This window comes from Malus sylvestris, chromosome 14 (assembly GCF_916048215.2).
Source record: "Malus sylvestris chromosome 14, drMalSylv7.2, whole genome shotgun sequence".
In the NCBI taxonomy this organism is placed as follows: Eukaryota; Viridiplantae; Streptophyta; class Magnoliopsida; order Rosales; family Rosaceae; genus Malus; species Malus sylvestris.
The window spans coordinates 4567116-4709148 of record NC_062273.1 but is presented as its reverse complement, the minus strand read 5'-3'; the positions used below and the strand labels follow the sequence as shown (position 1 = coordinate 4709148).

The 142033-nt window shown below is 37.9% G+C and overlaps 12 protein-coding genes, 1 long non-coding RNA gene, 1 other non-coding gene and 1 pseudogene across 21 annotated transcripts; 6 read left to right on the top strand and 9 right to left on the bottom strand.

Annotated features, from left to right (window-relative positions):
• The first annotated feature begins 22141 nt into the window (after nucleotides 1-22141).
• On the top strand, nucleotides 22142-28893 carry LOC126600874 (putative disease resistance RPP13-like protein 1). Its single transcript, XM_050267575.1, has 4 exons — nucleotides 22142-23786; nucleotides 26545-27577; nucleotides 27941-28156; nucleotides 28402-28893. Exons 1-3 carry the CDS (start codon nucleotides 22323-22325, stop codon nucleotides 28102-28104), a joined length of 2661 nt encoding a protein of 886 aa, XP_050123532.1. The 5' UTR covers nucleotides 22142-22322; the 3' UTR covers nucleotides 28105-28156; nucleotides 28402-28893.
• Nucleotides 28894-37611: 8718 nt separating this feature from the next.
• LOC126600888 (ubiquitin-NEDD8-like protein RUB2) lies at nucleotides 37612-47932 on the top strand. The gene is made up of 3 exons (XM_050267593.1): nucleotides 37612-37843; nucleotides 38851-39110; nucleotides 47663-47932. The coding sequence occupies exons 1-3, from the start codon at nucleotides 37751-37753 to the stop codon at nucleotides 47772-47774; spliced, it is 465 nt and encodes a 154-aa protein (XP_050123550.1). The 5' UTR covers nucleotides 37612-37750; the 3' UTR covers nucleotides 47775-47932.
• A 607-nt stretch (nucleotides 47933-48539) lies between these two features.
• LOC126600875 (IQ domain-containing protein IQM6-like) lies at nucleotides 48540-52180 on the bottom strand. The gene is made up of 8 exons (XM_050267576.1): nucleotides 50997-52180; nucleotides 50748-50862; nucleotides 50600-50665; nucleotides 50432-50520; nucleotides 50252-50339; nucleotides 49895-50131; nucleotides 49701-49802; nucleotides 48540-49555 (listed from the first exon to the last, which is right to left on the bottom strand). Exons 1-8 carry the CDS (start codon nucleotides 51431-51433, stop codon nucleotides 48845-48847), a joined length of 1845 nt encoding a protein of 614 aa, XP_050123533.1. The 5' UTR covers nucleotides 51434-52180; the 3' UTR covers nucleotides 48540-48844.
• Nucleotides 52181-57253: 5073 nt separating this feature from the next.
• On the bottom strand, nucleotides 57254-62218 carry LOC126600879 (homogentisate solanesyltransferase, chloroplastic-like). Its single transcript, XM_050267581.1, has 10 exons — nucleotides 61952-62218; nucleotides 61178-61299; nucleotides 60924-61070; nucleotides 60297-60522; nucleotides 59457-59530; nucleotides 58674-58766; nucleotides 58175-58292; nucleotides 57956-58018; nucleotides 57787-57819; nucleotides 57254-57605 (listed from the first exon to the last, which is right to left on the bottom strand). Exons 1-10 carry the CDS (start codon nucleotides 62168-62170, stop codon nucleotides 57531-57533), a joined length of 1170 nt encoding a protein of 389 aa, XP_050123538.1. The 5' UTR covers nucleotides 62171-62218; the 3' UTR covers nucleotides 57254-57530.
• Nucleotides 62219-62285: 67 nt separating this feature from the next.
• TRNAA-UGC (transfer RNA alanine (anticodon UGC)) lies at nucleotides 62286-62358 on the bottom strand. The gene has a single exon. It is a non-coding gene; the product is annotated as a tRNA-Ala (tRNA).
• Nucleotides 62359-63719: 1361 nt separating this feature from the next.
• Nucleotides 63720-66443, bottom strand: LOC126600884 (40S ribosomal protein S5). Its single transcript, XM_050267590.1, has 5 exons — nucleotides 66218-66443; nucleotides 65667-65766; nucleotides 64609-64880; nucleotides 64155-64358; nucleotides 63720-64027 (listed from the first exon to the last, which is right to left on the bottom strand). The coding sequence occupies exons 2-5, from the start codon at nucleotides 65760-65762 to the stop codon at nucleotides 63973-63975; spliced, it is 627 nt and encodes a 208-aa protein (XP_050123547.1). The 5' UTR covers nucleotides 65763-65766; nucleotides 66218-66443; the 3' UTR covers nucleotides 63720-63972.
• Nucleotides 66444-67808: 1365 nt separating this feature from the next.
• On the bottom strand, nucleotides 67809-69570 carry LOC126600886 (40S ribosomal protein S5-like). The gene is made up of 5 exons (XM_050267591.1): nucleotides 69407-69570; nucleotides 68917-69017; nucleotides 68499-68770; nucleotides 68171-68374; nucleotides 67809-68020 (listed from the first exon to the last, which is right to left on the bottom strand). The coding sequence occupies exons 2-5, from the start codon at nucleotides 69010-69012 to the stop codon at nucleotides 67966-67968; spliced, it is 627 nt and encodes a 208-aa protein (XP_050123548.1). The 5' UTR covers nucleotides 69013-69017; nucleotides 69407-69570; the 3' UTR covers nucleotides 67809-67965.
• An 832-nt stretch (nucleotides 69571-70402) lies between these two features.
• Nucleotides 70403-112860, bottom strand: LOC126600890 (40S ribosomal protein S28-like). 2 transcript variants are annotated; one of them, XM_050267596.1, is made up of 2 exons: nucleotides 112718-112860; nucleotides 70403-70926 (listed from the first exon to the last, which is right to left on the bottom strand). In XM_050267596.1, the coding sequence occupies exon 2, from the start codon at nucleotides 70923-70925 to the stop codon at nucleotides 70728-70730; it is 198 nt and encodes a 65-aa protein (XP_050123553.1). In that variant the 5' UTR covers nucleotide 70926; nucleotides 112718-112860; the 3' UTR covers nucleotides 70403-70727. The 2 variants fall into 2 exon arrangements, with proteins under 2 accessions (XP_050123553.1, XP_050123552.1); XM_050267595.1 differs by lacking the exon at nucleotides 112718-112860 and adding an exon at nucleotides 71862-72028.
• LOC126600882 (uncharacterized) lies at nucleotides 86649-88965 on the top strand. Its single transcript, XM_050267588.1, has 5 exons — nucleotides 86649-87052; nucleotides 87272-87430; nucleotides 87906-87987; nucleotides 88168-88350; nucleotides 88646-88965. Exons 1-4 carry the CDS (start codon nucleotides 86714-86716, stop codon nucleotides 88317-88319), a joined length of 732 nt encoding a protein of 243 aa, XP_050123545.1. The 5' UTR covers nucleotides 86649-86713; the 3' UTR covers nucleotides 88320-88350; nucleotides 88646-88965.
• On the bottom strand, nucleotides 89358-92977 carry LOC126600877 (BTB/POZ domain-containing protein At3g05675-like). Of its 3 annotated transcripts, XM_050267580.1 has the most exons (4): nucleotides 92781-92969; nucleotides 91115-91172; nucleotides 90764-90997; nucleotides 89358-90673 (listed from the first exon to the last, which is right to left on the bottom strand). In XM_050267580.1, exons 2-4 carry the CDS (start codon nucleotides 91124-91126, stop codon nucleotides 89690-89692), a joined length of 1230 nt encoding a protein of 409 aa, XP_050123537.1. In that variant the 5' UTR covers nucleotides 91127-91172; nucleotides 92781-92969; the 3' UTR covers nucleotides 89358-89689. The 3 variants fall into 3 exon arrangements, with proteins under 3 accessions (XP_050123537.1, XP_050123536.1, XP_050123535.1); XM_050267579.1 differs by having other exon boundaries at nucleotides 89358-90997; nucleotides 92781-92977; XM_050267578.1 differs by lacking the exon at nucleotides 92781-92969 and having other exon boundaries at nucleotides 89358-90997; nucleotides 91115-91201.
• On the top strand, nucleotides 94877-97699 carry LOC126600881 (rhomboid-like protein 15). 5 transcript variants are annotated; one of them, XM_050267587.1, is made up of 10 exons: nucleotides 94877-95021; nucleotides 95617-95708; nucleotides 95802-95875; nucleotides 96006-96100; nucleotides 96222-96291; nucleotides 96492-96670; nucleotides 96910-96958; nucleotides 97041-97103; nucleotides 97332-97407; nucleotides 97490-97699. In XM_050267587.1, exons 2-10 carry the CDS (start codon nucleotides 95654-95656, stop codon nucleotides 97516-97518), a joined length of 690 nt encoding a protein of 229 aa, XP_050123544.1. In that variant the 5' UTR covers nucleotides 94877-95021; nucleotides 95617-95653; the 3' UTR covers nucleotides 97519-97699. The 5 variants fall into 5 exon arrangements, with proteins under 5 accessions (XP_050123544.1, XP_050123541.1, XP_050123540.1 ...); XM_050267584.1 differs by lacking the exon at nucleotides 94877-95021 and adding an exon at nucleotides 95101-95523 and having other exon boundaries at nucleotides 97047-97103; XM_050267583.1 differs by lacking the exon at nucleotides 94877-95021 and adding an exon at nucleotides 95102-95523.
• On the top strand, nucleotides 108618-110497 carry LOC126600891 (uncharacterized). Its single transcript, XR_007615616.1, has 2 exons — nucleotides 108618-108772; nucleotides 108811-110497. It is a non-coding gene; the product is annotated as an uncharacterized LOC126600891 (long non-coding RNA).
• LOC126600889 (40S ribosomal protein S28-like) lies at nucleotides 111265-112860 on the bottom strand. The gene is made up of 2 exons (XM_050267594.1): nucleotides 112718-112860; nucleotides 111265-111720 (listed from the first exon to the last, which is right to left on the bottom strand). Exon 2 carries the CDS (start codon nucleotides 111717-111719, stop codon nucleotides 111522-111524), a length of 198 nt encoding a protein of 65 aa, XP_050123551.1. The 5' UTR covers nucleotide 111720; nucleotides 112718-112860; the 3' UTR covers nucleotides 111265-111521.
• Nucleotides 112861-117204: 4344 nt separating this feature from the next.
• LOC126600448 (uncharacterized) lies at nucleotides 117205-119152 on the top strand (annotated as a pseudogene).
• Nucleotides 119153-131889: 12737 nt separating this feature from the next.
• On the bottom strand, nucleotides 131890-133744 carry LOC126600887 (uncharacterized). The gene is made up of 3 exons (XM_050267592.1): nucleotides 133316-133744; nucleotides 132403-132521; nucleotides 131890-132138 (listed from the first exon to the last, which is right to left on the bottom strand). Exons 1-3 carry the CDS (start codon nucleotides 133718-133720, stop codon nucleotides 132045-132047), a joined length of 618 nt encoding a protein of 205 aa, XP_050123549.1. The 5' UTR covers nucleotides 133721-133744; the 3' UTR covers nucleotides 131890-132044.
• Nucleotides 133745-142033: the final 8289 nt, after the last annotated feature.

Here is a 142033-nt window from a genome sequence, read left to right as displayed (position 1 = left end):
AAATGTAACTCTTCATCCAATTTCTTGAGCTTGAGTGTCATTTTGGAGAAATTTTTTCTTGTGTCCATAACACAAATGGTATACCACTATTATTATATAAGTGGTGGAAATGTTTATTTTTTATATTATTAATTTTTAACATAAGAATCTCACAACTTGTATAAAATGTATCATCCTGTGTTCTGGGCATATTGAAAAGTTTCTCATTATCATTACTACTATTGGAAAATAACACCACAAAAATAAAATAGGAGAATGTAATTCAATTCGAAGTATTTTTCTTATTTTAAGCAACAAAAAAACCATAAATGTAGTTGGCAATGGGACAAAAAGATAAGAGGAAAAAGTGGAGTGTTTGAAGTTGGGGAGGGGATTTGGGGGGGGGGGGGGGGGTATGCGCCCCAGCACAAGTTGGGTTTGTTAGGTTTTTTCTTTATTTTTATTTTATTTTTATTTTATTTAATCTTTCTTATTAGTCTTTTGTCCTTATTATTAAAATAAAGTTAGTGGGTGATTTTTTTTTTATTAAAATGTAAAGATTTGAAGCTATTTTTATTAGTTTTCCTTATTAATTAAGGAAGATTATGGGCCCATGTACCAAAGGAGAAAATGGATGCTATCCGTTGATTGATGACAACTAGCTTAGGTTAGGTTGTACCTATGAAATTCGTTATAGGATAATGTTTGACTATTTAAGGATAAGAAAGAACTTCTACTAAAATTCATTTTGTTTGAATCACAAAGTTTTCTCATTTATAAATTGAATCGTTCATATTAAGAACCCTTTTGTAAAAATTGCCTCTACAAAAACTCAATTAAACCTAAGGTCATTTAGTCAATTTATTGTAGACAAACTGTTCCTAATGCTTTTACCAACTTTGTTCATCTGTTTTTGTACAACTCGATGACAAAATGACCTTAATTTTATTTTTATTTTTGTTTGCAAAACCGATTTTATTGAGTGATTTACTGTCACAGCCCGTCCTGAGAAATATTTATCGCTAATGTGAAAAGACTAGATTACCCTTGGACATTAAGAAGTGTGGTGTGTGATTTGTTTTGAAATGGAATTATTTGAATTTTTCCTAAGTTTCTGGAACCATTTAGGAACTAAGAAACATTGGTTTGGATTGGGTGTTGACTAGTTGGACCACATATATCACTTCTCCTTTCTCTCTCTTCCTTCCCATGTTCTCTCTCTGTCCCTCGGACTCTCACTATCTCTCTCTCTCCTCTTCCGTACGAACTCAAACCCAAAACCCATTCAATCGTGACGGATCAAGGACGTTGAAGGTACCATTGTGTTCCTTGCAAGCTCAGGAACACATCTAGACCATTTTCAGGTAAGGATAACTTCGTTTTCACGTCGAAACCATAACCCCGATTTGGGGTACTATTCATGCAAACGTTAAATCTCGTGTTTTTTGGAAATTTCAAGTTTGTAGGAAGCTTAGTGAGGTCCCAAGGAAGCTCGGAGTGCTTCGTTTGAAGGTTTTGGATGTCGGGATCGTGTGGATGAAGTTTGGCCGATTTTTCTTGGAATTCTCCGGTGAGATCCCATGACTTTTAGAGCTTTAAAATGGTATAACGTGATTGTAGATGTTCCTAGCTTCATTTTGGTACCAATTGCATGAAAAATGGTTGAGAAACAAAGGAGAATAGTGAGTTTGAAGTTTTGCCCAGTTTCCGACGTCGGCGACGGTCGCCAGAGCTGGAGGTAGGAGATGGGATAATATTCCATCAAGTTTGACGGAATATTCTCACACCGTCAGTCAAATATAACAGAATCTGTTAGGTTTAACGGAATATTCCCTAACGGTGGTTAGGGAATCCGTTAGGTTTGGGCCACGCGTGGGGGCGGGTTTTACCGTGCCCTTGCAGGTGCATGACGGTGCATGGGAGGTCCAAAAATAATTCTAAAAATATGAGGATGATCCTGAGGTTGTGTAAATCACTGTGGTATATTCATATACCCAATTGAGCAATGTATGAGAAGTTATTAGCTAGTTTTGTATATGTGCTTTAAAATAACGTTTTTATAGTTAATTCGCATATAGGTGAGACTTATTCCGAGGACGAGCGTATCCACGGACGACTCGGGGGTTACAACTTGTCGACTTATCAGTGAGTGGGCTTTTGTTTTCAGTATATAATTATATACTTGATATATTTCCCAGAAATGTGTTTTTAAATGAAAGTATGCTTTGAAATAATATGCCAAATGCCTTTATATTCGGAATATGCATTTCATGGTTGCATATATACATAATTGTGGTGTTGTGGAGGCACAGGTAAGTACATGTAAGTTATGTTTGGTCTAGGTGAACTATGAACGGCTTGATCCCTGTTTAGGGTACGTAGGCAGTCTAACGAGAGGTTAAGTGTAGCCATTCAATAAATGAGATGAACATGTTGATTTTCTATATGGGACATGATTGAGAAACGATGAGCTCATAAACCTGCACCCCGGGTGATTGCGATTTAGTCAGAGAGAGTTGGCACAGGCCTGTATATTATGTCACATCCCGCACCATATGCTCACATTGGATCCAATTTAGGTGCACAGTCTTGTCGTACAGACCACTATAAGTGGTTCCGACTCGTAGGTGACTAATGTATTATCGTACAACTAGCATTGACAGAGTAGAATTGAGCATAATTATATTATACCCAACCTTGTAGTATAGACCCTTTTCAGTGGTTCCGACTTATATGCATTATATTGTCGTATAGGTCATAGTAGTGACTCCGGCTAGATTGAGTTTGAGCTATGAACTCAGCCGTACAGACTACCACAGGGGTTCCAGCTAACATATTATACTTTTATGAAATCATTCTTACCTGGATTGTTTACTTGTTATATTTTGGCATGGCATACATATAAATATGTTTATGTGAAGCATGAATTGAATAATTATGATTTCAGATATATATGTATATGCTTACATCTTGATTCTGGGAAAATAATACATGTTTTATAACGAGAGGTTAGTTATATTAATAAATGAAATGGTTTTGTAAAACATTTATTTTTGCCCACTCACGTTTTCTATTTTGTGCCCCTCCAGGTTCTAAGTAAGATAGTTGTTGATGGCTCGAGATCTGCGGCAGTTCTGACCTATTTGAATAATAGTGGGACATTCCTGGTACTATGTAACTAGTACTTGTCCTACTGGATTGCACCTAGAATTTATGCTATGATTAGGAGTGTTACGGTTGTAACTAACTCATATCACTTTCTGTTTAGTAGTGCACACTAGTAATTTGGTTTTCAATTATTTGTGTATTTGCTATCTTTATTGCTTCCGTACTATGTACATGGTTACGTCACTCTCACGTGACGGCCACCATGCATTGACCTCGATCGGGGTGTGTCATTTACAATATGAATAGTTCAAATTATAAACACAAAGTTCTAGGAATTGACAACGAACAATTTTGCATAGAAACTCTTACTCATTTGACTTTTTTATTTAAAATTAAACACAAATAGTACATGATGAAAACTGACCTTACGAAGTACGATGAACGATTAGGGTGTGGAGATCCTATGCTCCCACAGAGAATATACATACCCAGGATCTTTGTACCGACAAGGCTGTTTTTGACAAGTCCACTGCAAATGACATGTGCATGAACTTGTAGAAAACTAAAGTCATAATATTTTACTCATGCATAGGAATAACTACCAATTTTTGCAAGCTAAGAAACTTACAGAGATACTTTAACACTGATAACAAAAAGAGGAAATAAGAAAAATCAGAAACTAAGCTTAAAAGAAAAACTGACAACCTCTTGCTGACATAATTAATAATGGAAAGGGATCCTCTCTAGATCCCTTCCTCCTGATCCACTAAATCCACTAATCTGGGCCCTTGAAATTTGATCAAACGGCTAAAAACAGAGGGCCCATTAAAAGTTATAATAACTTTAGCCGTTGGATCAAATTTCAAGGGTCCTGATTTGTGGATTTGGTGGATTAGGAGGAAGGGATCCGGAGAGGATCCTTTTCCATTAATAATATTTGATTCCTCAACGGATAACTTTGATCTAAACTGTGCAAAACCTTGATTCTTGTAATTGTTTGGTTCTTTGCACATAAATATGACTTCTACTTTCAATCAAATACAAATTTGACATGGATTTATTTGTGAGAAGGAACTTGCTCATTTGAGAAAAAGGTATGCGGGGGACTATGATTTTCTAGGGTCGGAGTAAGTCTGATTTGAATGTTGTTACCTCAGAAGTTCGGTCATGGACTTACCAGCTCCGAGTGGAATTGTATCGGATGGAGCAGGGTGTCACCATCACTCTGCTCTGGGGCACTAGGCAGAGTCTTAGCAACTCTACTGGATGACCAGGATTGTATTAGTTTATAAGAAATGGAGTGTCACTCAATATCTAAAGGATCTTTCATTGATCAGAAGTCAGAAGGTGTTGTTTCTTTCCATCCTATTCACTTTCGAGATAAGTTTATCAATTGAAGGAACATCATCTTAATTATGACTTGGGGTTTTGTTCTTCCTTTGTGTATGTACGTGTTAAAGGGCTTTTAAGTTTTATTTTTTTTTGGTCATATGATAGAATTGTTAGATTAGATGTTAAATCAAGGAGTCGACGAGATTCTAACTCAAACCATGATGCAAAGGGTACTCAACTTCACCATTACGGTACAATGCCACTTGTAAGGGGCTTTTAATTTAAATGCATCATTGGCCACTATTATTGATTAAACTGTTGTGGCCAATTTATCTGATAAGGAGAGAGTGGAGAACATATGAGATGTTATAAGGGTGTGTTATTCCCTTATGCAGTACTTTTATTTATAGTAGTAAGGAGGAGAAGAATCCTTATCCTTATCCTCCAAGGAAATACAATCTTAGGAGGGAAAGAATAACTGGTAATCAAATCTATCTAGGATTGACGCAATCACACTTTAATATAATATCTATAACACTTCCCTTAAGTGTATAAATACTCAAGTAGATTTGTCATCAGGTAAAGTTGAGGAAGTTGACTCGTCGACATTGATTTTGAGAACATGTTAGTCTCAGACAAAGGAACTTGCATATGGAACTAGGTTTCACAAAAATCCAACGGCTATGGTAAGACCTGAGGAGGGACGAAAACGCATAGTATAAGGAAAAATGTGTGAGAAAGTGCAAAGTCTAATGAAACGTCTACGGGATGTACATCAAGGATATGACTAACCCAGGATGGTACCGGTGCCTTGTCAAAACCTCATCAAGTAGCAAAACCCCAAAGGGAAAATGCTCCTAATCGTAGGGAAAATGAGTACATTAAGATCAAGCAAGTATACTTCGGGATACTCCCCCTGAGTTTGACATAATTCCGAAAAGAACTAACAATGTTACAATTCAGAAAGTTTATGCATACCTATTCCTTGAACAAGCTTAAGAAACGTCGTTCTCTGCAGTGATTTAGTGAAGAGGTTGGTCAGGTTGTCTTGGGAACTGATTGGCGTACCTTCAATCTTCTGATACTCTTATTAATGATGTGAGAAAAAGAACTTCGGTGTAATGTGCTCTGATTTGCGTAACTTCAATCTTCTAATACTCTTGTTGTTGATGTGAGAATAAGAACTTCGGCGCAATGTGCTTAGTGTTGTCTCATTTGATGTATCCATTCTTAAGTTGTGCAATACATAGATCATTGTAGGGACGTCAGTGATGGGATAAAGATCACAAGTACTTTGAATATGTCCCACAACTGCTCTCAGTCAGAAGCATTCCCAAGTAGCTTCATGCAAGGTGAGTATCTTAGCAAGGCGAGTATCTTAGTATGGTTATAAGAACTGGCAACTAAGGTCTGTTTGGTTGACCTCCAAGATATTGTGGCACCTCTCGAGGATTTGTAAGGATAGAACAAACCTAAATCCGTTGCGCCCTTATGGTAGCAAAAGATGTCTTTAACACCAGTCCAGTGTCTGGTGTTGGTGCATTACTGTATCTTGCCAAAACATTGATAACGAAAGAAATGTCGGGTCAAGTGTAGTGAGCTAAGTATAATAAAGCGCCTATCACACTTAGATAAGAAACTTCGGGGTCCAAAATCTCTTTGTCATCCTCCTACAGATGGAAGGGATCTCATTTAGCATCTAGCGATCCAACGACGCAACACCTTCTAGCAGTAGTTCCACTATTTTTTTTTTTGTTCCTCGTCATTAGTAAAAGTTTATGAAGTGTTGTTGGTTAAAGAAAAAGTTTTTTTATTAGTTTTTTCTAAAATTTATATAGGAGAAGGAAAAAAAAAAGGTGTTTGTCATCATTTATCCTGGATAATACTTAGGTACTCACTAATGATTTAGCCCAATCAAAAGATGTCATGTATTCCTTATTTTTTAAAGTCTTAGAAAATTAATTATAATGTGTATTATTGTTTAAAATAATAAAATGTGTTAAGTGTCTAGGGAACTCACCCTAAGTGTTATCCTTTCCCCTCCCCCTTTATTTTTTTTAATTTTTTTATTGGGTGTTTATATTACTATAACTAAGAGGTCTTAGGTTCGATTATCGTCAAATGTGAATTTGAACCACATTATTGTTTCCCATTGTGAGGCTAGCACCCCCTCTCCATAATGTAGATAATATCGTTTGTTAAAAACAGAGGGTTTTGTGCTTGACACTGAAAATTTGTTGCTTACTAAGAAGCTATTGATTTTGATCGTTTGAATTTGTTTCTTGAGGCTTAAGTTTTGGACCTTTTGCAACTTTGAGAATGTGGAAGTTTGTGTTTTTTTTTCTTTCTTTTAACTGTGACCATGTAAGTATGGGATCTTATTAAGTGCTCTCATGCATACGTGAATTAGATTTGTTAGCGCACTCGCTCTTTTTCATTTAAGTTTGAATCTCAACCTCAGTAGATTATAGTAGTTTTTTTTATCACTTTGAGCAAACTTAGTTGCCTTTTTAGTTTTGTGTGTTTTGACACTGTTGCGACAAACATTTGCCATATTAGGACTTATACTTGTAACTTGAAATTATAGTTTACACAATGACAATTTTCTAAGCGGATCCAAAATCCTGCAATTCACAAGTAATTGCCTTTCAAATTCATTTTCCTGTATGTTATTATCATCCATATTTCCATTTTGCACAAGAAATTTAACTCATATGTCCACCTTCAGTCCACTACTCGTTTAAAAAAAATAGAAGTACAACTAAACCCCCAAAGTATGACACTTACAATTGAATCTAACTACTTTAAGTACCGAAATCGAGGCCTGAAAAAAAAAGTGGAGACACCGTCAAGCTGTCCGGTGAGTACTTTAGGATCAAGAGGATGGAGGCGGTGGTTATCGGAAAAAGTGGTAGTGAAATTGCCGAAATAATGCCAGAAAATTGGAATTCGATTATTAAGCAAGCGTACGCTTTGGCCTTGTTAATAATAATAAAATTCAACTGTAAAAATAATCTAAATAGATATCATACTACAAGGATTCGGATTCTGGGAAACCATTTTTCAACTGGATTTGGAAAACATTTTCAGTTCGAGCAGTAAAAACTTAGAACGCACGCTATATCTATCTGTCTATATCTTTATATACTCATGGTGAGGCATTACTATCTTTGATCAAAATTTACTTTCTTGCTATCTGCTTTCTTCTTTCACTCCTACTCCCACTCCCACTTGGTGTTTTAATATTGTCTAAATACTCGATCCTTACTTGTTTATTGTTTACTGCTTAGTCATGGCTCTAAGAATCAGCCACTGTGGGTAAAAACCTCCTAAACATGTTTAGAAAAATAAACTTATTCTTCCATAGGAGCAAATGCCTCCTGAAAATCTGAAATCTCCTTGGTAATGGCAATATCTTAGGGATTTTTCATATGTGCAAAGTTATACTCACGACTGGAATGATACTTGACAATAGCCTCGTAATTAGCTTGGCATACACGTGACCAATGTTCCCTTGATCCACATTAATAACACATGCCCAGTTCAATGGAATTCGATTGAATGGTAGTTTTTCCCTTGTTCTTGAAGTTAGGAGCTTTAGGGGCCTGGGAATTGCGCTTCTGGGTCAAATTTCCTCCCTCCGCAGAGCTTATTCTCTGTTGACCTTGGGCCTGTGGTTGGGACTGCTTCCCATTTCCACGGCCACAACAATTCTTCCGTCGTTTGTGGCGACTAGAATTGGTTGCATGCGCTTCAAGCGTAGCGTTCAAGCCAGTGGGTCGAGTTTGATGATTTTTCATCAAAAGTTGGTTCAACTTTTTTAGCAAGAGGTAAAACAGAGGTCAAATCCAAAAATTTGGTGAACTTATGTAAAATCCCACATCGCCCAGGGGAGTGGATCCTGTAAGCCTTATATGTATATTCTCATATCTACCTAACACGAGGCCTTTTGGGAGCTCACTGGCTTCGGGCGTGGTCGGGGCCTAAAGCGGACAATATCGTGCTACGACGGTAGAGTCGAGCCCGGGATGTGGTAGGGCCCGGGCCAGGATGTGACAAATTGGTATCAGAGCCTAACCCTGGCCGTGGTGTGCCGACGAGGTCATCGGGCCCCTTAAGGGGGGTGGATTGTAAGATCCCACATCGCCCAGGGGAGTGGATCTTGTAAGCCTTATATGTATATTCTTATCTTTACCTAGCACGAGGCCTTTTGGGAGTTCACTGGCTTTAAGTTCTACTGGAACTCTGAAGTTAAGCGAGTAGCGTGCGAGAGCAATCCCATGATGGGTGACCCACTAGGAAGTTCTCGTATGAGTTCCCAGAAACAAAACCGTGAAAGCGTGGTTGGGGCCCAAAGCGGACAATATCGTGCTACGGTGGTGGAGCGGGCCCGGGATGTGGTGAACCCCAGGCTAGGATGTGACAACTTATGTGCCATATATTGTTGCTACATAACAATATTGGTGGCTGATGTGAGAATTACTTAACACACAAATTAAACCCTCTTTTTGACAATTGTAGTATGGATGTAAGTAGGGTATCGTTCTAGGCCGGGGATTAGGAGGGATTGCTAATCTATTCTAAATTAATTTAAAAATATTAAACAAGACTTAAGGACACAAAATTAGGCTAAAAACTCTAATAACTCGAAACACACTTAAAATGACTCAAAATAATGAAAACAATTAAATTAAACACTAGGAACTGAAATGGACGGAAATTAAATTAAAAGACTAACAATAAAGAAAACTAACTAAATAATATAATTTAATAATGGATGGGTGTTTGGTTTTGATGAAAAGTAAATTAAACTTAATTAAATTACAGAATTGACAAAAACATAAAATTAAGGTAAAATGATAAATGACGGACTAGCTAGAGGGTTCTTCTCCACACATGACACATATGCAACCTAAATTGATTTTCAGTTGTTCTTTCAATAAATTATTAATTCTCAATGCCCCAAGTTAATTAGGTACGCTTAAATTAACCCTCAGTTTTTCCACAAGTTATTGGGTTGGATGATTGCATACGACAACCCAAAACATTCCCTACAAGTTCCCTACATGAGTTGCATAATAGAGATACAAGCAAGAATCAATAAGTTCTATGAAAAACATAAGCATTGACGAGACACTCGTTACTATGATTTGCATGAAACTTATGCCAAGAATTTACTTAACGTGATTGTGACTAGCAACCTTCACTACTTATGAATATAAGTTCATAACGATTAGGTGAAATTCCCTTATATTCTAGCGTCAAATTCATGCATGTAAATTAAGCGTGCACTCTCAACCAACATACACAAATCATTTTTTATACGAACAGATAAGTAAATTGAAATCACAACTTATGAAATCACAACCGAAGGTAATCAATTCATATTACAAATATAAATCATGGCTTTGAATTAACCTCTAGCCAAAATAAAATTAATTACACATTATTAAAACAAAAATAAAATAGGAGTTTGGAAAGATTAAACCGAAAGAAAGGATCTGCTGCTTGGACTCTGAACTGCATGGACTCTGAACTGCATTTTCATGCTGATCTCCTGTCCTCTCTACGTCTGCGAGCTGCCCTCCTTCTTTCTGTTTTCCTGTGCTGTCTGACCTCGCTGCCAAAGGGCAGCTTCCCCCTTCCCTTCTCTCCGCAGCTTCACGCTTCCCTTCTCTCCGTAGCTTCACGCTGCCCAAAGGGCAGCCCTCTGCCTTCCACCAATTCCCCGTACTCCAGACCCCTTTTACTTGTCTTGCTGTGCTTCTTTATATTTTTCCCGCTGCTCCTTCCTTTATTTTTTTATATTTTTTTCTTTCTTTTTTTTTCAGCTGCCCCAAAGGCAGCTCCCTCACTCTCCCTTCTATTTCTTATTCTTTCCGTTTCTGCGCACCACCCCCACTTCCTTTTGCTCCTCACTTTATTCTTTACAGTCTGCCGTCTGCTTCTTATCTTCTTCTTCCGCCCAGCTGCAAAGGCAGCTTTTATTGCTTAGTTTTCTTTTCCCCGCAAGGCACGCTGCAAAGCAGCTTGCTGCTTATTCTTTTTCTTTCTTTTCGCTGGCAGTTTTGCTGCTCTCCTATATTATATCCCCCTCTGACCTGCCTTCCATCTCCTTCTTATTCTTTTATTCTTTTTGGCAGCCTTGCTGCCTTCCACTTCACGCTTTGCCCCAACATATTTCCACATGTGTTGTCCATGCAAGCTTTCCATCTTTTTGTCACTGCCAAGGCTCACGTTTTCCTCCTAGCTGCAAAGGTAGCTCCTCACTTTTTGTTTAGTCTGTGACATTACACAAATTAATTAATTCATTAAAGAAACAAATATGTGATTTTCATTGATGGGAAGAAGACAATTAATAATTTAAAAAGACGAATTTAGCCAAGATTCAAGTAATTAAGAACTAGATAATAACTAAAAACTCATTTGTGCCATTTTTATTTTCTTTGCATAACAAATCCTATAAACACAAAAATAACGTAAATAGCTCAAAAATATAAGGAACTAACTAAGAAAAGACGAGTGAATTTGAAGTAAAAATATATATAAATATGATCCGATCAAATACCCCCATACTTAGTTTTTGCTAGTCCTCGAGCAAAACAAAGAAAACATGAAAAAGTAATAACATGAAAAACATTAGCTTCCCTCTATGTGACCCTCATAGAATTTCATTCAAGAAAACAAATCATCAAGAACCATAGCTAGCATCAAGGAACTAATCCAAGTTCATCTTCCTTATTCAAATATTAGCTGTAATCTTTAAATCATCCTTGAAGTGTAGTGTGTGAGATAGCCATGCTAATGCAATTTCAAGTTTTTATTTTTAAAATCATCATATGCAAACTAGCGACCTTCTCACGGGATATGCACTCAATCACACATGTGTTTAGTTTTAATGTGTTTCGCTCAAAGAATCAAATGTGAAAGTTCTACCATAAGCTTGCATAAAGATCACTTCTCCACAGTCATAATTGCAAAACTTAAATCAAGAGGACTTTTATTGGATGTAATGAGGTTTAGGGAGAGGGTTTTTTTTTTTTTTTTTTTTTTTTTTTTTTTTTTTTTTTTTTTTTTTTTTAAGAAGAAGGGGATAGGGTTATTGAAATGAAAGAATAGGAAAACACAAATTCCAAGCTACATTGCAAGCAATTCTTTTCTCTAGATTTATAAGAACTCAAGCTCTCCAACAATTCTTCTAACACCTCCAACCACACCCTTAAACTGAAACTTTAAAAACATTTTTTTTTTTTTTTTTTTTTTTCTGGCAATCTTTCTTTTTCTTTTTCTTTTTTTTTTTTTTTTTTTTTTTTTTTTTAAATACAAACATGAAATACCCCCACACTTATTCTTTTGCCAAACACCTTCAAAGTACTTCACAAACATTTCTCATAAGACAATCTCACATTGCTCACTAGCTTGCTTGGAAAGGGTAAGGAAAAAAAATGTTTCAGGTATAAGGGTAGACATATCTGGTGATAAGAAATAAAAGGTTCAACATACACGGCTCAAATTGGCAAACTAATGATATCATTTTTCTTTGGGAAACATGGTTATTTGGGCCATAGTGGTAAACCTAATGCCTCTATCATTTCCAAGTTCATGCAATCAATGACAAACATTTCGAAAGATCATTACGCAAGTTCTAGAGATGTATCTCACATAAGTTCATCACACATGAAAGAATAGGAGTGTATGAAAAATGCACACACTTTCAATCGGCTCAAAAACTCACATAGGATGTATATGGTCACTAAATTCACATATGAAGCTTTAAGTCATACTTTAGTTTCACATTAACAAGGCTATGTGCATTTGGTTTTTCAAAGATGGTCAAACATGTACAAAACTAACAAGAGAATTAGGAATTTCATAAAACACATGTTAACTAAGTTCTTGATAATCGTGATTCAAATTTGATCTAATTATATCATTGGGTCGGGAAACTAACAAAAAATCTAATTCAAAACAATAAGGGAAACAAGACAATATTTTTGGATTTTTTTTAAATTTTCCGATTTTTTTTTTTTTTTTTTTTTTTTTAAGAAAACAAAAACTAACAACACAGAAACAAATGAAATTCTAGAGATTTCTACCCCCACACTTAAACTTGACATTGTCCCCAATGTCAGAAAACACTATAATGCAAATAATAAAAAAATAAAATAAAATAAAAAATAATAAGAAACAAAATAACGCAATTGGACTGAAAACTTCCCTAATTTGCAGTAAAATCAAGCGATGACCCCCAAGCTAAAATTCTGCAATCAACTTCAAGGGTGGAAACAACCAAAAGTTCCTGCAAAGAAAAGAAATAATTCAGTTAAGTAACGCAAGAAAATTAATTAAAAAAAAAAAATTGCAAACGAAAAATTGAAAATTACGATAAAAGATAATGAATAAAACTAATAAGTAATCATTGGTCGTGCTTGTTGACTTTCCACAGCTTTCCTCTTGAACGGGGTGACACTTAGCTTTTTACTTGCAAGTGATGATTTGATGATATTGTACGGCGGAGCTTTGCTCTTTGGGAATGTTGTTGAAGTTTCTTGAGTTCTTCAACTCAGATTCCTTCTGCTCTCGAGTTGATTGTGCAGGCTCAATTCCTTATTTGTTCTCCAAGCAGATGTGGCAGCTTCTCTAGTTCTTCATCTCAGACTCCTTCCGCTGGGATGATTGCGCAAGCTGCATTCTTCTCTGCTTGTTTCTTCTGTACGTTGTCTCCACATGCTGCTGGTGTCATTTTCGCTTGCCTTATCTGTTCTTCAGGTAGATGTGGCAGCTTCTTTGGAAGTACATCAGCAGTGGAAGACGAGTACTCGAGAGCAATTTCTCCATGTCCTGCAGGTTAGAACAAAGACAAGGAAAAGGACATGGAGAATGCATGATATGAGATACTCTTGCTTTCAACCTTTATGATATGAAATACTTTTGCTCTGGATGGGTTGTTAGCAAGGGTATCCCAGGGAATGAGGAATACAGAGTGACTTAGGAGGATTCTTTGGGAATGCATTTTCGGAGATGAAGAAGTGCTGAGAGGGTGTGCCTTTGCTGTGGAAGGCGAAGGTAAATACTTATAGGACTTTTCTTCACAACCGGAACTATTCTCTCACTCATTGTCGGCAGCCGGTGGATGGATGAATAGTACAAATTACGCGCTTTCTAACAAAGCTGCCCGTAATTTCCGCAAAGCAGATTCCTCATTGGTATCTGGAATCGGCACTTCGAGCTCTGAGCATCGTCGATTGTAGAGGTAGCATGTGACACGTGCGGATAAATCTGGAAAAGAAGATTTGCCCGTGGGTTGAAGCCCAGCTTTTGAGAAAGCTAGCGTGTCTTTGACTGTTGAATTTCCCTCTTCGATTTCTGAATTGGTGCTTCGACAAACTGCCCGAGAATTTCGCAAAGCAATTTGCGTGTGACAAGTGACGACACGTCTGGACAAATTGATCTTTTGAAATCCAGGGTTCGGCTCATTGTTTCTGAGCAAGCCCAGCCTTTAAGAAATGAAACGCCTCTTTTGAGAAAAGAATCCGGTTTTTGAGAACGGAAACTCCTCTTTTGAGAAAAGAATCCGGCTTTTGAGAAAGGAGCCCCGACTCTTCGATTTGCGAGAGGACGCTTCTCTGAGGAGCGCCTCTCCGATTTCTTCTTTTTATAGAGGCGTTAAGCTTGTTCCACAACACACTTGAGCACCCTCCTGTAAACACTCCCTTCTTGCACTTGTTTAATCTTGATCATTCCGACTCTCTTCTTTCTTCACCACCTTCAGAAAATGGCAGGCCCTTCTGATCGACGTTTTGACTTGAACATTCGTGAAGAGGCAGCTCCGCCTTCACCAGACAACATATGGCGCCCTTCTTTCATATCCCCCACTGGTCCCCTTACCGTTGGGGCTTCGGTGATGAAGAACGATATGACAGCAGCGGTGGTGGCCCGGAACATTGTCACTCCTAAAGATAACAGACTGCTCGCTAGACGGTCTGATGAATTGGCGGTTAAGGAGTCTCTGGCTCTCAGTGTGCAGTGTGCGGGTTCTGTATCCAACATGGCCCAACGCCTATATGCTCGAACCCGTCACGTTGAATCGTTGGTGGCTGAAATACAGAGTCTCAAGCAAGAGATTAAAGGGCTCAAGCATGAGAATAAGGAATTGCACAAGCTCGCACACAGCTATGCCACCAGCATGAAGAGGAAGATTGACCAGATGCAGGACACCGATGGTCAAATTTTACTTGATCATCGGAGGTTTGTGGGTTTGTTCCAACAACATCTGCCTTCGTCTTCTGGAGCGGCACCGCGTAGTGAAGCTCCAACTGATCAACCTCTGCTGCCTCCTCCTTCTGTGGCCCCGCCGACTGCTGAAGCCCCGCCTACTACTGAAGCACCACCCGACCAATGAATACTATTAGTTTACATCATTGTAAAATATTTGTACTTTTTTATTTTTTTATTTTATTTTTAAATTTTTTTATTTTTATTTTTATTTTTATTTTTTTTTTATTTTTTTTTATTTTTTTTTTTTTTTTTTTTTTTATCATTAATTTTAAATTTTATCTTTTTTTTTTTTTTTTTTTTTTTTTTTTTTTTTTTTTATAAATATGTAAATTAATGTAAAGAGACTTGGTTAACCTTCCCCCACACTTAAACTAAATAACACAAACTCACAGAAATCAACCAAATAACACAACTAACTAAACAAAACAAAATGAAAGCAGTAAAGATAAGGGTGGAAGAATGCAAAGCTGATTGGGTTAGCGATTCCAAAGTCTCCCTTCGTTGAATGCTTGGGTTGCCTCCCAAGAAGCGCTTGATTTAACGTCTTTAGCCGGACGCATCTTTCCTTTAAATTTCCCTCGGCTCCATTTGAACCTAAAATCAAAGAAAGAAAAATAAATCAAATATCAAAAGTAAAATACACAAACACCAATATAAACATAAACAAAAACAAAAATAAAGGGATTAGCAAAGTTGCTAATCCCCGGCAACGGCGCCAAAATTTGATGTGAGAATTACTTAACACACAAATTAAACCCTCTTTTTGACAATTGTAGTATGGATGTAAGTAGGGTATCGTTCTAGGCCGGGGATTAGGAGGGATTGCTAATCTATTCTAAATTAATTTAAAAATATTAAACAAGACTTAAGGACACAAAATTAGGCTAAAAACTCTAATAACTCGAAACACACTTAAAATGACTCAAAATAATGAAAACAATTAAATTAAACACTAGGAACTGAAATGGACGGAAATTAAATTAAAAGACTAACAATAAAGAAAACTAACTAAATAATATAATTTAATAATGGATGGGTGTTTGGTTTTGATGAAAAGTAAATTAAACTTAATTAAATTACAGAATTGACAAAAACATAAAATTAAGGTAAAATGATAAATGATGGACTAGCTAGAGGGTTCTTCTCCACACATGACACATATGCAACCTAAATTGATTTTCAGTTGTTCTTTCAATAAATTATTAATTCTCAATGCCCCAAGTTAATTAGGTACGCTTAAATTAACCCTCAGTTTTTCCACAAGTTATTGGGTTGGATGATTGCATACGACAACCCAAAACATTCCCTACAAGTTCCCTACATGAGTTGCATAATAGAGATACAAGCAAGAATCAATAAGTTCTATGAAAAACATAAGCATTGACGAGACACTCGTTACTATGATTTGCATGAAACTTATGCCAAGAATTTACTTAACGTGATTGTGACTAGCAACCTTCACTACTTATGAATATAAGTTCATAACGATTAGGTGAAATTCCCTTATATTCTAGCGTCAAATTCATGCATGTAAATTAAGCGTGCACTCTCAACCAACATACACAAATCAGTTTTTATACGAACAGATAAGTAAATTGAAATCACAACTTATGAAATCACAACCGAAGGTAATCAATTCATATTACAAATATAAATCATGGCTTTGAATTAACCTCTAGCCAAAATAAAATTAATTACACATTATTAAAACAAAAATAAAATAGGAGTTTGGAAAGATTAAACCGAAAGAAAGGATCTGCTGCTTGGACTCTGAACTGCATGGACTCTGAACTGCATTTTCATGCTGATCTCCTGTCCTCTCTACGTCTGCGAGCTGCCCTCCTTCTTTCTGTTTTCCTGTGCTGTCTGACCTCGCTGCCAAAGGGCAGCTTCCCCCTTCCCTTCTCTCCGCAGCTTCACGCTTCCCTTCTCTCCGTAGCTTCACGCTGCCCAAAGGGCAGCCCTCTGCCTTCCACCAATTCCCCGTACTCCAGACCCCTTTTACTTGTCTTGCTGTGCTTCTTTATATTTTTCCCGCTGCTCCTTCCTTTATTTTTTTATATTTTTTTCTTTCTTTTTTTTTCAGCTGCCCCAAAGGCAGCTCCCTCACTCTCCCTTCTATTTCTTATTCTTTCCGTTTCTGCGCACCACCCCCACTTCCTTTTGCTCCTCACTTTATTCTTTACAGTCTGCCGTCTGCTTCTTATCTTCTTCTTCCGCCCAGCTGCAAAGGCAGCTTTTATTGCTTAGTTTTCTTTTCCCCGCAAGGCACGCTGCAAAGCAGCTTGCTGCTTATTCTTTTTCTTTCTTTTCGCTGGCAGTTTTGCTGCTCTCCTATATTATATCCCCCTCTGACCTGCCTTCCATCTCCTTCTTATTCTTTTATTCTTTTTGGCAGCCTTGCTGCCTTCCACTTCACGCTTTGCCCCAACATATTTCCACATGTGTTGTCCATGCAAGCTTTCCATCTTTTTGTCACTGCCAAGGCTCACGTTTTCCTCCTAGCTGCAAAGGTAGCTCCTCACTTTTTGTTTAGTCTGTGACATTACACAAATTAATTAATTCATTAAAGAAACAAATATGTGATTTTCATTGATGGGAAGAAGACAATTAATAATTTAAAAAGACGAATTTAGCCAAGATTCAAGTAATTAAGAACTAGATAATAACTAAAAACTCATTTGTGCCATTTTTATTTTCTTTGCATAACAAATCCTATAAACACAAAAATAACGTAAATAGCTCAAAAATATAAGGAACTAACTAAGAAAAGACGAGTGAATTTGAAGTAAAAATATATATAAATATGATCCGATCAGTGGCATTAAAGGTCAAATAGGGCTTTTCCAAGAGATCATGTTCGGTAAAGTCCTTGTTATAAAACTTGAGCAATGATTGGATTCTACAAACTTCAGAGTTGTATTCATTCACATACTTAAAGTCTTAAAAGCGTGGGTGTTGTTAGTCTTGTCCTGCTCCATGCAATTATATGTCTTTCTGGTAATCAAAGCGATTAGCCAAAGCGAACCAGAAGGCGCATGAATCCTTTTCAGCGAGGTATTCAGTTTGCAGTGCGTCATGAATGAGTCTTCGGATGAAGATCATGCCGATAGCTTTGTTAACTTCGTCAACCGGGACTTTCGTAACCTCTTTGATGGTGGCTCAAAGACTTCTGGAGGTGAAATGGAGGTTTACGTCCTAACCCCTTTAGGTAGTTTCTCGGGATACTTCCAGGGCAGTGAAATCGAGCTTGTTCAAGTTTGACATGTCCCTAAAACATAGGGAGCAAGAACATGGTTAGCCATATGGAAAGCCATTGACATACAGTTTAGAACATTTGGGTTCTATATACATATATAGGTTTAATTTAAACATGAAAGCTTTGGGTTTCATGACGAAGTTTTGAATGAAAACTTTGGGTTTCAAAGGTACTAAATTCAAAACTACAGGTTCGATTAGTATGAACTTCCGATTCATAAAAGGGATACCTAGATCACATAATATAATATATAACTAAGTGTAGAGAATTGGGGTTTGCTTTAAAAACCTAAGTGTGAGTATTTTGGGACTACTAAAGAAAGTCCACTTTTAAAGAAAAGAAATAATTTATTGAATCGTTAATGTCAAAAAATGGACTTTGAGCCAGTAATTTTGGATGTCTTGTCAGATTAATGGACTACTGGTCACTTTAATTAATTTAATAAATCGTAACCATTCAGATTTGATCGTGGAAGCAAAATAATGACATTCGGGTCATATTAACTTCGATTAGCTTCGGGCCAAGCGATAATGGAATTATAGCCTAGAATGGCTATAACCAAAAGCGTCCCAAAAATATTTGGGTATGGTTAATAAGTGGGGGATGCCAAAATATGGCATTGGGTTGAAAAAAAAACGCAACCCAGCTCACTTGGGCTGGCTACAATACACGGGACAAGGCCCTGACAAAACAAACATTGTATCTGATTTTTTGTCCAGAAACAGTGTTATGTTTTGTGTTCTTCAGAAACAGTTTTATATTTTGGTTTTTTTTTCCAGACACTTTTCGCCGGTTTCTACCATTAAATTTCTTTGAACTTGTTTCGGCGGCTTTGTTCGAATGAATGCTTCCTTTTTCAACTTTGATTTGAACTTTGATTTGGTTGTTTTTGAAATGGGGAAATTCGATTTGATAGCAAGACATGGAGTTATTATGGTGGTTTCGTGCTGGGTTGAGGTTGATGAAGAGTCAGGACAATATCGAATCATTTAAGGGTATTTATGGAACCGTAGATTTGTAGCGGGTTGGGCTTAAAAGTTTGACCCATGAATAATGATTTTGGATGATTTTTTATTAAATTTTGAGCCATTTTGGTTAAATAACATTTTGAGATCGTTTTTTGTTATATATTTGTTGGCCCGAGCCATTTTCATTAAAGTTTCCTATTTTTTATTCTATAACAAGAAAATAATTATTCAAGTTGAAAATTTAAAAAATAAAAAAGCCAAGACCATGTAAATAATAATATAACGTTGCTTGGTGACTAAGTTGTTATGGGCATTCACACTATATTTCAAAACACATGGACTGCCCTTGAGCTGGTGTGTTGGACATACCTGTCAGCTATGTTACATTTATATACTAAAAAATCAGTGTGCGGTACATATATTAAAAATGCCGACCTGGTGAGCATCCCGACTTGATGGTGAGTGGTGAGAAGAAGTATTATAAAAAAACGACCAAGACTCAAATCTCCAACGCCATTTGCCTCCGTCTCTAGAGCGACCAGAGCACGAAATTGCCATTCCTCCTCTCCGCCAGCTAACGCACGCTATATCTATCTATCTATATCTTTATATACTCATGGTGAGGCATTACTATCTTTGATCAAAATTTACTTTCTTGCTATCTGCTTGCTTCTTTGACTCCTGCTCCTACTCCTACTCTCACTCCCACTTGGTGTTTTAATATTGTCTAAATACTCGATCCTTACTTGTTTATCGTTTACTGCTTAGTCATGGCTCTAAGAATCGGCCACTATGGGTAAAAACCTCCCAAACATGTTTAGAAAAATAAACTTATTCTTCCATAGGAGCAAATGCCTCCTGAAAATCTGAAATCTCCTTGGTAATGGCAAATCTTAGTGATCTTTCATATGTGCAAAGTTATACTCATGACTGGAATGATACTTGGCAATAGTCTCATGATTAGGTCGGCATACACGTGACCAATGTTCCCTTGATCCACATTAATAACACATGCCCAGTTCAATGGAATCCGATTGAATGGTAGCTTTTCCCTTGTTCTTTAAGTTAGGAGCCTTAGGGTCCAAGGAATTGCACTTCTGGGTCAAATTTCCTCCCTTCGCAAAGCTTATTCTCTATTGACCTTGGGCCTGTGGTTGGGACTGCTTTCCATTTTCACGATCATGACGATTCTTCCGTCGTTTTTGGTGACTAGAATTGGTTGCATGTGCTTCAGACGTAGCATTCAAGCCAGTGGATTGAGTATGATGATTCTTCATCAAAGGTTGGTTCAACTTTTTTAGTAAGAAGTAAAACAGAGGTCAAATCCAAAAATTTGGTGAACTTATGTGCCATATATTGTTGCTATAGAACAATATTGGTGGCATTAAAGGTCGAATAGGGCTTTTCCAAGAGATCATGTTCGGTAAAGTCCTTTTTATAGAACTTGAGCAGTGATTGGATTCTACAAACTTCATAGTTGTATTCATTCATAGACTTAAAGTCTTAAAAGCGTGGGTGTTGCTAGTCGTGTCCTGCTCCATGCAAGTATATGTCTTTCTGGTAATCGAAGCGATCAGCTAGAGCGAACCAGAAGGCGCATGGATCCTCTTTAGCGAGGTATTCAATTTGCAGTGCGTCATGAATAAGTATTCAGATGAAGATCATGCCGATAACTTTGTAAACTTCGTTAACCAGAACTTCTGTAACCTCTTTGATGGTGGCTCAAAGACTTCTAAAGGTGAAATGGAGCTTTACGTCCTAACCCCTTTAGGTAGTTTCTCGGGATACTTCCAGGGTAGTGAAATCGAGCTTGTTCAAGTTCGATATGTCCGTAAAACACAGGGAGCAAGAACATGGTTAGTCATATGGAAAGCCATTGACATACAGTTTAGAACATTCGGGTTCTATATACATGTATAGGTTTAATTTAAACATGAAAGCTTTGGGTTTCATGACGAAAGTTTTGAATGAAAACTTTGGGTTTCAAGGGTACTAAATTCAAAACTACAGGTTTGATTAGTATGAATTTCCATCACATAATATAATATATAACTAAGTGTAGAGAATTGGGGTTTACTTCAAAAATCCAAGTGTGAGTGCTTTGGGACTACTAAAGAAAGTCCACGGTTCAAAGAAAAGAAATGATTTATTGAATAGTTAATGCCACCAAAGGGACTTCGAGCCAGTAATTTTGGATGTCTTGTCAGATTAATGGACTGCTGGTCACTTTAATTAATTTAATAAATCGTAACCATTCAAGTTTTATCGTTGAAGTGAAATAATGACATTCGGGTCATATTAACTTCGATTAGCTTCGGGCCAAGCGATAATGGAATTATAGCCTAGAACGGCTTTAACCAAAAGCGTCTCAAAAATATTTGGGTATGGTTAATAAGTGGGGGATGCCAAAATATGGCATTGGGTTGAAAAAAAGACGCAGCCCAGCTCACTTGGGTTGGCTACAATACACGGGACAAGGCCCTGAAAAAACAAATACTGTATCTGATTTTTTGTCTAGAAACAGTGTTATATTTTGTGTTCTCCAGAAATAGTTTTATATTTTGGTTTTTTTTTTCCAGACACTTTTTTCGCCGGTTTCTGCCATTAAACTTCTTTGAACTTGTTTCGACGGCTTTGTTCCAATGAATGCTTCATTTTTCAACTTTGATTTGAACTTTGATTTGGTTGTTTTTGAAATGGGGGAATTCGATTTGATAGGAAGACAGGGAGTTATTATGGTGGTTTCATGCTGGGTTGAGGTTGGTGAAGAGTCAGGACAATATCAAATCATTTAAGGGTATTTATGGAACTATAGATTTGTAGCAGGTTGGGTTTCTAAGTTTGACCCGTGAACAATAGTTTTGGATGATTTTTTATTAAATTTTGAGCCATTTTGGTTAAATAACATTTTGACATAGTTTTTTATTAAATATTTATTGGTCCAAGCCATTTTCATTAAAGTTTCCTATTTTTTATTCTATAACAAGAAAATAATTATTCAAGTTGAAAATTTAAAAAATAAAAAAGCCGAGACCATGTAAATAATAATATAACGTTGCTTGGTGATTAAGTTGTTATGGGCATTCACACTATATTTCAAAACACATGGACTGCCCTTGAGCTGGTGTGTTGGACATACCTGTCAACTATGTTACATTTATATACTAAAAAATTAGTGTGCGGTACATACATTAAAAATGCCGACCTGGTGAGCATCCCGACTTGATGGTGAGAAGAACTATTATAAAAAAAGGACCAAGACTCAAATCTCCAACGCCATTTGCCTCCGTCTCCAGAGCGACCAGAGCACGAAATTGCCATTCCTCCTCTCTGCCAGGCTGCCAGCTAACGCAAAACCAAGCCAATCCCTCTGCTCTTTCTTTCGTCCGCAAATTGCTATGGTGCTCGCTGTCGCTATTGCCACTCTGGTAGTTTCAACCGGCATCACATCCTCACTTTTTACTGTTTTGTACAACAAACTTGCAGATCTCACTTTGGAGAAGATAGGCAAGAATGATGACGTCGCCGACAAGCTCCAAAAGCTCGCACGAACGCTGCTGAAAATCGAGTCTCTTGTCGACGACATGGAGAACAAGCAAACCAACTCCAACTTCTGCGAGATGCTCATTGAACATGTCAAGAGTGCCCTTTTCGACGCTGAAGATCTGCTGGATAAGATCGATTTCGGAAAGCTGGAATTCAAAACCGCCATATTGAGTGTGAAGTCGGAAGGGGAGGTTGCGGTCATTCGGATGCTGGAAAGAGTTGAAGATTTAGTGAAAGAGATGGAGGGTTACCTCTTGTCGGAAATTAACAAGAAGCGCAGTCCTCCTCAGAGTTTGGATGTTAATCCTCGCACTAGTTCGTTGGTTGACAAGCTGTCTGTGTTCGGCAGGGATAACGAGAAGGAGAAGATGGTTGAGATGCTGCTGGCGCAGCGGACGGAGAATGTTTCTGTGATTCCGATTTGGGGTATGGGCGGGACCGGAAAAACAACACTTGCTCAACTTGTGTACAACGATCAAGCTGTCGTTCGAAATTTTAAGTTGAGGATGTGGGTGTGTTTTTCTTCTCTAGACACTGACCTGGTTACCGTCACTAAATCAATTTATGAGTCTGCTACCAACGAGGTTTTGGAGTTGCCAAATTTGGATGCCGTTCAGGTTGCACTGCAGGAGAAAATGCGGAGGAAGAAGTTTTTGCTCGTACTCGACGGAATGTGGAATGAGAATCCGGCTTTCTGGGATGCGTTGAAATTGCCCTTCAGATTTGCGGCCCCAGGGAGCAACATTGTTGTAACTACTCGAAGCAAAATTGTTTCGTTGATTGTAAGCACTGGTCAGCGGTATGATTTGCACACTTTGTCCGGTGACTCGGGTGATGAAGCTTGTCGGGACATAATTAAACAGAGCTTCGGTGGGAATCTCGATGGACATGGAGATTTATGGAAGATAGCAAAAAAGTGTAAAGGCCTCCCGCTGGCAGCCAAAGTGATCGGACGTGTCTTGCGATTCAAGTTAGGAACGAAGGAGTGGGATCACATTCTAAATTATGAGCTTTGGGACTTTCCAGAAGATTACAAGAGCCAAATCTATCCTGTACTTAAAGTGAGCTATGATCACTTGCCGTCGAATTTGAAAAGATGTTTTGGTTATTGTTCGATTTTCCCTCACAAGTTTCAATTTGAAGAGGATGATTTAATCCAACTATGGGCAGCAGAAGGCTTCATCCAACCCCAAAGAACAAGAAGTGTCCAAGGCATTGGAAGAGAGTACATTGATTTCTTGCTCTCGAGGTCTCTTTTCCAAGTTTCACCAAACGATGCAGACCGCCAAACAGAGGCAGAGCCACATGGAGGACAGGTTAGCCTTAGGCCCATCCTGGTATTTTATTTTATATACTTATTGTCTGCTAGGTTTTAATATAAAGAGCTTGTAGTGAATTGGTGAGTGGAGTTTGCCAATTCCTTTTGGCTTCTATTTTATCATATAAAAAATAATTTCTATGATAATTTCTATTTTATCATAGAAATTTTAAATCTACATCACTCTTGGTTAATAAATTGTCCATGGCAATAATAAAAAATTAAAAAAAATATCTTTTATTTTTCCCAATTAATTATACTCTTCATATAAGATAAGGTCTGTACAATTTGGAGATGCAATTTATGTTGAAAGTAGAATATCATGTACTGGTTTTGAGTTATGATCTTAAATTTTTGGTGGAATGTTCCTTTTTTTTTAAAATCACGTAAACAAGTTATATTTTTATGGTATAATCATCCCAACACTATTTTTTCATAGAATCCTTAAAAAGAAAACTAATAGAAATAACTTCAAAATTTTGAATTTTAATAAAAAACCACATAATAATTTTATTTAATGGTTAGGATAAAACTCGATATTAAACAACCCAACAAATTTGGCCAATTACCCTTTTTTTTCTTTTTTCCGTCCTTCCCTTTCAACTGGCCCCACACCCCCTCATTTCTCTCTCTTCTCTCATCATGTTCATTTTTTCTCTTTATATACATACATACACATATAAAAAAAATATAAGTATTTTGTAGTTTTATTATTTCAGAACTTGTTTTATCAAATTTTAAAAGATTATACTAAAATTATTATTAAGTGTAATTATCTGAAAAAGAACACATTGATGTAATACGAAGATTTAAAAAAAAAAGTATAATCTGCAAATTATTTTTATAAAAAATAGTGACCATTTATTTCTATAAATAGTGTCACCCTGTGGCACCAATTCTAGAAATAGTGTCGTCGTTTCTAGATCTAGTGGCACTGATTCTAGAAATAGTGTCATCAATTTTATAAATATTGTTATTGATTTTAGAAATAGTGTGATCATTTCCAGAAATAGTGACACTAATTCTAGAAATAATGTTACTGTTTCTAGAAATAGTGTCACCCTTTCTTAAAAAAAAAAAACTAAAACTAAAAGAATCTGACTAATATAATAAGAAAAGGGCTTGAATTTCCATCAGTTTGCTTAGAAATTTATTATTTTTAAGAAACAATATTTTTTATTAATAACATTTTGTTAGTACTGTTATTAAAAATTTGTTGATAATAATAAAAATAATAAAAGGGAGGCAGGAAGGAATCTGACTAATATAATAAGAAAAGGGCTTGAATTTCCATTAGTTTGCTTAGAAATATATTATTTTTAAGAAACAATATTTTTTATTAATAACATTTTGTTAGTACTGTTATTAAAAATTTGTTGATAATAATAAAAATAATAAAAGGGAGGCAGGAAGGAGTGACATGAGACTGAGAAGAGATAGATGATAGTGATAGGTGAAAGAGGGAGAAAGAGATGATGGTGATGGGAGAAAGAGGGAGAAAGAGATAATGGTGATGGGTGAAAGATGAAAGAGATGATGGTGATGGGTGAAGAGGGGGGACTTCGAGTGAGGGATGGTGGGAGAGAGGGGCAGGGGGAGGGGGAGGGGTAATACGGGTAAGCTATTTTAGTATTTCTTTTTTTTATTATTATATTAAAATTTTGTCTTTTTAATTAATAAATAATAAAAAAATGGACTTTGGAAGCAGTCCTTATTTATCAACGTTTTTTAATTGAAATCTTGTTAGTTTTCGGTTTTTTATTGAAGTCTTTGAAATTAATGCAATAATGCATTATATGTAAGTTATTATAATTTTTAAATTAAAATTTTGTATTTTTAGTTATTTATATTAATGAGTTTTTAAATAAAATCCATAATTTGTTGAAAATAAAACCCATGATTTGTCATTACTTATATTAATGACGTTTTACATACAAAAAATTAGTAATTTTTATACGGTACATTTTACATACAAAAATTTAGTACATTTCATACAAAAAGGTGATATGTTTTATATAAAAAAATGGGTACAGTTTATATAAAGAATAATGGGTACATTTTATATTAAAAAAAAATAGTGGGTGCATTATATATATATATATATATATATATATATATATATATATATATATATATATAACAATGCGTTTATTTTAGTTAAAAATACATAAATAGGTCTTACATTAAAAAATGGGTACATTTTACATAAAAGAAATTGTACTTACAAAAAAATTTGGTATATTTCACATATAACAAAGTGGTACATTTTTAAAGATAAATGGGTACATTATTAATAAATTATGGGTACAAATAAAAGGTTAAAAAATATGAGTACAAATATAAGTTTGAAAAATATGGAAACAAAAAGAATTTAATAAATGGGTACAAACTAAAACTGAAAATAAAATTGGTACAATTTTAAAAAAGGGTTGCAAATTAAAATGGGTACAAACAAAAGATAAATATATATGATACAAAATTTAGCCATAAATATAAATATATCAAATGTAATGTTTCTAACACTAAATGAATATGTTTAGAAATAAAGTTTAATTATCTAGAAATAAATATTTTATTATTGAAATAATTAATGATGTTTATTAAAACCAAGGGACCTTGATAAAAAATTGAAAAGGAATAAGGTTTCAATTAAAGGAGTTGAAAAAAAGAGGGAAGGGAATTTAATTTTTTTTTTATTTTTTCTCAAATGAATTATATTGGTATATTTGGTCTAATTTTTTTTATATGTCTTAAAGGTCCCTCCTGAGAGTGATTTATGGCCCCGCCACTGCCGCCGAAAATATGAAATCCATGGCTTCATTCATGATATGGCGAGATTGGTTTCGGCCAACTTATGCTTTCGTCTGGAGGATAGCATGTCAACCTTCTTGCCCTCTAAAAATGTACGTCACTCGTCTCTACTTCGTAAAAACATTGAAGAATCCACACTAAAAGAGTTTCACAGGTACGAGAAGTTGAGGACATTTATATTGCATCCTGAACATGCAACTAGTCTTAGTAAAGTTCCTGAGGGTTTTTTTAAAAAGTTGCCATGCTTAAGAGTGTTGAATTTGAGTCGTAGTCAAATCACTGAATTGACCGAATCCATTGAAACATTGATGCACCTTCGATACCTCAACCTTAATAATACCCCTATCAAAAAGTTGCCAAAGACGTTAACAAATATACATGGGTTAGAAGTACTCAAGCTCGAGAACTGTTCTGAGCTCCTTGACTTGCCTAAGAACTTAAAGAACTTGAGTAAGTTGCGACGTCTTGACTTTGATAGATCGGAACAAATCAGTTCCTTGCCAAAAGAAATTGGAAAATTAACTCTTCTTGAAATTCTGCCTGTATTTAAAGTGGGAATAGACGGAAATTTGGAGGCGCTTAAGAACATGACGTGCCTTCGTGGATCAATTTCCATAAAAAATCTTGAGAATGTGGCAGATGTTGCAGAGGCTAAGGGTGCTATTCTACACAACAAGCAATATCTTGAAAGTTTGGGATTGCACTGGAACAATGGAACTAGAGATGCAACAGTTGAACAAGCAGTTCTTGAGGGCCTTAAACCTCATGATAGGTTGAAAAGGTTAAAAGTAGTAGGTTACTTGGGTTCAAAATTTCCAGATTGGATAGGCCAATCATCGTTTTGCAAGCTTGATTCTTGCCTTACTGAGCTTCGCATTGATTCTTGCCCAAATTTGGACTCACTACCTGCACTTCGTCACCTAACTTCACTTGAAACTTTAGACATCGACAGGTGCCCTCAGCTTCTATCAATTCCAGGTGCAGCACTACCACGCTCACTCAAACACTTGAGCATTTCAAGCCAATTGTGCACAAGACTTCCTTCTCTTGGTCAACTTCCAGTTCTCAAAGACCTTGTCATTGGAAAGATGGGTACTCTGACAAACGTGGATCGTCAGTTTTGTCGGTTGGCAGGTTCTTTTCCATCCTTGGAGACGCTAACATTTTGTGACATGCCAGAGTTGAGTATTGGATCAGGAATAAATAACCTTGACATGCCTCGCCTTATAGAGCTTCGCATTGATTCTTGCCCAAATTTGGTCTCCCTACCTTCAGTTCATCACCTAACTTCACTTGAAACGTTAGACATCAACGATTGCCCTCAGCTTCCATCAATTCCAGGCAAAGGACTGCCACGCTCACTCACACACTTGAGCATCTCGGACAGTGACAGTTTAAAGGAGTGGTGTAAGGGAAGAGATGGTGACGATTGGAGCAAGATCAGATGGATCCTTGAGATAGTGATTGATGGTGATGAAATTCCAATGGATGGGCGTGGAAATTGAATCTTGCTGCATCTCCATCAACACATGGAGCGGTTCTGAGCTTGATAAAAAGGTATTTGATGCTATGTTTAAACTATGATGATTGCTTATTTGATCTTCTTCTATGCTGTCTACCGTCTCTTTGTTAATCACCATAAATTCCTTTCTTGCTACTACATATGAATTAGTCTGCATATATCAAATTTTGCAATTTATGTGATTCTTCTTCTTTTTTTTTCTTCGTCTTGACTATGTTACCGGAGTAAAAAACTTATTTTACACATGTAGGATAAACTAATTGATTGATATTTTGTGCAGGTGGAACACGAAGCCCTCTAGATTGACCAAACGAGTTAAAGTTGTTCGAGCAGGATTTCTGGATCTGGTCCTTCGCACAGCTCCCTAGGGAAATGGCACTTTCTTGCATGTCGGGCAAGATCTTGCAGTTTGGTGTATTACAAACAAGTTCATAGTTAGTTTGAAAGGTGCCTTTGTTGGGCCTTTAGTGTAGGCTTTGAGGTTCATGGTCAAAACTAATAAGCATCTGAGCGTGCCACTGTTATCTTTGTATAATAAATTGTTGAATGGGTGTGAATTAAGTCGATTACTTGTACCTCAAGTTACTTATACTTCTTGTTTATCAAAGGATTGTCGCAAATGGGTTAAGTCTGCTTTAGGTTCTTTTCTTGCCTTGTAAACAAGGACTTTTAATTTATAACATTGTATGTCCAAGATGAAGGGAGTTTAGGGCCCTTTTGTTCATTTCCTCGATCAAAGTTTACTTTAATGAAAACAGGCTTATTAACTTAATCAGATTCGAATACAGATGAAACTCTCAAGTAAAAAGCAGTTGAAAATGACTTGAATACATGAAGGAAAATGCATTAAACGACAGATCTACTACAAATTAATACAAACAAAGGAGATTCGAGTAAGATTTAACCTTGTCGGGCAAGGTTGAACTTCTTGCAACCATTACTCTTTTGTATTTACAGAGGTTTGTTTATTGAGAGGGATGAAAAGTAAATAGGTTTTACTAGAAGGAATCGATACTACAACACTGTCTTAATCAAGAATGTGTGAAGCTTTTGAGAATTGTGGTTACCCTTTATTGATGAAGCTCTTGTTGGCACCATAAATTGGTTTTGTTTCACACTGTCTTGATCAAGAGTGTGTGAAGCTTTTGAGAATTGTGGTTGCCCTCCTTTGATGAAGCTCTTGTTGGCACCATAAATTGGTTTTGCTTCACACTGTCTTGATCAAGAGTGTGTGAATTTTTTTAGAATTGTGGTTGCCCTCCATTGATGAAGCTCTTGTTGGCATAATAAATTGATTTTGCTTCACATTGTCTTGATCAAGAGTGTGTGAAGCTTTCTACAAGTTTGTAGTGTTTGCATTGTTATATAGGGGAAATGTATGAAGCAAATGCAAGAGGGCTGAATAGCTTGATCTTCGTATGCCATGCACTGAAGTTGTTGTTGGCTTGCAATAAGACTTTGTTGGTGACTATAACTCTTGTTGGGCATAAGTGCTCCCCTAGTTGAGTTGTCAATGTTGAGGGTTTTCGATTATTAGTGAATGCTAAGAGTTTACATGTACAAGTTGTACCATTCGTCTTCTGGTAGGTGGAATGAATGGTGAGTTGCTTTCATCACTTGGTTGGTGGTACGAAGGTGAGTTCCTTCATCACATTTCATCATCTGGTTGGTAGCACGAGGATGAGTTCCTTCTTCACCTGGTTGGTGGCATGAATGGCAAGTTGCCAAATGATATTAAAGTACGGGTTGTACATTTCATCACCTAGTTGATGGCATGAAGAAGAGTACGGGTTGTACATTTCATCACCTGGTTGGTGACATGAAGATGAGTTCCTTCTTCACCTGGTTGGTGGCATGAGTGGCAAGTTACCAAATGATATTAGAGTACGGGTTGTACATTTCACCACCTGGTTGGTGGCATGAATGGCAAGTTGCCAAATGATATTTCATGGAGATATAGAACAACATATAAGTTATCATGCTTGCATATCCACCATTTGAGTCTAGAGTGCGGGTTGTACATTTCATCACCTGGTTGGTGGCATGAAGATGAGTTCTTTCTTCACCTGGTTGGTGGCATGAGTGACAAGTTGCCAAATGATATTAGAGTACGGGTTGTACATTTCATCACCTGGTTGGTGGAATGAAGGAGAGTACGGGTTACACATTTCATCACCTGGTTGGTGGCATGAAGATGAGTTCCTTCTTTACATTTCATCACCTGGTTGGTGAGAATAAGGGCAAGGTGTCTAGGCACATTGTAGTAAGTGTCGAATGACACAAAGTATGTTGAACCCTTTCGAAGCACAGTTGGCTTATGTATGGATATGTTGGATTGTATGATGTTTATGTATGAATATGTTAGAATGTATGATGTTTATGTATGAATGTGTTTGAATGTATGATGTTTATGTTGATTGATATAAGTGATGCTTATGAATGTTTTTCTATGCATGAAGGGATCCATGCTTTTGATATGTGAACCATGTTGGTTGTAACATTTAGTATCACATACTTTGTGTCAAAGTACGCATGTTGAAGCTCTGAGTTGGAGTATAAGGGTAGGTCAGCGTAGACAAAATGTTCCAGTGCTAGGAACGCAAAAGACTCAGAAGAAGTTGTATGATTCCCTTTTCTTTAAATATTTGTCGAATGGCTTGTGTGACAAAAGATCTCAAACGGTTGAGAGTCAAAACATTTGTAATGTGTATGTCTTCTTATAATAGCATTTCCTTCAGTACCTAGTCCTCCACTTTGAAAGAGTGAGGCTTGGCCCCATAGTCATAATAGTCGACGGTACGTTCACCCCTGGTTGTTTTGATACGAACTTTTATCCTTCTTGTTGTAATGGGCTTGCTGAGAGTAAAAATCATTCCTCTTACCAAGAGACAGATACGTTTGGTGACTTAGCGAGTAGCTAAATGAGGCAGAAGATGATGCAATAGGTGTCTGAATGGTCAAGATCTCCTCACTTGGTAGAATTTGACTTCCACTTCCTACTTGTTGATAGGGGTTAACTATATAGGGGTTCCATTGGTATGTCATTGCTTCGGCGGAGGCGTGGTTGTAAGCATGTGTCATCACCTCAGAGTAAGTCTTCTAAGTGTTGGCATTGATCATGTACTTGAAGAAACAATCACGTAGGCCTGCTGTGAAGGCCTTGAGGGTGGTCTTGTCATCTGCCTCAGCGTAGCGAGAATACTCATGGTTGAAGCGATCGGCATACTCTCGTAGTGACTCGTCCGGCTTCTGGCGAATAGTGTACAAGTAATCTGCAGAATGCAAGTGATCGGTCTGGAAGATGTGTTGAGAGACACGGTTTCCTCAGTTCCCCAAATGAGTCTACTGTCTCAGGTGAAAGACGGCAATACCAGTTTAGAGCTTTGCCAGAGAGGGTGGAGGGGAAGAGAAGACATCGCTCTTCGTCGGTATGCATCTGATATGCCATGGTGGACTCAAAAAGGTTAAGGTGTTCAATTGGGTTCTCCCTTCCAGTATAGAGTTGTAAACCAAGCTTTTGTTTTGTCTTCGCTTAAAGGGGGGTGTCGAGGATCCTCTTTGTGAGAGGGCCAGGCCTGGGTTGGTTCCAGTTAGGTATCTCGGCCTGACGTTCGGCCTTCAACTTGTTTACTTCCTCAAGAAGCTGTAGGACAATGGAGTCCTGAGTGGAGTCATGTACCACTGGAATTTTCTTTCGTAAATCTCCATCGCCTCTTGGAAGTATGAAAGTTTGATCAAGAGCATGTGGTTTTTCCTTAGACTCGCCATACTGACTTCTAGGGCGACTCTGTCGGAATACCTCAGAGTCCCTTGTACCTTCATGTTCCTCTGGGACCTGTCGTTCCTTCTCTAAATTGGCAGCTGGCTTGGGTCGTTGGATGAGACTAAGTCTTTCATAAACCTTTGGGTCATTGATCTTCGAGCATATATGGAGGGGATTCTCTCGACGTTGCTTTAGGAAGCCTCGGCAGTCGCGATAAACGGCTTTCGATCCTTCCAACCCTTCTGCAAGAAGGTGTCTTCCTCCATTTCTCCTATTTCGGGTCGAAGCATCTGGGTTGAGAGAAGTCTTATGTTAATCAATGTTTTGATAATTAGCTCGCTCCTCATCAGGGATACCTATGTCGAAGGGAGGTGACCCTCCGTGTTAGGGGGCACCCAGATGATGGTTGATGTCCACAGAGGCAACGAACTCGTGTGTTTTAGTACGCCTAGTTTCGTGGAGCGTCTCAAAGAGCTTCTCATACTGCTCCTGGAGGACCTCATTCTTCATTGTTATCTTGTTGTTCTGAGCTTCTAGCTCATCGACTTTAGCTTGAAGAGCAACCTTTTTTCCTTCATTCTTTCGTTGCTTCGCACTAGGTGCAAGAGGGGTGTCATTATGTGTGTTATGGCTTCCTTCGTTCCCCATGTTGGAGAGGGATGCCTGGTCAAAATAAAGTGTACGAATGATGGAAACCACCTTGACAAAGCTGAAAAGAGTGGGAATAAGTGTCGTTTCCCACAGACGGCGCCAAATGTTGATGCACAAAATCAGTGAGGACTTTGGTACAACAGAAAGTGTTAAGTTTGTAACCTTCGCTAGATTGCTCCGATTACTAGTGTGGATAAGTATGTAAATGGATAGAGACAAGGAAGCAAACACAAGATGTATGTGGTTCACCCAGATTGGCTACGTCCACGGAGTAGAGGAGTTCTCATTAATTGTGAAAGGTTTACACAAGTACATAGGTTCAAGCTCTCCTTTAGTGAGTACAAGTGAATGATTTAGTACAAATGACATTCGGAAATATTGTGAGAGAATGATCTCTATTTATAGAAGAGAGTTTTTAGTTTCATTATAACATTGACACGTGTCGTGTTGTGATTGGCTTCTGATGTTGACACGTGTCGCACTATGATTGGCTTCTGATGTCGACACGTGTCACGCTGTGATTGGCCTCCTGGTTGGAGGGAAACTCTTCTGGGTCCTTGACGGTATAATGTTGACAGGTGCTCAGTAATTTCGGGATTGGTCAAGTATGGTACAAACAAAGGGAGTTCAGGGCCCTTTTGTTCATTTCCTCGATCAAAGTTTACTTTAATGAAAACATGCTTATTAACTTAATCAGATTCAAATGCAGATGAAACTCTTAAGTAAAAAGCAATCGAAAATGATTGAATACATGAAGGAAAATGCATTAAGCGACATATCTACTACAAATAAATACAAACAAATGAGATTCGGGCAAGGTCGAACTTCTTGCAACCACTTCTCTTTTGTGTTTATAGAGGTTTGTTTACTGAGAGGGATGAAAAGTAAATGGGTTTTACTAGAGGGAATCGATACTACAACACTGGTTACAAACTTGTTTAAGAACAAAGTTTGGATATCTTTTGATTAATTGGTTGAGTGTCCTTGTCTCTGGTGTCCCTTTCTGCTTTTATAAACAATTTGGCTTGACTCTTCAAGCCTTGCCTTCAGCTAGTAACTTTCGGAGGGCAATGAGTCATCACTAATTTACTTTTCATGCCCTTAAAAAGTGTTTTTTGGTTGGTGGTGAGTTGTTCTTTGTTGCCCATCACTTCAATCATTGGCATATGGCCTATACCCTTATTGAAAATAGCTTGCATTCATCTCGGGCCTATCGACTAGGCTTGGGCAAGTCTTCATTTGTTTTTGCATCTCTGGGCTTCCATTATCAACAAGCCCAATGTTAAATATAAACCCAAATAGAAGTAACCATATGAGGCCCCCTTGTAGATGAACTGTTGTCTGACCCTTGATACTTTATGTTCTAACAAAGCTTAGCTTATGCACAATTAGCAGCAGCTCTTTATAAAAAACCAATGTGGCTCATCCTTTGTTTGACATTTGTCCAATTGGCTTTTTTTAGTACAACGATATTTTTACACTATGGGAGGAGAGTTCGGCTAAGCCACACAATAGGCAGCTTAATTTGGTATCGAATTCACCATCCACTAGATTCGAACCTAAGACCTCTCACTTCTAAGCGAAGAAGAACACCACGAGACCGTAGTTCTAAGCGAGATTCGAACCTAAGACCTCTCACTTCCAATTGGCTTGTTAAACTAAGTAATTATTGACAGGTGTCAAACTAAGAAGGAGCTACATAGGCTATTAGCACGAGATGTTGCTAATTGTGCAGCAGTCAAGCTTTGTTCAAGTAAGAGAATGATTACCCTTTTTTATTTTATGATGTAACACGCTTTCTATGGGAAAGTTTATTACTTGGGGTGCAAGTTTGTTCTTTCTTGGCTTGCAAGACTTTCTCTATTCAAAATTCTCTCTTTTTATTTAAAACTTATCGCATGCCTTTATAATGCTCATGAAGAACATTCATAACCTAATTCTTTGTGATCCATTAATTCCATGCTCACTTGGCTTCAATCCCTTGGGATTTGAAAATTCCTCATCCCAACATTTGCCTTAGACAATTCACAAATAAGTCTCTCTAACTCTTTTTCATGTTAAATATATTTAAAGCACCATTTTGTTGAAGGAAAAAAATGTATTGTTGATAGGCAGCAAATGGTGGACTACCATGGTGGATAAAATATTGCTCTTTTTTCGACTTTGACTTGAGTTAACCCCCTTCCCTCTCTTTAGCATAGTTTAGAGTCGTAAACAATAATATCGTTTGTAACAAAAAAAAAGTGTTGATAAATGTTATTTTTACACCCCTGAATAAGGAGAATGCGAACTATAATGGATAGGGAAATTACGTCTGCTCTAACCAATATGGCAAGTTAAGCAATGACATTACACTTAAGTATACTATTAATTTCCACTCATGCTATGCATGTGCTTAGGAGGATTTTTTTTTTTTTAATTTTTTCAAATGGAGTTTTTAGAGGGACTTATTGTAGTAAACAATAAAGAGAAAAAGTAGAAAGTAGGAGAGTGAATGTGGGATAAAATTAAAATGAAATTATTAAAATACCCAAGACTTTTGAAACAAATACCAAAACCCCTTAGCATTTCAAGGCTATAATCGTCATTTTCAACTATCTTTAATTGATAAAGAGGCTATACATTGATGTGAAAACAAGCAGGCAATTTATTAGCAACATATAATAGAATGTCTGCTTATATGAAAACGCGCACGCGCACATGTAGAAGAATTGGAGAAAACTAACACTCTATGTGCGTGCGTGCCTGCGCGCTTTTGCATAGGCATGCATATAATGATAGTGGATAGAAAAACTATAAAACGATCGCAACCCAAATGGATACAACCCATTCTATAATGGCCCAATATCAAATGCTTGAATGTTGCTTGAATATTGGTGATGTTTTTAAAATTGTTTGTTGTTTTTGTTATCTATCTTATTAGTTTGGCATTATATTAAATGTTTTTTATTATTATTTACAAGATTTAAAGGGGTGTAGCCAATTTGGATTTTGGAGGATTTTAATAGACTTTTTGTAAGTAGCAGATTTCAAAACATTTTAATAGACTCTACAATCTTATATAAATTTTGGCATATTTATATGGATTTCTGTGATAGATTCCTATGGATTTGTACGAACTTTTTCATGGATTTCTATGTTCTTTTATGGATTTCTCATTTGAATTGAGGTATAATTTTGTGTTCATGTGGGCTTATTTCAACCGAACTAGGGCTTAACTCGAATGATGCAGCCTTGGTCCGTTAATATTTAGTTCATTAGTGAGGAGAGGATCTTGTTTTGTGAGATTAACCATTACTCGTATGAAGTACTTTAGTTTGAGTGGCAGTTGAGACAATTACGACCAGCAAAGAACAGACCATAAGCATGTCAGAGAAAAATGGCTGATGAAAACATTGAAGAAAATGATAATAGAGAAGAATTTTATTGGCTCAAAATTAATTCAACATATACGTTTTATGGCAACGAAATTTCAATACGTGATTTAAAAAAAATTATTTTGTTGGTCATGATTGATAGGAAACATTTGACACTGTGCACAACCTTTCCATCAGTTGGTCCATGAGCATAAGGGCTTTTGCAGCTTCAACCATTGGCACAACTATGCAATCAAGCTGCGGAGATTGCTCCAGCGGAAACACCAGCAATCACGGAAAGCAAAATAATTTGCAAATACAAGGACTCTCAGTTTGCTAGTGTTGGATAACGATAGGATTTGCCTTGTAAAACCATTATAATTAGTCTTCCTCATGGTTGTATAGTTTCTGAATTTACATTCTTGGAAGTAATTTATCTGATCAAAACTTTGTCTGTGAACAAAGGACACCGCAATTTTTGTGGAAAAATAACCATCCGATGAGAAAGAATATGGAGGGTAGGGTCAACAGCAGCCATGGCCCATGTCTGCTATGCATCATGCATAGCATAGAAAGGAAAGGAACAAGTAGGGTGCCATGAAACAGAGAAATTAAATTGTGAGAAAAGATTGAATAGAACTTTAAGGGGCGGATATGAGGTTCTTTATAACCTTTGTTATGCATAAAATTCACTCTCAAATCCTACAAAATCTCTTACTTAATGAAATCTTTCAAAATCTTGACATTTTGAATATCTACATATTTGTATGCACTCTTTAGATCATCTCCAAATGAGATATCAAAACTGCCACGTAGACATACAACAATAAAAATGGCAGCAAACTCTCTCCAACTGAGCTTTCAATTTCTTAAGTAGAGCTAAGTCAATTGAAGGGAAAGTTTTTTGTTATCAAATTTGACCGCATATGTCAAATTTATTATATAATTTTTTAATAGATTAATATATTATATAATAAATATTATTTTGTTTTTCAAGTATTTGATTATTTGTCTCAATTATTGGATCCTACAAAAAGATAAAAAAAATATTAAATGACATTATTATTTAACATATCGAGTGGAGCACAATATTGTACAAAATGTCAAATTACCACATAAGTCATCAAATATCATTTTAATGTTTAAAATTTGACACCTCACTTGGAGATACTCTTAAAATCCTAATTGATTGCCTGGATTTAGATGCATTCTTTTAAATCCTGTTAAATCCTACCTTGACTACACCATTATTTTGAAGCTTCTAAAATCGTTTTTTTTTCAAATCCTAATTGACTACACCATGTTCTAAATACTTTTAAATCCTTTAAAATCTTAATTTAATTACACCTCCTTTAGTTCATGCAAATTCAAAACAATCCGCCAAACAAACAAGACATTGGAGATTCATACTTAGCTTGAATTACAAATATCCACAAACAACTTGTCTAACCAAGATTGCAATTTTTTTTCTTTTGTTGAGAAATGCTAAAAAGACTTTCTCAAAGTGAGCTTTCTGTCACTTTACAATTTAATATTAATTCACGTGTCAATACTATTAAATATTATGTACATAAAATGATAAAGAATCCACAAAAAGTTTTACTATTTTTCTATTTCTTTTATTTGATATCCAACTTTAAGATAGAGCCATTCAATACATATTGGGGAATATCAAACGTGGGGCCACATTTTCTCATTTCTGAATTTATTGACAAAAAAGAAAAAAAAATAGTCCCGAGTTTTTTCTTTTCATAGATCCGATTTATTTTCCACAAAAAAATATATAATATTTCTTATCACCATTTGATATCTAAAGTCAGAAATATCAATCTCTCTCTCGGTGAATCGAAATCGAAATCATGCAGATTTTTGTGAAAACCCTAACCGGGAAGACCATCACACTCGAGGTTGAGAGCAGCGACACCATCGACAATGTTAAAGCCAAGATCCAGGTACTCTATCTCACTCTCTCTAATTTCAGTTTTAATCTTGTATATTTATTTGCCCTATTAAGGAACGTCCATAATTTTAGGGTTTCGATTTCTGGTCAATTGGGGTTTTGTTTGTTAAGATTTTGTAATTTGCTTGGATTAGTATTTTGTATCAGTGTTTGTGATTGTATTAGTATACATATGTGCTTCAAGGTTTAGGATTTCTGATTTTGTTTTATGAAAAGAGGAGCATTTAGGAGCTGTACTGTGTTGGAATAATTTTGTAGCTAGGGTTAGGGTTTCTGATTTCAGCTACTGATGCACTGGGTTTTTTTGGGGGTTAAAATTTATTGATCTTACCTCAGTTTTTTCAGCTTTATCCTTATTAGAAGGGAAATTTACAATCGAAAATTTCTCCATGCCGGCCCTTTTGGGAAATAACTGTGTAAACTAATTTCTGTGGCAGACTGGCAATCAATTCCATCCAATGGGTTGAGGAGTTCTTATTTATTTGTGCTTGCTCTTCCGCCACCCCCCTCCTCCTCCCCCCCCCCCCCCCCCCCCCACCCCCATATTTCTACTCATTGATTGGTGAATTGGGTTGGGGAAAAATGAATTTCAGTTTTCCAGGCTTCTTTTTGTTGCTTTTCTTTTAATTTTGTGTCATAAAATTTATCCCAATTGTATGATTAAGCCGTTTATGAGATTGTTTATGTAGGGTTAGTGAAAAAAGAATATTATGACTGGAGCAGGGCAGTGAAATTTAATTTACCGATGCTACAAAGAAAATATTATTATCTATCAAAAAACCTTTTCATCATGACAAGTTTTAGATTATTAATTATTTGTTTTCACGGAATTGTGGAAAAATACCTTGGTCACATAGACAGATCAGTGGCAATTTTGAAGGCAATTCAAATGTTAGAGTCATGATGTTTCTGTCCTTAATACATTTCATTTGTGCGCATCACGGTAGTTACATTTTTTGCTATGGGATTGCATGGTAACTTGGATATGTTTGTTTTCAGGATAAGGAAGGCATCCCTCCTGATCAACAGAGATTGATTTTTGCCGGTAAACAATTGGAAGATGGTCGAACTCTTGCAGATTATAACATCCAGAAGGAGTCAACGCTTCACCTGGTTTTGAGGCTGAGAGGAGGAACTATGATAAAGGTGAAGACTCTTACCGGGAAAGAAATTGAGATTGATATTGAACCAACTGATACCATTGACCGGATCAAGGAAAGGGTTGAGGAGAAAGAGGGAATTCCTCCAGTGCAACAAAGGTATATTTTCTTCTTGTTATAATATTCAATCCAACTAAAACAATACGTTATTGTAACTCAAGTTACTTCTGATTGATTATGTATATCTGCATCAATATTATCAAACGCTAATCGTTTGAATTCTTTTTTTCTCATGCATTGTTTCTCATAAATATAATTAACATTTTGATTTTCTTGTTGGCATCATCGTGGACAAGACCTTGGTACAAGATGTTGTAGATGTCAAGAGGGTAGGAGATAGAATCATGGCAATCAAGATTGTAATAGGACAAGAACTTATCAATGTGATTAGTGCGTACGCACCTCAAGTAGGGTTGGATACGAGTTCGAAGGAGAAATTTTGGGAAGATCTTGGAGACTTGGTGCAAGGAATTGCTCAGACGGAGAAGTTATTTATAGGAGGAGATTTAAATGGACACGTGGGCAGGGAGACAGGCAACTATGGAGGTTTTCATGGTGGCCATGGTTTTGGGGAGAGAAACGAGGATGGGGAAGCTATCTTGGATTTTGCAATGGCATATGATCTCTTCTTAGCCAACACATTCTTTAAGAAGAGAGAAGAACATGTGATCACCTACAAGAGTGGGTCGTCAAAAACACAAATAGATTTTCTTCTAATGAGGAAAGGGGATCGTATAACTTGTAAGGATTGCAAAGTTATACCAGGAGAGAGCGTGGCTAATCAACATCGCTTGTTGGTGATGGATGTACATATCAAAAGAGTAAGACAAAAGAACAAGACTTGGAAGTGCCCAAGGACTAGATGGTGGAATCTAAAAGAAGAAAAACAAGCCATTTTCAAAGAGAAGGTAATCACCCAATGTGTGTGGGATAGAGAGGGGGAAGCTAGCCAAATGTGGGATTCCATGGCTAGTTGTATCCGAAAAGTAGCAAAAGAGGTATTAGGAGAGTCCAAGGGCTTTGCCCCACACCAAAAGGAATCTTGGTGGTGGAATGAGGAGGTACAAACAAAGGTGAAGGCTAAGAAGGAATGTTGTAAAGCCTTATACAAGGAGAGGACTGATGAAAATGGTGAAAGGTATAGAAAAGCGAAGCAAGAGGCGAAGAAAGCTGTCAGAGAAGCTAAGTTAGCGGCTTACGACGATATGTATAAACGACTAGATACCAAAGAAGGAGAGTTGGATATCTATAAACTATCTAGAGCAAGGGAAAAGAAGACAAGGGACCTAAACCAAGTGAGGTGCATCAAGGATGAGGATGGAAATGTTCTTGCTACAGAGAACGCGGTTAAAGACAGATGGAGAGGTTATTTTCATAATCTTTTCAATGAAGGACATGAAATGAGTGCTTCTTTAGGGGAGTTGAGTAACTCAGAAGAGTGTAGAAACTACTCTTTTTATCGTCGAATCCGGAAGGAAGAAGTGGTTGTAGCTTTGAAGAAGATGAAGCATAAAAAAGCAATAGGCCCAGACGATATACCAATCGAAGTGTGGAAACTTTTGGGAGAGACAGGTATAACATGGCTCACTGACCTTTTCAATAGGATTTTGAAAACGAAGAAGATGCCAAATGAGTGGCGAATGAGCACTTTGGTGCCTATCTACAAGAATAAGGGCGACGTACAAAATTGCATGAACTATAGGGGTATTAAGCTAATGAGTCATACAATGAAGCTCTGGGAGAGAGTCATTGAGCATAGATTGAGGCAAGAGACACGGGTTTCGGACAACCAATTCGGGTTCATGCCAGGGCGCTCAACCATGGAGGCAATCTATCTCTTACGAAGATTGATGGAAAGATATAGAGATGGGAAAAAGGATTTACACATGGTCTTTATAGATTTGGAAAAAGCGTATGATAGGGTCCCAAGAGACATTCTTTGGAGGATTTTAGAGAAGAAAGGAGTACGAGTAGCATATATCCAAGCTATAAAGGATATGTATGAAGGAGCAAAGACTGCCGTAAGAACTCATGAAGGACAAACCGAAAGCTTTCCCATAACTGTAGGATTACATCAAGGCTCATCCTTAAGTCCTTACCTTTTTGCGTTGGTAATGGATGAGTTAACACGACATATTCAAGATGATATTCCTTGGTGTATGCTTTTCGCAGACGATATAGTGTTGATAGATGAAACTCAGGAAGGGGTAAATGCAAAGCTTAACCTTTGGAGAGAAGTGTTGGAATCTAAAGGTCTTCGCCTAAGCCGATCAAAGACAGAATATATGGAGTGCAAGTTCAGTGCAAATGGAGGCCAAAACGAGTTAGGGGTGAGGATCGGAGATCAAGAAATACCAAAGAGCGACCGTTTTCGTTACCTAGGATCTATCTTGCAAAAGAACGGAGAATTAGATGGAGATCTCAACCATAGAATACAAGCTGGATGGATGAAGTGGAAGAGTGCATCCGGCGTGTTGTGTGACCGCCGTATGCCACTGAAGCTCAAGGGAAAATTTTATAGGACGGCAATAAGGCCGGCGATGCTGTATGGCACAGAATGTTGGGCGGTGAAACATCAACACGTACACAAAATGGGTGTAGCGGAGATGAGGATGCTTCGTTGGATGTGTGGGCACACGAGAAAGGATAAGATTAGGAATGAGGATATCCGGGGTAAAGTAGGAGTAGCCGAAATTGAAGGAAAGATGAGAGAAAATCGGTTACGGTGGTTTGGACATGTGCAAAGAAGGCCTACTGACGTTCCGATTAGAAGATGCGACTATGGGACAGAGGTTCAGGGCCGAAGGGGTAGAGGAAGACCTAGGAAAACTTTGGAAGAGACTCTAAGAAAAGACTTAGAGTACTTAGATCTAACGAAGGACATGACACATGATCGAGCACAATGGCGTTCTAAGATTTATATAGCCGATCCCACTCAGTGACTTGGATTTTCCAAGTCTCCAACCGAGAAGTTTTCCTCACTCGGGAAATTAAGGGAACACTACCCCAACCTACATGCTCCACTCAGAAAGCTTCAACATACAAGCTTTAACAAAAGAAAATTCAAAGAACTTAGCGAAGAAGGCTTTGGTGTATTTAACACAATACGTTGAAATGAAGGAAAGCTTATTTATTGATATCCCCGATAAGCTACAAATATGTACATATACATGAGTCAAAATAAGCACACAAGAGGGAGCCTTCACAAAGGTTGCTTAGGAGAAGTCTCAGCAGTCGGTAGAGCCCCAGAAAGAGAAGACACCGGAGGGGGATCATTTGGAGCCTCAGTACTGGACAGAACCCTAGAAGGAGGAGGCATCAGAGGTTGATCATTTGGAGCTTCATTACGCGGTACAGCCCCAGAAGACGAAGGCAATAAATGCCTTTGGAACAAACCCACAAATCTCTGATGATCAAGTAAAACCTGACCATCAGTTTCTTTCATCTGGTCAAGCTTCCTCTTCATGTTTGTAGCATAGTCATGTGCGAGCCGGTGCAACTGTTTATTCTCATGCTTGAGCCCTCTAATCTCCTGTTTGAGACTCATCACTTCAGCCGCCAATGATTCAACTTGGCGGGTTCGAGCAAATAGGCGTTGGGCCATATTAGACACAGAACCTGCACACTGAACACTGAGAGCCAGCGAATCCTTAACAGCTAACTCATCAGACCGTTTGGAAAGTAGTCTGTTATCTTTGGGAGTGAGAAGGTTCCTGGCCACCACCGCAGCGGTCATATCATTCTTCATCACGGAATCCCCAACGGTAAGAGGACCAGTAGGGGAGACGAAGGATGGGCGCCATATGTTGTCTGGAGAAGGCGGGGCTGCCTCTTCAACAAGGTTCAAGTCAAAACGACGGTCGGAGGGGCCAGACATTTTCAAAGGTGTTGAAGAGAGAAGAGGTCGGACAAATCAAGATCTTAGAAGTGCAAGAATGAAGCTTCTACTGGTGGAGATTCAAGTGTGCTTTGGAACTTAATGCCAGCCCCTATAAAAATCTGCACTCGACGAAGCTTCAGAAATCGAAGAGGCGCCTGCTTTCTCAAAAGCTGGGCTGCTTAGAGATCACGAGGGTTGATCTCAGAAATCGAAGAGGCGTTTGCTTTCTCAAAAGTTGGGCTGCTCAAAGACCACGAAGGCCGATCTCAAAAATCGAAGAGGCGCTCGCTTTCTCAAAAGCTGGGCTCCCCAGAGACCACGAGGGCCGATCTCAGAAATCGAAGAGGCACCTACTTTTCCAGCCTTTTCCAGCCTTGTCAGCACCTGTCACACGCACACTCAGTTTTGCGGAAATTATGGGCATTCTGTCAAAGACTTCTGGGGAAGTAGAAAACACATGAATCTTACTGTTCAATCACCCACTTCTCACACGCAACAATAGCTCATGGGTACCTCAGATAACTTTGCCAAAGTTCTCTGCCAAAGTTGAGCACGTGAAGCTTGCAGCTCCCACTACATCGCTCTGACCAAGAAGGGTAAAAGAATAGCAAAGAAACAGCACTAACAAAGTTTAGACCCATAAATTTTGAAGGTCTAGCTACCATATTATTACCCACAAGGGTAAAGGAACAGTACCACTGCTGGATAATTGGAAAGTCCCTGTGTGTCAACCTCTGTGCTTCGTGGCAAGGTAGACTAGCAAACATGCCCAACCTTTACTCACATTCGAGAAAACACTCCCAATAAGATTGCTTGCTCCAAAATCGAAGAGGCACCGTCCTCCGAATCTCGAGAGCCAGACTCCCAACATGACTACTTTCTTAAAAATCGAAGAGAGGGTAAAGGAACAGTACCATTGCTGGATAATTGGAAAGTCCCTGTGTGTCAACCTCTGTGCTTCGTGGCAAGGTAGACTAGCAAACATGCCAAACCTTTACTCACATTCGAGAAAACACTCCCAACAAGATTGCTTGCTCCAAAATCGAAGAGGCACCGCCCTCCGAATCTCGAGAGCCAGACTCCCAACATGATTACTTTCTCAAAAATCGAAGAGACACTGCTCCCCGAATCTCGAGAGCCAGACCCCCAGCATGATTGCTTTCTCAAAAATCGATGAGGCATCGTTCTCCGAATCAATCGAAGAGGCGCTCGCTTTCTCAAAAGCTGGGCTGCTCAGAGACCACGAGGGCCGATCTCAGAAATCGAAGAGGCACCTACTTTTCTAGCCTTGTCAGCACCTGTCACACGCACACTCTGCTTTGCAGAAATTATGGGCATTCTGTCGAAGACTTCTGGTGAAGTAGAAAGCACATGAATCTTACTGTTCAATCACCCACTTCCCACACGCAACAATAGCTCATGGGTACCACAAATAACTTTGCCAAAGTTCTCTGCCAAAGTTGAGCACGTGAAGCTTGCAGCTCCCACTACATCGCTCTGACCAAGAAAGGTAAAAGAATAGCAAAGAAACAGCACTAACAAAAGTTTAGACACATAAATTTTGAAGGTCTAGCTACCATATTATTACCCACAACTGTAAAGGAACAGTACCACTGCTGGATAATTGGAAAGTCCCTGTGTGTCAACCTCTGTGCTTCGTGGCAAGGTAGACTAGCAAACATGCCCAACCTTTACTCACATTCGAGAAAACACTCCCAATAAGATTGCTTGCTCCAAAATCGAAGAGGCACCGTCCTCCAAATCTCGAGAGCCAGACTCCCAACATGACTACTTTCTCAAAATCGAAGAGAGGGTAAAGGAACAGTACCATTGCTGGATAATTGGAAAGTCCCTGTGTGTCAACCTTTGTGCTTCGTGGCAAGGTAGACTAGCAAACATGCCCAACCTTTACTCACATTCGAGACAACACTCCCAACAAGATTGCTTGCTCCAAAATCGAAGAGGCACCGCCCTCCGAATCTCGAGAGCCAGACTCCCAACATGATTACTTCCTCAAAAATCGAAGAGACACTGCTCTCCGAATCTCGAGAGTCATACCCCCAGCATGATTGCTTTCTCAAAAATCGAAGAGGCATCGTTCTCCGAATCTCGAGAGCCAGATACCACAGACCACTTTTTCAAAGTGCTCTGACAGAGTTAAAACATGTGAAACTGGCAGCTCCCACTACCGTGCTATGACCAAGCAGGGTAAAGGAATAGCATTACTACTTGTTGTTAGGGAGACTCCTATATATGTCGACCTCCATCCCCAACGGACAGGCAGACCTGCAAAAATGCTCAACCCTTCATCATATCTGAGAGGGCACTCCCAACGAAGCCTTTCGAAATATTCAGCTTTCTTTCCCCCCGATAATACCTCTGCAAACAAGCTATACTAGAGCAAGAATATCTCATATCATCAGGGTTAAAAGCAAGAGTATCCCATATCATGCTTTTTCCCTGTCTTTTCTTTTGGCCTTGTTTTTACCTGCAAGACAAGGAGAAAGAGAGCAATCAGTCAGCACTTGGAATCAAGCTTCCAGCCAGGAACTGACTGCCTGGAACCCCTTACCTGATTACTTACCTGGCATTGCTCTCGAGTACTCATCTTCAACATCTTATGTTTCCAGGGAAGATTCCGCATCTGCTTGAGGAACAGATAGGGCAAGTGCGAAGGATACAAGGAAGCATGTGGAGACAAGCGTAACAGCACACGTGCCGATACATTCATTACTCTGTCAAAAGCAAAAGTATCCCATATCAGCAGGGTGGAACGTACTCTAGATTTGATGGACTTGTTTTGACCCTCAAATTCTTCAGTCGGCCTTATACTCTGGAGGAAACCAGAAAACCCTCCAGCTCAGTTCAAGAATAAGCCTGTGGAAAGTTACTTCTTCAAAAGCAAAAGTATCTCATATCATCTCTTCTCATTTTTCTTCTCTTTATCCTTCATGCTGCTGCAAGATGGGGAGAAGGTGAACAATCAGTCGGAGCTCTGATTGCTTACCTTGTCTGTCACCTCTTTCAGCAGACCCCCGAGCTCGGCGACTTGGGGGACTCCTACTACATGGTTTGTATCGCGCTTGACCAAGCCTGAAACTACAAGTAAGCTTCAAGTGAAATTGATACATTACCTTGTGCATCTCCACCAGTTAAAGATACCACCCCTGGATGGAGGAAGAGTACTTCCAGAGAAGATGCCACATCTACCTATGAGACAGATAAGGCAAGTCAAGACGACACCACACTCCGATACTTAGAAGTTTCGTGATTACGAGATCATTCTCCCACAATATTTCCTAATGTCATTTGTACTAAATCATTCACTTGTACTCACTAAATGAGAGCTTGAACCTATGTACTTGTGTAAACCCTTCACAATTAATGAGAACTCTTCTATTCCGTGGACGTAGCCAATCTGGGTGAACCACGTACATCTTGTGTTTGCTTTCCTATCTCTATCCATTTATATACTTATCCACACTAATGACCGGAGCAATCTAGCGAAGCTCACAAAAAGCGATCGTTTTCGCTACCTAGGATCTATCTTGCAAGAGAACGGAGAATTAGATGGAGATCTCAACTATAGAATACGAGCTGGATGGAAAGAGTGCATCCGGCGTGTTGTGTGACCGTCGTAGGCCACTGAAGCTCAAGGGAAAATTTTATAGGACGGCAATAAGGCTAGCGATGTTGTATGGCACAGAATGTTGGGTGGTAAAGCATCAACACGTACACAAAATGGGTGTAGCGGAGATGAGGATGCTTCGTGGGATGTGTGGGCACACGAGAAAGGATAAGATTGGGAATGAGGATATCCGAGGTAAAGTAGGAGTAGCCGAAATTGTAGGAAATATGAGAGAAAATCGGCTCCGGTGATTTTGAACATGTGCAAAGAAGGCCGACTGACGCTCCGGTTCGAAGATGTGACTACGGGACAGAGGTTCAGGGCCGAAGGGGTAGAGGAAGACCTAGGACAACTTTGGAAGAGACTGTAAGAAAAGACGTAGAGTACTTGGATCTAACGGAGGACATGACACAAAACCGAGCGCAATGGCGTTCTAGGATTCATATAGCCGACCCCACTTAGTGGGAAAAGGCTTTGTTGTTGTTGTTGTTGTTGTTGTTGTTGTTGTTGTCCTATCTGCTCTTGCTCTCAAATTGGGCAGCAAGTAATGTCCGTTCTAGCCTCATTTTTGTCCTGTAACAATGTTGGAAGTTGTGCTGGTTCACTATTCACTTTAAAATGCTCTCGTTCATGATTTCAGTGTTCCATAGCACTTACAGTTGATCATCTTCTGAGATTGTTCAGAATAATAGGTTCGTCATGTTATTGTTGACTTTTGTTTCTATTCCTATTTGGGATGTTTTGGCTGCTTCTGCATTTTATTTGAACTGGTTGTTTGTCGGTGGGATTGGACTGGTGTTTTGACGACAGATGGTACCCAATAATTATTGTTCTGTATATATACATCTGAAAACTTCAAAATAAAATTTGGATTTGAATTGGATTGCTTTCTAGTTTTGAAGTCTTGTATAGCTCTTAGCTAATGGGAATAATCTTATTAAGCAGCATCTGCCGCATTATTTTAGATCTGTTCATTGCACTCCAGTTAACATATTGTTTCAGCACAGGTTGAGTGGTATGCTTACTAAACAATTCAGGAAATGTTTTTCATTTTAATGCGTTTTTGGATATTTGGTCATTTTTTAAGTTCTTTAGTTTCTTTCACATGTAGTACTGGCCATTTTTTTTTTTTTTTTGTGGTAGGCTTATCTATGCTGGCAAGCAGCTCGGGGACGACAAGACAGCTAAAGACTACAACATTGAAGGGGGCTCTGTTCTTCATCTGGTGCTTGCACTACGAGGTGGTAGCCTATAAATAGTAGTTTTCGGTTTGGGAAAACTCTTTTGTTCAGGCATTATCGAGTCTTGATGCCTTAATAAATGAGTTGCATGTTATTTGTTGATAAATGCAAATACAGGGCAGAAAGCCTGTTCTAAGTTGGTTACTCTGGACATAAGTATTTATGTTACATATATCTGCCTCTCTCTCTCTCTCTCTCTCTCTCTCTCTCTCTCTCTGTCTGAATTTGACATTCTTAGTTTAGGGTTTAGAACTTTAGATTCTATTCACATAATTTTTTTGGAAAATTTGGAATGTGATGATTCTATTTTCTTTTCCTAGTCTTATAGGCGATGGCAAGTGCCTTCGCCCATGAGCGGTAGGTCTCGGGTTCGAGACTTGGGAGCAGCCTCTCCATAAATGGGGGTAAGGCTAGCCGACATTCACCTCTCCCAGACCCTGCGTAAAGCGGGAGCCTTGTGCACTGGGTACGACCTTTTTAGTCTTATAGGCTTCTATGTTCCCTCTCCCTAAGAGAGATGGAAAGAAGCTTCAATTTATAGGCGTATGCAGACCCTTAACCTTGTTCTTTTACTAGTAACATGGTTGTCTGGGTTCCGTGACATCAATTGATTCAAACCTGGCTTTTCATGAATATTGAACTCGTCCACTAGATTTAGAGCGTTCAATAATTCTCCCTTGAGTACAATAAGCTCCCCCAATAGCGAATAGTCCTTTCTTTTTTGGGGGAACTAATAATAGAGCGCCTTGTGTGTTCAACCTTGATCACACCCTCAAGAATAGGAGGCAATAATAAAGTGCTTTGTGTGTTCAAATAGAATTATTGAGGTAAACCTTTGAAAGGTAAACCTCAAGCAACTCTTTTAGGACATCAGAGTAAGTAGAAGCACTTTTAGGCAAAGCACTCTTAGGCGTTGGGAAGGATCTCTTTCTGAAGAGCTGTTGAGTCCAAACCCTACAAAAAAAAAAAAAAAAAAAAAAAAACGGCTCTAAAAAGAATGCGTAACAATTCCTATAATATTAGCATCTTCTCTATCCCAACATGTAATAATCCTTGCAGATGATCTTTTCATCTAAAACGTACTTCAGCCTATGGTGTTGTGTCGCTTGCTCCTGGACGGGTGTCCAAGGGGACTTTTGGAGGAGGTTCCCTCTCTACTCAAAGGAGACGGAATCAATAGCCCGGGACTTCTTGCCGTTGTTCTTGGAGAAAAATTGGCTTGCTCCAGAACCCGGGACTGAAGCTCCAAAGGATAGTCCCTCATGCAACCAATTCGCGGTCCAGCTCCTGTTGTCCACCTGCTTGTTAAATGCTGAGCCAACTGGTATGACTTCATTCCCTTGTGTGAATCAATCCTCTGCATGATCTTCTCCTTTGGCACTGGCTTTTCATCTTCTTCGAATTGGTCTTCTTCGAACAAGTTCAGTTTAGGGACCATGAAGTCTTCTTCTGTTAAGATTGATTCTTCAGCTGTTTCATAACCATCGTCATCCGAGGCAGAATCTATGAAATATTCGCGACACGTGATTGGTATTCCGTCCTTCAAAATGTCAAACGCATCGTTCCTTTGTGGTATATCGAGTTTGCCTATCTTTGAGCAGAATCTTTCGGGTAATCTAGACAGAATAGGGTTGGGATTTTCCGCAGAATTAGACTCCTCATTTCTTGATTCATTGTTATGTTGCCCTGTGCCTTCGGTTTTTGTTGTTGCGGTTTCTTTTGGTTTTCGTGGGCTAATTCGGATGTTGCTGATCTTTTTGGTGAAGCCTCCATCTTCTTCATCAGCTGGAGTTTGCTGTAAATTGAAAGAGAAAACTTCTTTATTCTTTAGTGAATGTCATATACTGCTAAGCTACATAAAACATCATCTTCTGAAATTGACAAATTGTAGAAGGTAATTTCTTGAACTAAAACAAAGAAAGTTTGCTGGGTGTATATACCTGAACATTTGTGAGATCTACGTCGTGTTCCAAAAGGAACATCATAAATTCCTGAAAGTTTTCTTCTGTGGGGAGATAATGCCCGCTGTGAGGCCAAACTGACTGTTGATATAAACCAAAAAAGGAAAAGGAAACGACAAGTATTGTGTTAAACATCGTCATAGCAGTACATAAAGGATCGATCTTCTATATACCTTAAGAATTCCTTGTTCCACTACTAATCTTCCAGCAGAAAGTGTTGCTCCGCCTGCCAAGAAACTCGAATGTTGAAACGTCCCCTTGCTCTTCTGTCCAACATACAATGTCTTGGTTGTGCTAAGCACAAATATCCACTTTGTGCCTTTAGGTTCTGATGTGTCAAGAAAGTTTCCACTCTGCTTGTACACGAACTTCCCATCCTGCACTACAATTTCGTAAGTCTCTCGTTCGATCTGCAAAATGAAGCAACCGTTATCAGTAATTTGGTTCCCTATGAAAGTTTAGGGTTAGATTGAAACTTTGGTGAACACCGAGAACATGAACAAAAAATCATGATGAAAGTTGAGGCTCACCGGGCCAAGATACTTGATGCATTGTGTTTGAAGCTTCGACCTAGGGCATACTTCATGGCTGACTTCTCTTCCTTCTCCTATATCGAGCCTGCATTAAGAAATAAACTTTCGTAATCACGAAATAGGTGCTATACAATGTTCTTGGCTGTAATCATTGTATGATGTCCCAAATTTACTTACCAATAGAAGAAGGGTTCTTTACTTTCGCAATGGAGCCATCTGGCGTAGTAAAAGTGAAGATTGTGGCCATAGCGATGTCGAGGATCAATCTGTTAGGAGGAAGGAATACGAGTGAGAATTCAATCTGTAAAGAAAACTTAGTACATTGACTCCAAGTATGGAACTTACTGCCTCAAGCCAATGCTGCAAAGCAAGTTTACGTGCTTTTTTATCCTTCGACAAACCTTTTCCCACCTTCAAAAGAGTTGCAGCAGAAATTAGAACCATAACTTAGCAGTACACAATGCATGGTCACACAGCTTTAGAACAGGCTTACCTTTGCAGCTTTAGTTCTTGCCCGAGACCAGCGAGAAACAGCTGTCTCAGGTTTCTGAATGTCGAAAAATGATATAGAGCTCCGCTTTAGTTCAGCAAAATCGAGCACCTTCCACCTACAAAGTGAGCCACCAAAATATAAATCTAACAGCACGAAGTAGGCATAAAAAAAATTTCCATTTCCTTTCATGCTGAAAAAAATGGATGGCACAGTTCTTCAAATTGCAAGCACACACGAATCAATGCATACCATCTCTGCTCCACAAGAATTGCACAATCCGCAAGCTGTCTTCTCGTGCGAAAACTCTTATAAACTTTCTGCAACCTCAATGCAGCCTGGTATCTGGGCTCCTTGAACGAGTTCTCAGATGCCTGCTGTTTCTCTCCAATACCGCTTTCTGCTCTAGCAGACACATTGTTTTCCACATCCCCGGAAGGTGAGTTTGCTGAAACGGCATCTAATTCCATCTCTTTAAAGTTAATTGTTTCTTCAAAGTTCATATTTCCTGAACCAGGTGACTTCATTGTAGCGGTTGGTTCCAAATCACAGCAGGTGTTGGAGCTCAATGACTGCAATGGCTTCCTCTCTTCTTCTTTCCTATGACTAACTGGACTTACAAGAACAGCCCCACAATGGCTATCCAAATCATCAAAATCTGCAAGTGGGCAGGATACTGGAAACCCCATTGACCACCAAGGAATTTAAATAAATAAATTTACCACAAATAACCAAGATCTGTAACAACAAGATCTATGGGGTCTCTATAACTGCAAAAAATGAACAAAATGTACAAAATTAGTTATGAAAATGTTCATAGTATTCACGAAAGACATCATAATTAGTAATATTATGGCTCGTTTTGTTTCCAAAATTAGATTGGATAACTCAAATAATTCGAGATATGGTGAAGGCAGAGGCGAATGATTTTCATTTTGACGGAATTAGAAGGGACTAGAAATAAATGAAACTTATCGCTTCTAATAATGTTATTTGTGGCGATTAGAAAATATAAGTGTCCTTTATGAGTAATTAATCTTCTACCTTCTTGTTCCGTCCTTCAACATACCTTGAATATAGCAAGTTATACAGCTAAATGAGCACCAAATGAGCCCTTACTGTTCAAACATTTAGGAATGGAGTTCTACCATTCTATACATACATGGATGGAGAAATCCATGTCCTCCCCATTCCTGCTTTTCTACAAGAAATCTAAACATTGTTCCTCAAAAGCTGTTTTTGCAACCTCCATGCAAATAGCAAAAAGCAGGCTTTAAATCCAACAAAAACAACCAATTCCTCAAATGCCTTAAATGCAAGTACTAAAATATATCACTCCCATTGCAATTTTCAAAAAACAAATTAAGAATTACTCAAGAGAGCATTTTGATACATTCATAAAAACAAAAGTCTGATAATTGGTGGCAAATTAAACACAAAAATAGGGGGGGGGGGGGGGGGAAACAACTAAAAAAGATTAAATGAAGGCTACACAATAAGTGTTTACCTTAAACCAGTGCCATCTCTCCTTTTGATTCTGTCTCTGATTAAGACAAAGATTGAGGTGAGATAAACAAAGAAGGGTAGAGAGAGAGAGAGAGAGAGAGAGAGAGAGGGAGAAAGAAGAAATGGGCATGCAAATGGGGGGATTGGCAGGTAATGATGAAAGAGAGAGCGGGCAATGTGGGTAGTTGAAAGTTGATAGGGTTTCTATTTTATTAAGCTAATTCAGAGCTTAATTTACCTAGTTTTTCTTCTCTGTTTCTGGCTTAACACAGCACCTATACGTTGGCTACATGCTATTCTTGCAATGCAACCTTTATATATAGAAAGCTTGGAGATAGAGAGAGAGAGAGAGAGAGTTTCGAGAGATAGAGGGAGTCAGTAACAATTGAAGTATGTTGTCCACACACATGGTATTGGCCACATGAGAATATATTTAAGGCAAATAACATATTCACAATTGGATTTGATCAAGAAAATGAATGGTTCCAATTATTAAATTTGTACGGTGAAAATGCATTAAATGCAAGGGACTAACAAGGTGGTGCACCACATAGGGTGGATGCAAGTATTGTCCCATGTTTAAGCACGCCTTCACATAACTAGATTGGCTAGAGCACATGTGTTTTTTCTATGCATTCAAATTCAAATCTATTTTCAATAATTTAATTAGATTAGTTTCAAGATTTCATAGGGACGATTGGTGTACCACTGCTAACCACATCCCCCTCTGCTTCTTTGGTAAAACGGAAAGGTGCACACGCCACACGTTTTAGAGGATAATTAAGTAACTTTCTTGTTTAGGGTTTGAAACCTTTTGTTATTAATAACTAAAACTAAATTCTGTTATGATATGAGTTATCATTTACCAAAAGCTAACTAATCTCAGTTTAGTAATGCAATTAGTTGTGGATGTTAAAAATTTCCACATTTCTTTTATTTGATTTTGCATGTGTGGATTTTGATTTTATTGTTAATATTAAGGGAATCTTAGTCTATACTGGCAGAAGATTAGAATTAGAGATTGATAAAATATAAAAATTATGGGGTTGTGTAATTTTTCAATACAATGATCTTGCAGTTGAAGCTAAAATAAATCACATGTAAAAAAGAATATCATTATATTATAGTAATTTAGTAATAATGAATATCTCTGAATTTGGCTAAATATTTGGGGTCACTTTTTGTTGGAGGGAAGCTTCTCTGGCGGTACTTCTTATTCGACAAAAGTCTCTGCTGGATTTTGAGCCGGAATATGAGATGTTTGACTCAACAAATATATTATCCTTCCCGATATGCAAAAGCTGCTCCCACTCTCTAAAATGATCTGTCGAGTTGACCAGCACATTCTTTTGGAATTTAATTTATTTTTGTACAGAGTGGATCAAATTTTCCATAACAAACCACTGTAATCATTTATCTCATTCATGTAAGTCAAACATTCGCGAATAATTTTAGTTTACTTTCTCCGCTGCATGCTAATTAACCACTCTAATCTTCTTTTGGTCACTTTAACCAAATCTAATCAAGCTGCAAACACGATCCACATGATTCATGCAATTCCTTTTGAATTGTATATAGATACTTTTACACCTAATACAAATTAACCTTTCGAATTAACTAGTTTGACACATTAACCGTCCAAACCTTTGTCCCATCTTTTTCTTTACTCACAAAATTCGAGTGGTTGAGATAGATTATTGATGTGATCCAATTCTGAATTCTAAAGTTTATTGTTTTTTTTTATACAACAGTGAATTGCTCTGGTGATTATGGTAATTATGTACAAACTACTATGTTTTAGATTTAAATCTAACTTGAAATAAATTAAAAAGAAAATACCCTTTCATTAATTAATTATCTACGTAAGTCATGCATGCACATATGCATGGAAACTTCTTTGGTAATATAATATAATAAGGGTAGTGATAGTGTGTAAAGTAGTTAATCGGACGCAAGAAGCTCTATGGGAAGTCCTTTGCTTAATAATTATATGTAAAAGAATATGTCGAGAAATCCAACATGTCAAATATAATGTTGGATTTTATACCATGCAATTTTTTTTTTTTACGGTAAAAGGGAATTCATTTCATAACAAACCAAAACATAAAAATTATAGCAGGTGAAGAAGGCTTCTAAAAGGACCTCAACCGAGTAAACCCAGTGGGACAAACCCCGACCAAGGAACAAGAAGCCAACCTGCCAATTACATCATACCCCAATCCCAGACTCATCCTCAATTCATTGCATTAACCACGGAGGACCCGTGTCTACCCATAATGATAAAACCCGACAATGTTTGGTGCAACATGTGCCTCAGGATGCAAATTAAAACGAGCTAATCGATGAGCGACATTGTTTGCATCCCGAGGCACATGCTGCACCACCACCTGATTAGCCAGTAGCAAAGGCCGAATTGTCTCAACATAAACCCCCTCCGCACCCAAGCCGACATCATCTTGAGTGAGTAGATGGATTTGCTCATGTAACTGAGTTTAAGTAAGTGAGTATAAATTTAGTCCAAGTGGCGGAGATTGATTTGCTCATGTAACTAAGTTTTAATTTTAGTAGCGTTATTGTTCAATAAATATTTGATACGTGTTCAAAAAGTGCACTACGTCATATGAAAAATGGAGACTACGTAGTGAAACAACAACATGAAAGAATCTATTCAAGTGGTGAGTGTATATAACGAGATAAGTTAGAATTAAGCGGGTCAATGATTCAATTCCCATCTATCGTAACCTAAAAAATATTGTCAATCACGCAGATACCACACATTCATACATGACCTACATTAGCAAAATACTTCTGATCCGAGTAGCAAATACTTAAAGATGCACCTAAATGTAGGTCATTTGATTCAAGATTTGGTTGTGGAGTGGTCGATCCAACATGTGAAACGTTGTTACATTTCTCACTGTAAGTAAAACGTACGAGACTGCAGAAGAACACGTTAAAGTGCATTTAATTTTCCGGCAAAAGTTAAGTTTTAGCAATAAATTGTGCCATTGTTTTTTGGCTCACTTCATAAATGTAAAATGGGTCACCGCCACTGTTTTGACAGTGTGGTTGTAACTACCCTTCACTTGAGTATTATTCTCTATTTCTTTTCTCCGTACAATTGATTTTATTTTTTCACTAATACAATAATATATTTACATTTAATTTGTGTTAAGCCGCACAACGGAGTGCGAGTTCAAGTCCAGTGGGAATGAAGGTCTACATGAGATAAGAGTGATGATTGGAGATCAAGAGGTACTAAAAAGGGAGCACTTTCATTATTTTGGATCTATCTAGCAAAAGAACGGATGATTGAATGGAAATTTCAACCATAGAATAAAAGTTGGATGAATGAAATAGAAGAGTGCATCGGATATGTAGTGCAGCCGACGTATGCCACTAAAGTTTAAATGAAAATTTTATAGGATTGCAGTAAGATCACCAATGCATTATGACACAGAATGTTGGGCGATCAAACATCAACACGTGCAAAAGATGAGTGTGCGGAAATGAAAATGCTTTGTTAGATGTGTAGGCATACGAGAAATGACAAGATTAAGAACGATGATATTCGAGATAAAGTAAGAGTGACCTCAATTGAAGAAAATATGAGAAAAGTTTGATTAAGGTGATTTGGACATGTAAAAATGTGAGGACAAATCCCAAATCGGTGATGGACAAACCATGCAATGGCTTAAAAGTAAGTCGTGCTATATTTCATATTGTCAATTGATTTTATGATAAAACCTCAATTTTTTTTCACATATGAGCAGATTTACAAATACTCGGATTAGAAAATTCAACTAAGAAGTTATCATCTCTAAATATTTAATTTAGTGAGTGTGAAATCACGTCGCATTTACATATTTTGCACCATCACCGTACGGCCTACTAGATGAGTAGGATTTGTTTAGATTAAGATTAGATTCGATTGTACGACCAACAGCTATCGCTGCGGGCTCTGTAGCTTTCTGCGAAAGTGCTTTCCATATTCCGACTGAATCGAATGGCCACCGAAGAATCTCCGACAAGTTTTTGTTTGGATCAAGTTGTCCAACGCGTTTTGTATTTGTAAAGCACCGACAATATACACTCTTCGCAAACAACTCACACATTCCCTAGCCCGTATGTATAGTATTTGATAAACAAATCAAGAAAATTTCTTCATTATTACTTAGCATTGATTGATACGGAGATAAATAAGTAAAATTAAAAATAGAAAATCTAAACGGTCGTGTAATCAAATTTAACAGCTAAAATACGCGTAACATTAAATAATATATAGCATTGAAGCCACACTCACAAATTATATAGTCTTGGAAAATTTCAAGAGAAAACTTGTAAAATGTTATTCAATGGTATTTTTTCTCGTCATTTGATTGTCTGTAAAATTTTAGGCTAAAGAGTGTCAAATTTGGACTAAGCCACACAAAAGGCCAACCATAATAAATTAGATATCGAACTCGCAGTTTATATGATTCGAACTTAAAATCTTATGTTTACAAGCGGAGAAAAAAAAAATCGGACCATAGTACAATGTAACTTTACTGCACTCAATTTTAGTCCAAAATAGTGGCACTGCTGTTGTTTTTCCTATATCTATAAGTTCAGAATTAAGTACTCTTAACTGCTTGATCAATATATTCTTTGTTGCACATCATACAACTTTTATATATTTATCTATTCATCCAGGATATTAATGCATACACGCATTTTCCACAAGGAGTTAGCCAGTTTAGTGATTACATTTAATGTTGTTGATTGCCCAGAAAGCAAACTTTTAGTTCAGTCCTTTAGTTCAGTTCTTTTCATGTGGAAGCCCAGAAAGCAAACTTTTAGTTCAGTCCTTTAGTTCAGTTCTTTTAGTTCTGTTTGGTGTCCGTCCCCTCGAAGACATCACGCCAAACCTCAAGGACATCCGATAAAATGGTTCGGTGCACCAATTGTCTAGTTTACCGCATTCAAAATGTACTCAAATGTATTTAAAATTACACCAGCATCAGTTGTTCACGTGCACGTGATTTATATGAACCATTGATGTACGTATGTCCGGCAATGCATAGCTATATGCCCATTACCAAATTTGGCATGTCAAATAGTACATCGTTAATAACAGAATTCTCACAGCTCAATTTATTTGTTACTTTTCCTTACCTATGAGATAAGAATTTGATACAAGAAAAATTTATCGCATACGGATTTATATAACATAGACTAGTTTCTTGTGCCAATATTTACAATTTGACAAGAATACAATTCAGAAAATACTGACCCGAGTTGCTAGATGAAAGGGAAAAGGAGATACTCGGCATAGAAGAGATTCCATATAAATCTGTAGTAGCTGGCAATTGCTTCCTGCAGAATATGCATTCGACGATGTAATCAGATGACGAATTAAACACTCTCTGTCAAGTTCTTGGAATATGAAAGCATCATTACAAAATAGTCATGCTGAATTGGCGTACTCCAATTTGTAGCAGTTGATCATTAGACCAGTAAAATGTGCTACGCATGCAACACACGGTTTAGTATTTACCTTGGTGTAATTTGCTTGCTCGAGCACCCAAGTCTGAAAGAACGTAAGATTATGGTATGTAAGAGTTTAACATTAACCATAATTTCATTAAATGTTTGTGTATCTACGAAAGGCGCACAAGCTTCCATAAATGCCTAAGATACAGTGGTAATCACCCTAAGATACGAACCTGGAAAACTAAACTCAGTGCCAAGATTGCATGCATGGGTATCATTAAGCTACGTCTGAATGCCTGCAGCACAAGCAATTCCAGGACTTGAAAATTTTTGGGTCGAAGGAAAAATACAGGAATTTCACAAACATAATTAGTCAAAGCTAATAACTTTCTGTCCAAGCGCAAGGACAGAGCAATCATCTAAAGGTAAACTTCAAAGGGATGCATACTCACCTCCGGCATTAAACTTGCTGTGAATATGGAACCAACATAATTTAGTAGCAGAAGCCCAGAACCAAGAAACGCAATGTTTCTAACTCCGAGTTTTGTTGCAAATGTTGATATTTCAAACCTGCAATCATACTAATTCAAATGAATATTTGATGGCATCTATAATATAAGGTTTCAAACATAAAATAGTGGCATATTCAAATCTACAATTTTACGCAAGGAAAGTATTAATTGTGAATTCACGAATTCAGTGACTAACATCAAGTATGCTAATGCCTTTCCGCAAAATGGCACCTATCCAAGATTTAATGTGTGGTTTGTGTGTAAAATTAATCAGACAGAGAAAAAACAAAAGGAAAAAGGAGTAATATTAAAACTAATAGCAAAAATTTGAAACTGTTTTTAACCATTGAAAAGTAAATTATATGGGTGAAAAAAAGTATGCAGAGAAAGAATCAAATGAGATATCAGCAGCCAAGAAGTAATTAGCCCTACAACTCACTTGCGGTCCCCCTCTACATCCGGAAGGTCTTTTGTTATCGCAATAACCAAAGCAAACAATGTTACAAAAGTGGTGATAAAAGCAACGGCCGAGCTGCAGATAGAATGTGAATTTCAGCATTAGTATGTACATAGCTAAAATAATAGAAGCATATAGCACGATTCACAAGAAAATGCAAGATTATAAGTAAATATCTTCAGTTGTTAGAGAAAGCTCGCTTGGTCGTTACTTTACAATCCTGTATTAGTCCAATCTAATTTTGGAATCATACCTGTACTAATGAGTCCAGATTTTCTGATTAAAGCCCTCTTGGTCATTACTTAAATAATAGTGAAATATGATTAGATAATAGAATTATTTCTTTTCCATTATAAGTTTTAGGGAGGAGTATTCAACAATTATGTTTATGAATTCATTTGGATGGTCTTCCGAAAGCTACCAATGTCATTTTTGACAAGACTAAAGGAACACCCATGTTTTTTCTAAAGAAAGTTACGATATGTTATGGCAAAATAGACAATAAAATACGCAAAGTGAACAAGCAGTCCACAAAAATCAAAAGCAGAAAGCGATACGAATAGAGAAATCAAAACTAAGAAAACTCAAAGAGCTAACTAATAGCAGCTGTCCAATCAAGCCAAATATAAGAAAAGGACAAATATCTAAAATCTGACGATACGGACACCCATAGAGAAGACCAGGAACACCCATGTTTTTACACCATATACGATGCTATGGTTTTATCTATCTACATGACAAAACAGAATAGGGCAAGTAACACACCTCCACTCAAATTGAAGCCCAAGGGCAGCTCTAGTGGCATAATATACACCAAAATTGAGAAGGAAACCCCTTACCTGCAATAGTTATTTTGTTAATCTCTTGTGACATCCTACTGCTGGCGAAACATATGAAAAAATAATGTTTTACGCACATTTATACAAAAGATCATTGTAGCTATTTCCACAACGCCATAATAGCAATCACAAACATCCTAATCCTTTTAAAACTCTTTACTTTTCAGGCTCCTTTCTAGTAAGTTGTCCAATTTTCAGACAGTCATATTAGATCAAGCTATACTAATTCAGTAAGAGAGAGTGTTAGACTATTGTAAGCATTAGATGCTTCAGCCAAATAATAATGTCTAACTACTGTTTTGAGCCTAACGGTTTTGTTTCATGTGGCTTCGAAAATAAATGACTTCCTTTTCTGTCCTCATCATGGGCCTACTACCCTCCCCTCTTTTTCCACAACTTAGTTGAAAACGGTCAATTTAAATTCACCCCATTTCTACGATGTGTCTTCATGAGTATGAGTTGTAAACTTGTAAATTCCTACTTAGTTCCTCTATTGCTTTCAGATGCCCTTTTCTTGTGATCAGCATATATTTGTTTACTGTTATCTGTTTAATAGTACCCAGAAATTAAAAATGAAAACTTAATATTAGCTTTATTCTTTATTTGGAGATTTTGAAGATAGCCCATGAATTTCAAATTCCACGAAATACCATATCAAACGATTGAATTCTAAGTAGCTACTAACTTTAGAATGGATCCAAAAACATAAAAAAAGAATACATCATTCTATTGTTAGAAATAGAGAAGGGGAGAAAATTAGCAATACCGTGGCAATTATAAGAAAAGCTGCAACAGGAAATCTCTTCATTCTAAGCGGAGGAACAGAATATATGGTGCCAAGGAAAAGACCAAGACAGTAGAGAGAAGTAATGAATGCCCCAAAGTTCAGTCCAACAATCAACAAGCCAGTCACCGCAAAAAATACCACCAAGAGCCATGCTGATTTAACTGAAAGATCCCCTGCAGCGATAGGTAAATAAGGTTTGTTTACCCTGAAACACAAGGTAAAAGGGCAGAATAAGTTTAACATGAAAAAACTTTGATGGTCAATATGTCACACAACAGGAAAACAACAGAACAGATGACAGTTTAGCAAAAGGTCAAGATCACCTGGGTCTATATTTTTCAAGGAGTAAACAACACATTTTTAACAAGAGTCTCTAAGTCCGATGATTGATATGCATCAACTATGAATCTATAACATTCTGATAAGGGCCAACTTGTGCAGGATCTTAAACAAAAAAATAATAATAATGAGCATAACGCTTTTGTGGTTGTTCAGAACTAATATTTTGAATTTAAGGCTGCATAACTGTGTGCGGCGTGTATAATATTTATCTATCTCTATGACTGTAAATTAACAGGAAGATGTGTATAAATGTGTGCGGCGTACTTGTCAATTTTGATATCGTAAATCTGATTGATGCCAACTATATAACCATTCCCACATAGTAGCGCAAAAAGACCAGAGAATGCCTTAAACAGCAGAGACCACTTTATCAAATTGGAGTTCTCAATCAAAGCTCTTGTCACCAAAGCACTGCGGACAAAACAAAAAAAAACAAAAAAACTCGGTCAACTGCAGCAGCACTGAGTTGGAATTTAAACTAGTTTACTAGCCAGTGTTCTCCATGGTAATTTACTTACGTAGACCCGAGAACTGTCCCACGTATGGTATGGGGCCTGAGGAATCGCCAACAAGCATCTTTAAAATCTGAGACTTTGGTCAATACTGGATTAGATTCAGCAGCTCCAACTTGACTGCAGGCCTGGCCAGCATTCACTTTCACTTTAATGCCATAAGAAAACGCTCGAGCCTCATAAAATGATAGACTATATGTACAAAATTTGGAAGCAACCGTGCACGTGGAACTAAACGAATTACTAAAAACATTCCCAATGAAAATAATCTCACTAACCAGGGACTAGGAGTATAACATACAAAGAATCACCAAATTTCCCTTTTCTGTATTTACATCTTCTAGAATAAGAAAATGGGTTCATAACTATCCCAAACTTCTAACCAGTTTTTGCTGCTTTGACATGTTCAATATTAAGACTTTTTTCTCGTTTTGACAATGCGATTCAAAACAAATTTACGGGAGGGGAATACAAACTTGGGTACGACGGGCAGAGTACACTAGCTAACATCTGAGTTCAACATTACTCGAGAATAACAAACAAGTCAAAACTTCCAGTTCTACTAACACTCACTGAAACATGGATTAAAATTTCAAATCTCTCTATCTCTCTCACAAATTGGAACAAAACTAAACGAATCCAACTAAAAAAAGAAAGAAAAGATGAAATCTTTCTCGTCAAAATTTGACATTGGCATTGTTTAACAGCCATTGCTAACAGAAAGTCAGAAACAACCCCATTGGAGCAGTTAAAACTTAGGGGTGAAGAAATACGGCATACCCAGATGGAATTTCGCTTCTTCCGGCAGCTGAGCAAAGATTTGGAGCAGCTTCTGGACAGCCCAATTGAGTACAAGTTTGTCCTGCAGCTTGAGAGAAAAGCAGCTGATTTTGCAGTGGTGGGATTAGCAGAAATTGGAGGAATATAGGAGGAGGTGCTGCAGTGAGGGCTTATAGCTGGGAACCGCGGAGAAGAGGAGGGAGCGAATGAGAGATCCATGTCTGGAGGGAGAGAGAGAGAGAGAGACGATAGGACTGGTAAACTGAGACACACGAAAAACAGAGGATGAACGACATGTCGTTTAAGAAACAAACAATATGTAAAAAATGAATAATGGAGATGCGGGGTATCGAACCCCGTACCTCTCGCATGCAAAGCGAGCGCTCTACCATGTGAGCTACATCCCCAACCTAATATTTGCTTTCAAAAATTTACAACTTTAATTCAACAAGATCCTGAGCGTTCTTCGCAAAGCTCAACAGAGCTTTGAATTGTGTGAAAATATAAAAAATTATTTTCCGCTGCCGGGATTCGAACCCGGAATATCATCAATATAGATTTTCCATTGCTACAGCGGATTCTTGTATGAACTAGAGGATTTTAATTATATATATATGCCTTATCCAGAGCATCTCCAATGAGAATCCTCAAAGTTGTCCTCATCACCGTATAGACCCGATAAATGAGGAACAAGGCTCTCCAATCCACTAAAAATTGAGTTCTTAAAGTATAGTGACTCACCATATACATAAGACAGGTTCCTACATATAAGGACAATATAGAGACAGAAGTGATGGCGCCCAGTGGGAAACTTGGTCCACCCACGTGATTGCTTTGTGCAATAATTACTTTTCAATCAACAGATGCGTCTCGCAAACACATATAGACCCGATAAATGAGGAACAAGGCTCTCCAATCCACTAAAAATTGAGTTCTTAAATTATAGTGACTCACCATATACATAAGACAGGTTCCTGCATATAAGGACAATATAGAGACGGAAGTGATGGCGCCCAGTGGGAAACTTGGTCCACCCACGTGATTGCTTTGTGCAATAATTACTTTTCAATCAACAGATGCGTCTCGCAAACACATATGTTGTTTTGAGTGAGAAACTTGGTCCACCCACGTAATTGCTTTGTGCAATTATTACTTTTTGATCAACAGTTGCATCTCGCAGCACACATGTTGTTTTTATTAACGGTTGGAAAATCAAAGGTCCATATTCATGCTAGGCAAGCTCTTATGTTTTTTTACCGTTGAAAATCAATGGTTTCAATTACAGATTCCTCAAATTTAGGGTTTGTGCTAGAGACTTTCCCATTGAAGGTAATATTCGTTTAGGGTGCATGTCGACAAATGCAATTTCTTCTTGTGATTCTTTCCCGTGGAGTTTATTTTCCTTTCGCTTTACCTGTGTTTTCTTGTACTTCTGAAACCCAGGACGAATACTTCAGGCATTTTCTATGAAATCTTGTCCTCTTGAGCTTGCTCGGAAGCCAGGTTTACGATGAAATTTACAATCAACAAGGGGCATCGGTTATTCATTTTCAATTTTTAACACGTTACGTACAAAATCAAGTTGTGTTAATCACAAGACCTAAGAAAACTGGAAAAAAATCACCTTCTACCTCCGACACCGCCAACGCGGCCATCCTCCGAAAGGAAGATGGGAAGGTGGTAAGTGTACTTCCACCATGGCAGCCCTTCGAAAAGCATCAGGTGAGTCTCAAAGAAATGATGTCCTTGAGAGGTTTACCATTACAAGTGCAAAATTATTATCAAAATTTCAAAATGCATGTGTACCTTAAATGTAACACAATCTAAATAAAATTCAAATCAACCGCATCCAACGGTATAAAATTACACAACCCAAACTAAAGGATGACTGGTTTCATAACACAAATGACAAAGACATGTCTCACATTCGAGCTAAATCCGACAACTTCTACATAATGACGGAATAAACAAAACGCACACCGAATTCTCCTTACTAAATATAACATTTTTATTGCAACCTCTTAACGGTTGGCCTTGGCAACTCTTTCGATCTCATCCTTCTTCTTGATTGCATAACTGCACATAAAACACCACTAATCGTCAGCAAAGAAACAATGAATCAACAGGAACAACGTAACTAAAAAAACTCAGATAAAAGAGCTTTGGAGAAAATATGGTGCAATAGGCAAAATAAACGCACTACCTGTTAGATGAACCCTTGGCAGCATTAATAAGTTCATCAGCCAAACACTCGGCAATAGTTTTGACGTTCCTGAAAGCAGATTCACGAGCACCGGTGGTGAGGAGATAGATAGCCTGATTCACACGCCTCAAAGGTGAGATATCCACAGCCTGACGCCTAACAACTCCAGCAGATCCAATACGAGTTGCATCTTCACGTGGACCACTGATTGGCACAAAGAAGACATACAACATGAGGGAAAAAAAAAAAACAAGTTACATATAACCATACGGAATTGCACGAAGAAGAATGTTTATAACCATCGTAATCCCAACAGGTATAAAAATCAACATGTAATCAGGAAATGAATACTAAAGGGCACATGAGCATCCCCTCAAGCATCAAACATGTGACGAAGCAGAGGTCAACGCATATGATTGCTGTGAGAAAGATTTTAACATATATGTGAATGTACCTGTTAACGACAGCATCAACAATAACTTGGATTGGGTTCAGATCAGTTAGCAAATGGATAATTTCCATCGCGTGCCTAACAATCCTGACAGCCATGAGTTTCTTTCCATTGTTTCTGCCGTGCATCATGAGTGAGTTTGTAAGCCTCTCCACAATAGGGCACTGAGCTTTCCTGAATCGTTTGACCGAGTATCTCCCAGCAGTGTGAGGTACATAAGTTGCATGCTTGGAAGGTGCAACTCCAATGTAATCCGCCAGTGAAATGTCACTGACCTACATGTTAAAATTGTACATTATCATTTCACAAACATATGGGAAACAGTCCATACATTAGAAGATGCAAGAAGACAAAATTAACAAGTTTTTGTCAACAAAATCCTTTTCAACGTCTAAACAAACGAAAAAAAAAACTGAGGTGTAAATGCTAATCAACCAATAGAAACACTTAATAGCTGACTTTACATAAATACTGAATTTACCAGTATAAGTTTGAAATCACAGTAAAAACAGAATCAGCATAATCAGGACAACACAAAATACATGTCAACAAACGAGTGCAATAAACAATAATAACACTTACAATAAACTTTAGCCTACTTTGTAGACATACAGTAAATCTCACAAAAGACAGCCACAAGGAGGACACACAAATTTCTAAACATTTAACAGAGCATATCTAATATGTATATTGAGGTTGAGGCATAAATCACTACTCATCAAGGAAACAAACACAAGTTGGCCTACAGTGAATCTAACCCAATAAGCCACAAGGAGGTCACACAGAATTCTAAACATTTAAAAGAGCAAATCCAATACATATATTGAGTTTATGGCACAAATCCGTCATGTCAACTACCCAACAAAGAACGAACATAAAAGTTGCCTCCGTTGCTATCCAACCATCACGTCAGTATACTCTCAAACAGAATCTGATAGCTCAAGCCTACCCACATTAAACCCTAACATACCACACGTCGAAGAAAACTTCATTTCATCGAAAACCATCACAGATATAAGAAAAATTATAATTAACTAAGTCGAATAATAAAATCCAGAAACCTGGACATCATCAAAGCTCCACTTGTTGAACAGCTTCACGTCATAGTGAGCCAGCGTTGGTTCGGCTACAGGAAGAGCTACAGCATCAGCAGCCATGGTTCTGTATAAACACAATTGAAGCTACAAACATTAGAGCATATTTGGTAATAGCTTCCGGTAAAACAAAGCTGCAAAGTATAATTCTGACAATCAAACTTCTCAAAAATTATCAGTATTTGACAGTGCCTGCCTGAAATGCTCCCAATATTGAACGAATTAAAAACAAATTATGGAACCCTAACCCATATGTTTCTACAAATCAAGTAATTTAAATGATTTAAATTAAAATGCCAACAAAAACAAAAGGGGAAAAAGGATATAAATTTGCAATTCACTAACTTAATCACCTTCGTACCCAAAAATTGTGATCTAAAATTTCAAACCTAATTCTAATTAACGGAATAGCTTAATTATAATTGAATCCAGTTTCACAGTAAGTAGCAGATGTTATGCGAAAGTTACGTCACCAACGACGGGAAGCGGCGGAGGTAGTGAGAGAGAAGAAGACTGACCCGGAGGTTGGATTTTTCGACGAGAGGGAGAGGTTGAGGAACACAAGACGACGGCGCCGCGGAGGGGTTGCTGAATCGCTGAAGGAAATGGCGCAGGGCGAGAGGTAGAGGGTATTTTAATCGGCTAGGGTTTTGGGTTTCGGGATTCGGGTTTCGGTTTCCGGACTCGAGTTGGGGTTTCGATTCGGGTCTAATTTACGGTCATTTGTTCTGAAATTACTAAAATGCTCATGTATGTGAGTGATACATGCTCCTTGAATTAAATGGTTTTGCAAAACTACGGGGACTAAAATTTATACAACTGAACCGCATGAAACAAAAGTAAAATTTGGCCTAATTTATTTATTTATTTATATTTTTTAAAGTGCCTATATTGAAAGTTTGAAACCCAATGTTTAAATAAATTTACTCAAATATTTTATGAATTTCCAATTTTTTATTTTGAGTTATGCTGAGAGATCATCTATTTGAATCATATTTTATAAATTATATGACGTAATTGTTGATAATTAAATTATTACTTGAGTGTTAATTAACGTGCTTATCTAAATTGCCTATTAACAAAAAGATAGTGATATTCACACACTAATTTTTACCTTCCTCAAACTCTTGTTAATTTTTTGCCATCAATCTTCTTCAATTCCCTTGGGAGCAGCCTCTCCATAAATGGGGGTAAGGCTAGCCGACATTCACCTCTCCCAGACCCTGCGTAAAGCGGGAGCCTTATGCACTGGGTATGACCTTTGACCTTTTTTAATCTTCTTCAATTCCGACTCGATGATAAAAAATTGTGAGGGATGAGTGAGAAGTAAAAATAACATTACTCTCAACAAAACCCTCTTTGTAAACCAAAAGAAAGTGAAAAGACAATCACAAAATAAAATCATAGGCAGTAATATAATTTCGCACAAATCAAATTTTGCTATTTTTTTAAAAGCCTCATCCACATGTGATCCCAACATATATTCAATACTAAAAAAAATAAAAATAAAAATAAAACCTCTCTCCCTCTCTCCTTCCCGGCATATGCTAATTTTTTATTGATGATGCGTAACATAGTTTACAAATATGATAAAAAAAAATGGTTAAACTAGCATTAATCTTTAATTCTTTAAGTCGAAAGGATTTGGTGAGTGAAAGAGAGTCCGAGCGGAGGAAGGTGGAAGGAGACTGGTGAGTGATAAAGAGTCCGAGCGGAGGCAGGTGGAAGGAGACTCTAAGATCCTCATCGATGCTATATTCGGTGGTGGATCCTTGTCACTCGGCAGCTTCTCACTATTATCCATAGTGTGCAGAAGTCGGCGAGTAAATTATAATGCATATCGTTTTGTCATGTCTTATCGAAAGCTAACTTAGTGGCGGATGCGTTAGCTTTTTGCGTCGTTCTTCTGTTGCTCCTGCGATATGGGGATCGCTCCTTGCCTGTTGGTTCTATCTAGTTGCCTAGAGGGTCTCTGTGTAATTATGTTATTATTTTGTCAAATTTCTTGTTGGTTTTGCAACTTGGTTACCCAAGTTTTCATACGACTAATTCATTGGGTTATTTGGTTTTGAAACTCTACCACTCAAATGTAACATAATTCTAACAAAATTCAACTCAAGAACAAGAATAACTGAGATTTCCGTAACAAAACAAAGGACTGACAATTCTCATGCTCTACGGTAAATCCGACAACCTCAAAGTAATGAGTGAATAAACAAAATGCATACAAAACCCTCCTCGCTCCGTCAAAATTTCCGGCAGCTCCTTAACGGTTAGCCTTGGCAACTCTTTCGATCTCATCCTTCTTCTTGATTGCGTAACTGCACAGAAAGGACCGCCAATACTCAGAAATGGAACCAATGAATCAAGGGAAAGAAATGAAATCAGCAGAGATAAGAGTTGAGGGAGTAAATAGGGAGTAAATAACAAGTACAAGGCAAATATGTGCATATTGAACAAGACATCGGTACCTGTTAGAGGAACCCTTGGCAGCATTAATAAGTTCATCAGCCAAACACTCTGCAATAGTTTTGACGTTCCTGAAAGCAGACTCACGAGCACCGGTTGTCAGGAGATAGATAGCCTGATTCACACGTCTCAAAGGTGAGATATCCACAGCCTGACGCCTAACAACTCCAGCAGATCCAATACGAGTTGCATCTTCACGTGGACCACTGATTGGCACGAAGAAGACATACAACATGAAAATTATAAAAACGGTTTCACAAATATGAGAAATTACAAGCAACCATGTGTCGTTACCATGTGAAAGATATATGTATATTCATGTTCACGTACCTGTTAACAACAGCATCAACAATAACTTGGATTGGGTTCAGATCAGTTAGCAAATGAATAATTTCCATTGCGTGCCTAACAATCCTGACAGCCATGAGTTTCTTTCCATTGTTTCTGCCGTGCATCATGAGCGAGTTAGTAAGCCTCTCCACAATAGGGCACTGAGCTTTCCTGAATCGTTTGACCGAGTATCTCCCAGCAGTGTGAGGTACATATGTTGCATGCTTGGAAGGTGCAACTCCAACGTAATCCGCCAGTGAAATGTCACTGACCTATATGTTGCAAATCACATAGCACAGATAGTAGATTTGAGTATAACAAATTAACTATCGGTCCACTCTAAACATATACGATCAAGGAATTACAGTCCATATTTCAGATAACCAGAGTACAAAATTTAACAAAAAAATCCAGAAACCTGGACATCATCGAAGCTCCAGCGGTTGAACAGCTTCACGTCATAGTGCGCCTGCGTTGGTTCTAGCACAGGAGCAGCGACATCAGCAGCGGCCATGGTTTCTGTATAACCAGAATTCAAGCTACAAAAGTTAGAAAATCAATGCTCCAAGCCCTAGTTGATCACTGTTTGACAGTGCCGGCCTCAAATGGTCCGAATTTTGAACTAATTAATTGATTATGGAAGCTAAATACATTTATTCAACAAATCACGTATAAAAATTAGGTAAATAAAACTAGCAAGAAAATTACTGAACTTTTAATCACATTAAGACCAAAATTTGTGACTCTTAATTTCTTATTACAATTGAAATCCGCAAGTAAACATTCAAGCCTAATTCTCAATAAACACGAAGCATTAAGAATAAAAAATTAACAAAAAATAAAAAGTAGCAGATGCAACGAGAACGACAAGCTATCGACGACAGGAAGTGAGAGAGACGAGCACCGACCTGGAGGTTGGAGTTTCAGAAGACGGTGGGAGAGCTTGGAGAAAGCAAGAAAATGGCGCTGCGAGGGGTGTGCTGAATCGCTCGAGACGACGAGGGAGCGGCGCAGAAGAGAAGTGTTTATGTACTAGGGTTTGGGTTGGGTTTACTATTTTACCCTTTGTTATTGTATTATTTGTTTTTTTCACATCATCGGCTGATTTTCTATTAATTTATTTCCAAATTCTGTTTTGCTGAAGTTTTTTTTTTTTTTTTTAATTATTAAAAAGTTTCAAACTGTCAGAACCTTGAGTTTGTCCCTTGCTTTGATAATATTTATCTTTTATGTATGCGAGAGCTTGTAAATTCAAATTTCGTGAATGATAATGCTTAATTTATTTTATGGTACAACGATATATTATACTAAGAGAAGAGAAAGTTTGACTAAATTATACAATAAGCAATCTAATTAGATATCGAATTCAACATCCACAAGATTTGAACTTAATACCTCTTACTTACAAATGAAGAGAAATACGATCAGATCGTAGTATTGAATGACAAATTCAATACCAATTTATTCTCTCCACTTCAAGAAGGCCTTTTTTTTGTTCGATTGTAAAACCATTGCCTTTAATCTTTATGTTTCCTATAAACCACTATATTATATCCAAAAAAGTTGAAGGATTTGCACTAAGCCACGTGGAGAAAATCAAAACTTTCATCCATACAGATTCAAATCTAAAACTTCTCACCTATAAATAAATATTAATACAAATAGGGCGTAAGAACAGTGAAAAATACTCCTGAATTTTAAGGGGTAACTGATTATTGCCATACTTATAAGAATGTTAATGACAAACATGAATTTAATCAATATTTTGACTCCCTTGTTGCTTGAATTGCTTTCTATTACAAAATTTAGGCTTCAAGTATGGACGAAGAAATTGCAAATTCTTAAAAATCGTTAAATTATCTTCCCTCCTAATCTCTCATCCCTTCCTATTTAAACAGTTACGATTAAACCACGTCAACATCTTGTATTGATTTTAAGACAACAGAATGACTAGCAATTAAGCAACACTCCTGGTAAATGGTAAGAAGGAAAGCAAACATTTGACATAGCAAGAAGGAACAGTCACTTGCTCAAACAAAACCTAGGATTTTTTCAGACAATTTAGTTTAGAAACATTCCATAACAAAATCTCATCACAAAAATAATGTCTGTAATGCTAGTAATTCCCAGGGCAACACAACAGCCATTCACCGACACAAAATAACTGTTGCTTGCAACGAACCTAAACTCAGACATAGGAGCATCGACAAACAAAACCATCTCTGATGATTACCGCAACCTTCTTGCCTCCCGCTCGGACTCGAGCAAGGTAAGGATATCCCCCTCCCTGACCGGTCCCTTGACATTCCTCATGATGAAACGGTTCTGGTCATCCAGAAACTTGACTCTCACTTGAGTCACCTGCCCACGAGATCCAGTCCGTCCCATAACCTTGATCACAATAGCATGCTTGATCGTGTTTTCCATTCTTCACAGAAGACAAAATAGAAAAGAAAATTTCAGAAAACACAAATCGTCAATTTACTTCAAACCCTACAATCTAGTAACCCGAGATAGCTGAATTGTACGAGAACTATTTGAATACAGAACACATGCAAAAAGACAGCAGCTAAAGGAAAGCAACAATGCAAAATTATGCCTCTTGATTAGGGAGATCAACAATTTATCTTAGTTTGTAAAGCAAGAAACAGAACAAATCAACTGGTACAACTACCAAAGAGGTAAAAAGGAAAGCGAAACCCCGCCAGTATTAGAAAGCGTTACAAAACACAGCAAGAAAACTCAGTAGGGATAACAAATTCATGGCATTTGGTAAGAGCTGCCACTAAGAACCAGCTACAAAGTAACATTCCGATGATGGAACATCGAAAGGAATATATATTAAGTTACTAACATTTATACAAAGCGTTACAATTAGCGTAAAAAACACAAGTTAAAATTCAAGAACCACCAGAAAAAGGAGCAATAAAAATCAAATGGGCACCCAAAACTAGTGGTATTTGGTAGATCCCATTAAGAACAGAGCTGCAAAGTAAACTTTCTGATGATCGAACTTCCCCCGGTAATATTAAAACCAGTACATCAGATTACAGAAAAAAATATCACTATTTAACATTGCCTCAAATATTGCGATGATAAAAATATATATAAATCGATTAAAGGAACCAAATCCAGCCATATTTTTCTACAAATAAACAAAAATTAGACAAATAAAATTAGCAGAAAATATGAAAAGAACGATAAAAAGATATAAATCAGTAACTTAATCAGCTTAAACAAAAAATTGTGAACTAATAATTCAAACCAAATTCTAATTAAAAGAATAACATAAACGAAGAACAAAGAACAAAATATAAAACGCGATAGTAGATGCAGTGAGAGAGATAAGATATGAGCACTGACCTGCAGGTTGGAGTTTCAGAAGATACTGCGAGAGCTTGGAGAAGAAGAAGAAACAGCGTCGCAGAAAGGCGTGCTGAATCGCAAGAGACGAGGGAACGGCGCAGTGCAAAAGGTAGGAAGAGAGGAAATATAATTTAGTCGACTAGGGTTTGGGTTGGGTTTACTGTTTTGCCCTTCTTATTCTATTAATTTCACGTCCACCGATTATTCAAAGTTCGCAGGGCCGATACGACGTCGTTTTTATGCATTCTTCATATCACGCCGCTTTAGCCCTGTTAAACCCCGCCCCTCTCGTGTATTTATCAAATATAGTAAAAAATTAAAAAAACTTATGAAAAGGGTTTGAAAACTTTGAGTTTTAATGATAACGATAAAATAGAGGGTAAGGTGAATATGTGATTTTTCGTTAAAGTAAATACCAATAGCTTTTCATTAAAGTTCCTCAAAAATTAACCTTTAATTTCAAAAATGTCACTTTTTATAAATATTTCAAATATATCTAAAATTCCACCTAAATACAAATACCCTCAAATTTAACAATCAAATAAATAAAAGATTTTTTTAGCCAAAATGATTCGTGACATTGACATAATTCCTTAATTTGATCCTTAATAATTGATGATAATCAATAGTAGTGTTCTTGAATTTGTTTATCATGAATCATTTTAGTCTTTCTTTGAATTTTTCTATCGTAATCATTTTAGTTTTTTTGTGAAAAATCTGTCAATTACTCTATTAGTATGTGTTGGGATAAAAAACAAAAAAAAGGTTCCTCAATACAACGAAGGTGGAGATGATGGTGGCAATTAAAATCCATGGTGAAGATTAACCAAGAAAATCTACACCATTCATTTTTTTTAAAACAAATAAAAAAATGAATTAAATTAGAAAAATTAAAGAGCCATGTTGCTGGAACGTATGAGGAGTTGCCTATTTCCTCCAACGTGCAAAAGGAAGTTAGTGAAAAACTACCCATTTTCTCACCCCTACTCTTCCTTGTCACCCTAAGTCTATAAAAGCGGAGATCGACAGAAAAGCACAAGGAAGAAGCAACAAAAAGGGCAAAGAGGAGTACAGAGGGGTTCACAGCAAAAGAAAAGAGGGAAAGCAAGGAAGACACGATAAAGGGAGCAAAAATATTAGGTATGAATTTATTGTTTATATTTTGTTCTTTGTCTTGGTGTTGGTTCAATTTTTGCAGAGGAAAAGAAAGAAGACTTGGCTCTTCTTATTTTCACCTAAGCAAACAAAATGGTGAAACTTCCACCATCACGGCCATCAGAAGGATAAACCTCCTCTTTCCACTTTAAATTTCCAAGGCTACACAGCTCATTTCTCGGATCCTCCACCAAAGCCCACGCTCACAGCAGAACTACGAAACTCTTTTATTTCCTCGCTCATATCCTCATGTGACGTCTCCCGATCTAGGAACACGGTGATTGCGGCAATCACTACTGTCGGTGCTAACCTCTCTAGGGACGACGGAACCAGCCTCTACCACGCCTGTGAAGGGTTCGGCTGCGACACATCCACAGTCATTAACAAGCTTCGCACCTATAGAAACGAATATGATGGAAACCTCCTAAGGAGCAAAAATAACTCTTTTCCCTCACTACCGAGCCTTCTCCGGATCAAGATCAAAGCCCACATGCAGCCGTTGAACACCACCACTTCAACAACACGAACGGCCACAACAGCCACATCGTTCTCCGATCCGCAAGCCCAGCAACCGCAACATGCTCCCAAGGTGGTCACCGATGGAGTCCTCCAAGCTTCCGCCAAGCTTTCGCTGCCATGAATTTCTAAGTGGTCTAGACCACTCGACGAAGTTCGAGAGGATGTTCCATGGCTAGACGTCTGCCATCATTGCCAGCTCATTGAATTTCCAAGGATTGATCGATGCTCTTCGTCGTCCATACTCCATCCCGAGAAGGAAGACACGTGCTGTCATCCGTCTTCACCACAACCAAACTTCCACAAATAGCACGAGTCTAAAGAAAGCAAAAGCTGAAAGCAGCGGAGATGCAACAGTCTCGTGTAGAGTAACACCGCAGCTACCAAACAGGGATGACAACAACATTCCTCTACTATTGCAGCAAAGGTGACAAGTCCTGGAGAAAGCCCATCAACTGTAAGTTCTTTACAAATAGCAGAAAAAGAGTCATCCTGCCCTTTTGTTTTAAGTACACACTTAGGGAAAGAAACCACCTAATATGATGACTGCAGCAAATGAAAGGAATGTGACTTCTACTCATCGTTGTTCATTTATTTTCTTCTCATGCAAATATGGGAAGTGAAAAAGTAATGAAGATGAACAAAGCAATCTCCACTGTGGTTTTAAGGACCATAGCCGCTGGATTGTTGTATGCCTAGCAAGCTTCGGTGGTGAAATCAAAAAAGAAAATGATGTTTTCCTACAATTAGGAAGGTCCCATCAAAAGCATATTTACAATGATGTTCATATAAGGTTCCAATCCTATAAAAAGGCTATTTAAACATGGCCCCACAAAGAATTAAGACAAAATCCTCTGAAAGGAAGATGTAATTGCTGCTTCTATGTCTTCTGTCCAAGAAATAAAAGAAGGCTGGATGAACCTCCATGCTACACACATGGGCTTTATGAATATGGCCTCCATCAAGTTGAAATTATTCATGAAGCCTGAAATGCGGAGACAAAAGATACAGCACTAAGCAAAGGTCAAATGCCAAAATATTAGTGGATTAATTTCACTCAAGCCGCCTCAAATGGCACAAAGCCACATCGAATGTCAAGGGGCACGAAGTTGCATCACAACCCAAATGGCACAAAGCCACTACAAATGACACAAAACCGATATAAATGGCACGAAGCTGCGACAAGTCTCAAATGGCACGAAGCCACATCAAATATCAAATGGCACAAAGCCACAACAAGTCTCAAATGACACGAAACCACATCAAATATCAAATGGCACAAAGCCATATCAAGTCACAAATGGCACAAAGCCTCGTCCTGCTCCAATGGTTCAAAGTCCTCGCCCGCACGAGCTAAAACTGCATAAGGCATCAAAAGCTCCAAGTGACTCAAAGTCCTCGCCTGCAAGATTCATACTGGAATCAAAGGGTTTTCCCTTTTTAACGAATGATTGTAATTAATAGACTCATAGTCTAGAATGGGTCAAACTCAAATTAATAAAACCTTATTCGGAAAAATGAATGAGGGTGAAATTGTGTCGAGTGAATTATTTGTTTACATGTTGTGTACAATTTTTTGCTCAATAATGTGATGATGTGGTGCCACGTGGATATCACAAATACAATCATATAACGACATGTGGATTAACTTTAAAAACTATTTTTATATTTAAAACTAAAAATGATATTAGTAAGAAAAAAGGCGTTTAAGACAAGATTGAAATTATGCTACTCCCACTTGCAGTAACTGTGGTGACGCTCAATGTCGGTGATGAAGGGGTCGAAGTGGATAGGGTTATAGTGGTGGAGAGTAGAAGCGGAGGTGAGGTTGGACCGGAGCTTGAGGCGACAGTAGCTAAAAAGCCTTTAATTTATTTAATTGTAAAATTTGAGGGTATTTGTGTTTATTTAAGTGAAATTTTGGATATATTTGAAAGTTTTTATAAAAAGTGACATTTTTAAAATTAAGAGTTAATTTTTTGCTATATTTGATAAATACTCCTCACCGGGCTCTCTTTCTAAAATGAAGCACTCTCGCCTGACCACGCTGTTCAATTTCTACTGGACGAAGACGAATCCCCTGCCTTACAAAGAGTCCTCGAGAGGCACACTGAACGACCTCTACAATTTGATTTCTCGCTCCGGACATCCGACGCTCCTCATTACATCGAGCCTCGTTACGTGGATTCTCGACGACTCGGTGACATTGGATTGCCAATGGACTGAAATTATGCTAATTGTAGTAATATAATTGTTTTCCTAACAACATTTGAATGCATAACGAGTTTAACTCTTATATGTGTGTATATATGTATTCATAAAGGATCCTTGAAGAGGAATGGGAAAGTGACCTCGTATTGACCGTTTTGTGGCGAAGTATTGATCATACTATGATTGTTTATAGTTCAGTGTCTTTGTTATGTTTTTGCCCCAAACTATAGCATTATGGTTAATAAATTAGGGTTGTCATTCAGGTTTTTACTTAATTAATCAAATATTGAACTCGGCGAAACTGAACTGTCAATATATTAAAATTGTGCTAACAGGGTAGCTTAATTATGTTCCTATCAGAGTTTGAAAGCATATAGACCTATAGGGCTTATTTTTTCTGTAGAACGTATATGAGAATCCTATAAGAGGGGATCAGGGATCCCGCTATTGGAACATGATAGGATTGTACCCTTTTATCGACCATTTCGAGGCCATGCATTGACCATGTATTGGCCATTTAAATTAAGTGTTTTTGCCCTTTTTGGCCGTACTCTGTGGGTCGCTATATTGTCAAATACATGGTTGCGAGATGGCTCAAATGAGGGCACTGTTCTATCTCGCTCCAAGGATGGTGGGGGATCCCTCTTAGAAGAAGCTCATATTTGTTTAGACTGTTAATTCTGAGAGCCATGATTAGAATTCAAAATAAGACTAACCAAGTAGTCAAGCTTTCCATCTTTTTCATCTTCTTGATACTTAGATTTCTAGCAACCCTGCTTCTGAAAGTATGCTTTCGTTCATTTGTTCTCAGATATCAATGTGGATGACTAACATAAGCTACTTTCGGCTTATGAGCTCTTATGTTGTTAACCGACTCGAATTGATTGCAAACATTCATGGAATAGAACAAGCTGAGGATTATTTTAACAACATTCCAAAACAATTGAAAACTCTCGAGGTTTACTGTGCTCTACTGAACGGCTTTGCTCATCCAAAACAATGTCCCTCTCTTCCATTTCACTTATTAGAACATTGAATTTGTCAGTGTTTCCAGGCTGATAATACAAATTGAGCAAAATGTTGTATGACTCCTACAACATTTTGCTCAATCCTACAACATTTTGCTCAATTTGTATTATCAGACTGGAAACACTGACAAATTCAATGTTCTAATAAGTGAAATGGAAGAGAGGGAATCCTACAACATTTTGCTCAATTTGTATTATCAGACTGGACAAATTCAATGTTCTAATAAGTGAAATGGAAAAGAGGGACATTGTTGTGACAAATACACATAGTATCCAGTGCAATGCATGTGCAGCTGCTTCTGATCTTGAGGGAATTGACAAGGTTATGGCAGAGTGGGAATCCAATCCCGTGGTTCCTATGGGTTGGGATTAGATCTGTAAACAGGTCGGGTTTATCGGGTTTGGGTCGGGTTCAATTCGACTCGTTAAGTTAACGGGTCATCCGAACCCGATCCGTTAAGCTAACGGATCACCCGCCCGAACCCAACCTGTTAAGCTAATGGGTCACCTGTTTCATCCGTTAATAATAATTATTATTATTTTTTGCATAGAGTTTATTTTTTGTTGTTAAGACTTTACTAAAATTACTAAAATATCCTTAACTAATGAATGCTAACGGATCCAACTGGTTGACCCAAAGTGACCCGTTATTTAACGGGTTCCCCCGTTAGCGACCCAACCCGTTAAACATCCGTCCAAATACTAATGTTAACGGGTCGGGTCAGGTTAATGGGTTTGGTCCAAAATGTCAGGTCTAGTTGGGATTGTTATGTCAATGGAGCAAATGGTTATACGAAAGCACAAAATGTGAATAAGGCATTGGCAATGCTAGTGAAGGTTGAGAAACTGATAACCAAGCTCTAAAAGACAGGGGAGCGTTTGTTGGATAAATATCAACAATCAATGATAAATTTATATATGCTATTAAATAATAAATGCAAATAAATAATTTAACAGAGTATGAACAAAACAAAATAATATTAAACAGATGAACTGAAGATCGAGGCTTGGGTACTGTAATGTTCTTGAAACAAAAACAGAATTTCATCCCTAGTATGTACTTGTAATTCAATGGACGTCTGCTTCACCAGGATTCAACGATATAAGTCGAGATTTCAGCACCGGAAAACTAGACTTTTGGTGAATATCTTTGTGGTTCTCTCAGTAAGAAGTTTTGGGATTGTAAAAGGAGAATTTGTTTTTTTTCTGTGTTCTAAATGTCATGCAGATGGATGTATATAAGTGTAATAACCTCGGTCTTGAAGATTGGCGACATTGAAAGTGATGAGAAGATCTATGACGAATGGGAATCGTAGAATTTTACTCCAGATATCCGTATCCCAAATTTTTTTTATCAATGCTTATACTAGAAAGGGCCTAGTTGACAAATATGCTTATATTGTAAATATTCTTAACCAATTGAGCAGCAAGTTAATTGCGTTTTCCATTTTTATCGATAAAACTTTGGTTATACACCGTAATGTTTCAATTTGGTTTCAAGTCCTCTAAACCTTCAGTTGACATGAATTGAAACTTTAAGGGGTAAGAATAAATAAAAAGTTGGGACAATTTTTTTTATTTAAATAATTTAGGAGAGGTTCAAAACTATTACATAATTTAGGAGAGAGAAGAGTTTTGAACCCTAGACACATGGGTGAAAATTCAACACCATATCTACTAGGATATTGGACCACATGCACAGGGACAATAATTCATATATAATTAAGGTTTTAAAAGACATTAAGCACTAGTCGGGTTGGGGTCTAGCGCCTAGATGAGGTCAAGGCGAGCGCCTAGGCGAATTTAAGTAAATCCATTTTTTTTCATGTTCATAAATGTCTATTTATACTTAAAATATATATAATTTCATCATAAACTACAAAATAGAATGACATATATATATTATGAAGTATTGGAACATAATGAAAACATGGCGAACAAGCATGTAATGTGTGCTCATTTAAGTATTCAACAAATCTCTTACAATTTATTGAAAAAAATAAAATGCAAAATGAAAGTTATATATTTTTTATCTTAGTGAGCCACAACCTAGGCTGTGTCTAGACAGGTTTGGACGGGCTAGGGGGTCTAGGCGGACATCTCAGCAGGTTAAGGCATCATTCTTAATTTTTAAACGCTAGGCACTAATAGAGCTCTTTTGATAACATTTTGTTTTCAATTATTATTTTTATTTCTTTAAAATTAATTAATTTTTTTTCAGAACTTGAAAAATTAATAACTGAAAGTTGGGGGGGGGGGTTGAGGGTTTAAAGACCTCTACGAATTGGGCAAACGTCGACTTAATTGGATGAAGTGGAGTATAATGTGCAAGCCTAAAAGTGAGGGGGGGGTTGAGGGTTTAAAGACCTCTACGCATTCAACCTTGCATTACTTGCCAAGCAAGGATGGCGTTTCATCCAACAACCAGATTCTCTTGCTGCACATGTTTTCAAAGCTCGATACTCTCTAAAGCTAGACTTTTTGCAAGCCCCGGTGAAGACAAATGCGTCGTATTGCTGAAGAAGTATGGCGGAGGCTCAAGTGATTATTCGAAGGGGTTCTAGGTGGTGGGTAAAGGACGGTACACAAATTAAAATCTGGGGGGATAGTTGGCTGCCCAGAGAGAGTTTCTTTAAGGTTTTAAGTCTTATTCCTGTTGGAGTGGAGCATGATACTACAATGAATAGTCTGATGGTGGATGAGGGGTGTCTCCAATGGAATTTGGATTTAATTAAGTGCATATTCTCTAAGGAAGAGACAAAGTTGATTTTGAGTATCCCCTTGAGTTTTTTCAAGCCACCAGATAATTTAATTTGGGTTGTGGAGAGGAACAGAGTATTTTCAACAAAAAAATGCTTACTTTGTAGCTCGGTCTTGTAGAAATATAGGTGGGGATGAATCAACTGGCTCTGAAATGAATGGGGAGTTAAAATATACGTGGAAGACTTTGTGGAGAACTTGTGTACCATAGAAGGTTAAAATATGGGCATGGCGGTGTTAGACGAAGTCAAGCCCACACTGACATTCCTGCAACTTGAGGAGTCTTCATCAGTTCAACCTTTTCTCTTTAGTTGTTCCTCGTTTATAGGATTGTTGACTTTTTCAAATGTTTGTTGTAACTAAAGTTGCGCATGCAGTTTGATCAGATTTGTAATTTTTGAATAGTCCTTGTATCTCGGGGTTTTCAAACCCTTTATGTAATCCTCAAGTCAATATAAATACATGCATCCTATCATTAACTGGGTATGCAATTGAAGTGAAAGAAACTGAATCTTTAGGGCACGTTTGTTTGACAGGATTAGCAAGGCTTGGACTGGACTAGACTATAGTCCTGTGTTTGGTGTGCAACTGGATTAGCTTTAATGGGCTTAGGTGGGACTCGCTCGGATTACACGCCTCCTTACGAGTTCTTAACGAAGAACCCCAATTTTGGGCGGACTCGTAAGCTCGGAGAGAAAACCGCGAGGATCCCCAACGTCCTGCTCGTCCTCATCTCTGCGAGGATCCCCAACGTCCCTCGTCCTGCTCGTCGCTAGTCGTCGACCTTGCCCTGCTTCCTCGTCGTCGTCCTCTTCACCCTCATCTCTGCGTCTTCTCGCCCTCATCTGGTCGAAGACAGTCTGGTAAGCTTCAAATCTTCGATTGATTTCGTCGAATTGAGATTAGAATTTGGGGTTTTCATATTTTTAGTTCAAATTGAGATTAGAATTTGGGGTTTTCGTATTTCAACTTTTCTGGTAAACTTCAAAATCAATTTTTAGGTCAAATTGAGATTAGAATCTGTGTGTGTAATCTCTTTGTGTGTCTGTGTGTGTGTGCGTGTGTGTGTATACTATGTGTGTGTGTACTCTGGTTTGTCTGTGTGTGTGTATACTCTCTGTGTGCGTGTAATCTCTGTTTGTGTATACTCTGTGTGTGTGTGTGTGTAATCTGTGTGTGTGTAAGTGTAATATGTGTGTGTATACTCTGTGTGTGTGTGTGTGTAATCTCTGTGTGTGTGTGTAATCTCTGTGTGTGTGTGTGTGTATGTATGCAGTGTGTGTGTGTGTATGTATGCAGTGTGTGTGTGTGTGTATGTATGCAGTGTGTGTGTGTACGTATGCAGTGTGTGTGTGTGTATGTATGCAGTGTGTGTGTGTGTGTATGTATGCAGTGTGTGTGTGTGTGTATGTATGCAGTGTGTGTGTGTGTATGTATGCAGTGTGTGTGTGTGTGTATGTATGCAGTGTGTGTGTGTGTATGTATGCAGTGTGTGTGTGTGTGTATGTATGCAGTGTGTGTGTGTGTATGTATGCAGTGTGTGTGTGTATGTATGTATGTATGCAGTGTGTGTGTGTGTATGTATGTATGTATGCAGGGTGTGTGAGAGTGTGTATGTCCGTGTGAGTATGTGTGTGAGTGTGTATGCAGTGTGTGTGTGTGTGAGTGTGTATGCAGTGTGTGTGTGTATGCAGTGTGTGTATGTGTATGCAGTGTGTGTATGTGTATGCAGTGTGTGTGTGTGTGTATGTATGCAGGGTGTGTGTGAGTGTATGTCAGTATGTGAGAGTGTGTATGTCCGTGTGAGTGCAGTGTGTGCAGCTGACCAGTATGTGTGTATGTATGTATGCCGTGTGTGTGTGTGTATGTATGCAGTGTGTGTGTGTGTGTATGTATGCAGTGTGTGTGTGTGTATGTATGCAATGTGTGTGTGTGTGTGTGTGTGTATGTATGCAGTGTGTGTGTGTGTGTATGTATGTATGTATGCAGTGTGTGTGTGTGTATGTATGTATGTATGCAGGGTGTGTGAGAGTGTGTATGTCCGTGTGAGTATGTGTGTGACTGTGTATGCAGTGTGTGTGTGTGTGTATGCAATGTGTGTGTGTGTGTGTATGTATGCAGTGTGTGTGTGTGTGTATGTATGCAGTGTGTGTGTGTGTATGTATGCAGTGTGTGTGTGTGTGTATGTATGCCGTGTGTGTGTGTGTATGTATGCAGTGTGTGTGTGTGTGTATGTATGCAGTGTGTGTGTGTGTGTGTATGTATGCAGTGTGTGTGTGTGTGTATGTATGCAGTGTGTGTGTGTATGTATGCAGTGTGTGTGTGTGTGTATGTATGCCGTGTGTGTGTGTGTGTGTATGTATGCAGTGTATGTGTGTGTGTATGTATGCAGTGTGTGTGTATGTATGTATGCAGAGTGTGTGTGTGTGTGTATGTATGCAGTGTGTGTGTGTATGTATGTATGTATGCAGTGTGTGTGTGTGTGTATGTATGCCGTGTGTGTGTGTGTGTGTATGTATGCAGTGTATGTGTGTGTGTATGTATGCAGTGTGTGTGTATGTATGTATGCAGAGTGTGTGTGTGTGTGTATGTATGCACAGTGTGTGTGTATGTATGTATGTATGCAGTGTGTGTGTGTGTGTATGTATGTATGTATGCAGGGTGTGTGTGAGTGTATGTCTGTGTGTGAGAGTGTGTATGTCCGTGTGAGTATGTGTGTGACTGTGTATGCAGTGTGTGTGTGTGTATGCAGTGTGTGTGTGTGTATGCAGTGTGTGTGTGTGTGTATGTATGCAGTGTGTGTGTGTGTGTGTGTGTGTATGCCGTGTGTGTGTGTATGTATGCCGTGTGTGTGTGTGTGTGTGTGTATGTATGCAGTGTGTGTGTGTGTGTGTATGCAGTGTGTGTGTGTGTGTGTGTGTATGTATGCAGTGTGTGTGTGTGTGTATGTATGCAGTGTGTGTGTGTGTATGTATGCAGTGTGTGTGTGTATGCAGTGTGAGTGTGTGTGTGTGTATGTATGTATGCAGTGTGTGTGTGTGTGTGTATGTATGTATGTATGCAGTGTGTGTGTGTGTGTGTATGTATGTATGCAGGGTGTGTGTGAGTGTATGTCCGTGTGTGAGAGTGTGTATGTCCGTGTGTGTGTGTTAGTGTGAGTGTGAGTGTGAGTATGTATGTGTATTTTGCACATTTGTCCATGAGTGTGTGTGTGTGTACTTGGTTTATAACCATGATATTACAATGTGAATGTTTTGTATTGTGTGGGGTTGATGCTGAATTGCAATTTTTTGTGGTTGTTGGTTGCAGAGAAGAGGAGCATAAACGGAAGGCTAAGGCTAAGGCTACTGCATTACAGGTGTCCTTTAATTTCCCTCTTCACATGCAATGCCTAGCAATGATAGCAATCCTCATACTAGTGTTACATGATGCAATTACTAGGCCTAATGGTTTTAAGGTACCAACGGGTAAGACTATTACTTAGTCTCAACTTTGTAAGTTAGGTCTAGTTCTGTTTGTCAACTACAAAACACTAATAAGGTCTGTTTTTTTTTTCATTAGGTTATTATTACCTTGTAGATGGTGGTTATACAAATGGTGAAGGATTCCTTGCACCCTATAGAGGAATACCTTATCATTTATCTGAATGGGAGGGACGAACACCTTCTAATAAGGAAGAATATTTTAACATGAAGCATTCTAAGGCAAAGAATGTAATTGAACGCTGTTTTGGCTTGCTAAAAGGAAGGTGGTCGATACTAAGGAGTCCATCTTTCTATCCGATAAGGACACAAGGTCGAATAATTACCGCTTGTTGCCTACTACACAATCTTATTAGGCAAGAGATGTCTGTAGATCCAATGGAGAATTTGCCAATAATAGAAGATGGACAAAATACAGAAGAAGGTGAATATGTTGGTAGTGTTCAAACATCTGACCAGTGAACTGCAAAGAGGAATGATATGGCTCAGGAAATGTATAACGAGTGGAGAGCAATTAGGAACCAGCAACCGAACTAGCTATATGTGTTAATGATAACATTTTATTTTAGTATTCCTTTTTATCATGCATTTGTTAGATATTAGCACAATGATTGGATGGTATGCAAATTAATTGGATATTATGCAAGTTGATTGGATATTATACAAATTGATTATTTGCATGGTATTTTCCTTCATTAAAATATTTTTTGTTTAGGTATGGATAACGAAAATATTTTGAATGCTACTCAAGAGCCAAAAGGAAGAAGGCGTAAATGGGAAGCATTTGAGGAAGAAGTATTACTAGGAGTTCTTGAGGATTTTGTTGCTCGGAAGCAACGGTGTGACACCGGTGCTTTCAAACAAGGTACTTTGGTTGAAATAGCAAAAGCTGTCAATGTTTTATGTCCTCATTCAAATATAAAGGCAAATCCACATATTGAGTCCAAGTTGAAGAAATGGAAAAAAACATATAGTATGGTCGTTGACATGATAAACATAAGTGGATTTGCATGGAATAATGTCAAAAAGTGCGTTGAAGTTGACAGTGATGACTCATGGCAAACTTATGTGCAGGTTCATATCCTATTTTATTTATACATTAGTTATATTATTGCTGCTATATTTGTTACGCATGCTAAATTTTAGTTTTGCTATGTTGATATAATCTTAGAGAAATAAAGAAGCCGATGGATGGAGAAGCAAACATTTTCCACTGTTTGATAGATTTGCATATTTATTTGGAAAAGATCGGGCTACGAGTAATGTAGCCGAAACCCCTGCTCAAATGGTGGAGGAACAAAGTCATGATCATGTTGGTGAAAGTGATATTGGAGGTGAAAATTTTGTTTCTTCAATGAACCAACAAAGCCAACAAAGCACCCCATCTGAAAATAGCCAAACAAAGAGGAAAAGAGCTGTGGGAAGTTCAAGTGATGGAACCGAGGCAATTATCAGTGGACTGAAAGATTTTTATGTTGAAAGTGGGAAGAGGATGCAAATGGTAACTGAAGCTTTAGTTCAAGGTACTGCAGATCATACTGACATAGCTAATGAACTTGAAGCAATGAGTCTCTCTCCTATGGATCAAATTGATGCATTGTCTCTTATTTTGGATAAACCAAAAAATGTGGGAGTGTTCAGGGCAATCAAACCGGAACTCAAGAAAGTGTTCGTCCAAAGGCTTTTAAGCGACAATGCAAGCGGATGAGGATTTTGGCTAATGTTAACATGGATGTATTTTATTAATGTTAACATGGATGTATTTTATTAATCATACAATCTTATGTTATGGCTTATAACTTAGCTTTGCACTAGTATTTTGGCTTATGTTAACTAGCCATCTTGTAAATTATGGAGATCTATTTTGGCTAATGTTAACTAATGTTAACTAGGATTTTCTAAATTATGGAGATCTTCTTATGTACTTGTATTTGTTGAAGTTGCATGTATTGGGCACTATTATTTTTCTTCTGTTGGGTGATAGAGTTTAAACCAAGCTACATTTGCAAATTAAACCCAATTCTATTAGCAGATAATAGAAACAAAACAATTGTCAATTTTTTTTAAGATTCATAATATACATGGCAAAAATATGCTCCAATTAACCCATATCATGAGATTTGTAGCATTACTCTATTACACAATGGCAAAAATTTGTAGTCCTAGTCTAAGCAAACACAAATCTGGTGAACAGTACTGTTTTTCTTATCCTGCTTCTTAGTCCGACATTACACCAAACGCTTCACTAAGTTAGTCCAGCTTAGTCCAGTCTAAGCCAGTCCAGCTTAGTCCCGGCAGCTAGTCCAGTTCGAGACAGTCAGGCGCAACAAACGCACCCTTAAAGTTTTACATGGTATCAGAGCCTTACTGTCTAACAACAAAAGATCTTTTTTTTTTCCTCGCTTCCAATGGCTGACAACAATGGTACTTCCTCTCAACCCTCCACTACCGTCACTTCAAACACTCCCACCCATCCCTTTTCCTCCATGACTACCATGGTCCACATCAAGCTTGATAGGACCAACTACCCACTGTGGTTGGCCCAAATCGAGTCTTTAAAGTTTTACAGGCGGTGCTGTCTAAACACCCTACCAACTAGAGCAAATTTGAAGAGAAGGAAGATCATCACTACTGAAAATTGTCTTTCCTGCGATGGAGACCCGGAAGGTGTTGAACATACGTTGTTGGAATGCCCAAGATCAGCGTCTATCTGGTTCTCTAGCCCATTATGTTTGAGGATGGAAAGGCATATCCATGTGGTGGTTTTCGTATGTGGCTGGTTGAGGTGGCGGGATTACTTGCCCGTCAAAGCTTTGACTTAGCTTTGAATCAGGTGGATATCAACGGCAAATCCCAAGCTTGGTTGTAGGAATTTAGGAAGTGGCACGGTTTCAAGAAATGCAGCATACCGTCAATCCCTCAAAAAATGGGAGAAACCTGATGTGGGTTGGCTTAAATGCAAATTTGGTTGTGCGTGGGATGAATTAGGTGAGCTAGGGGGTATTGGCGTGGTGATCGAGATGAGAATGGTGCTTTTGTGGCAGGTACATCAATGAAAATTCGAGGGGTCTGCTCGGCAATGCTGGTTGAGATCATGGATGCTCGGGCAACAATACTTTTTGCTCACGACCTGGGAGTAACTCATTTGGCAGTGTATGGGGACGCAATGATGGTTATCAATGCTCTTCAAAAGGATGCGGCAACTCCATGCAATGGTACCTTTGGGAATATTTTTTGAATGATGCTAGTCAATTGTTGAAGTCTATTCTGAATTGGAAGGTCACATTTGGTCAACGGGAGACGAACAAGATTGCACATCGGCTTGCGAGATTGGGCTTAATGTTGGATCCTCAGGTTTCTTATTTTGAAGAATCTCCTGATGTTATCTTTTTTTTTTTTTTAAGATGATATTACTATTTAATTTAGAGGTGCGAAATGCTTTTTTTCCCTTGATCGAGTTGAAATTTCCGACAAGGTTTTTAACAAGGGTCATTATTAGATCCTATCCTATTTGATTGTACGTTTTCCTTCTCATATAAGAAGATCGTACTTCATCCAAAAATAAATAAAAATAATAATAACCGAAAACAAATACAAACAACTAAAACCTGAAAACTGAATAAACGGGTATAAGCCCGCAGCCGACGCACTAGTGTCATCACAACAACCAAGCTTCTGTCCAAAACACCGCAAAAAAATGGAACAAAACCTCTCCGCCCAAACCCTCCCCAACCACCGGAGCGTCGCCTCAAACGACGACGACGACGCACCGACCCTAAGCCTTCAAGCCCTAGAAGCTCTGAAGGAGTTCCTAGCCGAGCAAAGCCAGTCATCACCCGACACCGCCGCCGAGAGCCAAGCAACCGATTCGACCGGTCCGGCTCTGATCTCCGAAGACTGGAGACTGAGTCAGTTCTGGTACGACCCCCGCACCGCCCAAACCCTAGCCCAAGAGGTCCTCACTCTCTGCAACTCCGCCACCGCCTCCGCTCGGGTCGCCTGCGTGGCTTGCCCCTCACTCTACGCCTATCTCAAGGTCCTTTCATCTTTTCAATATCTGGGTTTTTATCAAATTTTAAATCTTTTGTTTGATACGACTGTATTGGGAAAGAGCGGATTTGAGTTAAGCCACACACTGGGCCTGCAGTAATTTCATATTGAACTCGCCATTCACGAGAGATGAACACTTGTGACTAGACCGTAGTGCTAATGATTTTGGTTTCTTTATTTTTTTCACTGATTTTTGGATTTTCAGAATGCTGATTCCGATGTGTCTGTACAACTGCTCGAGTATGACAAGCGGTTTGAGCAGTACGGCAGTGATTTCTCGTTCTACGATTACAACCGGCCTGAAGATTTGCCATTGGAGCTGAAGAATGCTTTTGACATTGTGGTTGCTGATCCTCCTTACCTGGTGAGCAATTGCAAAATTATGATTCTTTTATGTCTTTTGTTCCGATAGTGTTAGTTAATCTTTTGTCGCGTCGGTTCAGTGAGTTCAATTTGTATCACCGATTCATGTTTGGCCATATGTGCGTTCTCACTATGGGATATGCTGTGTGTGTTATGTACAAAAGAATATGAATCTTCACACACTCCGTAAGAATTAAGATCGAGCGTTCTTTTGGGTTGCAGTTGAAATACATTTTGATGATTGTATGTACAGCGTTTAGTTACCGCATTGCTTTTCTACATCTGTTGTACAGACGCTGAGTCCGGTTGCATAGGTGGGGCATGTAGTTTCATCCACTTCCTCTTTTTCGTTGGATTCAGACTAGTTAGATTTGGGAATACGGTTCTTCAGACAAATGTAGCTGTGAACTTGTGGTATTTTGGATGTTTTGATGGTTGTGAACATATTGCTTATGTAGTATAACTGGTGTTTACAGAGTCAGGAGTGCTTGGAGAAAGTCGCTCAAACAATTTCATTTCTAGCACGATCAGAAAAATCTCACTTGCTTCTCCTCACAGGTAAACATTAGTATATATAATTTTGTAAAACGCAATAAGAGTATTGTCATTCCTACACAGGCTAAACGGTAATTACTTCTAGAAGACAAGAATAATACATTTTAAATTAAACAATGTTGTTTCTTGCACATTTCAGCTGAGTGCATCCAACTAAATTGTTATATGATGACTTACTTGCAGGAGCTGTGCAGAAAGAGAGAGCAGCTGAACTCATGGGATTGCATCCGTGTGGTTTTAGGCCTCAACACTCTAGCAAACTAGGAAACGAGTTTCGGCTGTTCACAAACTATGATCCTGAGACGAGATTAGAAGGGTGGGAGGTAGAGAAGTAGGAACTCTGTATTCTCTTGCGACCATAAACTGGTAAGTGACGATTGGCCGGTGAAAATTTCTTTCTTCCTTCACAATAATATGTAATGGGAAGTCTACATTTGCTGTATTATAAAAAAAGGTCGTACCCAGTGCACAAGGCTCCCGCTTTAAATTAGCATATGCTAAGAACGCAGTTAAGATATGCATGCTTAATTCTGATTGAGTTTGTTGTGAAATCTGAACACTATTGTGCTTTTTACGATCATTGGGGAGAGGCAATTCTATTAATGTGTAGTTAGGTCACATTAACCAAATCTGAAACGTGACCGTGTTTCGATGGGTGCAGATTCACAACTCGGCATCAAACTTTACTGCCTGCAAGGCATAGACGGATACTAGAAAGATGTTGGCGGAAGCTCTCATATTGCATCAAAATTCAAGACAAGCTAAAGCAGAGCAGTATTTTTTTTGCTACTCCTCCAGGCTGTGTTTTTATCTCTTCTTGTTTTCTTCAACGCCCCCACCCAACTTTTCAGCCGAACTTTTATTTGCTAGTTTTGATTGCATTGTGCACATACATTTCTGGAGGATTTCTTGCTTCTTGTATCTTTTGAGGATAAAATTCCAGTGCGTTAAAATTTTATAGAACTCCACCTTGCTCATGAATTGAAGCACCTTTGTCTTTGGTAAATACCGAAAAGTGCTTTTGTAATCCAATATTAGCTGTCGTTCTAAAAGCACTGCCATATTGGAGTCAGTCTCAAAGTTTACTCCAATTTTCTTTTTCTTTGTTTTTTGAGTAATTAGCACTTTTTAAGATTTGTTACATAAATGATCATCTTTTATTAACGATAACATATTGATCATATATTAATAACTCAACAATGACATAATAATTACAAACAATGATATAATGACAATATAACAACTGACCGCGACCGTTTCTGCAACAAAATGTCACAAAGTGATCATTCCTGCCAATTGCCCTGTGTTTTTCTAGATGAGTCAGCCCAACCTAAAGAGCACCCACCAGAGCATAACAAATTCTTGTGAATATATTTCTGTACGCAAAATGGAAGCAATTCTCACCGATACTCTTCAAATACGGTATTCATACTTACAAAATTAACTAGGAGATTTGAGTTGGGTAGCCTTGTTTCATGAAGAACCCCAACAATTACAATTTTTTACATATGAGCCGGAGCTGCGAGACTCAGTCTATACAGAACAAGTTCAAAACAGAGCTACTAGTTCAAATATTCCATCTACTTCCGCGATCATTAACCCCTTCTCCCCAAGTTTTTGCAAAACACATTGGTTAAGAAAGGGTGTCCGAGAAACCGGTAGCTACTAAAACGGTTGAAAAGGGTCAAGAGAAGAGGTTAACGACTTAATGTGTATCGATTTTGTCATGGTTCACCGATATAAACGATAGTCTTCTTTTGGAAACCTTGGATCTGTAACACCATACCTCAAATGCCTCAGTCAGGTCAGGATATTGAATATGTTCGTTCTCCAACCATTCGGTCAATATCTCTGCCTGTTCAACAGATGGAAGTGCAAGAATTATGGAAACAAATGTCGATTCCAACGATTGCCACAGCTCACTATCCATCTTCAGCGTAGGAGCATCATCACCGGTAGTTGTGGCGGAATCAATCACTGGTTTCGCAACCCTCACAAAAGGAAGCCATACCTTTACCATATGAAGCCGTTTTGCAGTTGGCAAAATGACAGTGCCGTAACCTATTGCCTCTAGAATCTTTGCTGCAACCTCAACAACCCTAAGCTTTGTCTCAATCAGTTCAGTTGTCGGCCTTGCTTGCTTTACAGCCTTAACTATTTTATCCGATGCATCCATCCAATTGCAGACAAGTTCCCTCATAATTTCCAACTTAGTTAAAATCTGGCACGCCCACGACAGATCTGATAAAAGCCTTTGAAATGATTGCATCTTCCCTCCATCAGAAGATAATTCTACTTCACTTAACAAAGCTTCTAATAGATTATTAAATCTTCCATATAGTCTCTTCACACATTCTTTCACCTCGGATTTAATCTCATCATCGGCTGTTAGGAGAGGGGCATCATCGTCTTCAGTTAGCATGTACTCAAGCTGCTCCTGGGCAGAAGACTTGAGATCATTCATGATTGGAAGAGGGGACGATGTGGCAAATCGGATGGTTGACAAAAATATCGCCATGATTGATGAGTGATTGACTGGAAGAAGACGGGCAAGAATTGGCTCCACTTGTGATCCCAAGCGTGGTATGATCTTTAAAATCTCCTCCTCCTCGGACTCTTCCCAGGGAACTGCTTCCAAGTAGTTCACACAAGCAGTTATGATTTGTGGGCATCCAAGCTTGACAGCCACCTGGAGAATTCCAATGGCGTTTTTTACACCATGCCACAAGTCATCAACTAAGCCATCTACTATGATGTAAAAAAGGCGGAGAACACTGACATGGTGGTCAAATTCTGACTCTTGGCAGTATACGTCAACGCAGTTGCGTGAGTCAAGAATCTGACATGTCGGCCAATTTTCAGAGAGGCGATCAGCGAAATACTTGCTCTTTTCTATGAGGATCTGGGAATGACAATATAGCCGATCATCCCGCCCATCCTCTGTGCGTATCCTCACAACAACATCACTGGTTGATCGGTCCCCAATCTGACTAGGAGTACTTGTTTCAGAACCCTGAAAGAAAAAGAACGTTAAACGAATAGAAAAAAAATAACAGACTAACCATACGAAAACAGAAATAAGGATAACAATCACAAGAACATTTAGAGTTGACATTGTTGGGAAACTTACAAGATACTCCATTGAAGCATTAAGCACTAACGAATATACCTTGAGCACATGTCGCGATCTGTACATAAACATGATTAGCAACAATGTTAGCGAATTCCATCATTAATTTCCATACAAACTCGATATTTTACAAAATTACTTTGATCGTTTTCCTTTTTAGTTTGGCTTGAAATAGTAACAATTATCAACATATTGAGCTGATTATTGCAAATTGGGTCATAAAAGAAATGAAATCACACCAAATGAGAAACATTATGCGACCCAAAAGAGTTGAATTGTGATATTCTGGGACACTTCCCCGAATAACCAAACCATTTCATTATTGCCAGGTGCAATAAAACAGCTGATTGCACGAGTTCTTGTTACATTTCAACTATATACCAGTTCACAGGAAAGCAAGACAAAATCCAACCGATGGCTCATCTAGCGAACAATCCATGTACTTCTAACTAACCAACTTAAATCCAATTCTCAACTAGTTGATGTAGATACTTCTTACAATCTATATGCTCGTATCGTGTCAAAGTAAGATCTGCAGATCAAACTCTCCCAAACATAATCTAGAACTCCAACTGATCCGAAAACACGTCAAGTAATTAAACAAACAGAAACAGAAAGAAAACATTTAAAGTATCTTTGCGAGGCAAATTCTACTTCAAGCATAATTAGCTTCCTTGTTTTCACTTTCCAACAACCAACATTCTATCAAAATCGAACATAAACTAATACGTCATCAAATTTAAAAAGGAGAACAGAAGAACAAGAAGATGAAAACTAAGGTAAACATAACTCAGCAAACGAGGTCGAAACAGGAACCGGGAACACATTTTTACAGAAACTAATGCATACATAACTTACTTTTGAGGATGAAATATATTGATATATAACTACAAATTAGATTACAAATTTGATCTTTATTTGACAGTACCTTAATTTTTTTTCTTCCCAATATTACATACAATAGGGTAGACATGGCACAAAAATGAGCGCAATGGCGTTCTAGGATTCATATTGCCGATCTTACTTAGTGGGATAAGGCTTGGTTGTTGTTGTGATTGCTGTATTACATAAATTAGGGTAGCGCTATTCACATACATTTTTTACTTCTCATTAATTTTTGTCCATTAAACTCCGCCTGTGTAAGTTTATCTTACATTGCCGGTCCCAAGCCCGGGTAAAGGAGGAGGGGGAGGGCGTCAGGTAGTTGACAGCCGGCACTCCTTAGTTACGTCGAATCCTTATGAAATTAATTTTTGTCCATTAATCTTCTTCAATTCATTCAGGCGACAACCGAACTAGGCGTGTGAGAGGTAAAAATACGTGCGTGGAAATTAATGTAAGTATTGGGACTAAACCCGTATGTTTCAACAACATAAATTTACAAAAATGAGATAAAAAATATAGCAAGAAAAATAAAGGGAGAAAAAAATATAAAATACTAAATTAATGGCCTTTATACCAAAGCTTGTGATTAGGAATTGTTATTTCAATTCACAAACCTAACTAAAATTTAAGCCTAATTCTGATTAAAGGAACAACATAAGGAATAATTAAGAAGTGAAATTTATAAAAAAAATGAGTTTGATAGTAAGTAGCAGATGCAGTGAGAATGATAAGGTATCGGCCACAGGAAGTGCAGATATGGGTGAGAGAAGTGAATACTGACCTGGATGTTAGAGTTGCGGAGGAGAGTTAGAGGACAGGAAACTGGCGCCGGGAAGGGTGTGCTGAATCGCTGAACACAACGGAACGGCGCAGGGCAAAGGGGAGAGAGACAGAGCCTGTAATCAACTTGGTTTTTTTTTTTTTTTTTTTTTTTTAATATTTTAAGTATTTTTAATTTATTTTTCGGCTACGAAATTCGTATTTTTTAGATTTCAATAATGAAAACAATTTATTAAAATGTAATACTCATTGGCTTGTCTTTAATATTAGGCCAACTCCAAACCAATGCCTAAAACCTGTAATTTCCCTTTTATTTCCCCAATTCATTCAAATCCAAGTTTTAATTTGGATCTAAAACCGAAAAAAAAGCTAGATTTAGGCCAATATTAGTGGTGGAGCCCCATTCACATGGGTGTCTCTTCCACTTGTTTGCCAATAAAATTGAGCCAAACGGCTCTTTTGGTTGATCAACGGTTCACATTCAAATGGGTTGTTGGTTATCCAACGGTTCACATTTAATTTAGTTAATATTTTTGTTTTACATTTATAAATTTATTGAATCCAATAACTGCGATCGAATATGATCAAATCTAACGGTAAATTTTTTTTTTCTAACGGCTTAGATTTAAATTCAACGGTTAAAATAATTATAAAAAATTATTTAACTCAAAATTCCCCCAAAAAACTCTATAAATACCTATATATTTGTTCAAACATCCATATAAAACTCACTTTTCTCCTATAATTCTTCCAATTTTTCTTTCTACCATCTTCCAAAACCATGTGTTTGCTCATGTGTCTTGTGTTTATACATCTATATCATGTGTTTCATATTTTTCTATAGTGTTTCATGAGTTTCATGTGTCGGTTTAGTGATTTTTCAATGTTTATCGGAATTTAAATATTTTTAGGTTAAAATGTTCATAAAATTAATTTAGGATAGTCTATATATATATTTTTAAAGTTAATTTAAAAAAAAATTAGCCTAAATTCATTTGTTAATCTAGGGCTAAATTTTTAGGCCAAAAGGGTTAGAACAGAAAAACTGTTTCTAGGTTAAAACCTAAATTTTCTGGGTTAAAAATTTTAGGTTTTAGGCCAAATGTTGGAGATGGTCTTATTAGGGGTGGGTTAAAAAAAAAAAAAAATCAGACCGAACACCTAACCAAAACCTAAAAATTGAAAAAAAAAAAACCGAATCGAAGAAGGAAAAACTGAACCAAACCGAACTTTATTGGTTCGGTTTCAATTTTAGAGGTTCAAAAACTGAATCGAACTGAACCAAACCGAATCCCTTTACACTATGAATTTATGGCCATGATGTTTCTTTTGTGAAATTTTGTTGACAAGTTTGAAACTAACCCTAGGCTTTTGCAAGGAACATACTTGGTTCAATTAGGGAGGATATTCAATTGGTTATAGAGAAATTTTTTGGAAGTCTTTGGAACTTGAAAAAGCTTCTCTATTTTTTTACTTTTGGAATGGATACAGTGATCATTTTTCTTTACAATTAAGGTTGTTGATAGAATATATAATTGTATATGTATAACAATCTTCCCACTTTTCCAATTTTCTTATTATTAGTCTACCAATGTAAGCCTCTATATTAAATTCCATATTAAAAAAAAATTGAGTTTTATAAATAAATAAAAAAATCAAAATCGAATCGAACAAAACCAAACCTAGAAAAATTGAACTAAAAAAAATCGAACTGAAACGAAGTTTTGGTTCGGTTTCGATTTTGACAAAATACTGAACCGAATGAAACCGAGCACACCCTTAACTATTACTAGCATATTGGCTTGTCTTTATTATTACTAGCATATACCTACACGTTTTGTGTTTTTTTGAAAAGAAATTTGCAGAACCGAATCAAACCGAAAACTTTGCAAAACCGAATTGAAAACGTCCCGAACCAAGAATTTTGAATCATTTTGTACCTGAAACCGAAAAGTTCAGTATGTGATCCGGGATCCATATGCCTTTGTTCTGTAATCGTAAACCGAACCGAAACATACTTTATATATATGTAATATTAAATTATGTTTAAGAATTACGTGGACCGTTGGATTTGGTTGAAACTTAATCACAACAGTTCATACATTACCTAACTCACTCAACCTCACCTGAGTCACCTCACTCTCACAGTCTCACTCTGTGTCTCTCTCGTCTCGACTCATCTCCTTCGCCAACCCAAAATCGAGCTTTGCTTCGCCCTCTGATGTTGTATCCAAATTCCAAGGTAAATTTTTTCATTGTCAGTGTGGAAATCTGTAGTTATTAGAAAGAAGTGGAATTTCGCCACCCTCTTTCCAGTAGTCTCTTCAAAACAGTATTTCGTTATATCACGATCATTGTAAACCTAAATATTGAGCCTTTCTTAACTACAATCATTGGAAACCTAAATATTGAGCCTACCTTAACAATCCGTAATTTAGAGCCTCTAATGTCAGGCTATGTCACAGATCTTTCGGTCGCCTGCCTTGCCCATTTTGAACTCTAATGGAGAATTTCTACTCATTTTTATTTATATTTTTGTTTCTCCACACAAAAGCTTAATCTTGTTTAAGTTAAATTGTCTGTATAAACTATTTGTGGGGGGATTTGCTCTGTTAGTAGAAAAAGTAATATGCCTTCTTTTTTTTGTATGCAAAGTGCAAACTGATTTCATCTCATGGTCGTCAAATGCTTATGTGCCTGCTAACTATTTGTGTGTTTGGACTCTTTAATGTGCCTGCTAAATGGTAATGGCAGTAAAATGCTTATGTCGTGTTTAATCTTATTCTTTTACATTGCCATATATTTTCTTAATTATTTGACATTTAAATCTGTTTCAGGTATGCATGGATCTTGCTGGTAGTGTTCCAAGTTGTTATGCCAAATGTTTCTTTACTGGGACACCTATGTGGCATTTTGTCAGGCTTTGCTTGTATGTTTCTCTCATTCTAATCTCCCGTTTTCTATTTTGTTGTGTCACACAAGGAAGTCGGTGATAATGTTTTGTGTTGGCTTTGCAATACAGATACTTACAGCTTATTAAATTTCCTCATTCCGGGAACATCCTTCTATTCTAAAATTGAGGCCTCCTCATTGTTTGTAAGTAAACTGCTTTTGATGATTCATCAATTTGGAAATCAACTATTGTTCGTCTTATCTAATTCAACTTATGCGTTTATAATTTGCATGCATTCCTAATCTTATTCTCTTTAAAACTTTATGCTTCCAGTCAAGTTGTGTAAGGCGGCCTAAATTTATTGTGTGCACTGGTGGGAATCCTTCAGCCTTCATCCCTACATATTCAACCCAAGGTACACCATGTAGGTAAGTATATTTCTGTTCCCTTTACTTTTCCTTGACTGATGAATTTTGGTAATTCGATTTCTTGAAAGACTACAGTTATCAGTGTTATAAGAGTTGTAAAATGATATATTTTATTTACCAGTGGATTCTCTGCTGGAAGTATCTGGAGAAACTTGTCTCCGTGGATCCCACGTAGGGAAACATCTGTACAGGTATTGTGTCTTTCACCTTTTGAGGATGTAAATGTTGGAAACCCTTTACTTACCGACCCCCTTTAGGATCCATGTTCTAACATCAAAATGTCACTTGTATGTTAAGAGTGTTGTGCCCTTAATTCAAACTTTGAAGTATGCACTTTGTTTGGTATAAATTCAGTGACTAAATTTGATGACTTCCTATTGCAATAATGCAGTCAGCACAAGACGGTCACAGGTTTCCTGGAAGGGGAAGAACACTTGCATCTGGTCGAAGTACTGTTTCTGATGTGGATTCAGAATCAAATTTACAGGCTAGACTCTTGGACAATAGCAACTCAGAACGTCCATCAGATGTGGCAGTTATTGGTACAGGACAGCAGTTATCTGATGGAAGGTACTAAAAAAACTTAATGCATACTTATAGCTTAACGAGTTTTGGGCATCTTTCACTAGCATTGCATTATGCATTCCCTAGATGTTTACATCTACTGCCTTGTTTTCTTTTTTATAAATAGTTTGCTTCACTAGTAAGAATGTTCTCAAAGTTCTAGTAAACGACGTAAATCTAAAGCAAATCCTAAGCAGTATGCATTTGGCTGGAAATGGTACTACCTCGGTTCCTCTTATTTTCAGGCGGGCAACACTAAATAGTGCAGCAGCAGAAATTCCTGTACACCACCAGGTTTGTCTCTTTAAATAATCATTTGGGTTTTCCCTGACGGTTCTTCCGGTCCTTCTGGATAAGTCTTTAACTTGTCTTTCAGATGCAGGATTATGTTGCTTCTGAAGAAGAAATCAAAAAGCTTGTATCAATGGGTTTTGAGAGGGTAAAATGTTAAACCGTGCTGTATTTCTCCTTAATCAAATGAGTTAACTATCCCATAGTATGCATTTTATTAGCTACCTTGATTCATATTGGTAAAGTTAGAGGACGCGGAAGTTTGCTATGACATACGTTACCGCGCATCATTAACGAGTTTAGTTGATGGTTAGCATTATAGTTCATGCTTTCTGTTATGAACATCTTCTAAAAACGTCTTGGTAATGGGCTACAGACACAGGTAGAAGTTGCCCTAGCAGCTGCAGATGGGGATCTTAACGTGGCAGCGGAAATTCTGAGCCAACAGGTCTGTCTTTCGAACTTGTTCGTTTCCCACGGGTGTTGAGAGTTGAGATTTCGTGCTTTAATTATGGGGATTGGGGTTTATTGCAGGGCTAAATGCAAGCAAGCAAGCAAGCTAACTCATTGACTTCCCAAAGACAAAGGATCACGTTTATGTAAATTTCCATGTCTGCCTACTGTATATTGTTTTAGACCCGTACCGTGAATATTTGATTCGGGGAGAAAAGATTGTGAATATGGTATATGACTACAGCACTGACATAACATCTGTTAAAATGAAAGCATTGAAATGGTTTACAATGCTGTAGTTTCTTCCTTCTGCATGCTTCAGCCGTGCGTGGACTGTTACTGTCAGCTGTTGATGTGTGCGTTCTTCTGCGCTCCACAATGATCCACGTCCAACAGTCAATCGGCTGGCGACAGCCCTTTAGCAATTTTTAGGCGACTGTCCTTAGCACTCCTCTAGGTGATGCATTAGGTTCTTAACTCACTGGATTGCAATAATAAATCATTCTGCTTGTAATGTTCCCCTGAAAGCTGATCAAATCAAACTAACAGAGAGAAATGAGAATTTCGTGGCTATAAGTTAAAAGAAGATTCAATGGTCAAAGGTTAACAGCAGTCGGATCATTGAATAGTTGAATTGGTTAGATAGTTGAATCATTGAATTGAAAGAAATCAATGACGAAAAATTAACAAGTTTGAACATATTTTATTATCCACTTTAATGGTAAAGGAATGATTTCCACTTACGGGGTGATATTTTTTCACAAATGAATTTTTATTTCTTAGGTTCGATTTTTGTGAATTGTGAGTTCCTCCATTCCCATTGGAGAATCCCCTTGTTGAAAATAACCGCGTTATCATTGTGAGACTTACTTAAAAGGCCTTTCCAACCAGGACGTAGACAAATCACATGTGGATCTAATAGTTGTTCCAAAGGTAAAGCGAAATCACAACAGGCTTCCTATCTAATAGTTGTTCCAAAAGTAAAGTAAAATCACAACAGGCTTCCTCATACCACCGGACATATCGTACGAGAGATTCCACCCAATATCTGAGCATGACTCTCTCCACGTAGAAGTCCCCTTCACCAATGATTGGCACCTCGATAGCTACTAAAATGGGAGTGTCTGCCATTGTTTTAAAAATCCTTGCCTAGCGCTGTCTAGGCCCCGGCTAGGTACTAGGCGGCTGGTCACCGCATCAATTAATGCCTTTGAAAATTAAGAAAGGGCGCCTAAACCTGCTAAGGCTCCCGCCTAGAATGCCTAGGCATCCGCCTAGGTTGCAACTTACTTAGATAGAAAATAGATAACTTTCATTTTGAATTTTATTTTTTTTCATTTAATTGTAAGAGACTTGTTGAATACTTAAATGAACACACATTATAGGCTTGTTCCCTATGTTTTCATTATGTTCCAATCCTTCATAATATATATGTTATTCTATTTTGTAGTTTATGATGAAATTATAATATTTTAAGTACAAACAGACACTTATTTACATGAAATATAATAGATTTACTTAAATCCGCCTAGTCCGCCTAGGCGTTAGGCCTCAGCTCGCCGCCCGACTAGCGCCTAACATCTTTTAAAACTTGATCTCTACTGGACAGGGCGAGTTCGCCAATATTTGAGTGAGCCACTCAATTGTTTCGCTCATTAACAAATTTAAGAGTTGCTCTAAGAGATTCACCTTAAACTCGATAGCAAGATACAAATTTTCTTTCTTCTAAAATCTCAAAATAAAATATCATTCACCTATGTTATCGATATATATATATTTTTTTTTTCTTTCTATAAATTATCTTCAATATAGTTTTTAATTGTCTTCAACATACATAAACCTCGCATTGTATTTCTTTTTATCGTGATAAAAGGGAGTACAAAATACACCATTTCCTCACTTGTTCTTATTTGATTTTTCCTCACTTGTTCTTATTCTCTGCAATCTTACATAGAAATCAAAGCAGCTGAACAATAGTTAAAAGGGTTATTTTCCTGCAGACTCCTTTGGTGGTTTCACGATCACAACTGGGCATGTTGCATGATGTGTCTTAACACATAGAAATGAAAAGATAGAAGAAATGCGAAAAGTCAAGAAGAGAGAAAGAAGACTTTGTTATTACAGCAATAGCAGTTTCATTACATTGGAAAATGACTTAGCTCACTATCTATAGTGACTAGGATACTTGGCCATCAAGGATACTTGTAACTAACTAAAACAATCAAGACTATAGAATCATTACACATGTCATAGCAGAGATTATGCCACCTGACATTCTTATGGTTAATAATGCGCACAATAGTCACTCACACTTCCTAAGAACGCCCTGCACCCACCAAAAGAAACTATACAAGTCACATAAATAGCTCTGATGATAATCCAAGACTGATGGAAAATGATTTCCAAACATCTTTTTTCTCATTCTGCACACCTATTCTCTTTGGTTATTTGATTCTTCTTTTACTATTCAACCCAATGGCAAGAACAAAGGTGTGGGGAGGGAGACAACGATGATGCTGCGGAAATTATTTTCCAAATTGATTTGTACCGTTTTCAGGTGATTGTTAATGAAATTATGTGAGGAAAATTAATAAAAATGATTTGAAAACTTTGAGTTTTAACGATAAGGACAAAATAAAGGGTAAGGTGAATAGTTTCAATATTAACTTTTTAGTTTAAAAATGTAATTTTTCGTTAAAATAAACAATATCAAGAACTTTTTATTAAAGTTCTCAATTATGTGTGCTAACCTTTTGATCATGCCAAGGCCACGACTACCTACGACAAGAAGATCTACATGCATCTGCTCTGCGGCCTCGCAAGTCATGTACTTGGGATCCCCACCTAGAATTAGAGTTTCTGCTTTGATCGGCACGACACATAATTACGATACCCGTTAATTAATTAACTAACTCTAATACCACCTATGCATCAGAAAGATGCAATAGCCACTAAACAGTTGCACATTTCCAGATGATTAAAATGTACGAGGCTAACAACACATGTAAATAGTATTTCATTTCTTAATGAATAAGGAATTACAATCAGGTTTATATACAACTTGGAAAATAGCTTAGTAACTAATTAAACCTAGTTAACTCATTAAACTAGTATTAGTTACATGAACAGTTGTAGTATCTCTTTACACCCCCTCAAGCTGAATGGAAAAGGGCCGAGTGAAAGCTTGGATTGTAGATATTGAAACCGAGCTTTGGAGAGAGACTTGGTATGTATATCAGCAACTTGTTGCTGAGTATTGATATATTGCACTCTGAGCAGTTTGGCAAGAATAAGTTCACGAATGTAGTGGTAATCAATTTCCACGTGCTTTGTGCAAGCATGGAAAACTGGATTGGAGGCCAAAGATATAGTAGAAACATTGTCACACCAAAGGGTGGAGTGAGTTGGAATGCCACATACACACCTAAGTGAGTTCAATCGCAGTGTGCGCAAGAGATTGATATTTAGCAAGGTAATGATGATCGATTTAGAGATCGCTTTTACACACAGGAGAGATAAATGTTTTGTCACTCTATTGATGATCGATTTAGGGATGCTTTTAGTTAGTAGAATATTGTTTTTAAACACTTTATTTAATTACAATTGTGTAATGATTAGATGGTTAAATCAAATTGAATTTCATGTTGCTGAATGACAAATGCGACTTTTCATTTTTGTTAGAACTGATATATGATTTTGAGTAATGCTACAGAGGTTAAATTTGTGAACTAAATGATGTGTCACCAATAGAAAATGAACATGTTTATCAATGTTTAAGTAATAATCCAATCATCAAATTTCATGTCATTTAATTTACAAATTTAATCTCCTTAGCAAGACTCATATAATTTTATGTTAAATCGCTTCAAAAACGAGAGGAGTGCTGTTGTGGAAAGTTGGAGTGCGAAAATGATCACCTCATTTAATAAGAAAACTTACATGAAGATGTAGATATATATACACTGTCATTTTGGCGTTCACAACCTACATACCATGTTTCATGTTAGTCTTTTTCTTTTTCACTCATTTCATGTCTCCTGTTTTATCGTGTTTCGTGGAAAAATAATACCGAGGCACATGTACATTGGGAATTATGTGCAAGTTTAATGCATGCAAGTTAAAAGGAATTTGTGTCGTGTCTAACATCCGTTAAAATGATATCAAACAAATGTTTTGCAACATATGCTTCAACAATGGGAACTAAGGTTTACTTGAGCATTGGACTAGCAAAATAACAAATCTTAGATTGAAAACGCTTTAGAAAAAAATGTTTTGAAACCAATCATTAGAAAAAATGTTTTTGGAACTTAAAAATATTTTCACTAAAAACGCTTTCAGTCGTTTAAAAGCACTTGCCAAACAAGCCCTAAGTTATCAAGCTGTCTAGAAAATGAAAATTGAAAACAAACAATCTGTTAGTCTTTTCAAAGAGAGAAATGTATGTCTTCAATAATAACAAGAGATAGGAATAGAGAAGTATTACAACAAGAGACTTTTCATCTCTTTTCTAAAACGCGAATTTATTTCTTGACTTTAAATTTTGAGTCTTTTTCTAATTTTATCTATTCCCTGTCTTTTTTCCAACTTATCGTTTTTTTTTCTTTCAACAAAAGATATTATTTACACTAAAAAAGAGGGAGTAGCTTTAGTCTCACAATAGGCTAACAATAGTTTTTAAAAAATTATAATATGGTTCAAATTTGCATTTGGTGAGAATCAAACCTAAAATCTCTAACTTACAAGTGAAGAAAAATATCATTAAATCGTAGTACTAATTGGCGTCACCCGCATGTTTTCAATCTCAATCATCATTGTTTCTTGTATTATTCAATGTTCTTATAATAGCGAAGGAAAACCCAAATTAGTAAGTAAAATATTATGGGCCAAGTTAATAGGCCTCATCCATGAGCAACCAGTTAATGGACCTCAATTATAAACAACCCGAAAATTGTACTATCGTAATATAGTCATCAAGTAAAAGCTCTAATTCGTTCATCATATAAGTTGCTCTCCGAGTCTACCCTAACTTTGCCTTGTCTCTGCGCATCTCTCTCACCGTTTGGTTGCCGCGGCCAAGAATTGCAGAGCCCTTTCGAGAAATTGAGGTATACCCCATTCTATCCCCAGTCTCCCTCTCTAATTGTTTTATCAGTGTTTTTGCTTTAAGGTTCACCTTCCTCTCTTTAGCTTCTTGTTTTGTTGTAGCAAGTAGCAACACAAAGAAAACTATGGAATCCTGATAAATTTGGCCTTTTTAGTTTATATTTTATTGAATTTGCATATGTTGTGAAATTTTAATGGATCATGATACTTCTCAATGATTTTATTTTTGTAAAATACTGTTAATTTATGATGCCCCGCCCACTTTTCTCTGAATATGGTCAATAAAAAGTTATGGAAAGGATAAGGCTATGTACACTAGACATTCCCACCCTTGCAAAGCGGAGAGCCTTGTTGTCTTGGGGTTGCCTTTTTTTTTTTTAAACTTTGAGTTTTAACGATAAGGATAAAATAAATAGTAAAGTGAATAGTAATAGGATTGACTTTTTAGTGTATAAATGTGGGTTTTCGTTAAAGTTAACAATACCGCGGACTTTTCGTTAAAACTCCCAAGTTTTTTTTGTTGAATTTATGGGTGTTGTAGCATTTTAAGTTGCTTCTATGCAATTTTCATGCATCATGATATTTTTCAATGATTTTATTTTTCTGGGGTTGAATGTTTGTTCTATGTTTAATTTTCATGCACCATTATACTAAAAACCATATAAATCATAGAACAATATCATGATGCATGAAAATTACATAAAACAAACATTAAACCCCAAAAAAAATAAAATCATTGAAAAATATTATGATGCATGAAAATTGCATAGAAGCATCTTAAAAATGCTACAAATTCAACAAAAAAATTTATCCAAAAAAAAAAGGCCAAATCTATCTACAAAAATCCAACTACAACTACCAAACAAAGGCTCCCGGCTTTGTAAGGGTGAGGGAACGTCTAGTGTACACAGTTTTATCCTTACTTTGCAAAGAGACTATTTTCACAAATCAAATCTGTGACATTTTGATCATAAAAGATCAACTTTTCCGTTGTACCAAGGCTACCAAGGTAGCTAATTTTTTTTCTCTGCTACAAAAAGGTTCCCAGGTCTTAAAAATTATCCTTTCCATAGCTTTTTATTGACCATCATCAGAGAAAAATGGGCAGGGCATCATAAATTAATGGTGTTTTCCAAAAATAAAATAAGTGAGAAATATCATGATCCACACACATGCAAATTCAATCAAATATCAACTAAAAAGGCCAAATTTATCAGGATTTCGTAGCTTTCTCTGTGTTGCTACTTGCTACAACAAAACAAGAAGTTCAAGAGAAGAAGATGAACCTTAAAGCAAAAACATTAAGAAAACAATTAGAGGGGGAAACTGCGGGTAGAATGGGTATACCACAATTTCTCGAAAGGGCTCTGCAAGTCTAGGCCGCGGCGACGAAACCATGAGCAAGACGCACAGAGACAAGGCAGAGTTAGGGTAGATTCGGAGAGCAACTTACAAGAAAAACGAATTAGGACTTTTACTTCATGACTATATTACGATAATAACTTTTGCAGGTTGCTTATGATTGAGGTCCATTAACTGGTTGCTCATGGATGAGGCCTATTAACTTGGCCCATAATATTTTACCTACTAATTTGGATTTTCCTTCACTATTGTAAGAACATTGAATAATACAGGAAATAATGATGATTGATATTGAAAACATGCGGGTGACGTTAATTAGTACTACGATTTAGTGATATTTTTTTTCACTTGTAAGTTAAAGGTTTTAGGTTCGATTATCTTCAAAGACGAATTTGGACCATATTATTGCCAACCATTGTGAGATTAAATCTACCACTCCTTTTTAGTGTAAATAATATTTTTTGTTCAAAGAAAAAAAATGATAAGTTGGAAAAAAGAAAGAAGATATGGAATAGATATGGTTTATCAAAATTAAAAAAAATACTCAAAATTTAAAGTCAAGAAATAAATTCGCGTTTTAAAAAAGAGAGGAAAGGTGTCTTGTTGTAATACTCCTCTAATCCATCTCTCCTATCTCTAGTTATTATCGAAGACATACATTTCTCTCTTTGAAAGGCACCGACATATACACTGTTGACTCTTCGCAAACAACTCACAGATTCCCTAGTCCATATGTATAGTATTTGATAAACAAATCAATAAAATTTCTTCACTACTACTTAGCATTGATTGATATGGAGATAAATAACAAAAATTGAAAATTGAAAATCTAAACAGATGCGTAATAAAATCTAACAGTTAAAATACTCCAAACAATAAATGATATGTAGCATTGAAGCCACACCCACAAATTATATAACAACAACAACAACGACAAAGCGTTTTTCCGCTAAGTGGGGTTGGCTATATGAATTATAGAACGCCATTGAGCTCGGTTCTAAGTCACGTCTTCCGTTAGATCCAAGTACTCTAAATCTTTCTTACAGTCTCTTCCAAAGTCTTCTAAGTCTTCATCTACCCCTTCGGCCCTGAACTTCTGTCCCGTAATCGCATCTTCTAACCGGAGAGTCAGTAGGCATTTGTTTCACATGTCCGAACCACAGTAACCGATTTTCTCTCATCTTTCCTTCAATTTCGGCTACTCATACTTTATCTCAAATATCCTCATTCCTAATCTTATCATTTCTTGTGTGCCCACACATCCAACGAAGCATTCTCATCTTCACTACACCCATTTTATGTACGTGTTCATGCTTCACCGCCCAACATTTTGTGCCATAAAGCATTGCTAGCTTTATTGTCATCCTATAAAATTTTGCCTTAAGCTTTAGTGGCATATGATGGTTACACAACACACTGGATGCACTCTTCCATTTCATCCATCCAGCTTGTATTCTATGGTTGAAGTCTTCATCCAACTTTCCGTTCTTTTGCAAGATAGATCCTACGTAGCGAAAACGATCGCTCTTTGGTATTTCCTGATCTCCAACCCTCACCCCTAACTCATTTGAGCCTTGGTTTGCACTGAACTTGCACTCCATATACTTTGTCTTTGACCGACTTAGGTGAAGACCTTTAGATTCCAACACTTCTCTCCAAAGGTTAAGTTTCACATTTACTCCTTCCTGAGTTTCATCTATTAACACTACATCGTCTGCGAAAAGCATACACCATGGAATATCATCTTGAATATGTCCTATTAACTCAACTCATCCATTACCAATGCAAAAAGGTAAGGACTTAAAGATGAGCCTTGATGTAACCCTACAATTATGAGGAAGCTTTCAATTTGTCATTCATGAGTTCTTATGGCAGTCTTTGTTCCATCATACATATCATTTATGGTTTGGATATATGCTACTCGTACTTCTTTCTTCTCTAAAATCCTCCAAAGAATGTCTCTTGGAACCCTATCATACGCTTTTTCCAAATCTATAAAGACCATATGCAAATCATTTTTCATATCTTTATATCTTTCCATTGATCTTCATAAGAGATAAATTGCCTCATAGTTGAGCGCCCTGGCATGAACCCGAATTGGTTGTTTGAGACCTGTGTCGTTTGCCTTAGTCTATGCTCAATTACTCTCTCCCAAAGCTTCATTGTATGACTCATTAACTTGATACCCCTATAGTTCATACAATTTTGTACGTCGCTCTTATTCTTGTAAATAGGCACCTAAGTGCTCTTTCACCACTCATTTTGCATCTTCTTCGTTTTCAAAATCCTATTGAAAAGGTCTGTGAGCCATAATATACCCGTCTCTCCTAAGATTTTCCACACTTCGATCGGTATATCATTTGGGCCCATTGCTTTTCTATGCTTAATCTTTTTCAATGCTACAACCACTTATTCCTTCCTAATTTGAAGGTTAAAGAAGTAGTTTCTACACTCTTCTGAGTTACTTAACTCCCCCCAAAGAAGTACTTATTTCATGTTCTTCATTGAAAGTCCATTCTTCTCCTAAAATTCTTTGAACACTTTCTCTCTCAAATTCTAACTTTGGCATCAGAGGTTCTTCGGCCAAAACCCCCCATTCATCCTGAACGCGTGAGGCTTTTGGCCTTGACCTTTGTTGATGCACAAAACTGGAGGTCTTGGAACAACGTAAATTCGGCCGTGAATCTGCATGAAATGTAAATAACACAAGATGTATCGTGGTTCACCCTAAGGTTTGGGCTACGTCCATACTGATTGTATTATATTTCTCTGTTGAAGAGGGAAAGAGAGAGAGCTTAGAGCTTAGGGGGTGTGAGGAGGCTTAGGGTTTGTGAGGGTGAGGAGGCCCTTTTATAGAATAAGGGCTCCTCCCCTAATTACATATTCGCCCCTTCCTTTATTACATAATTACATTTAAGTCCCCCGAGTATTTATACGAGGTCTAAATACGAGGCCCTAAATATGGTATAAACAGTAGTTCCCCAAGTCTTCAGTCAAGAGAGTCTTTTTGGCTGGAGACTTGAAATTCAGGCCATGTGTGGGCCGAAGTAACTAGATGCTGTCTTGAACTGATGCTCGATATGAGGCAGTGCTCAATCTGAAATGACGCTCAACTAGAAGTAGCACACGCTGCGAGGCTGCTCGGTTCGTGGCTTATGTTGCCTTGGTTGGCTTGGCTTGCGGCGTTTGAATGTGAGGGAGTCCCTTTTATAGAATAAGGGCTCGCTCCTCAATACATGAATGATGGGCTAGAGTTAATGCTCTCTAATGATGGTGAGGGAGTCTCTTTTATAAAATAAGGGCTTGTTCCTCAATACATAAATGATGGGCTAGAGTTGATTGTCACGGCGAGTCGGTTGCTCAGTAGGCGGCGATGCTCTCTAATGGTGGTAAGGGAGTCATTTTTATAGAATAAGGGCTTGCTCCTCAATACATGAATGATGGGCTAGAGTTAATGCTCGCGGCGAGGCAGTTGCTCAGTAGGCGGCGATGCTCTCTAATGGTGGTGAGGGAGGCCCTTTTATAGAATAAGGGCTCGCTTCTCAATACATAAGTGATGGGTTAGGAGTGATGCTCGCGACGATGCGGTTGCTCAGCTGGCGGCGTTGCTCTTTAATGATGGTGAGAGAGTCCCTTTTATAAAATAAGGGCTCGCTCCTCAGTACATGAATAATGGGTGCTCTTTAATGAAAGTGAGGGAGTCTCTTTTATAGAATAAGGGCTCACTCCTCAATACATAAGTAATGGGCTAAGTTCCCCAAGTATTTTTCATGAGGCCCAGTTGAGGCCCAATATATGGTACATAATGTAGTCCCTCAAGTCTTCGGTCAATAGAGTCTGTTGGTTGGAGACTTCAAATTGAATCCATGTATGGGCCAAAGTGGCGGTTGTTCGGAGGCGGTATTTGTATACCCTGCACTGAAGCTTTGTAGGTGAAGCTTTGTAGGTGAAGCTTTGCAAGTGAAGCTTTGCAAGTGAAGCTTTGAAGCTAGAGCTCTGTAAATGAAGCTTTCGAAGTTGGAGCTTATGTAAATGAAGCTTTTGAAACTAGAGCTTTGTAAATGAAGCTTTTGAAGCTAGAGCTTTGTAAATGAAGCTTTTGAAGCTGTTTGACATGAATAATGCTCATGAATGTTTATGTTGATTGACATGAGTGATGCTCATGAATGTTGTCATGAGTGATGCTTATGAATGTTAACATGAGTGATGGTCATGAATGTTGACATGAATGATGGTCATGAATGTTTATGTATGATTGTCATGAGTGATGCTCATGAATGTTTATGTATGAATGACATGAGTAGTGTTCATGTATAATTTGGAGTACTAGGCATACTTTTGATCACCTGGTTGGTGGCATGAAGGAGAGTACGGGTTGTACATTTCATCACCTGGTTGGTGGCATGAATGGGTAGTTGCCAAATTAAAGTACGGGTTGTACATCTCATCACATGGTTGGTGGTAATAGTGGCGGATTGCCGAAAAACTGTGGAGTACTGGGCGTACTTTTGGTCACCTGGTTAGTGATAATAGTGGCAGGTTGCCGAATAATTGTTGAGTACTGGGCGTACTTTTGATCTCCTGGGTGGAGCTATTTTGGGTTTATAGGCCTTCGCCCTCCACACAACATTCCAGCCTATTTTTTTTGGACTTTGCCATTTTTTTTTTAGTATTATTACCCTTTGATAGGGTTTATACAGATGTCTCCGAGAAATAAGAAAAATAAATTACATCATACATTTGTCAAAAAGGTAAATCACATCATTCTGGTGGGGTGTTTATTCCTTGTTTTTGCTTTCTCTTTTGCTTTTGCTTTTGTTTCTGCTTTCTCTTTTCCACCACATATCTCTCTGTCCTTGTCTCTGCGCTGCTGTCTATTTGTAAAGAGCATCTTTGGAGGTCATCACTTATCAGCCCCGCGATCACTTTCTTTGGAGGTCATCACTTATCAGCCCCGCGACCACTTTCTTTGGAGGTCATCAACCCACATGTGCTTGCATGCACCCCTCTTTAAGAAATTCATATTCAATGGTTGCTTTGTCTGTTTCTATCTCACATATTATATCATATATTATATCCCCCACTTCTATCTTATCTCCTTCTTTCTTTCTCCACTTAAAAATGTTTTCCTGACTCGTTGTCGGTGATAAAGCTGGCATTTCAACGACAATGTGAGGAGGAAGTTCTGATGTGTTTATGCCCACGGAACTTGGGAGATGAGGTCGTCCACAACAGATTACCCCTCCTGATTCGGTGAGGACAGCAGCGACAGAATCGATGAGGACCAAGACATTTTCCCGGCTGAAAAAAAAAACAATTACCCGGCTCTGGTGGATGGGTATCTTTTCTGTAATTGCCTGATAAAATCCATTGATGGTTCCCCGTAAATGCAGCTCGTCCAACTATCCCTTCATCCACTATGTTAAACGGTTTATCCAACGCCTTCTCTGCATGCCTGAGATCGTAGAAGTGGACGGTCACGATCCCGTCGCACGCCCTATTCATCTGCACCCACCTCACTTCCCCGAACCATTCCATCTCCCTCCTCACCGTCCCCTCGCTGACGTCTTGAGCTCTTGGTTAAATACTCTGATTGGATGGGTGGGGACTCGAAGGTACACGACGAAACACAATCACTTGGATGTTGTTGGAGGTGGTTTATATACGTAGCGATCTCTCTTCTTCCCTTTGTCTCACATGCGCTTAACAGCTATGGAGTTTGGGCCGTACGACTGGCGACTTTGCTTTGACCTGCTTTCACTTGGTCAGTGGCGCCAGATGGCTCCTTGATGCTCCGGCAACGGCGCCGAGCTTCACTGGAACGCCGATAACTTCTAGTGACGGATACCTCCGTGCCCAAAACGCACACCATCGTCTCAACTCTTGGAGCTCCGGCGACCCATTTGGGGACAAAGATATCGCATTCTCAAGGGAGCATCTCAATAATGATTGCTGCTTTCAGATCAAGAACAATAAGTCTTGGGAAATTCAAGCTTTCACCAATGGCTCTTCTGGGGAAAATTGTGATGGAGGAGTGAAAACTCTGAAGCAGCAGCCCCTTCCGTGAATTTGGCCAACAGAAAGTGCATAAAGAGAGAGATAGCTGAAAGAAACAGACTAAGTTTTTGAGTTGTGGGATTAAATTGGAAAATACTGAGATATAATAAAGAGCTGATCCGCTAAAATGAAGGGACGTTAATTGAAAAGATTGAAAAGTTGGGTTTTCTGGAAAAGTCTTGAGCTATTGGTTTCTGCAGATTCACGGTGGTGAGATTTTATGAAAAAATGAAAGAGAACCGACATAGTTTTTCGTGTCGATTTACACAGACGGCGCTAAATGTTGATGCACAAAACCGGAGGTCTTGGAACAAAGTAAATCCGGCAGTGAATCTGCATGAAATGTAAATAACACAAGATGTATCGTGGTTCACCTCAAGATTTGGGCTATTTCCACACTGATTGTATTATATTTCTCTGTTGAAGAGGGAGAGAGAGAGCTTAGAGCTTAGGGGGTGTGAGGAGGCTTAGGGTTTGTGAGGGTGAGGAGGCCCTTTTATAGAATAAGGGCTCCTCCCCTAATTACATATTTGCCCATTCCTTTATTACATAATTACATTTAAGTCCTCCGAGTATTTATATGAGGTCTAAATACGAGGTCCTGAATATGGTATAAACAACCTTAGGTGTTAATTGTTTTGCAGGTACATTTCGTCCAAGAAAAAGAATGTGGAAATTTGCATTCACATGTATTGAATTCAACATCCACAAGATTCGAACCTAATACCTCTCACTTACAGATGAAAAAGAATACGATCTGACCATAATACTGAGTGGCAAATTCAATACCAATTTATTCTCTCCACTTCTAGAAGGCCCTTTTTTTGTTCGATTGGATAACCATTGCCTTTAATCATTATGTTTCCCATATACCACTATTATATCCAAAAAGAGTTGAAGGATTTGCACTAAGCCATACATTGAGAAAACCTAATAAATTGGTATCAAAACTTCCATATGTATAGATTCAAACCTAAAACTTCCCATCTACGAATGAATATGAATACAAATAAGCCGTAAGAATAGTGCAAAAACTCCAGAATTTTATGGGGTAACTGATAACTGCCATACTTCCAAGAATTTTTTATGACAAACATGAATTTTAACAAAATTTTGACTCCTTTGTTGCTTGAATTGCTTTCTATTACAAAATTTAGGCTCCAAGTATGGACGGAGAAATTGAAAATTTTTAAAAATGTTAAATTCTCTTTCCTCCTAATCTCTCATCCCTTCACTCCCTTCAATTTAAACGGTTACGATTAAACCACGTCAACATCTTGTACTGATTTTAAGACAACATAATGACTTAACAATTAAGCAACAATCCTGGTAAATGGTAAGAAGGAAAGCAAACATTTGACATAGCAAGAAGGAAAATTGTCACTTGTTCAAACAAAACCTAGGACTTTTTCAGACAATTTAGTTTAGAAACATTCCATAACAAAATCTCATCACAAAAATAATGTTTATAATGCTAGTAATTCCCAGAACCGGCAACCCAACAGCCATTCACTGACACAAAATAACTGTTGCTTGCAACGAACCTAAACTCAGACATAGGAGCATCGACAAGCAAGACCATCTCCGATGATTACCGCAACCTTCTTGCCTCCCTCTCTGACTCGAGCAAGGTAAGGATATCCCCCTCTCTGACTGGTCCCTTGACATTCCTCATGATGAAACGGTTCTGGTCATCCAGAAACTTGACTCTCACTTGAGTCACCTGCCCACGAGATCCAGTCCGTCCCATAACCTTGATCACAATAGCATGCTTGATCGTGTTTTCCATTCTTCACAGAAGACAAAATAGACAAGAAATATTCAGAAAACACAAATCGTCAATTTACTTCAAACCCTACAATCTAGTAACCCGAGATAGCTGAATTGTACAAGAACCATTTGAATACAAAACACATGCAAAAAGACAGAAGCTAAAGGAAAGCAACAACGCAAAATTATGCCTCTTGATTAGGGAGACCAACAATTTATCTTAGTTTGTAAAGCAAGAAACAGAACAAATCAACTAGTACAACTGCCAAAGAGGAAAAAAGGAAAGCGAAACCCAATAGTACAACTGCCAAGAAACAGAAGCTAAAGGACCGCTTTAAAAAGCATTATGAATTTACGATAATAAGTCAACCACATGTTAAGACTCAAGAACCATCACAAAACACAGCAAGAAAACTCAATAGGGATAACAAATTCATGGCATTTGGTAAGAGCTGCCACTAAGAACCAGCTGCAAAGTAACATTCCGATGATGGAACATCGAAAAGGAATATATATTAAGTTATTAACATTTATACAAAGCGTTACAATTTGCGTAAAAAACACAAGTTAAAATTCAAGAACCACCAGAAAAAGGAGCAATAAAAATCAAATGGGTACCCAAAACTAGTGGTATTTGGTAGATCCCATTAAGAACCGAGCTGCAAAGTAAACTTTCTGATGATCGAACTTCCTCCGGTAATATTAAAACCAGTAAATCAGATTACAGAAAAAAAGATCACTATTTAACATTGCCTCAAATATTGCGATGATAAAAATATATATAAATCGAACCAAATCTAACCATATTTTTCTACAAATAAACAAAAATTAGACAAATAAAATTAGCAGAAATCATGAAAAGAAGGAAAAAAAGATATTAATCAGCCTAAACCAAAAATTGTGAACCAAAAACTCAAACCTAGTACTGATTAAAATAATAAAGTAAATGAAGAATTCAGAAAAAAATATAAAACAAGATAGCAGATGGAGCGAGAGAGATAAGATACGAGCACTGACCTGGAGGTTGGAGATTCAGAAGAGACTGCGAGAGCTTGAAGAAGACGATTAAATGGCGTCGCAGAGGAGTGTGCTGAATCGCAGGAGACGTGGGAACGGCGTAGGACAAAATGAGTGGGAAGAGAGGAAATATAGTTTAGTCGACTAGGGTTTGGGTTAGGTTTACTGTTTTGCCCTTCTTATTGTATTTATTTCACATCCACCGATTCTTCAAAGTTCACGGGGTCCACACGACGTCGTTCTTATAGTAGCTTAGTTGTTTTCCTATCAGCATTTGAATGCATAAAGAGTTTCTCTTGTGTGTGTGCGCGCAAGGGCGGAGCTACTAGGCCAGAGGGGGCATCCGCCTCTACTCAGATTTTTGGGCGATGAAAAAAATTGTCATGACAATTAAAACAACAATTAAATTTTTGATTTTGGTTCCTAATATTCCACGTTTTCTAACCTAAATCAAACCCAATTGAACTGGGGGTTTCATAAATAGATTGGATTCAACCGATGAAGTATCATAACTTGATATAAAAATTTTACTCTGCAAAGTATTTTATATGAATTTACTTCATCCATTCGTTTGTGGCATTACAATTTAAAATTTAACTTTTTAATTTAGAGATTTTTCATTGTACTTGACCCTCAACAATTTAACACCCATTATTTTACTTGGTTGTTTTAGGACGCCCCCAGTCAAAAATATTTCTAGCTCCGTCCTTGTGTGTGTGTGTGTGTATTCGTAAAAGGGTCCTTGGAGAGGAATAGGAAAGTCACCTCGTATTGGCCGTTTCATGGCCATGTATTGATCTTATTGTGACTGTTTATAGTTTAGTGTCTTTGCCCTGTTTTGGCCCCAAAATATAGCGTTATGGTCTAATAAATTAGGGTTGTGTTCTTGTTAATTGCGAGAGGTCAAAATTACACTAAAATAATTGAGCAGCAATCTAAATTTGACCTCCACGGATTAAAGGAAGTAGGAGGTCAATAAATTAGGGTTATCATTCAGATTTTTTGACACACCCCGACCTAGTCAGGACGTGCTGGCCGTCACGTGGGAGTGACGTAACCATATACACAGTGCGGAAATAATAAAGATATAAAGGAAATACGAAGGAATGAAAACCAAATTACTAGCAGTACTAGCTAAGATAAGGTGCTAGAACGAGATTAATAGTGAAATACACAACCAAATCATAAATAGTCTAAATGCAGTCAAGCAGGACAAGTACTAATAATACAACTCCCGATGGTGATCCTACATGGTGATGTTCTGTCAGAGCCCCCTTCAGATCCCTTGTGATCCACCAAAGCACTTCTACTTAAAACCTGGAGGGGCGTAAAACAGAAAGTGTGAGTGGGCAAAAACAAAGCTTTTCAAAATAATTTCATTTCTCAAAAGTTCTAATCCCTCGCAGTAAAACCTGTATAATTTCCCAGAAAAACAAATAATAAGCTATATTGGAAATCATACTCAAGATGAAAATCCATAGCAGTATACCATGCTAAAGTATCTCAATGCAATTATAAGTATTCTAGGCAAAATATATCAATGACAAATATCGCGTCAGTTAAATCCCTCTAACTGAATCTACATGGCTGAGTATATAGCTCATAACCAATCTCAATCATATCAAATCAAATCCTGCACACGAGTCGGAACCACCTAAAGTGGTCTGTACGACAAGACCAAGGTCTAAAATATCGATATTATCCTAATATTTCCATCGAAATTTCCGTGTTTTTGGACTACCGATATTTCCGATATCATTGATATTTTAGACCTTGATAGGAACTCTATGTGGTACTAAGTCACTCATATATCTTACTATGCAATCTATAAAGTGTAAAATATTGTACTAATTCATTATATATAAATGATAATGGTGTGTTTAAACTTTTTTCATTAATTACTACATATTTTCTACACTCACAATGTTTGCCAGCTTGTTATATAATTAACTTAAATCAGTTAAATCCATCATGCAATGCATTTTTTTCCAATTTTTTGTGATAAACTAATAGATAATTGACTAAATAAACATCCTGCAAAGTTTCAATAAAAATTTCCAAGTTTTTCTTACAATTTCCATGGTTTTTATTCAATTTTTATCGATATCGATAATATCCCTATATTTCTATCGAAATTTCCGTATTTTTGAATTACCGATATTTCCGATATCATCGATATTTTAGACCTTGGACAAGACTAGGTGTAAAATAAATATGCTCTAGTGCTACGATCACGTGAAGGCTGTGCGAATGACGGCGGGTCACGTACAAGTCGGAACCACCTAAAGTGGTCTATACGACAAGCTTGTGCACCTAACTTGGATACAATGTGAGCATATGGTGCGGGAGGTGAACATCATGCGAAGGACTGTGCCTTAACTCTGGGCGGGAGCACTAACACCGGGTTGCAGGTTTATGAGCTCTCAATACATCACATCATAATCACACCATATCTCGCATAACCGAAGCAATCTCATATCTTTAATTTATGCACTTATCTGTGCGTCCGCAGCACCAATCATAAATATATGCAACTACTAATGCATAAATAAAATAGGTAGATACTTTGCATAACATTTCAAAACGTATAATAATTCAAATTCATTTTCTGGGAAAAGTCTCAATTATATAGGTATATATGGAAAACCAAAAGCCCACTCACTGGTATGTCGAAGGGTCGTAGCCCCTGAGCCTCGATTGATGGCGCTCGTCCTCAGAATAGGTCTCACCTATATGCGAAATAACTGAATAAACGATATTTAAAGCACATACACAAAACTAGGAAATAACTTCTCATACAATGCTCAAATGGGGTATTTGAATATACCACCATGACCTACTCAACCTTAGGAACACCCCCATATTTTTAGAAATTTTTTTCGATGCCCCACGCGTAGCCACGTGCCTGCAAGGGCACGCCCAGACGTGCCCCCACACGCGGCCACGTGCCTGGCACACCTAACAGAATCTTTAACGGTGTTATGGAATATTCCGTAAAAAAGCATCATATTCTGTTAAAACTAACCTGACGCCGTTAGAATATTCCGTCAAGTTTGATGGAATATTCCGTCGTCTTCAACCTTCGAACTCCGGTGACCGACGTCATCGCCGGAAAACTGGAAAATTTTAAATCGTCATTTCCCGCTCATTTCTCAACCAAATTTCATGAAATTTGTACCAAAATGAAGCTTAGGACGAGAGGAACAAAACCTTACCACTTTCAAGCCTTGAAATCCACGGGATTTCACAGGAGGAACCTCGATAATCCGGCCAAACTTGAAACTCGCCAAACTCGACTTCCTGACGTCCAATTCGCTTTGTTTTTCTTCTCCAAGCTTCGTAAAGATGTCCTAAAGCTCACTAGTAGCTTAAAATCTCTTAAAAACTTCGATAACACGAGTGCATGAACAGTGACCCAAAACAGGGTTCTCGGGAAAATGAGGTCTTCGCGTTCTAAAAATGGTATAGATGAGTGCGTGACGATATGATGAAGATGATGATGCTAACCATGAGCTTGATCCGTGCGTTCAATGTAGGGTTCAAGGTTTGTTCGTACAATTGTATGGACATGGAAGGAAATGCGAGAGGGAGGAGAGAGAATCAACGGGATAAGAGGAGGGTATGTGTGTGTGGTCCAGTTTGCAGTGAGTTGGAATGCAAAGGATAGAACCCATTGGTCTAAAACCTTAGTTAATACACACACACACAACTCAATAATAACAAGGGTATAATAGAAATTCCCACGCTCTCGAGAATAAATAATATATACGTCCGGAACGGGCTGTCACATTTTTACTTAATTAATCAAATATTAAATTCGGTTAAACTGAATTGTCAATTTATTAAAAATGTGATAATAAGGTAGCTTATTGTGTTCCTAATCAGAGTTTGAATGCATACAGACCTATAGGGCTGATTTCGTCTATAGAACATATATGAGAATCCCATAAGAGGGGATCGGGGATCCCGCTATTGGAGAGGGATAGAATTGTACCCTTTTATCGACCATTTCAAGGCCATGTATTGAACCATGTAGTGACCATTTAAAGTTCAGTATTTTTTCCCTTTTTGGCCCTACTCTATAGGTCGTTATATTGTCAATACATGGTCACGCTAGATGGCTCAAATGAGGGTATTGTCCTATCTCGTTCCAAAAATGGAGGCGGATCGCTCTTAGAAGGAGCTCATATTTGTTTATACTGTTCATTCTGAGAGCCATGATTAGATTCAAAATAAGAGCAGCCCAAGTAGTGCAGCTTTCATCTTTTTCATCTTCTTGGTACTTGGATTTCTAACAAGTAACAACCCTGCTTCTGAAAGAGTGCTTTTGTTTATTTGTTCTCAGATATCAATGTGGAAAAGGCCGAGGACGTTATGCAGAAGATGAGGGATTTGGGGTTTGCTAGGACACCGTTGTCCTACAACATTTTGCTCAATTTGTATTATCAGATGGAAACACTAACAGATTCAATGTTTTAACGAGTGAAATGGAAGAGAGGGGCATTGGTCGTGACAAATACACCTACGGTATCCAGCTCAATGCATGTGCAGCTGCTTCTGATCTTGAGGGAATTGACAAGGTTATGGCAGAGTGGGATTATGGGATTGGGATAGTTATGTCAATGCAGCAAATGGTTATACGAAAGCACCAAATGTGAAAAAGGCATTGGCAATGCTAGAGAAAAGACACAGGATTATGAGTACCTTATCACACAATATGCAGCACTAGGGCGGAAAGATTTTTTTAATAGTGTAAAGAGCGATCAATTGACCTAATTCACTGTTGCAACTATCGATCACGATCTAAAAAAGTAATTGAGTTCATACAACATAACGTTTCTTAGAGTACAACATCTTTACCCTGATATTTTATGTTGTTGGTAACGAACCTTTTTTCTTCTTTATAAGTAATATTGGAGAAAATGGAAATCAGACATTTACAAGAAATGGTAAAGTCATTTCAGTTACTGCATGCGCCCTTGATTTATGCATATATTTTGTAATGAGATATGGTCTTCTTGATGGAGTATATATCGAAAAAGTTCTTTTCTGTTTTGTCCTACACGTCTTTCATCAATAATTTATAGTGCTTCTATCTGAGAGAAGTGGGCTGCAAGTTCGCATCAAGGGTGTCGTTAAGGAGCTAAATGACTATGTACTGAAGGGATTTAACTCAGCTTGGACAATAAATGGGTTTATTTTAACTTCCTCCAGGTGGCCCTCTGTCTACAGTTTCAACTTTCAAAGTCCTCTCTACCAAATGTTTGCAGAAGGTCCGGATTGGTGAACAGATATCTTTAGTGAGGTTTGTCTAAGACAAAACATAAAACTATATCATGTGTTAAAAATTTCTTATTTGATTTCTTTCACTTTCGAGAATATTTCCATATGAAATGCTGACTTTTGTTATATTTTTGGAAGAAAGGATGAAAATTCCATGGCCACTTTCACCTAGGGAGGCTGCTCTACACTATTTTATGTTTGAGTACTTCCAAGATGATCTGATTGTTGTGCTCTTGAAATCGGTAGGTAACCAAAATAGTCTTTTGGCTTCAATTGTTGTGCCTTCGCCCATGAGCGGTAGGTCTCGGGTTCGAGACTTGGGAGCAGCCTCTCCATAAATGGGGGTAAGGCTAGCCGACATTCACCTCTCCCAGACCCTGCGTAAAGCGGGACCCTTGTGCACTGGGTACGACCTTTATTCATATTCCCAATACTCCTGCAATTCCAAAATAGAAACCTGAATAAACTGATTTATCACAAATGTCGTCTCAGATCTCCGACTTGGAAAGGAAAGCATTGATGGTACTCATTGTCCCACCAATGAGGCTACTGCTGGAGCAAAGGATGCTGTAATGATAGATTTGGTGGGTGGCTTTGCTTTGCAGAAGGTTACCAACGAAAGAAGTTACGGTACGCTATGGCTACTTGAATGTAATATCTGTTGACTTTGTTTTGTGGTTTGTAATTAAAGCCTTGAACAATGTTTATTATTGTAGGACAATAGCAAGTATGGATATAAAGATGGATTTTGTCCCGCCATCCCTTATAAATTTTATCTCGAGGCAGCTCATTGGCGGTGGTTTCAAACTCTATCAAAAGGTTATATGTTTCGTATTCAAGTATAAAACGATACAGCTAAAGATTAGACATATGGAACAGAGTATATACTCAGAGATATTTCGAAAAGGAAGGGGAGGGTAGAGAAATTTCTTGAGGTTGCCTGTTTGGGCGTTCTGCCGAAACTACATGCAAGCATCCCTTCACTATGGGACTCTATTTTTATCACTTTTCTCCCACTTTTGTCTTATAGTTTTAAAGAAAATCGAATTATAGTTTTGGGCAAAATAAGTGGGACTCTGCTTATAGTTTTGGGCATACTCATGTTAGATTCTCAGAGACTATGATCTCTGTTAATGAAAAATGGTGATGAAGGTTTTCTGGAAAAATCATAGAAGTTGCTGAGAGAATGTTCTTCAACGAAAAGCTTGCATTGATTCACTCTCTCATCACACCAAGCATGAGAGAGAGAGAGGGAGAGAGAGAGGAAAAATCATAGAAGTTGCAGAGGTAATGTTCTTCAACGAAAAGCTTGCATTGATTCACTCTCTCATCACACCAAGCGTGTGTGAGAGAGAGAGAGATTCTCTCTTTCTATTACAAACCAAATCCAACCATTCATGTAATCTACCCTATAAGATAACTACAAGTGTCAACACAAATCACTAACTCTAAGATTACATCTCAGCTACTCATTTGGACTGTGATCCAACGACTCACAATAAAATTGGAAAACTAAGGCTAAAACAAATATATCTCTTGCACAAACACTTATATTTCAACACTCCCTTCTAAGTGTTGTGCTGAGATTACTCCAAGCGCCTTCCTTAGATATTCAAATCGATCTCTAGCCAATGCCTTGGTAAAAATATTTGCAATTTGTTCCTCAGTCTTGCAATACAACATATCAATTTCTCTATCTTGCAATGCATCTCGAATGAAGTGAAATCTTCTATTTATATGCCCTGTCTTGTGATGATGCACAAGAATCTTGGTTATGGCTATAGCTGAAGTATTGTCACATAGAATTGGTGTAGATTCAACATGTTCCTCACCAAAAACTGAGAGTACAAATCTCAGCCAGATTGCTTGTGCAGTGGCTTTTGCTGCACTAACATACTCCGCTTCGGCTGTGGAGAGCGCAACACTACTCTGCTTGATTGATGCCCAAGAAAATACACCTGAGCCAAGATTAAATGCATATCCAGATATGCTCTTCGTATCATCTTCACTCCCTGACCAATCAATATCATAGTAGCCACTTAGCATTGCTTCTTTCCCTTTCTCATAGGCTATCCCATAGTCAAGTGTGCCTTGAATGTACCTAAGTACTCTTGTGGTAGTTTCCATGTGTTTTCTGGTGGGGTTATGCATGAATCTAGCTAACAGACTTGCTGCAAACATGATATTCGGCCTTGTAGCAGTCAAATATAAAAGACTCCCAACAATCTGTCTTTATAAACTCTCATCAGCTGGTTCACTTCCATCAATCTTAGACAATTTTTCATTCACAGCAAGAGGAGTTGTAGCTAATTTGCAATCTTTGAAGCCAAATTTATCCAGTAGTGTCTTTACATATTTCTTTTGATGCAAGAAATGCAAAAATTAGATTGTAACATACCTAATCCTAGAAAGTGATGCAGCAACCCAAGATCAGTCATTTCATACTGTCTCATCATCTCCGTTTTGAACTCCATCATAAATTCTTGCCTGTGTAGATGAAGAGATTAATGCCTTCTTGAGTCGGTAAACCTTATCTTCCTTGTTTTTAATCACAAAACCAGGAGGTTGATCAACATACACTTCTTCATGCAATACTCCATTTAAAAATGCTGACTTCACATCCAATTGAAACAGTTTCCACCCTATATGTGCAGCAAGTACAACCAATGTTCTAATTGAAGGAATAATTTAGTCCTAGCTAAGAACAAGTATGAACATTTGAATACACATGCAAGCTATTAACACTTTAAAGTAGGCATGCATCCAAAAACAATTCATAAAACCCATGACTTTCAAAGCCTAGTATATGGTGAACCAAAATAAACTCTTTAACAACATTAAAGAGAGGTAAAGATTTAGTGATTCTTTACCCTTGAAGCTCATCCTTGATTACACAAGGGATTCACCCAAGTGGAGGGCCTTCAAGTCACCTCCAAGCTCCTTGAATCCTCCTTGTGTTTTCCTCCCTTTAGTGCTCCTTTGATGATTTGAGGAAAAAGGATTTGTTCTCCAAAACACCAAAAGCTTGATGTCTCTAAGTGTCTTCACCAAGGATGTATCTTGTGAAGATGGAATGGATGACTAAAGGAAGAAGAGATTGCTAGATGTCCCCTCCTTTAGTGGCCGGCCTCCTTAGAAGAAAATGGAGAAAATGTTTCACCCAATTTCAACAAGAAAAACCCTAATTAGAAAATAGCTATAAAGTTGTATTTATAACCTTTTCTTTGGTGAGTGGCAAACTTGTAATTAAGCAAACTTTGCCCATCCACCCTAATGGCCGGCCATCCTTTGTTATTGGGCTAATTTGCCCATTTTGTTTTAGTTGTCATACAACTTAAACATAATGGGCCTTGTGGACCAAAACGCTTTTGGGCCCCGAAACCCAAAACCAACATATAAGCCCAATACGAACCTTTCGTATAATTAATTAACTAATTAATTAATCTTGACCATTCTTCAATTAAACCATTTAATTGCTTATCCATCTCATTTAATTTCTTCACATACATCCTTACTCGGTGTACGATCCATTAGGTTCTATTTAGCGAGGCAGTGGGCGATGTTACTCTTAACGATCGATTGTGAATTGAAACCACATTTCAATTCTCCCTTTTTGTTGATTAGTGTTTGCTAACCATTAGGGCTTCCACAAACCATGAGTGACGCCTAGCAACATATCATGATTTCCCAAGCTAAGTAGAATTGGTTGGAGAACCTATCCAGTTACAACTACAATGCAATACGATCCTTCTCTAATACAATACTCTTAATCACATTGTTTAAGTGATAGTTTGTTTCATGTCTACTATCCAATGTGATACTTTCCTATATGATTCCCTTGAATATGATTTGGAACAAACTTCCTAAGTCATATTCATTTGCTTTGGCCAAAGACTTTAGAATCATATCTTAGAGTATTCTCCCTCCACCATGGAAGGTTAGAGATCCCTTGTTGTGCATTCATATGCCTACATGACTAGATAGCTTGACCCCAACAATGCCGTGGACACTCCAAAGGAATGCCGTTGACAGGATCAAAGATCAAGGACCTAATCATTAGACATCGATGATGCCTCAGGTCAAAGGACTACTTTGCATATTGCAACCTTAGAGTTCATACATGACATGTATGTTCGAACTCTCTTTTGATCGTCGTTCAGTGAACTCGAGTACTCTTTCGAGCACCTATGTGTTTGTCTTAGTGTCCAACACCAAATGACTTGAGACTAGTTATACTCACGATTGAGTCAACATAACACATACTAGCCTTAGCGGATTGTCAATGCCCAATTAGCAATCCTATGGCTAGGAACGTTTTAGGAATGAACATAAGAGAAAGGTCTCGATAATCTAACTCATTAGATCACTTATCTCTTAGAACAATTACATTCCTTGGATTCCCTTATTGCTTAAACACATGATACAATAAATAGTGATTAACAATAAGATTTGCCCTTCATTAAACATATAAAAGTTTAATACAATAAGTATTCCAAAAAGCTATTACATCAAATGAGTGGCTTTGTGGGCATACTTCCAACACTAATTGTATCTAGCTTAGCAATTGGGGCAAAAGTTTCATTGAAATTTACCCCTGGCTTCTGAGAATAGCCCTTTGCAACCAACCTTGCTTTGTTCTTCTGTACTGAGCCATTAAGGTTCAACTTGGTTTTGTAAACCCATTTGATACCAATCACTGGTTTATCAGATGGTCTACTAACCAACTTCCAAGTATTGTTCTTCTCTATCATTGTAATTTCATTTTCCATTGCTTTCTGCCATGCTTCATCCTTGGATGCTTCTTCAAAGTTTTAGGTTTAATAATGCACAAGTTGCACTTCTCATACATTTCTGCAATACTTTTGTACTTAAGTGAAGTATGATCAAGGTCTTGTGAACCTAGACCTCCACTTTGTTTTGTAGCACCTGCTTCAACTTGTGATTCTTTAGTACTCCTTAGTGTTTCACCATCCATCAATGATATCTCAGCATGAACTAAGCTTGATTCACAAATCTTCATTTCTCCCTTAGTGGACATTTCAGTAAGTGGAACTGAAATACTTATTTCTTCTTGTGCACTCCAATCCCAACACGCTTCTTCATTGAACACTACATTTCTGGAGATGATCACTTTTCCAGATTCAATGTTATACAATATGTAGCCTTTCTCACAACTTCCATTTCTCAAAAACACACATCTTGTGCTAAACAAGTCAAGCTTCTGCCTCTGTTGTTCTGGAACATGTGTATAGCACAGAGAACCAAACACCTTTAAGTGCTTAATCCCTGGCTTTCTTCCACTATAGGCTTTAAAAGGGGTTTTCTTGTCCAAGGCTTTAGTTGGACATCTGTTTAAAACATACACTGCGGTGTTAACTGCTTCAGCCTAAAACTCCAGTGGTATATTCTTTTCAAACATCATGCACTTAGCCATCTCTACAATGATCCTGTTTTTTCTTTCAGCTACACCATTCTTGTGTGGTGAGCATGCCATTGTGAGTTGTCTCTCCATTCCCATTTTTTCACAAAACCTGTTGAACTCCATGGATGTATACTCTCATCTTCTATCACTTCTTAGTTTCTTCAACTTATAGCCACTTTGATATTCAACAGTAACTCTAACTTCTTACATACATTGAACACTTCAGATTTGTATATTAGAAAATAAACCCAACACATCCAAGTACAATCATATATGAAAGTGAGGAAGTACTTATTTCCAGCTTTTGTAACAGTTTGCATTGGTCCACAAACATCAGTGTGTACCAAATCCAGTGGAATAATAGCCCTAGTTGTTGTCTCTCTTGGAAAAGAATCTCTGCAATGTTTCCTAAGAATGCAGCCCTCACACACTTCTTTGGTGTTCTTGATCTCTGGTAGTCTAAGCACCATTTCTTGCTCCTGAAGCAACTTCAAACTATTTACATTCAAGTGTCCCATTCTCCTATGCCAAATCAATGTTAACTTACTCACATTTGCCCTTAAAGCAATATGTAAGTCTGTTTGAAGTTTCAAAGGAAAACTTTTGTTTCCTTTCATTGGTACTTTGGCAACCAGATTGGAGAGAGTGTGCAGTCATCATAAATCTCAGCCTTGTTGTCTAAAAAAATCAGAAAATATCCATGCTCCATCATCTGCCCTACACTAAATAGATTCTCCTTTAAATTAGAGACTAGCATCACTTCTATGATGTATCTTATTCCCATTTTAGTGTTAACCACCAAAGTCCCTTTTCCAACAACATCAACTAGTTATCCTGTACCTATTTCCACCTTTGCAGTTATGCTTCAGTCAATGTCAACTAGCACATCTTCTCTGACAGTCATATGGTTACTACAACCACTATCCACATACCACACATCTTCAATGGACTTCATATCAATTGCATTATTGGCATAAAACATAGTTGGTGTGGAGAGAACCTGAGTTGCATAATTTAGCTGCTGAACATTTTTCTTGTTATTGCAGTCCCTTGCAATGTGACCAATTTTCCCACAACTGTGACATTTAGGTTTGCCTTTAAGAAAAGATTCACCATAATGGTACTTATCACAATGCCTACAAGGATTTATACCACCTTTTGCAGTTGCAAATTGCTTCCCAGTTCGATAAGTAGGCTTTTGATCCCACTTTTTGAATTTTGGTTTCCAATTTTTCTTGTATCGATTGTTTTGATTTCCAGAAGAATTGGTATGTTTGAGGGTTCACACTGAGACTAGCAAAGGCTTTTTCAGTTTTGTTCTCACTATGCCTCTTCAACATGTGTGCAAAACTCTTCAATGAAGCAACAACTTCTTGAACCTCAATCACATCTATATCCTTTGAATGCTTAATCACATAGCATATAGGATCATATTCAAAGGGCAAACTAATTAATATTTTCTGCATAATTCTCTCCCTAGACAATTCCTCTCCATAACTTCTCATTTGATTAACCAGATCAAACAGTTTTGTAAGATAAATAGACAAGGACTCATCATCTCTCATTCTGGTAACACTATTGCAAAATGACCTATAATTGGCGGTTCAAAAATCAACAAGAAAACATAATTTCTGTTGCATATTTGGTAAAAATTTGACATAAACTCATGTAATGTCAGATAATGGAACCAGCACCAATGCTAGCGTCACGAAAAGGCTTTTGATGTCGGTTAGTCCTCTTAATCTGCCACGAAGAAGGAAATCAATATAAAATAGAAAAGGATAGTAGCGTCGGTTAAAAGTGACATCGAGGCTCATGTTGGTTACATGTGACACTAAGTACTGACAAAGAGTGTTGGATGGTGCAGACTGGTGTCGGTCTTAACCAACACCACCTAACAATTTGATAAATAAAATAACCGATATATTGTCGCCCATAAGCGATACCACAGACTATTAATAATAATAAAAAAATAAAATTTGTCTTAGTTTTTGGGGAATGAAAACGATTCATTTAGGAGGGAAAACGAATTGTTGGGAATTGAGATGTGCTCGGATTTGAATTTTGGTTTGGAGTGGTTTGTTGAGTGGTGTTATTCATTTCGATGCGACATGACTTCGTTGGATTTCCTTGCTGGTTTTTGGGACTAATAACACCATTACATGTATAAGCTTAATCCTTCAAATCTCTCTCATTTTTAGTAATTTTCTCTACTAAAAGCTTATAAGCTTACCAAGAACACCATAATAGACAATTTTAAGCTGAAACTAGCTCGAGTTTGAGGAGACCTTGCCAGAATCTTTCACCAGAACTGAAGAGGTTGCAGAGGTTAACATTTAACACCTTACCTAGGGTTGGAGATTGATGATTGGGGTTCCTCTCGGATTTCATCGGGGCTGCTGAAGACACACACATCAAAGACCTCGAAAAAAAACATAAAAGTTACAGAGGTTTACACCTCAAATTCTAACCTCAAATCCAACATGCAGAGGGAGGAAACTCTATCTCAGATTAGAAGGAGTTAAGCGCTAGCTTGATTGACAGTAAGTTCATAAGATTTCTCAATAAACACACTAGAGAGCCCATAGAGCACAGAAGCTCAAGTTCGATATGTTCCAGACCATGGATCACGCATGCAAGGCTCTCGAGCAGATTCCCAGGTTACTTTGGTGATAAATTCGTGGTTTGGGGTTCTAATTTTGTTGGGTTCGAGAGTAGTGAATTGTGATGATGATGCTCTCGGTTACTAGAGAGAAAATTATAGAGTATTGTTAAGAAGAGAGTTAGAGAGAGAGTGATCTAGAGAGAGATCACGGGAGTGGGAAGAAAAACAATGGGTCGGTTTACAAACACCACACAATGGTGGGTCCCACATCTAAATTAAAAAAACGGGTTGTTACAATCTAGTGGGGTTTGCTATGTAGGCGATCCAAGTGCTTTTGGGGTGGCCAATTGAATTGGTTTCAAATAAGGGAATGGTTTTGATTTTTTTTATGACGATGAACCAACATGTCAGCTACAACCGACATCGGGTTTTAAAATATTTAAAAATAATTATTAGTGTCGGCTACAACCGACACTAACTTTATGTCGGTTGAAAGCGACACAATTTTCTTTTTATACTACACCACCATTTAAAAAGATTAAAAGCTGTGTTGGTTATAAGTGACATTAACAGTTTATGTCAGTTATAAGTGACATAGACAGCTTATGTTGGTTATACCCGACAGTAATTCCAACACCATGTAAAGAGGGTGTCAGAAATGTGTTATCCACCAGTGTATTATATAAAACCGACACCAACCACCGACACAATAAGCCATTTTTGTAGTAGTGTATATTCAAATTCTCTACAAAGACCTTGTAATTTAACACTTTAAACCTGTTTATCACCATGGAATTCTTGCATTAAGACATCTCATGCTCATTTTGAAGTTTCTTCATGAGAGATCCGAGGAAATATCTCATCAGAAACAGCTCCCTGAATCAGCCCCAAAGCTTTGACATCCTTTATAAGCTTTTTCGTGAAAGTCACCATCATAGCATCGCTAGATACTTTATTCTCCTTCTTTTTTTCATCAGATTCATCATCTCCCTTCGAATCTGTGCACTTTAACCCTTTTTCAACAAACTCCCATAACCAATGAGATTTGAAGATAGTCTTTATCCTTATACTCTAGAATTCATAATTCTCGCCGTTGAAGATCAGCGCTATTAGTTCACCACCTCCAGATCTTGCCATGTTAGACACAGATCACACAAGAAATTTCTTCGAGTTTCAGACTGTTTTCTTCACATATTTAAACGCCCAGTATTAAGTGATCAAACCTGGCTATGAGGCCATGTTAGATTCTCAGTGTGACGACCCGTCCTTAATTTTCCTATCTAATTTTTCTTGAGTATGTGTATTGACGGTTATGCCCTTATTGGCAAGTAACGTGGACGTATTCTTATTGCTTTCATTTCATTTCTCGTATCGCATTTAAATTGTACAGTTGTTACGAGTGTACGTAAATTTTATCAGTGTGAAAACACTATTCTGGATAGATTTCGCTACTCTTTTTTGTGCAAAAATCTAAACCCTATCCCTAGCTTTTTCTTAGCCCATCCCGTGCACCCTTCTCCATTATTTCACTCTCACCAATCCTATCCATTCCCTCATTTCTGTCACCCAATCAGAAAAAGGAACTTTTTTTTTCTTTTTTTTTTCTCTCTCTCTCTCCCATATGCTATCTTCTTTACAAAACCCTCAAATGAGCTGCTAAGCTCACGAATCGAACCCAAAAACCATACCATTGTACTTCTCTTATCTTTACGAACACAACCATGTTCTTGAAACCTGAAATGGACGAGTTTTCAACGTCGAACTCGTGAGGTTCGAACTCGGGGAAACTGAGTTCGACGTGTTTTCGAACGAGTTAGGGAGTTTTGAAGCTTGGGGAAGCTTCTACACAACTCCTCGAGGCTCTTACAACAATTTGGAAGAAGTTTGGAAGTGAAAAGATCAAGTTTCGAAGAGTTCACTTTTGGCCAGAACTTTTGAGGCTTTTTCCGGCGACATCCGTCCACTTTTTGGACTCCAAACAGGTATAACGCGATTCTACTCTTCACGAGCTTCAAATCCATATAAAGTATGTCAAAAATGGTTGAGAAATGAATGACAATAGTAAGTTTGAAAATTTTCCAGAAATTCGGCAAAGTCGAGTTGTAGACGGCGGCGATGGTGAGGGCAACCAGAAAAGGAGACGGAATATTACGTTAGAGTTGACGGAATATTCCTGACGGTGTTAGGTAACGCGTTAGCTTCTGTTAGCTTTTAACGGAATATTTTGTGGAATATTCCTGACGGCGTCAACTGACGACATTAGCCTGCGCATGGGGGCGCATCTGGCCATGCCTTTGCCTGCGTGTGGGGGCATGTGAGCAAACTATGGGGGTTTTATTTAGGTTTCCGTATATGTGCTTTAATTAATTCTATTTTAGTTATTTCACATATAGGGGAAACGTATCCCGAGGAGGTTTGAGGCCAAGCTAGGCTCGGGGGTTACGACCCAGAGACATACTTGTGAGTGGGCAGTTTATTTTTATATCTATACGTATTCATAGTTTCCAAAATTTCATAAATGCATCACTTTGCGTATATATTGCCAAATCATTGACAACTGCAATAAAATTGTGATAAATGCTGCTATATGGTTGAGATGTTACTATCATGGCATTCATACATATTTGCACAAGCTCATCTTGCTGCATCCCAGTGTTAGTACTCGCCCCAGGGCCACGTGTATGTTCATATCGCACTATTCGATCGTCTTGGATCCAGGTTAGGTGTCAATCCTGTCGGGTAGATTGCATTAGGCAATCTGACTTGTATGTGACATGTTTTTACACCAGTCTTCACGTGATCATAGTACTAGAGCATATTGATTACACCAAATCTTGTTCGTGTCAGAAATTATCTGTTCGAACTTGTGTGTCAGCTTAGATGGATGAGCACTTAGCTATACTTGATTATCACATGATTATATTATTGTGGCATTTGATACATCATGACTTGGCATATTTTCTGGTTATGTTTTATCGTTTACATACTTACATAGTATGTTTTAAGGAAACTATACTTGTTTTACAGCGAGGGTTTAGTATATTTGAAAATCAAGAATTTCGTATAAGCATTGTTTTGCTGACCCACTCAACTTTGTTTTTCACCCCTCCAGGACCTAGATAGCTGTACTCTTCGTGGCACTCGAGGAACCTCGACAATTCTAACATTCTCTTTTGTTTAGACATACGAACTTATCACTGTTATGTAATAAGTGTACTTAGTTACTTTGATTACTCTTCTGTAGTCTCACTGTCTATTATGCTCTGAATAATTGTAGTGGGTTTTCCCACGATTGCGCACTCTTTCACTATTTAGTATAATTAGTTTTAAATTTATTCACTTTTTACATCACTTACCCTTATGGTTACGTCACCTCACGGTGATGGCCAGTATGCTTCGATCTTCCCAGGTAGGGGTGTGTCACTCAGAGACTATGATCTCTGTTTTATGAAAGCGTAATGAAAAATGGTGATGAAGGTTTTCGAAAAATCACAGAAGTTGCAGAGAGAATGTTCTTCAATGAAAAGCTTGTATTCATTCACTCTCTCATCACACCAAGCATGTGTGAGAGAATAATATTGTTAGAGAGAGAGAGAGATTCTCTCTTTCTATTACAAACCAAATCCAACCATTCATGTAATCTACCCTACAAGATAGCTACAAGTTTCAAGACAAATCACTAACTCTAAGATTACATCTCAGCTGCTTATTTGGACTATGATCCAACGGTTCACAATAAAACTGGAAAACTAAGGGTGGGAAATGAGAGAGGGTGAGCTACCCAACCTGGACCCACACATGACCCAGTTTTGACCCATTTTCTGTCTTTTTTTTTCGTCTGATTTCTAGTGAGTTGAAGCCATCTATCACCACCACTAGACTCACCGATCTTCCCTCTTCAATTTCGACCCAAACTTGACTAGGTATAGCCCCAGTTTCGTGAGGAACCGAGTTGGTAGGCTCAAAGGGTTCACGGCGGCGATTCGCCTCTCCGACAAGCTTCACCATCAATGACCACCACCAAAAGACTTCTCTTGATTGGGGAGGTCGAAGTTCGATTTGATGACGAATTGGAGAGCACTCATTTTTAGGGTTTCTGGCGGATCAAGGCATTTTCAGGCCACTTCGAATTGGACTTTGGCCTAGGTATGAAAGTTGTTCCTCTCATTGAGATCTCCATTCTTGTAAAATTTGGGAATTTTTGAAGTTGTTGAATTTTCAGCCTAGTCGAGGCTGCTGTTCGCCGCGTGAGGAGGTGCGTGGGCTTTTGGGCGGTCGCCTCGTGGTGGCTTGTGTAGCGGCACATTGGGTTTCCTCCTTAGGTTTTTCGACGCGTTGAATCCGAATTCCCAGTCCGTTTTCCCAAATTCTACCATTTAAGTATAGTTTTACTAAATGGTCCCTAATTGTGGTTAGGTGGATTGGTGGAAAATGAGTCCATCCTTGGGAGTTCGAGCGGCTCTCGGGCAATGGAATATCTGTGAGTGGACCCTTTCTAAATTTGCATGGTTTTATAAAATGATAGGTTTGCATGCAATTCATATTTCATGCATCGAATATGTTTTATATTATATTTTCCTGATTTCTACGTTTATGGGTTACGAGATATTTATGATTTATTGAGTTTACATCTTACGAAAGGTTATGAGTTAATAGATTTTCATATATGAAATTCTATGGTTCCGAATATGATTTATATTACGAATTTATGAATATGGATTTACGAGATGAGATTTTGAGGTATGTTTTCGGTACGTATCTAGCGGGTTATCGTACAACACATCCACACAACATGGGTATGTAGACGTCTATGGCCATAAGACCCAGTTGAGGATATTCATGTATATACCTATTCTCCGGCGTAACCCGAAGTCATACAGCTTCACCTTCGGGTGATGGACCATAGTTTCTTCACTGGCGTAACCTAGTGTCGTACAGCTTCACCTTCAGGTGATGGATAGGCATTACTTTCGGGTGAATGATGAGTTGATGATGTTGATGATATACCCCTAGCTTCACTAGCCTAGGGCTAGTGTCAGTGTGTGATGTTATATATCCTATACTTCGGCGTAACCTAGAGTCGTATAGCTTCATTTTTGGGTGATGAACCAAGGTTTCTTCACTAGCGTAACCCAGTGTCGTACAGCTTCACCTTCGGGTGATGGATAGGTACTGCCTTCGGGCGACTATGATACCCCTAGAAAGTACAATATTGAGGAGACTTACGATTTTGCCTTTGGACGGCGATAGCATCCTTATTGAGCATGGTTTTACTCGTACTTGTTTTACGAATGTTTTTATGGCATATTAGAGTTTTCAAAAAACTTACTTCGTAGTGTGTGTATATATATGTATGTGTTTTCAAAACAGGGGATTAGTATGTTTAAAAATAAAAATGGTTTCCTATTATTCATATTATTATTATTAACTTGGTCCACTCACTCTTTTGATTTTATGCCCTCTCAGGAGTTAGAATCGAAGCACACGATCCTGACGTCAAGACACCCCCGCTTAGGCATCTTCGAGCCTCCTCTTTGTATGTCCCATTCCTCGGTTCCTACCTTTCCATAATAATTCTTTCATATTATTCTTAATTAATTGTATGCTCTAAACACGATTCTACATTTGTATATCTTTTTTTAATCACATATTTTATCGATATGTATATTTTTAATAACTTCGTCACCTTCACCTTCGAATGTCGACCCGTGCCTATGACCTTCGAATGTTGACCAACACGTGCCTACCTAGATAGTTGGGAATGAAGTTGGGGCGTGTCAGGCGAGTCCACCAATATTTGAATGAGCCGCTCAATTGTTTCGCTCATTAACAAATTTACGAGTTGCTCTAAGAGATTCACCTTAAACTCGATAGCAAATTTTATTTCTTTTTATCGTGATAAAAGGAGTACAAAATACACCCTTTCCTCACTTGTTCTTATTTGATTTTTCGTCACTTGTTCTTATTCTCCGCAATCTTACATAGAAATCAAAGCAGCTGAACAATAGTTAAAAGGGTTATTTTCCTGCAGACTCCTTTGGTGGTTTCACGATCATAACTGGGCATGTTGCATGATGTGCACAATAGTCACTCACACTTCCTAAGAACGCCCTGCACCCACCAAAATAAATTATACAAGTCACATAAATAGCTCTAATGATAATCCAAGATTGACGGAAAATGATTTCCATACGCCTTTTTCTCATTCTGCACACCTTTTCTCTTTGGTTATTTGATTCTTCTTTTACTATTCAACCCAATGGCAAGAACAAACAAAGATGTGGGGAAGGAGATAACGATGATGCTGCGGAAATTATTTCCCAAATTGATTTGTACCGTTTTCTGGTGATTGTTAATGAAATTATGTGTGCTCACCTTTTGACCATGCCAAGGCCACGACTACCTACGACAAGAAGATCTACATGCATCTGCTCTGCGGCCTGGCAAATCATGTCCTTGGGATCCCCACCTAGAATTAGAGTTTCTGCTTTGATCTGCACGACATATAATTACGATACCCGTTTATTAACTAAATCTAATACCACAAATGCATCAGAAAGATATGCAATAGCTGTAAGATTGTGAATGACAATGAATGTTATAATGGATCATTTTGTTGTAAGCCACTTGTCTATCAAGTTGTTAGCAACCAAAGTGATCCGATAGTCCTAACATAATAAGGATTATGGAGTCTTGTCCCTTGCAATTAACCTAGAGGCTTGTTGATTTTCCCTTTAATTGTTTGATTGGTTTATTGTAATTATTTTGATTTTATCTGTGATCCTAATAACTTGTTGATTTTCAGATCACATCTTACAATAGCCACTAAACAGTTGCACATTTACAGATGATTAAAATGTACGAGGCTGACAACACACGTAAACATTAGTTGTAATATATGTATCTTACAAAGAGATTTGAGCTATATAGGCTAATATTCTCTCGTCAGACTAATCTTATCATACAAATTCTTATCTTTTCAGGTACAAAATACTACTTTTCTAAATGATTTGGGAAGAATTATGAACAGTAACCATTATCACCTTAACAAAACCTGATGGGCGACCCAGATTAACAGTTTGAGAATATAAACATTTTTATTGTTTTTCAATCAGGATCGTCTTTATTTAACATGATTAGTAGTGGTTCGTCTTAAAGATATAGCTTTTTTAGGGAAAACTTATGACAGGAGTCAGGACTAGTGATTTATATTGACAATCTGAAAACATAAGCTTGGGTGGAACAGAAAACTCTACTATTTCTCTCAACTATCAAACGAGTTAATTACCATCTTTTCGTTGCATATCTCCAAAGCACGAGAGAGAACAGAGGCAGCACTTTCTTCCTGTGCTTTGCGAATAGACTCCAATACCGACGGTGTTGCATAAAACGCCGTTGCACCAGGTCCGGCAGGGAGGACGTAGTGCTGAAACGGCTGCATGACATGGACCAGAGTCATCATGCTCACATTCTCCTGGCTCGCCGCTTCCACCGTCGCTGTTCCCGTGCTTATCGCCACCTGGTCTGTAGCCACAACAAAGAGGTGGTCGAGTGCCCACTTAAGAGCATAGAAGCTCCAGTCACTCTCGTCTATGGCCACCATCACCCTCATCTTCTTCTTCCTCCGATCATCGTCACCACCGCTCTGCACCGGTGGCTGCCGCTCTGCGCCGGTTGTAGTAGTCGTCTGCATCGATCACTATACTCAATGTTGTGGAGTTGAGTTTTGAAGTTACTTGAGCTTTGAATTATTTGGTACTTGCTTATATATCTTGAGTTTGTGTAGTGTCGGTTTACATTTGTTTCTCAGGGCTTTTTGCACGTGGGTTTGCATTAGAGCCAGGATGACACGTTTATGTAGTGTGGCAACCATGCAAGAAGAAATTTCCAATTGGACATGCAATTTATTAGGGTTTCAAACTTATCTATTTGGCAAGATTTTTAGTGTGTGCAAAATACGGTGTAGTGCATCACATATGACTGTATAATTAGAGTAACACTTTAAAGAAATTTTTTCACTATATGTATTTGTAAACACGAAAATTCTGTATTAAATGAAAGGAGAAACGTGTACAAAGTAAATTTGTATTGATTTGAATTTGTAGGTTACAATCTCAGTTTACAACTTTTCCTCTAATTCAGTCTTCAAATTTGATGTAGATGATTGATTGTTGATCCAAGGGTTGCAATGACTTGATCTCGAACGAACGGTTGGATGATTGCTTCAAGTTTTAAGCTTGAAACAAATGTGGGGATGGTCTTCACCTCAAGGTGCGGCAAAGATAGTGTGGATGCGGGATTTCGTTGCTTCAAGGGTTTTGGCGACTTGATCTTGAAATGAACGTTGCTACAAGTTTATATGCTTGCAACAAAGTCCTAAAGGAATTAGCATGAGCGCTTGTTGATTCTTCAAGGAAGTGCTTCGGCTTTGGTCGAGAGAAAGCTTCAGCTTTGGTTGAATGTTCTTCGAAGAGAGCTTTTGCAGCATATTAGTCTTCGAAAGTTTGGCAGAGGTTCCTCTTTGTAGAGATTTTTCCAACCCCTATGCTTGTGGGAGGACCTTGTATTTATAGGCTTCTCAAGGCTTGCCTTTGGGAGGATTTGGCTTTGATTTGTGTCCTAATTTGTCCATGAGAGAATTTAGGCATGTTTTGTGTATTAATTTCAGCCACTTTCCTTGCTTTAGCCGAATTTAAGGATCTTGTTGCCTATTTTGTGAGTAATCTTCAATTCTTACTTGTTTTATGAAGATGCTTTAACTTTTTTTCTTTTGATTTTGAAAGATTTTGGACCTCCTTTGCCGAATTTAAAGGATGTTTCTTCTCTTAGCCAAATTTAGGGAATGTTTTATACTTCCCTTGCTTGATTTGTGCCATATGTCATTGATGACTTGTCCATTTGTTGTGAGTCATATGCCACGTGGAGCTTTGTGATGCATCGTTTTATATGCAACGAAATTTACCTGTCTAAAAATGCCCCCACTTCAAGGTATGTTGTAGGCATGTGCTTCTCACATGTAGGAAACTTGTTTTGAAGTCCTGCAATGTGAATGTTCTAACTCAAGGGTCATTGAGACTTGATCTTAAATTAGCTTGCTTCTTCAAGGGCTGTAGAGGCTTGATCTTGAACGATACATTTCTTCAAGGGCCGTTGAGGCGTATTTCTTGAATTGAGATGATGAATTTCATCAAGGGTCGTTGAGGAGTATTTCTTGGACGAAACATTTCTTCAAAGGCCACTGGGGCTTGATCTTGAATGAAATGAATTTTTTTCTTCAAGGGCTGTAGAGGCTTGATCTTGAAAGAAATTTTGAAAATGAATAAATCGGCACATACTTATTATGCGTATTTGATTTTCCATAATCTTTGACAAAATACATTTGGCGCATTTTGAATTTTTTCCTTGTGGTTGTAGGAAAACAAACGTTTTTCCTTGTGGTTGTTGGACAACAAACGTTTTTCCTTGTGATTGTAGGAAAACAAACGTTTTTCCTTCCTTCAATAGGAATCCTTTTCAATTTTGGTAACGAAGGTGACTTCCTTCAAAATGTTGGAAAGCTTTAGCGATTTCCTTCAAGGTTTTGGGAAGATTTAATGCTTATCCTTGGGTGAGTAGGATGTGCATTTTTACTTTCCCCTTTTCCTCTGTTTTCCCATGGCAAGCAGGAATATTTTTTTTCTTTTTTTGTTTCTTGTTTTGATTTTCCATGGCAAGGAAGGAGTCTTTCTTCCTTGTTTTGGTCTTCTACAGTAAGGGGAAACTATTTTTATTCCCCCTTTGATTCCCCATGGCAAGGAATCCTACTTTCCTTTTTTTTGTTTTGGGAATCATGTCATCTGACTTGCACGTCCAGTTTGTGGTCGATTTCTCTTCTGGAAAATTCTGAAAAAAATATGGGAAATGTAGTTTTGTCTCTTATGTTTTCAGGAATATATTGCATTCCACTAGGAAAAATCGGGAAAGCCTTCAACTTTGCATTTTCTTATAGCTGTGCAATCATGACGGGAAAGCGACTTTTATGAGAATGATTTTGAAAAATGGAATGTTCGGCTTTAGGGAAAATTATGAAATTTGGATACAATGATCCTCAGCCACTTAGATTCCTTCTCCAATTGACCTTGCATCAAAACACTTTCGAAAAGTTAAATTATCACCAAAAACGTCCTGCCTGCGCAGATTGGCTGAAACTTGCCATTTTTCTTGGAATTTGGTTCCTTCTTTTGGTGGGAATGTACTTCCTTGTTTTATTTATTTATTTTCCTTTTGCTATTTGGGTATGCATTTCCCTTATAGCATTAGGAATCAATTGACCCCTATATATAGGACCATTGGGTGTGTATTTTTTCACACACATAATTGCTTGCTGTAGACTACCTTGAAGCTTTTACCGTGGGTTTATTGCTACTGTCGTGCCCAATAGCTGCTGGTTGGAGCTTGTTGCCATGCGTCACTTTTACCGTGTGGGGCAGTGCCTTTTGGTCATGACATTCCTCGGGGGTCGTGCCTTTTGCGGCTGCTTGGAGCTTGTTGCCGAGCATCACTTTTACCATGTGGGGTAGTGCCTTTTGGTCACGACTGTCCTCGGGGGGTGACGTAGTCGTGCCTCTTGCCGATGCTGCTGCTGCTATGTCATGTAGTTGCTGCTTGGAGCTTGTTGCAGTGCGTCACTTTTACCGTGTGGGGTTGTGCAAAAGACTGCAGTGTTTTTACACTGTGTAGTGCCTTTTGGTCACAACTTTTCTCAGTGGTGACGTTGGCCTGCCTCTTGCAGCTGCTTTGAGCTGCTCACTTTGTTGTGCTTGATCAAGCTTTGTGGCTGATTTTGGATGGTGATTTTTTTTTTTGTTTTATGCTTTTGCTGGCCAGGAGCGTTGGGTGTCGCCTTTTAAGCTTGTGAGAACAAGGAGCATTGTGTTGTGTGCAATTTAGGCTCGTATAGGCGAGGAGCGCTATGTCGTGTACAGTTTGGTATCAGAGCCACTCTGCTGTGTGGTGCGAGTATGCTGACGAGGATGTCGGGCCCCTAAGGGGGTGGATTGTAACATCCCACATTAACCAACGGAGAGGGGGTGATGTGCCTTATATGTACATGTCCACCTCCATATAGCACGAGGCTTTTTGGGAACTCACTGGCTTCGGATTCCATCGAAACTCCGAAGTTAAGCGAGTTCGGCGAGAGCAATCCTAGGATTGGTGACCAACTGGGAAGTTCTCGTTTGAGTTCCTAGAAACAAAAACTGTGAGGGTGTGGTTGGGGCCCAAAACGGATAATATCGTGTTACGGTGGGTCACCCATCTTGGGAATGCTCTGGTCCCTTTCGCGCTTAACTTTGGAGTTCCTATGGAATCCGAAGCCAGTGAGCTCCCAAAAAAGCCTCGTGCTATAGGAGGTGGGCATATAAATATAAGGCACATCACCCCCACTCTGTTGGTTGATGTGGGATGTTACAATCCACCCCCTTAGGGGCCCGATGTCCTCGTTGGCACACTCGCACCACACGACAGAGTGGCTCTAATACCATTCTATCACATCCCAGACCGGCTCCACCGTAGCATGATATTGTTCGCTTAATTTGGGCCTCGGCCACGTCTTCACGGTTTTGTTTCTAGGAACTTACACGAAAACTTTCCAGTGAGTCACCCATCATGGGATTGCTCTCGCCTGAACTCGCTTAACTTCGGAGTTCTAATGGAACCCGAAGCTAGTGAGTTCCCAAAATGCTTCGCACTGTAAGGAGGGGAGCATGTACATATAAGACATATCACCCCCTCTCCGTTGGTTAATGTGGGATGTTACATAACCCCCCCACCTCGTGGGCATTTGAGGCTTAGGTCTTTGATCAAAGGTGTTGATTGTTTTGCAAGTGCATTTTCGTCAAGACTGAAGATGGCAGATGACAGTTATTGCTAGCCCATTGTGAGGCTAAGCCAACTCCCTTACTCATTATAATATTGTTTGTTTAATATATATATATATATATATATATATATATATATATATATATATATATATATATATATATATATATATATCCAAGTAGAATTCTAAAGGATCTTATAAAAGCATCCTTGTGACCTTCATCACCTAGCTCTGAGATTCCCTTACCCCATGTTCCCTTCAGAGTCCCGCCTAACTATAGAAAAAAAATGTCACAAATAATATCAAAGTTTTTCTAGAATGTAAGGGACTATTGTGAGATAAAGGTGAGGAGTAGCCCAATTACTTATAAGCAAATGCAAGATCAATTCATCCTCCAATGTAAAATTTATACTCACAATACGTTGAAACTAGGGAGATATAGAAGAGAAATCTTAACAATACTTCTTTGGGGATTAATAATTAGTTGTCTCATAAAAAGGTTTAAGAAAAACCCTAGGCTACAAAAAAAGAGTACAACTCTAGTCTAGATTTTGATACCACGTTGGCCCTATTTAATGTTGCTTCATTAATTAAAATATGTTGAGGAAAAACTAGAGTACATAACTCTAGCACAAGTGTTGGAGAGACAAAACAAGTAAACAAATTACTTGTATTATACACACAAAATATTACAATACACTCTCAAGGATACACTTTAGAAGCTACGACACTCACTCACTTCTAGAGACACACTCTAGACCACTCACACTCTTCACAAGATTACTCCTACTTCTCACTCTCACTTGATTGCCTACTTGCTTCTTGGCTACTTGATTGATTACTTACTTCTTTCTTGATTGGTTGGTTGATTCAACATCACACCCATATTTATAGGCGAGGACATGAAATTCTACGAGTTTCTAGTATATTTTACAAATCTCTAGCTAGCCACCCTACTTTGCATGCTAGAATCTTCTAGAACAATTCCATGCATGTTTGAACTAGAACAATCTAGTTCCCTTATATCGATTGATCTTAATGGGCTGGTGTTGATCTTTAACAAAATATTGTATGAAAAATTTAGTATATTAAAATTTTAGTCAAGAGGAAAAAGGGTACATCGAGCATATGTCTTATGTTAGTATATTTTTGGTTGTTCACCCGTAATGAGTCTACTTGATAATTGCCTGTCCCAACCTTTTTTTTTTGAAGTCGACGGCTCTCTATAGCATTCACGATATTTTAGAATATAGACTTTAAAAAAACATTGACGCTCTTTCAATGCATCATGGAAGTATTTTTAAATAACAAAACATTCACAATAAGATATTGAACAAGGCTCACAAATATCTATTTAATTACTTAAAAAAAATATGAATAAAAAGTCCACCAGACTGAACAATGTGTCGAGTCTTCAAAGATATCCTTATGATTATAATCTTACTAGCCTTTCTGCACTTGCCTTGCACGTGCAAAATGCTTTTTTTACATCACGGCGCTACACGTGGCATACAAAGTTTTTATCCCTTCCACATTTGTGCATGCATAATAACATCTTTGCTTCAGAAACACTTCATACATGTTCTACATGGATTGATTTTATATGTCCATAATTTTCCATATTAATGAAGTGATAAAACTAATTTTGATTGGGGCCTATCAACTCTCCTTCAACTTTTCCAGAGATTGTTGCCAATAAGAAATTTGTGTACTTCATGGCAGCAAGAGTTGATAGGGGCATTTTTAGCAGCCTATAAACTCCATTCCTACATGGCTTTTATATTCTAGACAAAGCAAAAAGTAACTTAACAGAAAATAAAACAATAATTTTCTGCGAACATTTGTTCGAAGTATCTAAGACAGTTGGAACTTTCGGCTGCCACATCCGTTCGGTATCAAAATGAATAGTTGATTCTGTAAAACTACACAATCCCTCACGCAGAGTCAGGGAACATTATAAATTATAAAAAGAATATAAAGAGTTTTTATATATGAAATAAATGAAGAGATGGAGGAATCATGCATACTCAAGTGAAAATAAAAATCGCTGAATCTAAATAACTAATGTTACCAATGTACCATACAAATTAATTAGCAAGTCAAGAAACTACCAATGAGAATAAAATAATTCCACTTTTATCTTCCAACATTTTGAAAACCAATAAAATAGAAGATAAATTTTCAAAATTGTTAGGAAAACAAACTCCCAAACCTGTACATGCTCATTGAACCAACTCACTCAAACATTCGACTTTGATCGAATTTGGATCCTGATTTCTTCCTTTTGCCGCAACAATTTTCTCACCACATTTTATAATCTTTCTAATTCCTTGTGCCAAATAATTCTTCCTGCAACACATTTGTTTCTGGTTTCAAAAAGACGAATTAACATGATCAAACCACATCTCTTGGTGTTCATGCTTCAAAGGTGCCTGTGCAATAGAATAGCATTAGAAATAAGTGAAGAGACAGAGGTAGATTACCTATAGTCGGACAAACAAACGTAAAGAAATCCAAAAACGATCATCCCAAACCTGCACTAACCGAAATAGAATTGAAATTAAAACTCTGATTCTGATTCGACAGAGAACTGAGGAATAGCCAAGCTAGGAATACCATAAGTGATCGACAGATAGTCGAATTGATGAAAACACAAACGAACAACATCAGCAACGAATCATGGCGAATCATGGTATTCTTTCGACTACGAGATAAAAAAGACAGAAGACCACCTCCCGTGTGAGAAGTGTCTGAAGGGATAAGTAAGTAATATAAGCGAAGGAGAATGATTAAGTAAACCAAACTTAAGCAAAACTAAAGGATGGTTAAGTAAACCAAACTTAAGCAAAACTAAAACTCACAGAAAAACGTTTGGGTATCAGTGGAGAAGAGCTTGCTTCCGAATTTCACAATGGAGCAATCGATTTTATTTCTCTGCTTCCACGAAACAGTTTTCTCACACGTTCGCATTTTTCCTCCTTCGTTTACACGTCTACACAGCAAGGTTTATCATGTTTGTAGATTAAAACTTCTACAAAAGAGTCTCTATGTGTATATATAATTAAGCAGAAATGAGAGTTGCAATACCAGGATGTGCTCCATGTAGATTGCAGAATGTAACTCTAAAGTAACCATGAACATCGTGAAAAAGTAGGCAAAGCACAAATGGGAAGAGGCCATGATGTTTTTTTTTAGTAAAAAAAAGGGAGAACCTGCAAAACAAAATTGAATTCTCAAGAGTCATGAAATGGCTTTCTTCAAAAGTGCTTGATAGATTCCAATCAATATGTATATAGATGCAGAACATAGGAATACAAAAACTGAACAAAGTAAATAAAAACAAGGGTAAATTACATAGTAACCCCTCAAGTTTGAGGTCTATTACAACCCCATACAATATCTTTAAAATATTTCACTTTTATACCTCAAGTACTATTTTATTTCAATATAATATATCTGTTAGATTTTCCATCCATTAATACGTTAAATGCTGACGTGGCTGCCACATTTGTGCCACGTGGCTGCCAAATGTGTGCCACGTGGCAAATTTTTTTTTAATTTTAAAAAAAAAACCTAAATCTTCTAAATAAATTATAAAATAAAAATAAAAATAAAAAACCAAAAACCAAAAACCAAAGCTCACTTTGTCTTCCCTCCCTCCCTCATCCCCCCCCCCCAAAACCTAACCTGCAACCCAGAAGAAGAAGAGGAGGAAAAAAAAAAAAACTCATCTTCATCTTCTCCATGGCACCCATCGCGCACCCACCCCCTGCACCCACCCTCTTCCCTCCTCTACACACCCCACTGCACCCATCTTCTTCCTCATCTTCATTTTCTCCACAACCTAGAAAAAAAAAACCCCTTTAGTTCGTCTTTCCCCCCTCATTCTCCCCTCTCTTCTCCCCCATCTTCATCTTCTTCCCCCAACCCCTACCTGCAACCTAGAAGAAAAAAAAGAAAAAAAAACAAAACAAAACCCAGATCCCATCCGCCATCGTCGGGTTCGTGAGGTGAAAATGGGAGGAATGGGTGTGAATTTAAGGAGTGGGGTGTGTAGAGGACTGAAGAGGGTGGGTGCGGGTGTGCCCGACCCCCTACCTGAAACACCCCAACCCTATTTTTATTTAAAAAATTGTTTTAAAGCCT

Coding starts and splice junctions, on each gene's coding strand:
- LOC126600888 (XM_050267593.1), top strand. CDS start 37,751: ATGCAGATTTTTGTGAAAACCCTAACCGGGAAGACCATCACACTCGAG. Junction 37,844..38,850: donor ATGTTAAAGCCAAGATCCAG/GTACTCTATCTC, acceptor GTTTGTTTTCAG/GATAAGGAAGGCATCCCTCC. Junction 39,111..47,662: donor ATTCCTCCAGTGCAACAAAG/GTATATTTTCTT, acceptor TTTTTGTGGTAG/GCTTATCTATGCTGGCAAGC.
- LOC126600890 (XM_050267596.1), bottom strand. CDS start 70,925: ATGGAAAACACGATCAAGCATGCTATTGTGATCAAGGTTATGGGACGG.
- LOC126600887 (XM_050267592.1), bottom strand. CDS start 133,720: ATGCAGACGACTACTACAACCGGCGCAGAGCGGCAGCCACCGGTGCAG. Junction 132,522..133,315: donor AGATATGCAACGAAAAGATG/GTAATTAACTCG, acceptor TATGTCGTGCAG/ATCAAAGCAGAAACTCTAAT. Junction 132,139..132,402: donor GGCCTTGGCATGGTCAAAAG/GTGAGCACACAT, acceptor TGGTGGGTGCAG/GGCGTTCTTAGGAAGTGTGA.
- LOC126600886 (XM_050267591.1), bottom strand. CDS start 69,012: ATGGCCGCTGCTGATGTCGCTGCTCCTGTGCTAGAACCAACGCAGGCG. Junction 68,771..68,916: donor GGAGCTTCGATGATGTCCAG/GTTTCTGGATTT, acceptor TGCAACATATAG/GTCAGTGACATTTCACTGGC. Junction 68,375..68,498: donor GTTGATGCTGTTGTTAACAG/GTACGTGAACAT, acceptor CGTGCCAATCAG/TGGTCCACGTGAAGATGCAA.
- LOC126600879 (XM_050267581.1), bottom strand. CDS start 62,170: ATGGATCTCTCATTCGCTCCCTCCTCTTCTCCGCGGTTCCCAGCTATA. Junction 60,523..60,923: donor TACGATATCAAAATTGACAA/GTACGCCGCACA, acceptor CTTGTGTTTCAG/GGTAAACAAACCTTATTTAC. Junction 58,293..58,673: donor GATGTAGAGGGGGACCGCAA/GTGAGTTGTAGG, acceptor GTATGATTGCAG/GTTTGAAATATCAACATTTG.
- LOC126600889 (XM_050267594.1), bottom strand. CDS start 111,719: ATGGAAAACACGATCAAGCATGCTATTGTGATCAAGGTTATGGGACGG.
- LOC126600882 (XM_050267588.1), top strand. CDS start 86,714: ATGGAACAAAACCTCTCCGCCCAAACCCTCCCCAACCACCGGAGCGTC. Junction 87,053..87,271: donor CACTCTACGCCTATCTCAAG/GTCCTTTCATCT, acceptor TTGGATTTTCAG/AATGCTGATTCCGATGTGTC. Junction 87,431..87,905: donor TTGCTGATCCTCCTTACCTG/GTGAGCAATTGC, acceptor TGGTGTTTACAG/AGTCAGGAGTGCTTGGAGAA.
- LOC126600875 (XM_050267576.1), bottom strand. CDS start 51,433: ATGGGGTTTCCAGTATCCTGCCCACTTGCAGATTTTGATGATTTGGAT. Junction 50,666..50,747: donor CAAGAACTAAAGCTGCAAAG/GTAAGCCTGTTC, acceptor ACTCTTTTGAAG/GTGGGAAAAGGTTTGTCGAA. Junction 49,803..49,894: donor TGGAACAAGGAATTCTTAAG/GTATATAGAAGA, acceptor TTATATCAACAG/TCAGTTTGGCCTCACAGCGG.
- LOC126600884 (XM_050267590.1), bottom strand. CDS start 65,762: ATGGCTGCTGATGCTGTAGCTCTTCCTGTAGCCGAACCAACGCTGGCT. Junction 64,881..65,666: donor GGAGCTTTGATGATGTCCAG/GTTTCTGGATTT, acceptor TTTAACATGTAG/GTCAGTGACATTTCACTGGC. Junction 64,028..64,154: donor GCCAAGGGTTCATCTAACAG/GTAGTGCGTTTA, acceptor TTTTATGTGCAG/TTATGCAATCAAGAAGAAGG.
- LOC126600874 (XM_050267575.1), top strand. CDS start 22,323: ATGGTGCTCGCTGTCGCTATTGCCACTCTGGTAGTTTCAACCGGCATC. Junction 23,787..26,544: donor CAGAGCCACATGGAGGACAG/GTTAGCCTTAGG, acceptor TATGTCTTAAAG/GTCCCTCCTGAGAGTGATTT. Junction 27,578..27,940: donor TCAGCTTCTATCAATTCCAG/GTGCAGCACTAC, acceptor CATCAATTCCAG/GCAAAGGACTGCCACGCTCA.
- LOC126600881 (XM_050267583.1), top strand. CDS start 95,465: ATGCTTATGTGCCTGCTAACTATTTGTGTGTTTGGACTCTTTAATGTG. Junction 95,709..95,801: donor CATTTTGTCAGGCTTTGCTT/GTATGTTTCTCT, acceptor TTTGCAATACAG/ATACTTACAGCTTATTAAAT. Junction 96,292..96,491: donor GTAGGGAAACATCTGTACAG/GTATTGTGTCTT, acceptor GCAATAATGCAG/TCAGCACAAGACGGTCACAG.
- LOC126600877 (XM_050267578.1), bottom strand. CDS start 91,186: ATGTTTATGTACAGATCGCGACATGTGCTCAAGGTATATTCGTTAGTG. Junction 90,998..91,114: donor ATGCTTCAATGGAGTATCTT/GTAAGTTTCCCA, acceptor TTTTTCTTTCAG/GGTTCTGAAACAAGTACTCC.